Below are 120377 nucleotides of genomic sequence, written 5' to 3' on the forward strand. Positions count from 1 at the left end.
AGTCTAATTACATTCTATGATATTAACTTCTTCATGCATTTTGTTAATTGTTTTCTTGATGATTTTGAGCTTCTTTATTTTATTGTAATCATTCTTGATCTTTATCTTAATATTTAATTTCCGTATTTTCTTTAATAATCAGTTCAATTACAATTATACTTTTTCATGCCCAAGTAACCTATACAAATTGATCGGATTGGATAAGCGGGTAAACTAGCACTGGATACCAGGTACCTCGGGCCGTCACACCATTGATCACAATGTGTCTCCCTATGTGCAAATAGAATGGCTAATAAGCCATAAAAGCAATAAGGCATAAAGCCAAGTATAACATCATAATCGGTATAGTCATAGGCTATCATCACAGAATGGCAATGAAGCCATACATCATACGCAGTATTGCTATCAGAACCCTATTGGCATGCCAACATATCCAAACTAATCACATTAGGCCTACTAGGACATATTACAAAGTCATTTCTTGAATATTTATACTTTACATGTAGAGTTACTATTCATTTCATTAGTAAACTAAAATATTGACTTTTTCATAGATAATAGGTATATTGGTTCAAATATCATCAACATACCACATTTTGCATTCTAAAGTTGTTGGCATTGGTTGCCAATTTCATTTCAAAGCTTAGTGTTAGTTATTCACAATTTTCATATTTAAAGCCTCATATTTACTGTTCCATTAGTCATTTGTACAGTAGGAATTTGGCAAAATTGTCTTCATGAAAGTTGTTCCTTATTTTGTCTAGTTAAATTTCCTTTTTTGAATCACTCCATTTAGAGTTTTGTAGCTCAAGTTATGGCCTAAACACCATAACTGGCCGGATTGGACAGAATCTAAAATTCTGGGTAAAACTGGTTCTGCCAGATTTGGTAACCTAGGTTTGGTTGGCAATTTAACTAGGTTATGGTCAGAATTTAGATTTGTGTTCTTCATGAAAGTTGTAGGTCTATGTCTCAATTTTTTTTTTTTGGTAAAATTTTAGGTCAATTGGACCTTTCTACACTGAGTTATGACCAAATGAATAAACACTGTTCATTTAGTCATTTTTCCCAGGTAGAATGCAAGTCACTCGGATTAGGGCAATTTTTAGGTCAATTTAGTTTGATTTTCTAGGTATGGTTTCTTCACCAAAGTAGTGCCATTATGTGTCTAGTTTATTGTCCAATTGGCCTTACACCAATTGAACCTCTACAACTCCATTTATAACTGCCCAAACCTGCTGGACTCATGCTCAGTCCTGCCCAGTCGATAAGCGACTCACCCATACACAAATGCCAAGCCTCAACTCACTTCATTTCCTCATCATACACATTCAAATAGTCACTAATTGACCATTACAAGGTTAATGAACCATCACATGAGCAAACCCTAGAATTGTTCAAGTGTCCAATTTTTTTTTCATTTCACACATGCACAATTCTTGCATTTCATGTACTCAATTATGTTCAATCCCTCATCCACTACCAAAGGCTGCTCATAACCATTTTTCTAACAAGAAAAATCATCAAACCCTAGCTAACCCTAACTGTCAAAATTGTAGGGTGCACACACACACTTGTTTATTTTATTTTCTTACATTTCCTATACAATTCATGCACTTAGACATGAGTTAAAGCAAAAGGAACAAGGATTGGACACTAACCTCTCTTGCTCACTCTTCCAAGTCTCAAAAACTTCCTTCTTTCTTCTTCTTTTTGCTGGCTAGAGATTGTTTAAGATGCAAGATCACTTTTTTATGAAGCAAGATAGTAGTTTCAAGGTGAATTGGTGGGTGATTCAAGCTTACCTTAAGCTTTCATGGTGGTTGGGGTGGGAAATGGGTTTTCGGCTGGTTTGGTTAGGGAAGAAGAAACAGATTGCTTTTATTAATTTTTACCTCATTTTACCTCTTTTTAATTGATTTTTAATAGCTTATTCAAATGTGATTGGTGGGAGAGTGTTTAATGACATCATATGATGTCATAATTCCTAATTTCTTTCATTTTTCTTTCCTTTTCTTTTTTACTCATTTTCAATTCAATTTTTAGCAATATTTATTCATATTTTAGATCATAATAATTATTTATTTAACTGGACAAGTCAGTCAAAAATCACCTCTGAAGGCGAAATGACCAAAATGCCCTTTGTTTGGCTTAACAGACCAAAATTATTTGTACCGATTGAAAATTTTTTCTAAGCATTTTTTTGGCATTCTAATGCCATAGGAACCTCAATGACCCTTCTCTGGAGTCTCAAAAATTATTTTATGAATTTTCCCTCTGGTCTAGGGCTCCTAGTTGCGAGAATCGCAACTTCCCACTGGGTTACCCATCGCTAGGGCACCGGCTCATTTAATTTGGTTGTATTTTATTTCTAAATTTTTTTCTAAATTTTTCTTATTAATATTTGAGTTAATTATGGTTCCTCACTTTAATTTAAATATTTTTTCAAACGTTCTAGCTATTCGGACCGACACCGGTCATCGGAACAGTAGAATGTACGGAATGGTTACAGTAAGGGTGTTACAACTCTTTCCCTCTAATTTAAATTTCGTCATCGAAATTTACCTGACTTAAGTAATCATGGAGTTGCTACCTCTTTGTTTCTTCACTTCCTTGTATCGTCTCATCAGTGTCTGGGTTTGGCTCTTCCTGAGCTTCCATAGCATATATTTGTGGTGCCACCCTGACTTTGGGCCTTTCAACTGTCTCAGAAATAATGTTCTGTGAAATGTCAGTTGTTTCTGCTCTACCCGATCTTTTACCTCTTTGGATTGTAGGGGCAAGTCTATCAACTTGTACTGGAGCTATTGAACCACTCTTCTGAGGGCAATCTCTTATGAAATGATCCGTAGACCCACACTTGAAACACTCTCCAGTTAACAATCAACACTCCCCTCTGTGTCTCCTACCACAGTGCATACATTCAGGCACTGGGGCAAATCCCCTTGTTACAGTGCCTAGGGAGCTAACTATAGATATTCCAATCTGGCCTCTCTAGCCCTATGTCTGATCCTGTGAACCAAAACTCTTAAGCTTCTTACTATCAGTCAGTATACTTGACTATCCTGGTTTAAATTTCCTCTTACGCTGCCTATCTTTCCTATTCTGTTCACTTACTCTGACCCTTTCCACTTTCAGTGTAGCTTCAACTAATTTCGTGATGTTCGTAATCCCCAAGGCAGTGATCATTATTTTAATGTTGTCATTTAGCCCCTCTTCAAACCTTTTGCACCTCTCTGCTTCTGTGGGGACTATCTCTTTTTTGTAGCGGCTTAGTCTGACAAACTCCTTCTCATACTCCGCTACTGATAGCTGCCTTTGCCTCAGATTAGTAAACTCTCTTCTTCTATCTTCTAGTTATACACTTCCCACATACTTCTTCTTAAATTTAGCGAGGAAGAAATCCCAAGTTACCAGTCCTGGCCAGACTTCACTAAATACGGTGTCCTACCACTGATAGGCATCATCTTGAAGTAGGGACACAACACCCTCCAAGCTCTGCTTTGGGGTGCAATGCAGTTGCTTCAATACCCTTATGGTGCGATCTAGCCAATTCTCAGCCGCCACCGAGTCATCTTCTTTCTTACTAATGAAGTCCACAGCCTTTTTCTCAGTCTTTCTATATGTGATTTCTGCTGTGGAGGTGGTGGTGGTGGTGGTGGCATTACCCCAGCCATATGTCTGAAGAATTCAGCTATTTGCTGAAACATAGCTGGCGGAGGCTGTGCAGGCACTGTTGGTGCCAGTGGAGCAGGTTCTCCTTAGCCCCCTGTCTTAGCTGCAGGTGGAGCACGACTCTCCACTTCCTCATCTAGTGCTCTCTGTGACGTGGGGTCCATATCCTAATTAAAATAAGAAAGACAAACAGATCTGCATTAGTGTCACCTTGACTCTTACAAATGCAATGCATGGTATGGACTCTATCTAGACCCAGAAACGCCTAAACCGTGCTCTGATACCACTAAATGTGACACCCCTTACCCATCTATAGTGTAGCCGAGCAAGATATGCCACACAGTATGCCGGAGCACCATATCTTATTTCATTACAATTTACTCTTTCTTGATTTATTTATTTATTCATTTATTAGTCACTAAGTGAAATTTATGTCATTTAATTTATTTATTGAAATTATAAATTAATTTAAGGTTCCGAAAATTTTACAGAAAATTCGGTAGAGTGCCAGCTAAAAATGGAGAAAACAGTTCTTCGGAACCTGTGAAAAAAAAATACATCCAATACATTTTCAATCATTCCCAAACTCCATTTGTATCACATCAATTTACAATAATTTCTTAACAATTCCTCCATTTGTCATCCATTCATTTCACACCATCATCATGCTCAAATCATAAATAAATTCTCATATGTTATTTGTAAACACAAAGTTACAAATACTTACATTAATACAAAATTATATTACATAGGTTTCAAACATACATGACAAAATAAGAGTTTAATTACAAAACTTACAAAAATCACAAAATACAAAATGGGACCTAGTGTCCTACCAATGCACTGTAGCCTGTGAGGTGACACGGATACTATGTAGAACTGTGAACGGCCTTACCCAGTCTGTGGTCTACTAGGCTCTCTGTCCAAATTTTCAGTACCAACGCGTTGCAAAAGCGACACGCTAAGCATAAAGCTTAGTGGTGCCAATAATACAAGAAAATATAATATGCAAATAAAAATAATAATTTCCTGGTTATTATGTTCATAAAAAAAAAAGAATAATTACTAACTTATTGTTTAGTCGAAGTCTAATTACATTCTATGATATTAACTTCTTCATGCATTTTGTTAATTATTTTCTTGATGATTTTGAGCTTATTTATTTTATTGTAATCATTCTTGATCTTTATCTTAATATTTAATTTCCATATATTCTTTAATAATCAGTTCAATTACAATTATACTTTTCCATGCCCAAGTAACCTATACAAATTGACCGGATTGGATAAACGGGTAAACTAGCACTAGATACTAGGTATCTCGGGCCGTCACACCATCGGTCACAATGTGTCTCCCGGTGTGCAAACAGAATGGCTAATAAGCCATAAAAGCAATAAGGCATAAAGCCAAGTATAACATCATAATCGGTATAGCCAGAGGCTATCATCACAGAATGGCAATGAAGCCATACATCATACGCAGTACTGCTATCAGAACCCTATTGGCATGCCAACCTATCCAACCTAATCACATTAGGCCTACTAGGGCATATTACAAAGTCATTTCTCGAATATTTGTACTTTACATGTAGGGTTACTATTCATTTCATTAGTCAACTAAAATGTTGACTTTTTCATAGATAATAGGTATATTGGTTCAAATATCATCAACATACCACATTTTGCATTCTAAAGTTGTTGGCATTGATTGCCAATTTTATTTCAAAGCATAGTGTTAGTTATTTACAATTTTCAGATTTAAAACCTCATATTTACTGTTCCATTGGTTATTTGTACAGTAGGAATTTGGCAAAATTGTTTTCATGAAAGTTATTTCTTATTTTGTCTAGTTAAATTTCCTTTTTTGAATCACTCCATTTGGAGTTTTGTAGCTCAAGTTATGGCCTAATCACCATAACTGGCCGGATTGGACAGAATCTAAAATTTTGGGCAAAACCGGTTTTGCCAGATTTGGTAACCTAGGTTTGGTTGGCAATTTGACTAGATTATGGTCATAATTTGGATTTGTATTCTCATGAAAGTTGTAGATCTATGTCTCAGCTTTTTGCTGGTAAAATTTTAGGTCAATTGGACCTTTCTACACTGAGTTATGACCAAATGAATCAACACTGTTCATTTAGTCATTTTGCCCAGGCAGAATGCAAGTCACCCCGATTAGGGCAATTTTTAGGTCAACTTGGTTTGGTTTTCTGGGCAAGGTTTCTTCACCAAAGTAGTGCCATTATGTGTCTAGTTTCATGTTTAATTGGCCTTGCACCAATTAAACCTCTACAACTCCATTTATAACTGCCCAAACCTGCTGGACTCATGCTCAGTCTTGCAGGTCAGCCAAGGCAGCTCACCCATACACAAATGCCAAGCCTCAACTCACTTCATTTCCTCATCATATACATTCAAATGGTCACTAATTGACCATTACAAGGTTAATGAACCATCACATGAGCAAACCTTAGAATTGTTCAAGTGTCCAATTTTTTTTCATTTCACACATGCACAATTCTTGCATTTCATGTACTCAATTATGTTCAATCCCTCATCCACTACCAAAGGCTGCTCATAACCATTTTTCTAACAAGCAAAATCATCAAACCCTAGCTAACCCTAGCTTTTAAAATTGTAGGGTGCACACACACGCTTGTTTATTTTATTTTCTTACATTTCCTACACAATTCATGCACTTAGACATGAGTTAAAGCAAAAGGAACAAAGATTGGACACTAACCTCTCTTGCTCACTCTTCCAAGTCTCCAAAACTTCCTTCTTTCTTCTTCTTTTTGCTGGCTAGAGGTTGTTTAAGATGCAAGATCACTTTTTTGTGAAGCAAGGTAGTAGTTTCAAGGTGAATTGGTGGGTGATTTCAAGCTTACCTTAAGCTTTCATGGTAGTTGGGGTGGGAAATGGGTTTTCAGCTGGTTTGGTTAGGGAAGAAGAAACAGATTATTTTTGTTAATTTTTACCTCATTTTATCTCTTTTTAATTGATTTTTAATAGCTTGTTCAAATGTAATTTGTGGGAGAGTGTTTAATGACATCATATGATGTCATAATTCCTAATTTCTTTCATTTTTCTTTTCTTTTCTTTTCTACTCATTTCCAATTTAATTTTTGGTAATATTTATTCATATTTTAGATCATAATAATTATTTATTTAACTGGACAAGTCGGCCAAAAATCACCTCTAAAGGCAAAATGACCAAAATGCCCTCCGTTTGGCTTAACAGACTAAAATTGTCTGTACTAATTGAAAAAAAAAATTTAAGCATTTTCTTGGCATTATAATGCCATAAGAACCTCAATGAACCTTCTCTGGAGTCTCAAAATTTATTTTATGAATTTTTCCCTTGGTCTAGGGCTCCTAGTTGCGAGAACCGCTACTTTCCACTGGGTTACCCATCGCTAGGGCACCGACTTACTTAACTTTGTTGTACTTTATTTCTAAAATTTTTTCTAAATTTTTCTTATTAATATTTGAGTTAATTATGGTTCCTCACTTTAGTTTAAATATTTTTCTAAATATTCTAACTATCTGGACCGACACTAGTCACCAGAACAATAAAATGTACGGAATGGTTACAGTGAAAGTGTTACAATACCATTGTTTGATAAATAAGATTTAGGTCATACCTCTTAGTCTTGCTTTTTAGTTTTATTATTTTTTTGTAATTATTGTGCGTTATTACAAGATATTAGTTGTATCTACCATTTGTTATACTGTTGTCGTGCCTGACATATGATCTTAGAATTTACTATTTCTTTTTTACTCTTTATTTATCTTCCTTACTTATAATTATTTGTCTAATGCTCCTTATACTTAATTATATTCTAGAAGATAAGAGCACTCACAGATTCTTTCAGATCTACTTCTTACCAACAATCACTCCTCTAATCCATATACTTCTCAATATCTTATAATTACACCTATACCTATCTTATCCTATTCTGACCATTATTAGTGTTCTGCTACATATTATCATACTATTATTTATTTATTTATTTATTTATTTATTACTCTTTTTTTTCTACATAATTATTCTATCGATCACACTGAAAATATATGTCTAACTCCAATTTTTTACTCTAGGTCTCACCACTCTAAATTTTAATATCAAGCCTCTGTGACATTATCCCTCATCTTGCATATTTATATCCCTTATGTTGACTTTTATCCAACTTACTCCTACTGATCTTGCTTCTTTATCTGACAATACAATTCAAGTTACCACAGCACGTTCAACAGTCATTACCTACTTTAGTCGCACACCTCACCTAATTTCCATTATACTGTCAACAACCAAAAGGGTTCCTATGCCATTGCCCCATTATCCTACCTTGAGGGTAGAAAACAGAAAAAGTCTAATCCAGATCCTGTAACTCTAAGCTCTAGGCTCAAGCTCTTAACACAACATCAATTATGACCTGCTCTAAGTCCTGTACTTCTGGGTTCCATAACTTAACAATGTTCTTCCTAATGCCATCCTTTTCTACGCTCCCTATCCTTTTTTTTTTTTTATCTCGTTTACCCTTCCTAGAACCACATTCACCTCCTCAGTATTTTGGCTCTATTCTTCCTAATCTTATCCTAATATGCTTTTCCAGTTTATTCTTTAGCCAACTATTTTTATCTTACCCAAATCCTAATTTTCACTCTTCCATCCTTTAGCTCTATTTTCTTTTTGAACCTGATTGTTATATCATAAACTTATACCTCTCCACTATCCCTACCACGTCATCTATACCTCAATGTTACTCAGAATTGATACTCTAACTACCCTAACTACACTTCTACTGGCATTCAGGCTATCTCTCCTACTACATTTGAACTGCACTCCATCTATATACAGGCTATCTCTCCTACTGCATTTGAACTGCACTCCATCTATATATATATATATATATATATATATATATATATTCTATGATTTATCGATGCTAACTTTTGTCCTTTTTCTTTTACTTTATTTAGATTATACTTTAGTCTTAAGCATTAAGAAGCTAAGGATGAACTTAGGGAATAACAGTCATACTTCTCCTGCATGATCTTTATTCTTACCCTTTTGGACTACATACTACCCCCTACTACCTTAGGGAGGGGATCTATAGCAACTCTAATTTTTTCATATCCATTTAATTAGCTGAAACTTAAAATACTAGGTATCCAAACCTGTTATTCAATTTAAAGGCTTACATACATCTTGATCTTACATCTTATATTTCCTATATGGAACTTGTACCCTCTTCGGAACACCTGAGCTAACAACTCTCTATCTCACGCTACAATCCCATCTGGGACACTACTCCATAAGTCATCATTATTAGTAATAACCTTCGATCCCTTAAGAAAAGATAGGACTACACCCTAACTTACTGCAACAAAGGTACGACATTTACCACCTTGCCAAAACCATGTTAAATTAATGACTCTCTTATCATATCATAGCTCTGTAAATCATCAATTCATAGTTCTGACCTTCCCTAGGTAGTAGGGTTGTGCTTTACACCTTGCTGATACACACAAGATATACTATTCTCACTAAGCTCTAAGCAAAACGTCTGTCGTACTGCAAAAACCAACCAAAATTCTATACCGAAGACTAGATGGTCTCACTCTATAGATGTCACCTTTACTTTGCAACTAATCCACAACCTTTGGTCTGATGGCAACTCTTAATGTCACTCGAGCTCATGCTAGGGTAACCGAGTTACTGACTTTAGTTACCATCCAACTGTGACCTTTCAATATTCTTACTCTAGATCCCTAACCAGGAGTTCCCAACTCCTCTGTAGATATAGAACTCTGTTCTGGAATAATTGTACCAAAACAGAGGCCATCCGCAAACACCCTCATTATGGAATACCACGGGGATGCACGCAGCTCTACACAATAATCTCATGTCGGTACTGTAATCTGTAGCTTACAGAGCATATATCGAGAACATTGTATAGTTACTACGATATGTCCTGACAGACTAGGTCTCCTAATCTCTTATCTCTCTTGAATATACTATTATCACAAATTTACTCTGACTGGGTCATCCACTGACAACTGCCAGCAGTGGTATCCTCACCCTTATCTAGTGCAATTATACTATCAAAACTCACCTTTATGTACTCGTGCCTAGCACCAGATAGGCACAACACTTAGACCCATACTGATAGAAATATAGTGTTTCTTAGAGAACGTATTTCCATGGTGTTAGTAATATGCCCTAGAGCATATCATTTAGTATGTATCTTGTACATATTTTATTAATAAAAGGCATTTCCACTTTTCTATTTACAGAAGATATTTATGTTTAATAGAAAAGGTCCATTGAAATTTTGTTAGAAATTCTATTCTTAAGTTGTTAAGAATATGAGTGACAGTATTTCTAGCACAAAGTATCATAATTAGGTTCACAATCGAGGATACTTCATAATAAGGACATAACTTATCCATAAAGATTGTATTCATGTTTGTTCCCAAGTTATTTATATGAGATATAAATAAGATAGAATGGTGAGTCTCATGCCATATGACAAACATGATAGGCACTTATAAATGATAAGTAGGCCGAACTACTGACACTTATGATAAGTACATGGAGTTTACTCTTGTCAATGTTTTGTCATAAATCATATCAGTGCATATAATCTTTAGACTTGAGATAGCACAGTTATCTTGTATATAGGTAGTTTGAGTTTGATACTATTTTCATACTTGTACTGTGTATGGGTATATGGGCATATGTTGGCTCCTACTAGTTATATATGGAGGTAGGTGTTGATCAAGATGGAATATGTTCCTCTAAGTAAATGGAGATAAAATCATATGTTCATTTAATTGTTCTTAATGTTTCAAGTTCCTGGCCAGGACAGATAGATTTATTCAGAAAAGAGTTTTTGATGAGAAAAATCTTTTTAATCAAGAACTGGAATTAAAAGAGAACATAATATTCATAGCAAATGGAGTTTGACATAAACCATGACTCCAGCTTGAGTTGAGATTTTGTAACAGAGAGATTCTAGTGCATGGTAACATATGATTATAGGTTCATTTAAGGTAAACCTTATTACTAATTGGATGGCCATGGCATGCTATGCTAGGTGTTAACCATGGTCTATGAGGTGCATAAAATGATTTAGAGAAATCATTTATGGTAAGAAAGAGTTCTAATAATATTAAGAGTTGATATCATATCTCATTGCCAATTAATGATAAGCCTAGTAATTCACACACATACATAAGTTATCACCTAATTAAATATAATTTAATTAATTAATTAAAGAGTTTAATTGATTAATTAAATAGGTTTGGTTTGCAATTAGAATGCAAAGTCCCTAGCATGACTTGAAACCAAATCTAGGTTGTTGGATGTATAGTATAAGTTAAATTTATATTTAAAATGTTTAAATATAAATTTAATTAATGAGAAATTAATTAATAGAGATTAATTAATTAATTTATATTTGATATAAATTGATTAGAAGAAGAGAAATAATTATTTTGGGTTGATAACTCAAAATTAAGACACAATGGTATTTTGGTCATTTCACAGGGTGACATGTGGCACCATGAGATGGTGACACATGGCATTACACATAAGCTTGCCAAATGTTTTTTAATCGTGTAAGATGATTAAAATTAAGATTAAATATAGGTTTGACACTTGGCACAACGTGATTGGGTCAATTAAACCTAGAGCCAATCAGAAGGTGACATGTGGCAAGGGTTTTAAGTGGTGACCTAGTTATATAAGGGAAATGATGAAAAGAAAAATATCTAGCTGCTATTTGTTTCATTGTGGCCGCCCAAAAGCACCTCTCCCTTTCATCTTCTTCATCTCTCATTAATTCAAAGAGATGAACCAACAATCTCTTGAATTAAAAATACTAGAAATCGTTTCTAGTGTCCTGTTTACATCTTTAATCTCTTAAAAGGCAGAACTTGATTTTTTAAATAATAGAAAAAGCTTTAGAAGTTGTTCAAGGGCTGCCATAGGTGTTCTTGGTGTGGACAAGCTGGAGAGACAACATTCAGTGTCCTGAAGACGCATCTCAAAGGCACAAATATACTACAGTGCATCAAGAGATTAGTGTGTTTGTTCTTGATTTAATCTAGGGTTCTATAATTAATCTGATAAATTTTAAAATCTTAAATGGCAAATACAGATCCAAAAACATATTAAAAGAGTTATAATATGTTGTTTATCATTGAAATCAAATAGATAAAAATAAATCTTGCATGATGCATGTGACCCTAGCTGAAAATTTTTGAATTTAATGGTATAAACTTGTGTTTTTTACGTTTTCGTTCCTTCACATGGCAGACCTCAATATGTCTGTTCACTCTATTTCACACTTCTATGTACTTCACAAAACTGAAGTGCTAAATTGAAGCACTCTTATATTAACCGAGGAATAACGCATAATCTAGAAACGAAGAATTACATAAAAAAGACGAAATAGAATTCTATACTCCACATGTGACAACTCTAGGTGCACACTTTCCTATGAATCTAAAGCCTAAGCTCTGATACCACTTTTGTCACAACCCCACCTATGGGCCGGACCGGCACTAGGACCTGAGCCAGCCTAAAGCCCCCGAGGCCCGTAGTAAGCCTAACTATTCCTCAACCTAACTCTAAGGCCCATTTGGGCCCAATTTCAAGAATTCAACCAAACAGAATCCGACCAAATGAACCATTCAATGGGGAGTTTTTGACTCGACCGACCTGTAAACACAATATATAATAAATTGGGGAGCTCAGCTCACCCTCCACATAATCAAAATGTCATAACTCAAATAGGAGCTCAGCTCCCTCATCCAATCCCATAATGCATACAGTTAATAATTTTACAAGTCCAACATAACTTTTATAATACAGGCCCAAAATAAAAATAAGTGCTTCTAACACATACAAAGTCTAAAATTTAACTCAATTGTACAAAATACATTAAATACTATTAATGGACCTGCGAAGAAGAAGAGCAAGTTAGCCACAACAAATAATCCTATTGTAGCCTGGAAAAGTAGATGAACAGGAGTGAGTGTTCAACTTAGAGAGTAAAATACCAATTTTAATCATAATCTCTATAACTATTTAAAGCTAATGTACCCTGTGGAGTGAAATGCAACATCGTCATAATTTTTATATCATAACAGCAAAAAAGCAATTTGGAGCACTCACACACCCAACACTGTCAAGCAATACATATATGGGAGCTGATCCCCTATACAACCCTCTTAATCCAACCTCTGCCAGCGAGTGTCTCTCAAGCCGGACTTTCGCTTAATAAACCAAATGCGGGGTCCCAGTGAGTGTCTCTCAAGTCATGTCTACCCCGAAGGACCAGGTCCCAGCGAGTGTCTCTCAAGCTGTGTCTACCCGTCCTGTCCATATCCATTACCATACCACACGCACGCCACGCACACACACTGCTTCAAATTACCACAAACAACATCCATGGCACTTCAACAATTATAAATGCAATATAAAACATGCCTAGTGTTTAACTACATAGATACATATTTATAAGTGATGCATGGGCATGCTTGAACATATAATAATATCGAAATTACAATTAAAATTAATATTTTACTCACAAACTTGAACCGCATCACTGTGGCAGCTGGGCGGAGGAGGAAGGCTATCCCGGCTTACCTGACAATTTCATTGCAATTATTTAATATATTTGACTCAATACAAGTTTAGAAAATACCAAATACACCCTAAGTTGTGCTGAAAATCTGACAGAGTCTCTCCTATACCTATGACTTACTCAACCTGCAAAATGATTCAAATAACACTTCTAAACAACCCATATCTCATCATTATTATATGGCCCCTCCTGGGCCCTCCAAACCAAGCAATAATCACAAATCAGACAACTCAATTATAAGACTTCAAAATTAATATTTTTCAAAAACTATCCAAACTAACTTTAAAAATTCTATAAACCTGTCATGCGGTCATTAACAATATTATAAGGCTATTGCAATAGGAATCGTAATTTTCTTATCATCCACGAATATTTTATAAATTTTATTCTAATCCAGTACAAGACAAAAATTGAGTAATGTAGAGTTCGAGTTTACCTATATCAAATCTAACAACCAGAACGCGTCCAGAGCTCTGAAAATGGTGGGGTAGTCTATAATCTTAACCCGGTTCTGAAATTGTTCCAGCAGCTTATCTGCTCGGCCCGAAATTGCAGATACAGACGACTATCAAATTTCCACGAAATGAAAGTACATACACAGAGTCTACAATACCAGGATTAGAACATATATATATATATATAGTACATACACAGAGTCTACAATACCAGGATTAGAATATATATATATATATATATATATATATATATATATATATATATATATATATATATATATATATATATATATATATATTAACTCTTATATTTTAATAAAATTAATTATTTAATTTTATATTTTGAAAAATATATTATTTACTCTATATATTTTATTTTCATTAAATAATTTAGTTCTTTTTTCAAATTTTTCATCAATCAATACTAATCAAATTACTATTTAGTCTATTTATTTTAAAAAAATTAATTAATTAATTCTTGTATTTAAAAAAATAATAATTATTTAGTCTATTCATTTTAGTAAAATTAATTAGTTGGTCCTGTATTTTGAAAATATATTCTTAGATATAATGAAAATGTTGTTATATGGAGACTGAATCTGAAGTTATATTTTTTTTAATTTTTTTATTCAATTTTTTAGACATTATTTTTGTATTTTTTTTTATTAAAAATAAATTTTCTTGATTATTTACAAATCTAAGAAAACTGATGCTATTTTTATCAATAGAAAAAAACAGAAAAAGAATGAGGGGAGAAGGGTTGTGGTTGCAGAGTAATAGGATAAAAAAAAATAAAGGAGAGTAATAGGGAAATAATAAGAGAGATAAGATTGAGATAGTTTAGGTATAAATAGTTAACAAAATTAAATTTTAAAAATTAATTAATTTATTTTTTTTAAATATATTGATTAATTAATTAATTTTATTAAGATAAAGGGATTAAATAATAAATTGATTAGCATAAAAATTAAATAATTAAAAAAAAAGTAAAATATATAAATTAAATAATATATGTTTTAAATTATAGGACCAAGTGGCATGGGTCAGGTACTATTACACAAAACGACGCCGTCAGATACTAGTTGGATGAAACGAGATGTAGTTCCCATAGCATTAGCACGTGATTTGCCATTTCAGCAGGTAAACGACACATCGAACCATTGGAGGGCAACAAATCACTTAAATCACCTGCTTTTTTCACCATCTTATAAATCCTACGCCTGGCTTAACGACACGTGGCCAATATCTATTTGCTAGTTCGTTTTTATAAAAAAAAAAAAATGCAACGTTTTAGGCCGTCGTTTGAGTTAATTTAACCCAAAAAAAAATCATTCCATAACAATTCTACTTCGATGAGTGAGCAATGAAACAAATATCGAGTAATATGCAGAGCTCCCTCCCCTTCGATATTGCCCTTAAAATCGTTTCATCTCTTGAGGTTCAATGATTTCTCCTGCTTTTTGTGATGTTTTCTTTGTTTTTTTTTTCTTCTATTTTTAATGTTTCAATTTCTGTTTCTGAAGGTATTGGATGTGTGTGCATTGGGTAGTTGTTCTCGATTTTGGAGGGAGCTATGCGGGTTGGATTGCTTATGGGAGTCTCTTACCAGAGAAAGATGGCCTTTGGTTACTTTTCCCAACAATTCTTCTTCTTCTTCTTCGGATCCTATCATCATCAAGGTTCGTTCTTTTCGATCTTGGAATCAGTTTATTTCAGGTTTTTGTAGCGGTTTGTATTCTTGTTATGTGAAATTCAAACAAACCCACTTGTTAATTCTTCGTTGATGCCGTCCTATTGAATCTTTTCATGAATTTCTGAATAAACCCTCTTGATTACTGCTACTATCCGTTGATTGGATTTTTTCTTCTCATTTGGTAATTTAATTTGGTGATGTAGGGATGGAGGCAGATTTACATAAGGATGCATAGAGAGATGGCGGGTAACGCTACTGCTGTGGTTGAGTTTGTGGAGCATTGCTCTTCATCTAATAAGTCGCTCGCGTTTGGGGACTATTACAAAGCAGTTGAAGAATTGTGTTCGAAGCAGCTTGCATTTAGGGATGTCCAAATTTTTCTTTTCAAACCAAAGCTGAATGTGCTGCTTAACTTGATTGGTTTGCACTACTGCATTTTCTGCCTTCAAGTGCAGGTAAACTGCTCTTGCACTTTTTTTGTTTGTTTCACGGTGTTGATTACTTTTGTTTAGATGGATGAGGTTAGCATCTTTTAATTCTTTGATTGGCAATCCTTTTATCAGTGAACATTTCTTCAGGTCCTCATGCTATGAAATGTGACTAATACGCCATTTGTGTAAAACCCTTGATATTTTGTATGCCTTTATATCAACTTTGAGGAGAAATTGATATTGCTGTGAGTAGCCTAAGTTTCTGGATCTTTGAGTTTAAGGTAGTAAATATTTGCACTTCAGGCCTAGCTTGAACATGGGTTTGATCAATTTGATTCACCAGCTGGAGAAATCACTCAAGTACTTAATCCCAAGCTTCTTAACTAGTCCACCTTCAAGCAACAGCTAGCTCAGGTCTTCTAGGCTATTGTTTAAAATCAGCAAGTATTGTGCTGCTGTGTTAGAAATTTGGCCTAAGAAACTCAAAGAAGAATGACCTCCAATTGGAGCACTAATCAACGTCCACAGCAGAAACATGACTGCCTGATTTGCATATGGAGAAAATAGTGTGCATGCTCAATTGCTCATCTAGATATGTGGAACTCATGTGCATCAATCAAAAAAATGGTAGCCTCATGCTACATTATTTTTATAGCTTACCTTTAGATGCTCCAGAGCTTTTTCCAATTATGTGCTGTTCTTTTATATGCTCTCTTTGTGTGACATTTGGATGTAATAATGGGCAGGCTGGGCATGTCATGGATGCACTCCAAAGTTGCAAAATTTCAGAGCAACAAGTGTGTGTGAAATGGTGGAAACTTGGCAGATGGTTTTATGGCTTCCGCATGAGAGATGAATTTCATTCTCGTATAATATCCTTGGCAGATCTTCTAACAAACAAAGGGGAGGAGGTTTTGGGTGTCCTTTGCCGAGGTGCCATTCATGAGTTATTACGTATTGAGATCTGCATTTCAAATGTGGCATCTACTCCTTGGTCTTGGCAAAGCTCACAGCAACAAGAGTAGGATTGCTGCAATAATGGGCTTCTGTATATAATTGTTTATGCTCTCTTATGTTGCAACTTCCAATTGCCAAAGAAGAAGGTGCTTCTCCAAGGTGATTTATGTTGTTAATTCCACATCGTATCTCTGATCCTATAAAATCATGTAAAGAAATGGCTGCTGAATGCGGCTAAGATTATGGCATGTTCATAATGTTTGGGTCTGAATGCTTATTGATATTTATGTAAGTTGACATGTTTGTTTTCCTCTGGCTTGTCCTCTGTGGAAAATAGAGGAACTGAAGCTGAATCCTTGTGCAAATGTTGAAATCTTTCAAAAAATTTAATTCCATGGTTGATTTAGCTAGATGCCACCAACAGCATTGTTAGATGCATTGCAGGTTGCCTGTTCTTTGGGATAACGTGGTATAAACACCATTTTATTTATGGCAAAAAAACTGTAACTGATAATTCTTTCAGAAATTGAGTTTAAGCTCTCAGTCTCAGGTTCAGAAGGAAGGTGACGTTCCTTTAGAACAAGAACGGAGCTGGAAAGAAGCAATATGAACAAGAAAGAAGCAAAATGAACAAAACAAAACATGTATCATTAGTCATTTTTTCTCTCAAACAATAAATACATGAAACAAGATTATTGTTCAAACGAAGTGAAAATATCCAAAATTTTGTTGCCTTCTACTAGTTGGCCCCCAAAAGTGCAGGAAACAGAGCATGTAGTACTCTTGTATGGAGGATTCTTCAGCAACAACATACAGCATATGCAGATGATAACCACTATAAAAAAAAAAAAAAAAAAAAACCAGCAAGATCTATACATTTATCATCTGGCACCTCTGCTCTTAAGTTTTATTATTGATCTCTTTGTATCTGTAAGAAGAGAAGAAGGATTTCAAACTCCAAAGCCAAGTTGACTCCTGCAATTTATTTTGTTCGGGAGCTGTACTATTTAGAATCTCAAATTGCATTAACTTGGAATTTAGAATGCGTCACATTGCGCCTCATGAATAATAATGAGGATGATACAACCAAGAAGTTATCTTTCTTTTTCTTTTAAAGCCATGTAAATTCATCAAAGAACTCAGTTTTAAAAATTTCCAAACTAGGGGTCAACTTAATTGTGTACTTAACAACATGGGCTTATTTTAAATTGAAAATGCAAATTGCTTTGCCAGGAGACACTCTTTAATGTTATTTTTTTTTCTTTGTTAGTTAGTACCTAACGCATCAAGCATATGCCTCATTGTTTAGTCAAGAAATCCATGAATGTGAAATGGAGGATCTCTGGCTTTCACTGAACAATTTATAACTAAAGCCTGCAAGCTGAAACGAAGTTTCCCCAGAACAAAATCAGTATAAGAACCATGAATCATAGTACCATGTCTTTTATTAGAAAAGCAAGAAACAAGATAATTCCATTTCTGTGACTACTTTTCGCAAGAACAACTACACAACATTCTTCTTTCTCCTCAGAAAGAAGAGGGAAAAGTTGTGTTAAATGCAAGACATAATGAAAACAGAGGAAACAGAGAGAAAGCTTGTAGGGATAGTATCTAACAGCAGCGATACACAGCATAAGCCCTTGGCCGCCTTGTAGGGATGCAGACAGACATCAACAGGAAAGCTAATGCGATCAAAACTAGAATCACTTTAAGATCCAAACCTCCATCATCATCATCTGATTCTGAGATGTAAATCTTCCCCATATCAAACGCCTTCCCTTGCCTTGAGAGTTTTCTTGACTACTATGTCTATAGAAAAGAGAGGAGGGATGAGGCAATGCAATATAAGTTGGTAGGAAATGGTAAATGGTTGCCACGTGAAGTTGACTTGGATTTGTTTGGTTCAGAAATCTCATGGTAACTTGAGATTCGTGAACCAAAAATGGGTTAATTTTGATTTAAAAATAAATTAAAAAAATAATACATGCACCAGTTATGATCCAAATGAAAAAGATAAATTAATTATGACTCTGTCAATACTATAATCCTCTCATTAAAAGCAGAAAATAATAAAAAAAAATTGAATAAATTACAACTCTCTCATGTTAGAAAATGTAATCATTTTGGATGATTGAATCATTTTATTAATGAAATATAAGAAATATAATTGTTTCAAATTATGAATGAAGCGACTGGCTTGTGAGTTTTAATTATCTAACGGCACAAGTTGTAATTTACCCTAACATTTGAAACATTGAAATTTAGAGGGGACACAGATTAGGATCAATTGTGATTGTCCTAAACATCACATGTGCATGTTCCAGTTTACAAGTCCCATGATTACAGCTTGATTTCCTTCTATAATTTTTTATTGGGACTGTACACGGTTATTAGGATTTCAAATCAGACTGAATCTATAAAAATTATACTGAATTAATAAAAATCATATTAAATTGAAATTATTTTGATATGTTAGTTCAGTTTTGATTTTTCACTAAAAACTGAATTGGAATCATACTGAAACCAAACCAAGACCGTACTAAATCGTGAATCAATTTTATATATGTATTTTTTTTAGATATAATATATACCTTTTTTAGAATATATATATATATGAATTAAATATAATATAATATTATATTTTTAATAATTTTAATTATAAATATATTAAATTACCTTACAATTTTTAATTATAAATATATTATTATACCATATATATTAATTAATAATTATATTGATATCTTATAGTTAAATATTACATAATTAATAAATAATTAAAATATATATTATATGATATACTTATACTATTATATTATATAACATACTTAATCCTAAATTATACATTTACTTTATAGTTAATAATTATATATTTAGAAATAGTTAAAAAATATATTATATATTAATAATCCAATTCAAAACTTAAATGTTAATTCAAATATAATTTTTTTTAAGAAAATAATTATATAAAATTGTTTTAATCGTCGAGAATCGAATTAAATCGAAACTGAAGAATCAAGAACCGTACCTGTAACGACCCAGCCCAGCCCAGTCAGTATTGTCCGCTTTGGCCCGTGGGCACCAACTTCCGCTGGGGGCGTCCTCGCACCCACTCGTACTGGAGGGAGTCCGGCTCTGATACCAATTGTAACGACCCAGCCAGTCGGTGTGTCCGCTTTGGCGTGGGCCTCACGGATTGTCCCTTGGGAGGTTCGCTCCCAAAGCGCTGACCGGTTTAGTGACCCCACATATATGCCCAAGATTCCCATCTCCCATTTCCGATGTGGGACGGGCGGCACCTGCAGGCGTTACGTATCGCCGTCCCCACAGTCCGATACAACCCACCAACTTCGTGGGGCGTCCTCGCACCACTCGTCTGGAGGAGTCGGCTCGATACCAATTGTAACGACCAGCCCGGTCGGTATTGTCGCTTTGGCGTGGGCCTCACGGATTGTCCCTTGGGAGGTTTCGCTCCCAAAGCGCGTGACCGATTTAGTGACCCCACATATATGGCCAGATTCCCTTCTCCCATTTCCGATGTGGGACGGCGGCACTGCAGCGTTACGTATCGCCGTCCCCGATCGTTACAACCCACAATTGTAACGACCAGCCAGATCGGTATTGTCGCTTTGGCGTGGGCCTCACGGATTGTCCGCTTGGGAGCGAAACCTCCCAAGGGACAATCCGTGAGGCCCACGCCAAAGCGACAATACCGATGGCTGGTCACAATAGGTATCAGAGCCGGACTCCCTCGAGAACGTGAGGGTGCGAGGACGCCACGAAGTTGGTGGGTTATAACGATCAGGGGACGCGATATGTAACGCTGCAGTGCCGCCGTCCCACATCGGAAATGGGAGAAGGGAATCGGGCCATATATGTGGGGTCACCTAAATCGTCGCTTTGGGAGCGAAACCTCCCAAGGGACAATCCGTGAGGCCCACTGCCAAAGCGACTCACATCGATCCAGTAAACACTGAAACCGCACACCCCTAATTTTTATCCTCACTCGTAGGATGGTATAAAATTATTAGCCATTCGAAGCCATCCAGAAAAGATTAGTTAAATTTCTTTTCTCCTGTTCCTCATTTACTTAAATATCGGGACGCTATTAATATAGTTTCAGAAACACAAGCAGAAACCTTTTATTATCACAATGATTGGCGAGCGGCGCTTATGAACATGAATCTCTTATTAGAAGGTCCTGGGGTAATTCAATACTTGCGATAGAACCAACTTTCCTTGCCACCAATCAAATTTGAATCTGAGGATATGGGGAAGAGCAGAAGTCAATAACTGATGAGCAAAATCCAAGATTATGCGTCAAGCATATTCAAGATGAATAAATGTTCTTACAACTTGCAGTATTGCTAGAAAATACAAAAGCTCGCATTATACACCGATATGATATACATATACATAAATCTCATAAAATCGAATGCGAGTATAAATGGTTCTGACCATCTAAATGTGCTCGAAAGTGTGATATTTCATAGGCAACCTGCAAGAAGTACCTCAGGAAAGAGCTGAACAAATTTAAAAAGAGGTCAGTAGCTCATCTCTGAGCATTCTTTGAGCCAGTTGACTCTGTCCTTTCCTATCAATTATATTCCATCCAAGTGCAAAAGACAGATAGCAGTTAGTTAGATACACCAAGAAAATGAGCAAAGCTAGGGTATTTTGGCTCCCATCCTACTTCCTCTCGAGTTTTAGTGTTGTTTAGTTTCTTGCCTAAAGGATCACTTGTTCCTGCAATAACAAGATGAGCAATGTGTGAATTTCCATGGTTCAAATAACAAAAACAAAAAGAGAAGAACATAAATAAAGTTCCTTACTCAAATTAGAAGATAATGAGGCAGAAACGAAAGAGAAGTCAAACCTGTCAAACATCAGAAAGGAGCTTACCAGCAAAGCCTTCAAATTTTTTACTGAATTTCCCACTTTTAGCAACCAAATCCATCACTCCTTGCCTGCAGAGAAATTTAAAGAGGCAGGGCCAAGTTATTCTTCTGAACATCACTAGTTTATCTAATCAACTCCTTGAAAACATAAGAAGGTTATAATCAACAACGATGTACCTCGATAATGGATGATTGTCACAACCCAAGAAAATTCGGCCACGGAATTTCTTTTTCAAGATTGCAACAGAAAGGGAAGCTGCATCCTGTTAGAATAGCACCAGGTCCAAACCAGAAATTACTTTCACTAGTTTATGATTCTTTTTTTCAACATTTCACTAGTTTATGATACAGATACGACTAAAAATTGTAGCACAAAAAAACTCAAGGCTGCAGGGATAGAACTGAACTACCTTCAATAATGCTCAAATACCATCTACAGCATGGTAAGTAAACCAAAAATGAAACTTCTTGTTTAATAAAAAGTAGACAGAAAATAATTGGAAAATGGCAAATAAATAACTTGGCATGATAATGCGCATTGACCATAATTCAAGAAGCAGAAATTATAAATTCGAAAGAAGAAAGTATTGACCTCATAATGTATGAGATTGAGGATGTGATCTGCACGAAATTCAACAGTCCCCTTCTCCAACCAGTAAACATGTGCACCCCTATCTGCTTTGTAGGGCCCGTTAAGGTTAAATGAATAGAAAGCCAAAATTCGAGGCAAATGCCTAGAATTTCCCTTGGAAATGTGCATGGGATCCTCACAATTCAAGTCTAAGAAAGGATATGTAAAGTCCTGCCAATCTCAGGACAGAGCCATTTCTCTCCAACACTTCTTTTTCTGCCTTTAGAAGCACATCGGTCCTTGGGCTTCTCCCAATCGGTACAACTGGAGAGTCCTGCATAGAAGCATATTGAGAATTTATGACATATATGATATATATTACTTCATAAGTATAATCTCCGCTAATCTAGTTGGCATTATATATTCCCAAGACAAAAGGCCATATCTAAAAGTAGGCTAGGAAAGAATTCTTTTGAGCTCCAAAAGATAGAGAGAAGTGCGTTTTGAGTTCTGACTCATGTTAGACAAGTAGAGGCATCAGTATCACCTCATCACATTGTCCATTGTCATTGCAATCATATGGTGCAGAGCTTGATGTAAACAAGAAAGAACCTTCTCCATTCCAGCTCAAAGCAGCTTCCCTGGTGCAATCATGGTCCAAAAAACAACACCATAAGGCATGAGAGGAAAAATATCAAAATCAATCAAACGTTGCAATTTTTTCTCCCTCCCATATAGAGAAAACTCTTCAGCACCTTACCCATAACTACAGCAAAAAAGTGCAAGATCATATGGACATCTAAAGTCTTTATGAACTCAGATCCACTACACAAAGACATTTTCTACCATGGAAAATATATTTCTTATTACAACTGCATTAATTTTAGAAACAATGATTCTCAAGTTTATAACCTGACATCACCAGGATAGTCAGAGGTTTGGTAGGGAGGAGCGCAGAAAATGACGTAAGGGAACTGGTGAATTGGTTTAGTTTCCTTCAAAGATGGATTGATCCCTATTTTTATCAGATCATCATGGTGGTCTGTAGTCACTGTCTGCCCATAAACTTGACACCCCGGATGTTCCTGCCCAAGAATAGAAAGAAATAGATTCAAAACCAATACCACTAACCTCTCAACTCTTAAGCAAATTAACCCCAAAAGAATCACACAATTCCCATATAGGCCTGAACATGCAAAGCAAAGAATTAAAGAACCCAAAATTGATTGACCTTTCCGAATTTAAACTATAATAACCCAAAATCACTAACAGATCCAGAATTGAGGATGAGATATATGAAACGAACCAGAATTATATACAAAAAGTAAGCACCCATTAATGACCAAATGATTTCGATGACCAAACAGTACCTGGCGCCATTTCTCAGCAACTAAGCGACCAAGAACGCCTGGGCCAACAATAAGCAGATCATTCTCTCCCACAAGACCAGAAGATGCAGCCTCCAATTCTTCATTCGGCGCACCTTTAGGAACCAAATCAATCAACAAATTACATAGACAACCTCCCCCTCCAAAAAGAAAAAATATAAAGTACCTCAATTAATCAAGAACTGAACTACTTAGCACATATAAAATCATACCAATCACAGAGGAGGCAGAAACTCGAAATGGGTTGGCCATGGATGAAGATAATGTTGGTAATATTAGTCTGGTTTTGAGTCTTTTGGACGAGGAGAGCATTGGGGAAGAGCGATTTGAACAAGGGAGTGTGGAGTAATAGTCAACAATCACGAGGGGACGAGGTCCAACTCCGAGAGATGGGCAGGACCAAGAAACGGTTCCCATGTGTGGCATTAAAGAATTGGAACCGGTGACTATTGGGTTTTTGTTGAACCGGGTATTTTTCACTCTCTATTAGGTCCCTTTTGCTGGTCTTTGGTTGCAGATGATTTGTGGGGTTGGGCCGGTTGGCTTGGCTATGGAGATTTTCGACTCGCCAATCATTGAATTACAAATGGTGTTGTAGATGGGTTTTGGCTACTTGCTTGCGGGGAAAAAGATATGGACCGTTCACTTTGGAGGGAACTGCCGGGAATTGTCCGCTTACTGCAACGACGCCGTTTCTTGTGCCCATTGCAGGTATTTTATGCTCTGGGGAAGTATTATTGTTAATTTAACATAAAATTTTTTTGTTAAAATCCGATTCACTATGAATCTTTTATATATATATATATATTAAAAATTATTTTAACCATTAAAATAAATAGCTCAGTAAAATAACAAATTATAATTACTTATATATATATATATCCAATAAACTTAAAATATCAACACTCAATACTCAACTTTTTTTTCTCATTCATTTTCTATTATTATTCTTTACTTCTTCTCTTTTTTTTCTTTTTTTTTTTTCAATTTCATAATTAAATTTAATAATTTCATGTATAGAATTTTTATCAACCTTGATATTTAGTATAGATGAATGAAAATTTTGATAAAATTTTTATTAACTTGTGCTTTATTGTAGTAATTATATTCATATATAAACTATGAACTTATAAGTCATTATTGTATAGATTGCATGGTAAATTTAAAAAAAAAATAAGTTAATAAAATTAAAAAATTATCATTATGAGTAAAAATAATATTATCAATATGTATTTTATAAAAAAGATATTCTTAAAATTTAAAAGCTATTTTTCAACTCCAATTGAAAGCATTTGTTATTTTTTCAGATGAAAAAATAAAATTATAAGGCCTTCCCTTTTCTAATGTTAATTTTTAATCTTGTCATTATATGACACTTATATATTTAATAGATGAATCTCGTCGTATATTTTATATTTTTATTTGTGATAAACAAGTCTATGTAAGATAAAAAAAAATATATTTTAAATTATTATTATTTACAATTGAAGTCCTTAAATTAAATTTTAATAAATTTATTTTCCCTTTTAAGAATTTCTAAAATTGAATTTGAGATTTTTACGTGACGTACCAAATTATAATCAAATTTAAAGACCCATTATATATATTTGTATTTTTTTTTTTTTTTAGGAAATGTGGAATTAGAAATTAGGGATATCTCTTCGACTAATTTTGGATGGCCAGAGTTTGTTATGTTAATATGTTTAGAACTCATAATTAATTAAATAATAAAAATAATGAAGAAAAAGGTGGTGTGTAGTTAAACAAATTCTCACCAACTTTAACAACCTTGCTCTTAACCCATTGCATTTATTTTCCAAATTCTTCTCATGAAATGATAAAAACATCTTATTCTAGCTTACATTTTTTTTAATTATTATTCTAAATTGTTGTTGAAATTATTGATGATTTTTTTTTAAATATAATAATTAAATTTAATATATTTTAATTATAATATCTTTAAAATGAAATATTATTATTCAATCCTTATATTTTATTATAATTAAATTATTTAATTTCTTTATAAAATTTAATATTAATTGGTACCAGTCAAACTATTATTTAATATTTTTATTTTAGTGAAATTAATGAGTAGACATTTATATTTTGAAAAATTTTACTATTTACCATTTTGTCACTTTGTTTTAATAAAATTAATTAATTAATTTATATATTTTGAAAACACAATATTTACAAAAATATATTTATAAATGAAAATGAAATTCTATTGAATGAAAATTATATTTAAATTTACATTTTTTTAATTATTTAAATATTTTGGTTCACTATTTTTGTGTCTTTTCTATTAAAAAATAAATTTTATAAATTATCACATTAATTACTTCGATCTATAATGGAATCGATTAATATTTATTCACATACAGTTTATATAAATTTCTTTCAAAAATTGAAAAATAGAAAGAGAATGATCGTAATAATATCATTCAATGTTAGAGTTATAATTAATTCAATAAAATTTAACATCTAATAATCGAATGCAAAAACAAAAATTAGAAGATAAAAAATTTTAATATTAATAAAGGCAGGTTTCAATTAGATGCATGAAGGGAATTTTTTATTTTATTTTCCACATGTTACTTCAGGATTGGATAGCTCTCATCCAATAAGGAAAAAATAGCCGTTTCGTTAGAGTCCATCAGACCAACTGTCATCCATATAGTCCAACAGATAGCTGCCACGTCAAACGAAAGACAAGGGCCTTCAAACGTGGCAGTTTTCAATTGGCTCATTCATGCGAAAATAGAAGCATCCACATGGTATAGAGTTTCCGCTAATAATTCAACTAGGCTACTGTGAAATCTGTAAACCGTGGTGAGACCTCTGCTCTTCTCACCGAGAGAGTCAAAGAAAGACAAAGACCAGAGAGAGAGAGAGAGAGACCCACTAGAAAGTGGAAAACAGATCCACACTTTCTTTCTCTAAACATTCTTTTCTTTTACCTTTTCAAGCTTTTTTTTTTTTTTCGTTTCTTTTTTCTTTGGGTGAAAAATCTCACAAGAAGAAAAATGCACAAAAGATAGGGTCTGTGTTTTTTAGTTTCTTTTTTTTTTTTTTTTTTTTTTGCTTTTTAATTAAGATTTTTTTTTTTTTGAGTTTGTGTATAGTGATTTCTAGCTGATATTTCTTGACTGTGGGCAGCTCTAAATCATTACTTAGTTTTCCTTTTGTCTTCAAAAAGCTTTCTCTCTTCGATTAGCGTATGCACGTCCCTCCTTCGCTCTAATTACTCCATTTCTCCTTTTAGGGTTTTTCTTTATCTGAATAACGAGGAAAAAAAATGTGGGTTGGTGTGGGAATGTGATGAGGAATGAGAAATGGGGTGCGTCTTTGGGAGAGAGGTGACTCCGAGGAAGGCGGCGGCGGCGGCGGAGAGGGAAGGGAGAAGAGAGAGGCAGGAAGTTAGGGTAGTGCAGGAGGAAAGTAGTAGCCAGGTTAGAAATGGAGGAGAGAATCGGAAGGAGAAAAATGAGGTGGAGGTGGAAGAGGAGGAGGGGGAGGGGAGGGTGCGGCATAGGGGTGAGAGGAGGAGATCCTCTAGGCCAAATCCGAGGTTGAGTAATCCTCCCAAGCACGTGCAAGGTGAACAGGTGGCTGCCGGATGGCCCTCTTGGCTCTCTGCCGTCGCCGGTGAAGCTATCAATGGATGGACCCCACGACGTGCTGATACTTTTGAGAAGCTTGACAAGGTAAACAAAAAAGGAAAATTATGTTGTTTTTCAGTAAAGTATCAATGCTTTCAAGATTGTTGAGACTTGAGAGTATGTAGGGAAAGAAATAGAAAATGCATCTTTTGTGCTGTTTAGTTTCCATAATTAGAATGCATAACTAGTTTTGAAAGAATATTGAGCTTAGTTGAGTTCAGTCTTATGGGTGGGGAAGTGATCGAGGGAAAGCAGGGGATTAAATTGGGGCTTCTGTGTTCCTGGATTTAGATAACTCATCAATAATTAGAAAATCAATTTAGCTTTAACTTTTTTTTTTTTTTTTAATTTCATTTTCAAATATGAATGATGAGTTTGCTTTGCTTATCACCAGATTGGGCAGGGTACATATAGTAATGTGTACAAAGCTAAGGATAACATGACAGGGAAAATTGTTGCATTGAAGAAGGTTCGGTTTGACAATTTGGAACCCGAAAGTGTAAAATTTATGGCTAGGGAAATTTTGATTTTGCGTCGTTTGGATCATCCCAATGTTGTAAAATTGGAAGGTTTGGTGACCTCAAGGATGTCTTGTAGTTTGTACCTTGTTTTTGAATACATGGAGCATGATTTAGCTGGACTTGCAGCAAGCCCAAACATCAAGTTCACCGAGCCTCAGGTGGTAAAAATGCATCTTGTTAGTTTTTGTTGTTGAGTGGATATATATCCGCCTTATCTTATGTATAAGAACATGGCAGGTCAAATGTTATATGCATCAGTTGTTATCTGGTCTTGAACACTGTCACAACCTCCATGTGCTGCATCGTGATATTAAGGGATCAAATCTTCTTATTGGCAATGATGGAATCCTTAGAATTGCTGATTTTGGGTTGGCTTCTTTTTTTGATCCTAATCACAAGCAGCCCATGACTAGCAGGGTAGTTACCTTATGGTATCGACCCCCAGAGCTGCTCCTTGGGGCTACTGACTATGGTGTGGGTGTTGACCTCTGGAGTGCTGGTTGCATTCTTGCTGAGCTATTGGCCGGGAAGCCAATCATGCCTGGTCGCACTGAGGTAACTTCTAAATCTTTTATTTATTTTGGTTCATCTGCCATGGCATTTTTCCTCCGCTTAGAGTTGCCTTAGTTTGGTTGTTTTGGTCGCAAATTTTGGATTCTCTGTCACACATTTCCCATTGATCTAATATGTCCAACAGTCACTTGGAGACCCTGCCTTAATTGAGGAGAATAGTGCAGTTATAAAGATGTATCTGGTGCTATATTTTCAGTCACAACTCACAAATATTTCTCTAGAGGAACTATAGCTGAATTTACTTTAATTTAAATCAGTCTCCAGCAAAAATAGGAAATCCTATGTTTGTTGTGCTTTTCCTTAGGTCTATTGGTATTGGTCTTTCTCATACATGGCTAACTAGATAGTTTAAGAAAAAGCAATTGATTGTTGTGCATATGATAAAAGTTGTCTTTTGATGCAAACTCATTTCATTGCACAGGTGGAGCAATTGCACAAGATATTTAAACTATGTGGCTCTCCTTCTGAAGAGTATTGGAAAAAGTCAAAGTTGCCACATGCAACCATATTTAAGCCCCAGCAATCATACAAGAGATGTATAGCAGAGACTTTTAAAGACTTCCCACCATCGTCACTGCCCCTAATTGAGACCCTTCTTGCCATTGACCCAGCTGAACGTCAAACTGCTACTGCTGCATTGAAGAGTGAAGTGAGTTTTTCTTTCTTATGGTACATTATTTTCTGTTTCTTTTCCCGTCCTGTTGTTTATTAGTTGTCATCTGTTGTGATGGATACGGAGAGAAGGATGCTCATTGGTAAATGTGCATCTCTCGTGGACATTTACGGTAAGACATTTTTTTCGCCAATTTGCTACTTATAATAACTTATGCTGGGACATAATAAAAAACTCTAGAAAATAATCAAGGGCACTTTGATTTGTTCAGTTTTACACCTTGTTGGACTTTTATTGAACTTTCAATTGAATGACTCCTAGCTCAGCTATCCATCTTAATGCATGATTTGTGTGAGATTCACCATTCTTAAAGCCTCCTCACAAGCTCAACCTAAACTTGCTTTTTGAAAGCAATACTAGCGACTATAAATTCTATTATGTGATTTTAAGTTTTTAACACTAAAGACACAACCACTGCATACTGATCAAGATGCCATGAAGTGCTGAGACTATTTGAAAAAAATGTTTTACCAGATATTTTGTTGGAACATTATCTTTGGATGGTTGCTATAAATATCAGATGCTTACAGCAATAAAATCCTTCTTGTCTGCTATCATATGGAAATTGACATTGTACTCTTGTTTTTCAGTTCTTTTCCACCAAGCCTTATGCTTGTGAGCCTTCTAGTCTTCCAAAATATCCTCCAAGCAAGGAGATGGATGCTAAACTACGAGATGAAGAAGCTAGAAGGTGGGGTGGCTTAAATAACTTTATAAGCCTTTTTTGGTCAGCTAGACTGATGTTTTATTTTCACCGTATGCCTAGAGATTTATGACAAAGATCTTATCAAACTAAACAGAGTATAACACAAATTTCTGAAAAATGTTACGGCATTTTCTGTGCTTTGATGAGCTCAAAGTTGTTTAATGTTTGTCATTGATCGAGCATCTTTCCTATAATACTTAATTGATCCCTCAGCTCATTACTGTGGAATTCTTTTTGTTTTTATCTTGGCAAGAGCTTGCAAGAGGTTTCAAATTTATACTTAATTTATTCTCTCCATGACTCCCTCTCCCCCCTTCTTTCAATGTTCATTGCTTTTCCTCTGTCTTTGCGACTTTATATTTAAATGTAAGCGTTTATCACTGCAGATTGAGAGCAGCTGGAAGGTCTAATGCTGATGGTGTGAAGAAGTTGCGTCCACGTGATCGAACTGTAAAGGCATTTCCTGCTCCAGAAGCCAATGCCGAGCTTCAAGCCAATCTTGATGTAAGTTTGATAAGCTGCTTCATAAGTCTTTTGCATGCTTTTGTTGCTTTCACAGTCATGAAAAATTTGCTGTCTTCATTGGTTTTAAATGGACAAATTTGATTGCCTTCACCAAGTCCCAAGGAAAAAAAGAATTTGTCAAGAAATAATTTCCATTGGCTGGATTTATCTTATGTTGCTGGATTTGCATAGATATGTATTCATCCTCCTAAGAAGAGTTGCATGGAAATAGAATAACCATAATTGTCCGGATGTGTGACAATGTACACTTCTATCCAGTGAATGCTTCTATGTAAAATCTAACCACAAACAATAGCGTCATATGCATCCCCAACATATGGGCTAAGATCCTGTAGCCCATTTGTCACTTGAACTGGATTTTAATTGTAGTCAAGTGTGTATAGGTTAGCATCATATCATTTTACCACTTGGCATAGAGGCAGGTGAATCCATGATCCTCGAATGCACAATTTTTGTAGCTTGGGCTGGTGATGATAATTTTATCTACTGTAAATAATACTTTTTTTTTTCCCTTGAAACAGAGACGGCGTTTAATAACACATGCAAATGCTAAGAGCAAGAGTGAGAAATTTCCTCCACCTCACCAAGATGGAACACTTGGTTATCCTTTGGGCTCTTCACATCAGATTGATCCTGTTTTTGATCCCCCTGATGTCCCATTCAGTTCCACGAATTTCTCATATTCAAAAGCACCTATCCAGACATGGTCTGGCCCATTGGTGGACCCAGCTTCAGTTGGTGCTCCAAAGAGAAAGAAACAGAAAGATAAAATTTCTGCTCGGGTAAAAGAGAAGGAAGGCATGTAATATATTTTCAGCTTATTTGTGAGACTATTCATAAGGCTGCAAAGTTGCAAATCCAGCCTTTGATATCTGTTCCGGGAAAGCCAATTAAATTGCAAGGAGAGGTAAAATATCTTTAAATTCATTTTTCTTTTCCCTTGTTACATCATTTTGTACTGTGGGAAGTTGCTCCAGTATTGTATATGGTCTTCTGTTTTCTTTTGAAAAACTCTATTTAGAATAGTGGGAAAAAAATTAATAAATTTGTATTGGGAACTCAGATTTTTGTGTTTCTGGTATTTACTCTGATTTTGTTAGTTCTTTCCTATATAGTTTTCTAGTTTAGTTACTCTTTAAGGATTTTCCTCAAGAGTTGTATTTTCCAATGTGCCAAGTATTCAAGCTCCTTTTGGATATCAAATATCAAGTGCTGTTAACGTCATTGTAGAGTGAAAATGGTAATTATTAGCTGAACAAAATTACATGGACATCATAATTGAGCATAAACTTATGAGTTTCCAATGCTTTCAACTGTACAACATGCACCGCATGTCGTCTCCTTGCCGGTTAGTTGGATCAGTTCAACTTTTGCATAATTATGACCCAACATAACAGCTTATTCTGGTGCTTTTGACTGTAGTATAACAATGCCGCTCTCATTTGCATGTTATCTTAAAGATCTATTTACCCTATGGTATGATGGCGAAAGGCCATTTCAGAAAAGCCTTCTTTCTTTTCAGGCATAAAAGGATGATCAAGATTCGAGGACATTCTGAATATGAATCCAATTAATGTGTTACCGTTTTATATCAAAATATTTCTCTGAGATTCTTACTCGAAAGGAAAGATGAGTATTAAAAATTTATTGAGCAAGGTTGAACTATACTTTTTTTTCCTCGTTGCTGAGGAAATGGAATATGAAGCCATTATTTTATGGCAGCTACCATTTTAGCTCTAGCACATGCTCTGCAACGTGAGAAGATTAAATACCAAACCAGTACCAGTAGATACTTTCCTAAAGGCTTACTGCTTTTCACCTTCTAGTTTGAACAAAAAAATTTTCAAATATGTCAAGCTTACAATCTTTCATCAGAGTCCTCTTGCGTAATCAAACAAGCATCCAACGAGTGTATCTTTTTTCTTTTACTTTTGCCTTGTAAGAGGGTAGGTTGAAAAAAGAGTAGTAGGAGTGGGTGGGTTTGACTGGCAGGTTTGGCAGTTGCCACTTGAAAGAATTTGTTCACATATATTGTTAACTGTCAAACTTTTACTTTAGGAAGTTGTTGGCATATGTCCTTGAATATATGCTCCCTATAAATTTTCAAGTGACTTGAACCCCAATTCTCAGAACTCGGAACCATATAATCTATAGACTCCCTTGGCGTCGTCTCCTGCCAAAATCTGGAACTTGGGTTATTTTCAGTGGCACCACAGTGGTAGTGTAGACTGCTGAATGAGGCCACCTGGCCCTGGAGGACCCGGACCCGGACCGGGACCAGGACCTGGACCTGGCTGGGTTCCTCCAGGACCTGGTCTCCCTGGAGGTTTCTTCAATGGCTTGTTCAGTGCGGTATCATCTTGGTCGGTAACAATTCTATTATTCTATACAATGCTTAGCTTCATATTTACTTTCTTTATTTACATTTTAGACCTTGCGATCTTTTTATTGAACTCCAAATTCTAACAATTAGAATCTCCTTTTTTTTTGGGTGGAAAGCATATGAAAGTTGAGAGGGCAATTTATTATTATTATTATTTTTTTATTTAATGAAATTTTAATAAATCGAGTAATATGTCTCTTCTTTATAAAACTCTTATAATATTTGAAAAAAAAAATCTCATACTAAAAATGATAAATCTTAAAAATAAATAAATGATGGAGACTCAAATATGGAATTTTTGAAGTAAGCAATCAAAGTAACTCAAAATTATAAATAATCTTTGCCTTTGAGTGCAAATTTAGCATGCATTGATAATTCATAACAACTAGCTGTTACTGATATCATTTTGTCTGGCAGCTTCTACATCTTATGCTGTTGCTGGCTGTTTCAAGACTGCTTTGGTGCCCCACCAGCACCTCCAGCTCCAGGTCCGCCTCTGGCTCCGGCTCCACCTCCTCCTCCTGTGCCTCTTGGACCACCTCCACCTCCACCTGGACCTCCTGGACCCCCGGGTGGCCCACCTGGTCCTCCAGGACCACCTCCTCCATAATCCCATGGCTCGATCTAATATCTAACCACATAAGAGGAGTCTGAAATGATTGCTATCTTGGCTTAAAAGATTGTTACTAGTTATTGTTAAAGCCATTAGAAAAGCTTGTTTGATGTTTATGCAATAATATTACATTGTGGAACAACCAACCATATATAATTACAATCTACAAGGTGTTATTAAGAATAGTTAATCATTTGTTTTCACTAATCCAGACAAGTTCATCGCAAATACTTTTTCCTTTTTTCTTTTTTCTTTTTCATTTGGTTTCAATTAAAATTTAGACAACACAATCCTGAATACGTTATCAAGTGTTTTTTTGATTCTGGAGATTTCACAGCACAGCCAAATCGATTCTAGGCCTCACTGGGCTAAGTAGCCCAAGGCAGGAATTCAGGCCCAAAACTGCATGGAAGGTTGAATTCATTGTGTGAATATATATTAGTGTAATGAGATGGGCCCTAGACTTGCGTTGGTGATAAACAAATCACTTGCAATCATCATTTGTCCTGAGACAAATGATTCAATGCCAACCCGGATTTGAATTATTGGGTATGCCATTGAATGCTCTAGAACATGTATAGTCAACAATGATCAATTATTAATTTTTTCAATTGAATTAATTTATATATAAAAAAAAAAATCAATCATCAATTATTCAAAATAGTTCACCACCGTTAACTTACTGTAACGGCTGGACTAATCTTGTAATTTATTTTAATCATTGTTAGTTATTTTAATAATTATTTATTATTAATATAATCATTTGACATAAAATTATTAAATAAAAATAATTATTAAATATAAAAATAATAATAATAATTTTAAAATTATAATAATCTAGAAATATAAAAATTATTACAATTTTAATCCATTCAATATAATTTTTCAATTCAATTAAGGACTTTGGAGGACCCCTTAAAGACTAAATATGTTATCCAAATCTATCTTCTTTAGCAGTCTAATAAAAAATGTGCTTACGTGGCAGAGGTGAAACTCACTTTTATTGATCATCCTATGTGAAGATATGACATAAAATAGTGAATAAAGTATAGAATGACACTTCATAAAGGAGTTATGTTTTATAAAAAAAATTATATTTTAATATATGAAAATAATTGAATTTTATACTAATACATATGTGTATAATTTTCAATGACTTGTTTATTTTATCTAGAATTATATGAAATCATTGCATTATTATTATATTATTATATATATAATTTATCCAGTTGCCAATAGAGTTGGGCATAATGTGCAGACCTCATCCTAGAATTTCACTTGCTTTAATCACTAGGATACTCATCTTATTTGAGTTTATCTAAACGTCGGACCATCACATTATTCAACAAGCAAATTATTCTTAAGGTGAAAAATACCAAATTGAATTAGGCTACATTAAATTATTATTGAATCCAATTTTTTTTATTATTTTTTTAATATTTAATATCATTTAATCAATTACTAAAATGTATTTTTTATATATGTATATATAAATTTTAATATAAATATTATAATGTATTTGATATAAACTCGACATTTTATATCAATAAACTTATTAATTTTTATCACAACTCAATTTTCACAGGCTGAATCGGTATTAGAACTTGGATTAGCATAAGGTTTCCGAAACCCGTATTAAACCTAACTAATCTCTAACCCATCCATGAAGTCCATATTTTGAGCCCAATTTTAAGAATTCAATCGGATAGAGTCCGGCCATAACATGAACCATCCAACGGAGAATTCTTAACTCATCCGACCTGTAATCTCAAAATAAAATCATTTAAGGAGCTCAACTCACCCTTACAATTATCCACAAATCAATATAAAATCAAATAGAAGTCAAACTCCCTCGTCCAACAGGTCATTCATTCACACATTCACACATACATAGATTAATAAGTTTACAACTCTAAAATAATTAATCTTACAATTCCAAGCTAAATAAAATGGTTTTACATATGCGGAGATATAGAATTTAAATTTAACAATACAAAATATGGAAATAGAAATTTATGGACCAGTGAGGAAAGAAGCATGTTAAACACAAAGATAAGCTCTCCTGTAACCTGGAAAAATTGGTGAACATGAGTGAGCATTCGACTCATACAATAAGATATTGATTTTACTAATAATTTCCATAACTATTTATGTCTAGTGCATCATAAGAGTGAAATACATCATCTTAATATATTTCAAACAAATCAAGTCATAATAACATCAAATGTAATCTAGAGCACTCACACACCTGTGTGCCACATCCATACTCATACATATATATATATGAGAGCTGATCCTTTATACAGCTCTCTTAGTTTTAACCTCTACCAATGAGATCAACTCAAAATCAAACTTTCTCTTAATATCCAAATGCGAAGGCCAGCGAGATTAACTCAAAGTCATGCCCACCTCGACTTATCCATAATAAGGATCAGGTCCCAATGAGTAAAGCTCCAGCTGCGTCTACCCGTCCTACCCATATCTATATACACAACACACACACATCTCCAAATCGCTATAAGACAACAATCACAGCAATATCATCAAGAATAAATATAATATAAAGTGTGCTTAATATTTACTACATACATATATGTATAAGTGATGCATGAACATATTTTGAATATAATAATATTGAAATTATAAATAAAATTAATATATACTTATAAATTAACCGAAACTCACTACGGTGACTAGGCGAAGAAGAAAGGCTGACCCGGCTTACTTAAATATTATATCAAAAATTTTATTAATATTTACTTAAAATAAAATTTTAAAAAATCAAGGGATAATCCTAAGTTTTGCGAAAAATATTTTATATGAAATATCATAATAATAAGAGATAAATAAATATACAAATAAATGCGTAAATACAGTCTTCACTGCATGAAATAATTGATTTATGATATAATTTATCAGTGAGGAGGAAGGAAGATGATGATGGATCACATTCACATGATGCGAAATATTCTTATCCACAAAACTGAGCACAATGGACCAAAATCTGGCCTGGACTTGACTCAGCATGAATCCTCATCAACCATTCCGTACGCTCCACGTTTTACCTGTTTCTATGGTCGTTGGCATCACTTTCCACGTCAAAACCGTTTGGCCACGTTTTCCCTTATCCACAAATACATCAACTGTCAAATACTATACCCCTCCATATTCTACCATAAAATAATTAAAAAATTTTTAAAATTAATTAACACTCCTCTAAAATAATTGATTCCATAAATTTAAATTTAAAATTCTTTTTAAAAGTAATTATATTATTTTTATATTAGAAATTGTATTAAAAATAATGATGAAAATTAATTATATTAATACAATAAAAAATAAATATATTTATGAACTCTACAGAATTACAAAAATAGATAATACGAGATATGAAATAGGGTTAAAAAGAACTGATTTAATTAGAAATTTCATAGAAAAGAGATGAGCACCAAGGAAATAATTGCTAGTGGGAAATACAAGCGTTTCATTTTCTCATCCATTTATGCCCAATCAAAATCAAATATTTTCACTATTCCCTTTAATATCATGTTTTAGTCGAATCAACATCATACTATGTTACTCCTTTTGCTCAATTTTTATTTATTGTTTAATTTTTTTGATTAAATTTTATTTTATCTCATTTAGAGCGTATCTAATTTAATTTATAAAAATTAAATTAAAAGATATTTAAAATTTTAAATAATTACGTATTTATTTAAAATACATATAAGTAACTAATAAATAGTTAATTATTTGATAAAAAAATAACATATATATATATATTTTATTAAAATAATTAAAAAATATTAAATTAAATTTATAATTAAATTTTAAAAATTAAATAAAAATAATATAATAAAATATTTTATTAAATTAACTCGTAAGTAAAGACCTTTAATTTATTTTTTTAAGTTAAAATATTACTATAAATAAATAGATTAATTTATTTTTAAAATTTATAAGTTGATTCGATCAAGTTAAGATAAAAATCTTCTTAATTAAGATAGAGAAAGAGGATAATATAAATTTTAGAAAATTATAGAAATAATTATTTTATATAAAAATAATAAAAGTTAAATTTAAAAAAATTAATACTTATTAATTTTTTCAAAAATTGATTCATAATTATAAATAAAATAACTTTTAAAAAATATAGATAAAAGTGTACTAGGGATTTTTTTTATGATTTAAACTAAATAGAATTTCCATTATTTTTATTTAAATTGAGTTTTATTTTTATTTTATAATTAAATTTAAAAATTGAAGTTAACTGATGAAGAAATATTTGTTGTTAAATTTTTATTCACGATCCAAATTGAGATTTATTATGATGGATGAAAATTTAATATATTTTATAATAAAAAATAAGGTTGAGCAAAATTTAATTTAAATCAAAAAATTTTTGAATAAACTTAATTAGTAATTTCAATTTATTTTTTTAATCATTTCAGTTTAATTTTAAAAAATTTGATTTATCCTTTTGGTTTGATTTTCTAAAAATTGGTGGAATCAAATGAAATAATTTATTTTTAATTAATTAATTTTAAATCTAAAATTAAAAATAAAAAAATTAAATTTAAAATTAAAATGAATCACAAAAAAATTCTTAAAGCAAAGTTCAAATCGAGAAAGTAAATTGAATCAATTTATTTTAATTTAATTTACTATAAATTTTAATTTTTTTAATTTTTCCGTTGATATGGAAAAAGAAATCATCCAAACAAGGTGTTCAATTGCGGTAGAAAGCACACAGAAATAAATAGAGGCTGAAAATCGGCAGTCCATAAAGGAGACACGTGGCTGACACTATATGCGTCAGCTGTTGTTCTTCACCACCGGCCTCTGATCAGTGGCCCCAGAAAAAAGCGCGTCTTTAAAACCACACACCGTTTACGGAACCTTCAACTTCAATTCCCAAACACTAAATTTTTCGATTTTCGCGGCTACCAAACACATTCTATTTTCTCGCTACCAAATCGATTTTCCGCTTATTCAAAACTAAATTTTCTCTCTGGATTTTATTTGGAATTTTGGTGCTTTCTTTTCCCGATTTGAGGTCCATCCACCTGCCAGATCTTAGATTGTCGATAATATTTAGATTTTTCGTTTTTTGATATGGAGGTGTCGGTGATCGGAAGCTCTCAGGCCGCTATTTGCAAAAGCGAATTAGTGAATAAAGAGTTGAGGTTCTGTTTTCCTCGAAGAAACTCTACTAATGTGTCTTTCTTTGATTCAAGAACGAGGTGGAGAAGAAACTCTGGCCTTCACTTTACCTTAAATGCGATCCAAACAGAACCCGTCCTCTCCGATGATCTCTCGACTCGGGGTTGTGCTTCCAGGTCCAAATCGGTATGGTTTCTATCTTTCTTTTCCTTCTTTTTGTTGCGATATTTTTTTCCCCATAGTTTTCTGTTAGTGTTTGCATATTTGCATTTTGTTTCGTTTCAAGGTTAGATCTTGAAGTTATTCCTAAACTCTGGTTTAATTTTATTTAACTTGTTGCTTTATTTTTGTCAAGTAAAATTTTTCTGCTTGAAAAAGGGAAAAGGAAATCAATTTTCCGGGAAATTATTTGGTGAAAGCAAACAAGAATCGATTTTTGTGTTATAATGTTCGTTTTTTAGCAGTTTTCCCGAATTTAAATTAAAAAAAAAATTCTAGACATTCTAATTCAGCTACCGCTTGTATACTTGTCATATTTTATGTATTAGGGGAAAAAAATTGGGGGTAATTAGTGTAATCGTCTTTTGCAGCTCGATGATGTAAGATTATATGTTGGACTGCCCTTGGATGCAGTTTCTGACTGCAATTCGATCAACCATGCTAGAGCAATCTCTGTAGGACTTAAAGCTTTGAAATTATTAGGAGTTGAAGGTGTGGAGATGGCTGTGTGGTGGGGAATAGCTGAGAAGGAAGCAATGGGCAAATACGAGTGGGAAGGCTACCTTAATCTTGCAAAGATGGTTCAGAGTGCTGGTCTCAAACTTCATGTGTCTTTCTGCTTCCACGCTAATGAACAACCTAAAATCCCACTCCCTGAGTGGGTATCCCGTATTGGTGAATCAGAACCTGGTATTTTCTTTGCCGATAGATCAGGGCATCATTTAAGAGAGTGCTTGTCATTGGCTGTTGATGATCTTCCTGTCCTTAATGGTAAGACAGCAGTCCAAGTTTACCAGGAATTTTGCAAGAGCTTCAAGTCTTCATTCTCGCATTTAATGGGTTCCACAATCACTGTAAGTTTTGATTCATTAACTCTATAATTAAGGAGTAAATAGATTACAATTTGGTGTATTGTCATTATAAGTGGCTCATCACTTGCTGCTTTTGCAGGGCATCACGATGGGACTTGGTCCAAATGGAGAACTACGATATCCTTCTTATCGTGGGGTGGTTAAAAGTGGCAAAATCCATGGAGTTGGGGAGTTCCAATGTTATGACAAAAATATGCTTAACCTTCTAAAGCAACATGCTGAGGCAATGGGAAATCCTTTATGGGGACTTGGTGGTCCCCATGATGCCCCCAGTTATAACCAGTTGCCAAACTTTAACAGCTTCTTCAAGGATCATGGAGGATCATGGGAGTCTCCTTATGGCTACTTCTTCCTTTCCTGGTATTCAAGTCAGCTTTTGTCTCATGGAAATCGCCTCCTTTCCCTTGCCTCCACTGAGTTTGGTGACACTACCGTGACAATTTATGGCAAAGTCCCACTCATGCACCATTGGTACAAAACCCGCACTCACCCGTCTGAGCTGACGGCTGGGTTTTATAACACAGAAAACAGAGATGGCTACGGGGCGGTTGCTGAGATGTTTGCAAGGAATTCATGTAAAATGATTTTACCTGGAATGGACCTGTCAGATAAGCATCAGCCTCAGGGGTCACTGTCAAGCCCAGAGCTGTTACTTGCACAAATTAGAACAGCTTGCAGAAAGTATGGGGTTGACGTTTCTGGGCAGAACTCATTGGTCTCTAAATCTCCCCATCATTTTGAGCAGATGAAGAAAAATGTGTCGGGTGAAAATGTGGTAGACTTGTTCACTTATCAGAGAATGGGAGCTGAATTTTTCTCACCTGAGCATTTTCCTGCTTTCACCGAGTTTGTTAGAAGCTTTAATCAACCAGAAAAGCATGCAGATGATCTTCCTGAGGAAGAGGAAGAAGTTGCGGAATCTCTACAGACAAGTACAGAATCAAGCATTCAAATGCAAGCATCTTAGTATGAAGTAGGCATGTATATGTATGTGTGAAATATTATTTGTACTTCCCATTGTATTAGGCCAAGCATACAAGAGAGTGGTAGTTGTAAATTAAGAGATTATTTGCCTATGACACTATCATTTGCCGACTGAAACTTGCCCCTTTCTATCGTGCTCATGGCTTAGATTAAATTAAGCTTCCTTGTTTTGGTGAAAGCCCGACTGTGGGACTTGTTGGACGTGTTTTAAAGGACTCGACCTTTTTCAACATTTCCTTGATTTGCACAAACCAGATCACTATCTAACCCAGAGCACATGAAGCACAAAATACAAAAGTTAGCATATTTTGCTGTCTCAATGTTTTGCAATCGTAGCTGGTGCATAAAGCCCCCCAAGGGAATTGGAGAGGCTGTTATTGGACGTATCTTAATCTTTTTCCTGCTAATATCAGCCTTTACTTTATTGGCTAGTATATATATATATATATATATATATATATATATATATATATATATATATATATATCAGATACACATCCCAACTTCTCATAAAATTATTGTTGCAGCTACATGAACCTCTTAATATTCTAGACTTCATTTAATACAATTGAATCTTATTGAAATTCGAACAGTTTCAAGACTCCAACATCACTAAACTAAAGCTCATTATTGATGTTCCTTTTTACCTTATCAAATGTAATTTTGATGTGGTTGCGCATCTTTCCAGTTGCGGAGAGTTTGAAAACTCTAGTAATGTCTACCATTTCTAGTTAAAGAGTTAAAGGAAGCACTACAAAATGCAGATACTTAAACAATATTATTATATACATAGAAAAATGTACAGGAAACTATGAATGACAGTTCCATTGCTCTAAGCAATTCAACTGATTGATTTCATAACCCAAGCAATCAAAAGCTACAGTCTCTTTCCATTTAATTTGCAAAGTTATGCCCCATATGCAATCTGTACCCACAGAACAAGCTGCAGTCTTTCTATTGTCATCGCAACCGGGACCTTGAACCTTGAAACTTTGCACCTGGACCAAATGAAGATAGGGTCAGCTATGCTCGTTGAGATAACTTTTCACATGCATGATGATGAAACTTCTTCGCCTGCTAATGACCAGAAATTAGCCACTGAATATGATTAACTTTTCTATTCATAAAGTGATGCCCATCTTTTATCATTAACTTGTTCAGTGTTAGACAACTCCAATAGAGAATTACTATTCACCTAGGTATGCTCATCTATTTTAAAGTTCGATGCAACAGCAGGATTTATGGTGGTCTTAGAATTGGGCCAGTATATATATGATTAAAATGTTATCCATTTAATGATTCCATCAAGCCTGTCAAAGGTAACGTCGCCAATCAAGACTTGACAATTGGCTAAATGAAATAAAAGGGAATCCATTGTTGTATTTATACTTTGTTGTATATGCATATGCGCATCAAAACTAAATCAGCATAGCCATGGTCTGGTTTGGGTCCAGAACACGCCCAGTCAAACCCGGGATAGGAATTAGGGTATCCGCCAAATTCAAATTCAAGGTACCCGAACCGTTTAATTACTACTACCCAAAACCAATTAGAATTCACCACTTCCTATCCATATCCATTCCAAACCCAATTACTACTACCCAAACCTATTTAGTTTTGTATATATTTAATTAATACATATATATATATATTAACAATTTATGTTTTAAAATTTAATAATCCTATAAAAAAATTTAAATTCTATCTTTAAAATATAATATTTCAAATTTATAAATAAAATTATAAAAATTATTTTTTTATTCAATTAATAATTTTGATAAATGAGTTCGAATAACAAGTATTCTGATTCAATATATAAAATCTGAACTTATCACATACTAATTATCAAACTAGAACCCATTCCAAACCAAATAATACACAACTTGAACTAGTCCGATTAAAGTCAAATCGGGTCAAGTATCCAATTCTTTGCTATCCCTAGTTGAAATCAGAGGTCTAGTTCAAACCAGCCTTTTTACAAAAAAAAAGAAAAGAAATCAACTGTTGGAATGACTCAACCTGGATCAATTAGGAACCAGAACCAAAACCAAAACCGACCCTCTATAGTCTAGCCTCCCCTCCACGGACCAAAACTGCCAGTTCGGACCCAGATTCACCCATGTCCCTATTTAATTCTAGGAGCTTTAGATGCACAATAAGAGACTCCATACCTGTTTGATCATATGCCATTATTCACAAGCAATCTTGGTGTCAAAGCTGCTGACGCAAATTGCAAATGCTTGGAATGCAGAGATTGGGTATCGGTAATCCATAGTAAACAAATCCTTTCCCACTTTCCCAAACTGGAGGATGATCTTCTGATGTTCTGGACCAGCAGGTCCATTTTCTGGGGAAGCAACCAGCTGAAAGTTTTTAACCGAAGCAATCGTTACTCGACCATGGAAGTTCAAACACCAACAGTGAAGCTGCTCATGCCACCTTGGAGCCTTGTTTTTCAGTACTAGTGCTCCATCTTTCTGACTGGGCAAAGGTCCTGAAAGAAAATTCTCTGTACGATTTGATTTTGAACGTAATAATGGAGGTGATGGAAATAAATCTACATTGTGATGAGAAAACTCTGTCTGTGTGGGGGCTACTCCACCAGGTTCAATAGAAGTGGAAGGGATAGCATCCATAATGCACTGCATTCTCCTTGGACCCCTGTTTTTTATATAACATGAATTCCATAACTAATTAGCTAGCCTCTAGAAAAGCATGCTTAGGAATTTGGTTTGTGCTACTGCAAGCAGAAAATCCCAGTTTACAAATTTACTAGTGGAGTAACACTGAATAGAGGAAGACAGAAATCATTCTATTTCGTATCAAAGAAAAATTTATAAGTGCATATACTAAGATCTTACCGGGAACCCAACACATTCAGTTCATATGAGATGTGAGCTACAGGATAGTTGCCAGCAGGAACCCTAGGTGAAACTTGTTTCAAATTTACTAGCTTAGTGGAGCGACTTTTCATCATCTTGGCCCCAGTATGAGGTGGCTGTCCATCAAAGACTGTGAACTTGGTTCCCAAAAAATTTGATCTTGCCGAAAATAAGACAAAGATGTTAAAAATTTTAGCAAATAAGAGAACAAAAACAAAAGGCCTATTCTGTGTGGAATGCGTATGATACCTTAGCTTCCCAACATAACTACTACTTCCCTTCGACACATTGTCAGCATCTAGAGAGATGATATAATCAGTGAAGGTAGGGCGTCTACACTTGCGTGCAGCAAGAAGGAACTTTCCATCCTCGGCTAGTGCTGCATTAGGGAAAAACAAAAGCAAATTGTCCATTCTCTACAGATCAGAAAGGGACCAGGAATAAGACAGCCAATCCCTCATAAGATCTAGAGATTAATCACATTGACTACTTAGACAACCTATCCAAATAAAAAAAAAAAAGCTGGTGCATTGGCAAATGTTTTAATTAATTGTGATTTGTCGTATGAGCATTCTCAGAAGAAATGACCAATAAGAACCAAATTCTTACCATTAGTTAAACTGAGGTAAAGATAATATGTCTGAGTGGACCGGCACCGCTTTATAAAGCACTGGAGGAGAAAATCCCTTGGACCAGGCTGAAAACAATGGCCAAAAATGAGACAATGCATGACAGGAAGATTCCAAAGGAAGAACAAGTTGATAATGAAATCTAAATTCAAAAAAGAAGCCATCGTAATAGTTCTCATATTGCAATCCACAACCTCTTTTGAGGAACTGGGGTTCATCAGCATTCAGGGAACAAAATATTACTAATGTTTGTTATAATAAGGTAAATTAGAAACCATATGAGAAGAGATCCATAGCAGTGTTGCCAAAGTCGCAGCTAATAATTGCAGTGGACCTGCACTACTGAAGCAAAAGTGGTCCCTTAAGGGCATGCACCACTTAATTATGGAAGTTTTCCAGCAATTTTCAGTGTAAACATCAGGAACAATTGAGAATCTTTTCATGCCTGGAAAAAGATGGTCTGGTCGCACCTCCAAGCTCTTGCAATTGGTATTTAGATGAAATTGTTGAAAATTCCAGCCAGAAATATCTTGAAGAATCAAGCTTTCATAAACACCACAACAAGGCTTAAGACAGATAGATATCATTTCCCACACAGCTTTTCCAATATACAGATATCAGAGATGAACAGCAAGTCAATGCTGATCCATAAAACTTTGATACCACAAACTGAAAAAACATGCAAAAAAAAAAAAAAAAAAAAAACATTTCTCGAACAAACCACAAGTGACTAATTGAATCACCAAGCAAAATACTTGGAGTTTACAGAAATCAGGATTACCCAAAAGAGAAATCACAATCCCTTCACAATTATCCCTTGTAAGCATGTTTCCACTGGATTACAACCATAGCTACACTGAAAAAAATTCTTCGAACAGCTTTTACGAATCTCAAACACAAAATTTACATTCAACCTCCCCTCCCCTCCCCTCCCAGAAAAAGAAAAAAAAAGTCGAATCACGAAAAGAACAATTGCACAACATCGACAGGAAACAGTTGAACTGAGTTTATATGCCGATAATTTGAACTAAACCCATAATCTCGCTGCTAAAAACAAATAAAAAAGAAAAAACCAACTTTTCTCAGGTTAAATTACCTCCATTAATAATAAAAAAAGGCCCAATTTTATAAATTACAAGAAGACGAACATATGGTAACTGGGGTACCTGCTTGACAGAGATGGGGAAAGTAAGCCTGCCGGAAAGTTCAGGGACTTTAACTAAATCTTTAGTGATGTGTCTCCAGGTCCTGCAAACACCAGCACAAGCCACCACGCTTTTTCTGGGTGGCCAGCTGCTTTCTGATGCTTCTATTCTCAATAGGACCTCTCTTAAGAGCTCCTGTGGCATGTTAGCCCAGCAAGACGTATCCCCTCCATGCCACTCCTCCACCTCCAGGGCCGGCAACGACCCGTCCTGCACCACCCGGTGGGACCTCGACCTGATTGTCATGCACCTAATTGTAGACATTAGTTTTTTCCTTGTTAATCCCAAAAGAAAAATCAATCCAGAAACTGTAACATAATCTTAGCTACTACAAGAACATGGAAATCCCAATGTTTTTTTAAGGACGGATTCTTGGGATTGGTGAGATAAAAAGAAAGTTCTTATTTTTTTTCTTTCTTATTTAAAATGCAGAGAAAGCGAAAGAGAGTCGAGAGAAAGTGGTCCGTGGTAGGAGGCTGAATCATGTGCTATCTTATCTCCTAATTATTAATTTTTTTCCTCTTAATTTCCATTTTTTTTATCCTTCTTCTAAATTTTTAGTAAGATTAGATATCTTTACTTATCGATTAGATCAACAATTTAAAAGTTTTATTTATTTAAAAAAAATTTATAAAAAAATTTATAATAAATTAATAATATATATTTATATTAATAAATATTTTTATATTTTAATAAAATTATTAAAATTTTAAAAATAATTTTTTCTTTTAAAAATAAGAATAAAAACTCTTTTTTTTTAAACACTTCAAATGTTAAAAAAATATAAAATATTTCCGTGAAAAAATCAAACTTTATTCCCAACGTATATAAAAAATTTAAATTTAATCAATAATTTTTTATTCAAATTATATAAAAAAATCATATTCTCTCTATAAAGCCACGGGAGGATATTTTGTTGCAGGTTAACTTTGCCTTTTACCTCGCAGTTGTTTATCAATATTGTGTAATTTTAATTACTCCTAGAATTTCCGCATGTGTTAGCAGTAATTATTTGAAATTGGTCTGTAATATTATATTCATGTTGGACCTGTAAACTTAATATTTTAAGTCTGTTTGATGGATTGGATGAGGGAGCTGAGCTCCCATTTATTATTATGTTGATGAGTATGTGGAGGGTGAGCTGAGCTCCCCAATGGATTGTTTATTGTGTTTACAGGTCGGGTGAGTCGAAAACTCCCCGTTGGAAAGTCCATTTTATGGCCGGACTCTGTCCGTTTGTTTTCTTGATATTGGGCCCAAATGGGCCTTAGAGTTGGGTTAATGAATAGTTAAGGCTTACTACGGGCCTCGGGGGCTTTAGGCTGGCCCAGGTCCTAGTGCCGGTCCGGCCCATAGGTTGGGTCGTGACAAAATATTATGCTTAATCACTTGGTTTTGAAATGCTGACCACTAATGATTCTATTAGAAATCAATTGCTTTAAGCAAATACTATTAATAAATAGTAATCAAGATTAGTGAAATGTAATTGAAAAGGACAATTTTAATATAAGCTTAATTTAAAAAAAATGAATTTAATAATTTTTAAATTAAAATTTATACTCAATAAATTAATATATGTATATTTAATATAAATAATAAATATATAAATATTTAATTTAATAATTATTATATTAATTTTTATTTGAAATTTAACTTATAACCATCAATTTAAAGAAATATATTAATATAAAAAAAGAAAATAATGGAGAAGAAAAGCCCCACATGAAATAATGAAATTACTTTTTACTCTTTTACCTAATATAATAAATTAACAACAGGAGAAAAATATTATTTACTCTATGATCATATCATAGTAAAATTAATAATTTAATCTTTATATTTTAAAAAATACATTAATTCATTTTTAAATTTTAATTTTATTGTACATTTTTTATTTCTTTATCTATTTTTCTCATAAATATTTTTATTCCTAAAATTTTACTATCATAAATATTTTTTGTCATTAAATTTTTGCCAGTACTCGTATTAATAATTTTATCTTTTATAGAATATTTTTTAATCTATCAATTATTGGTTAAATTAATAAAAATAGATAGAATGATTAAATAGTATGACCGACTAAATTATATATTTATAAAAATATAAAAATGAAATTATTAATTTTAACATAATTAGACGCTAAATAGTAATTTAGCAATAATGATAATTATCTAAAAAAGTGGTACCACTATTACACGTGGGATATATCTATGAGTCAGTGGGCGGACGCTACAACCAAAGTGCTGGGTCTCTGCTGCTTCTTTAAAAAATTATTATCATTTCAAACAAAGCTCACTTTGGATGTTTAATTATTATATATATATATATATTAAAAAAAAAAAAAGAATTGTTAGGTAACCAATTATCCCCATTGCATGCAATTGCATTGCAATACATAAATAGGAAAAAAAATGCAAAAAAGGGAAAATAAAAGCTTGAAAAGAAAAATGAAAAGAAGAAAATAAAGAGGTAAAAAAATAAAGTTAAAGAAGAAAACATGAAAAAGAAAAACAATGGAGGAATTAGCATAAGCATTTAGTATTAAACATTCTTGGTCTTGTCCTGTGAACCAAACTCCATCATTATCAACCACACCAGGATGATTGATTCAGGACTATTTTGCCTCTTCTATTCATTTTCCTTAAAAAACAAAAATTAATAATAATAAATGACATTTTTTTATTGCTATAAATAATTCCACTTGGTAAATTATTATGATTCATTCTTAAAAAAAAAAAAAAAAACTATGTTTTCTTTCCTTTATTCTGTGTTTCTATATATTTTTTCCTTATAAATGATAAAAAGACTTCTATTAATTTTCATTTTTAAAACAAATTAAAGAAGCTGCCTTGTAAGATCCCTTATGAATCACATGAATAATATGGAAAAGAATCAAGCAGCCAAAAGCCACCTCTTACAGAAACAGATGTGGAATCATGAATGGTCCAACTCAAATTCAATAGCGAATTAAAATCAATTAAATTGATTAAAATAAATCTTAAACTATATCCAAATTAATTAATTCAATTTAATTTAATTCTAAATTAAAATTATTAAAAAAAATTTTTAAAAACTGAAAGGTAATTTCCTTTGCAGCCGCCAGCCGCCTGCAGGTGAGCTTCGCCGGCCGGTTATTGTCAGTTTAAAAAAAATTGTAACTTCTCTTTCCAAGAGAATGTTAAAAAGTTTCAAATCCTTTGTTTTTTCGCATTTCATAATCAATGTTTTCAAACTGCCATATTAATAGGTGAATTACAAAATAAAATTAGTTTAATTGATGAAAGGAATTTTATTTTTTTATTATTTGAAATTCAATTTAATTTTAATATACATAAACTGACCTACAAATACCATTAATAATAAATTTTTTATATATAATAATTAAAAAAAAATCTGACTAGATATATTATTTATTAGTTTGATTTAACTTGTTCCAATAATGGAGCTGATCTAATTTTCAAAAACACTTATATGCAAAAATAAATAAATAAATAAATAAAATGCTCTTAAGAATTATTTAATTATTTTATAATTCTTACAAAATTATTTTTTAATATATATATATATATATATATATATATATTACAGCTCTAACGGAAATATGAAATAAAACTTAGCAAGACATTTCATGAAACATAAAAGTAACCCATGAAAGAAAGCCACATAATGATCACAATTTGCAGATTTTTTTTTTAAATGGTGAACCAAAAACCTATCTGCAATTATGCAAGTTTTAAAGAAAAACAAAACCAAATCCTAGCACAAACAGAAGAGGCTGTCCAAATCTGTAGCTATATGAAGGTGAAAGGATAGGCTGGCAGCAACTTATGGGGTCATGTTCACTAAGAGCTCAAAGCTTGATTACTCTTTTGAATTGGAGGAACTAGTCCCCACCCTCACCAAACTTCATTACCACGACTAAAACGACCTTTTTTTTCTTTCATGTGAACTTGCTCATTTTCATAGTCTCATTTATTGACCACAACTAACTTCTTCGCCATGGTCTTGAAAATCGGTTGAAGGTTATGCTCATATATGAGATCTCATAAAACAACAAAAGATTCAAACACATTTGAATAGAATAATTATATGAATACTGCAGCATTCTCGAGGCACTACAACGATGGCTCTATTAAGTAATATTTTCTCTTTATTTCTACAAGCATATAAACAGAGTCAGAAGTCGAGCATGATACAGATTAAAGAAGGTTAGAATAAACAATTATGGTAATTTGCTTTTTCAGCTCCAAAAATAGATCCTAACCTCGTGTATTGTACTAAATACACCATTAGTTAACCAAAACTCCCACCACGAAGACTCCTATAAAACGGGAACACTTCCATTTGCTTGCTGCATGGTCCTGGTCCCCAGTGATTGTCCTACAAAAACCAAAGACATCACCTTGTAGGTGACTTAATTTCCATTCTCATATGACTTGCATCAACAACTAAAAGGAAAAAAAGAAAACAAAAAATGGGTCATATATCATAAACATGGTTAGGCAAGCTCTGTGTGTGTGTGTGTCTATATATATATATATATATATATATATATATATATATATATATATATATATATATATATTAAGTGACCGAGAAAAGGGCATATTTTTCAGTTCTTTTCAGTTCAGGTATCAAAAACTGGTATCCACAACGAAGGCTTAAAGCTATACTGCAGTACACATTTAGGAGTGCAGCATACAGTCTAATAGTTGTTAAGCTCAATTCCAATCAGCAGTTCTAACCAAGTTGCTCATAGTTTACCATTTTAAGCGATTAATTTATGCTTAGTTAGCAGCTGATTCAAAAATAAATAACTTAAATTCCACAACAATATGAAAAGTTAGTAGACTACCTGAGTTGCCTGCAAAAGAATAAGGCTCTGAAAGATACTTGCTTCTGAGCAATCCAACAGAAGCAGTCTGAGGCCTTAAAATGTTATCAACAGGAAGCGGATTTGAGAAGCTAATGGCTGGTATGCATCCTCCTGATTTATCCAAGCACAGTTCTGAGCTTTGTGCAAGAATTTGATCAGGTTTACATGCAGAAGGTTCTCTCTGTTATGCAAGGGATAATAAGTAAGGCTCTCTTTGTTTTACAAGGAATAATGATCAAGTAGTTCCTCATTAAATTATGCGCACAAACAGCCCTGAAAACCATGTAGTTTAAACCACCGTTGTCAGAACAGAACCAGACCAGCCAGTTGAACCGATTTACCCAGTAACCGGTTCGGTTCAAGCTCATGCCCTCTAATTGTGAAAAGCGGAATTGAACAGCATGAACCGGCCAGATAGTTGTGTGAACCGGCCGGGTAAACTGGTTCTGGTTGGGTTTAAATGGCTCGATTTGCTAGATTAAAAAAAAAATGTACAATGTCTCATCCAGGACCCGAACATAAGGCCTTAGACCAAAATGTTAAGCTATGTTTACCAATTGGTCTACTCAGCACCTCGTGCATTTTCCTTTGAATAAATTTATATGTATATCACCTGTAGAATATTATTATATAAATTAAAATTATATTAAAAATGAAATAATTAAAAAATATTTTCATATAATAATTATAAAAAATAAAATTTATTTATTTTATCAAATTTTGAATAAATAGTTAATTATATCAACATTTTATTTTATTAATATATTAACTTAAATTATTAAATTTTATTATAAACTATTATTATTTAACTCTAAAATTTAATTAAAATTTTAAATTATTTTTAAAAATTACATTTTAAAATATAATTAATTATATTTTAGTATTTATTTATAAAATATATTGAATTAATTATTGTAATAATGCATTATTATTGTTTTTAAGAGATTATTAATTATATAATAAATAATTAATATTTATTTAATGGTATATTGGTTAAACCCCGGTTCGATCCCAGTTGAACTTTAAACCCTTAACTTTCTACCTTCACCGGTTCAATAACTAAGCCGATTTTCAAAACCTTGGTTTAAACATATACAACAAAAAACATTGATTTGTTTATAACTAGATGAAGCCCTACAAAGCCATGCTACCACAAAAAAATTCAAAATAACATTAAGTTGTAGAGATTTAAAAAAACTCAAGGGACCTGGACTTCCAAAAAGAAAGTAAACATTCTTAGTTCATTTGATATGATTTGCACTATAATTTGCTCTTCAATACAGTTATTGATATAAACTATTAAAAAGACCATAAATGGATTATGCATGGTGGCAAGTGAAGCTCTAAATAGTATCTCTTATTTCCATCATACTATATAGATAAGACACATAATGATTGTCATTAAAAAAGCATGGAAACAACAAAAGTCAGAATTAATAGGCACAAACCTTCTTGTTGAGAAAGTTATCAACTTGCTCATGTGAACAGTCCTTATGGGATGAAGCCTGTAATTGCATTATGTTTTCATTTGATACTTCTGGACTCACAACATTACTGTTTATCACCTTAGCTGATGCTGCATGGTACATATGAGCAACTGCTGACCGAAGGCGAGTGTTCCTCTGAGAGTAATATATTTTTGTAGCAAGGGGAATTGGAACATCTGGTTTAATTGCTTTAATTGTTATTGAATATGAAGAAAGAAGGAAACATTTTAAAGTCAAGGATCAGAAAAAGATTTAAGATGATGTCACATAAATGTTATAGAGAACAACTGAAAGCAAAAGAAGAACACCTTTTGTCAGCAGGAACTTTTGATTAGCTTGCCCAGGGAACTTAGAGACAACACCACAATCATTTGGCATGTCACTACCCAAAGTTGACTGTATTTGAAAATCCCTGACTGAATAAATGCAAGGAAGACATGTCATCATGAGTGTCATATGTCATGTGCTCATGTTCAGCAGCACCAACTAAAGAAACAATAGTAACTAAATTCGAACTATAAGTGCAATGCTCAAGCAGTTCTATGAAGTTGTGATGTATGTGTGTGTGTGTGTGTGTGTATATATATATATATATATATATATATATATATATATATATAATGCTTTGGGAAATAAGATGAATTTGGGTAAATTTAATAGCAATATATCAGGCCTTACAGGCAAAACTATCTTGAGCACTCGTGATTTTTGTTAGGCCAGAAGCTGCTTCTGGATCATTTGATAACAATAGATGCTGACTTGATACACTACAAGAACAAAAAGGAATATGTACCAAGTTAAATAGAGGATGACTCGATTATGGTTAAATGAATTTAGCAAAACCTAGTGATTTTTCAGGGAGGATTCTTGGTTGTATAAATCCAAAAACTACAACAACCCAACCAATATATAGCAGCAAATATTCCGCACTCATTGCAACAGGTGGGCATGTTGAGGGATACAGCAGTGTAATGAAGCAACTCATAAGGCTAAATGCCTTATCATTTATCCGCACAATAAAGACTGGTAATAAGATAAGCACTAAAAAATCATTCCCCTGTTAAATGCCACAAATACAGTTATTGACATGTTCTTGGAGACGTAACCTTAAAAAAATAATTGCTTAAGCATGCTAGTACAACAATTAAATGAATATGCATAAATGAAAAATTAAGAAAAAAAGAAAATAGGAGTTATGAAAAGAATGAGGATATCAATGCAGAACAAATATATGATACCTGAAAACGAGGATTAACATAATTTAAAGCAGTCACATTGCAATAAGAACAAAGAAAGCATACAGTTTAGAGCGTTTTGTTGGAGGTGGCATTACACAGGCTGAGTAGCCTGTATGTTCAGGACTTTCTCCTTTACCATCCACCGTAAATGCCATATCTACACATGCGGGATTTCCTAATTGACACAAGGAAAGCAAAAAATAAAGCTAAATTCAAAGTTTTTTTTTCTTTTGCAAAAATAAACCTATGTACTGTAGAAGTTACAAGCTTACAATATACTACCAAGTTGTCACCAACAAAAAGCATGCATTAAAAGCAGATGCAACTCAATTTAATTGACCATCACCACTATCCCTAACATATGGGATTTGCTACACAGCATTCACAAATTTATGTCAATAAAAAAAAGCACTTTCCATCATTTCATAGCAAGTGCAATCTCAATTGCTGGCCATAGAGAAGTATCCATCACTAACAGCCTACTCTCCTATACAAAAAAGTTCCAACCAAACCTTTGCATCACGTGGGAAAAAGACAGATGACCATATTATTTTTCTGTTACAAAAGACACCACTGAAAAATTGTTCGTAATGATACAGAATTACACATAGAAAGAACAAAACATTATTTTATCTTCTGACACTTGCCCAAAGAAGAAAACACACATGATTGGAAACTGCATCCATTGTCTTTAGAATAAAGTTAATTTTCCCCTGGAAATTCATCACTGTACAGTAGATGCAAATGATCACTGAAAAGCAAATGGCAATTACGTCCCGATATAACCATCCAACACCAAGACAAGCATGGGTTGAACTAAAAATTTTTTGTTTGATGAAAGGATTGCAATCCAAATTTCGAAAAATTGAGTAATTAAATAAGTAGGAATGATCACTAAGACAAGGCAGGCAGAAGAACAGAGATATTGTGCGTAAAACACGGAATGTTTTTGAAGTGGATTAACAGGTGTAGTTCCAGTAAGTGTGAACTGTGAACTCAAAGATCAGGATTAATATCAGTAAGGGCACTTGCCTCAGTATCAAGGCAGAACAGAGGATCTCAAAATATTAAGTATGACTTAAGACTCAAAACACTGACAAGTAAATGCCTCAAACCTAGGGGAAGTGACATCATCATTATGTCAACCAAGGGAGTATAGCATAGTCAAATGAAATCTTTCCAATTAACTAAGGAGTCAATATAACAGAAGAAAAATAAATAGAAAATCAAATTACTCACTGACCATTGATACAGAATAGGCCAGAATCCAGAGAAAGCAAATTAAGAGTGAAAGGAACCTACTCTTTGTATCCATGGAGAAGGAAGATGACCTTCCAGGTTGCCCATCCAACTGAGATTCCAAGGCAGCTGTATAAGTTAAATCTATAGATACAGACCTTTCTTGCTCTGCAACTGGTGTAGCTTGGTCTAATACATGTTAAGAACTAAAATAAAATATCATTGCGATCAAAAAAGACTAGCCTGTATAAAAACCAAAAAACAAAATATGTTTAAAATGATATACAAAACACAAAACATCAAAATATGATTCTATCATCCTGAAACAAAGACAAAAACTAGTTTTTTGTTCAAAATAATATGAACAAAAAACAGGAATTTAAACCAGCATTTGAAAAAAGAAAAAGAGAAAAAAGGATACTAAGATAAGCAGTTAATAACTTTTTTCTCTCTTTCCTTGGAGGTTTCCTGTGCCCTACACTACCATCAAGCTCCAATGCACTGTCTTCTGCAGAATTTAAGGACCTACAAAGTTCTGAAAAAATAACGAGGAAAAGGAAAAAGAAAAAAAAACTCAGAGCAGTAATAGAACCACTGAATTTGAAGAGCTAGTAAAACTAGGCAAGCGATCCACATATAGGCCAGTATGCAAATTTGATCAACCCAAAAAAACATATATGCTTGCCTACAAGGGTTCAACAGTTCAACAACCATTTTCAACACCCATTGCCATAACATCAAGACGAGTTCGAAAGAAAAGGGAAAGGGGGTGGAAGAGGAAAAAAAAAAAAAAAAAGAAAACCTCAAAACCTGCATGAGCTGCATACTGACTGGTCTTCACTGGTTTCTTGCAAGCATTACAACAAACCTTCACAATGATATTACACAATCAGAAAAATTATTCAAAGTTGAAATTTGTGAATGTAGATGCAAAAGACAATCATCCATACCATAACCAAATGAATACCGAGATGTTATCATTAGCATAAAGAAGTTTGTAGCATTGCTGAAACTTACCAAATCCAAAGGATCAGTCATAGGTTTCAAACCAAAAACATGCATATCTGCAGAAGGAAAAATCATCAAGCAGTTAAAGAACTTAACATAACAGAAAAACTTAAAAATGAAGAAAAAAAAAAGCAACAAAATTAACACTTAGAATTGCAGTTTCTGTATACTCTTTGAAACCACAAAATTAGAACATGATAGTGCTCCCATGTCCTTGAATTGCGTTCCTGTTTGAGCAAGGCCTTGTCAGCTGACTCTTACCTATTCTTGGAACCTATGTCTCCCAAGTAATGAAGAGCATTCATTTCCCTAGTCCCACACCACACTCTTAAAAAAGGCCCCATCCATTATGATTAAAAATTCCCTGCATAAAATTTAATGCTAAGAATATTACCTTCTTCATCAAGCAAATTTGCTTCATCTGCCTCGTGTAATTCTCTATAAATGCATTGAGTAGCCAATTTCTGTTGGGCGAGTTCCTCTGCCAAATTGCAGGACTAATATGAATACAAAATTGAAACAACCAATGAAAAAATACTCAACATATAAAGTTTAATTGAATCATTTTTTTAAGACTTTAATTTTAAAGGCAACAATTATTAGTTAAATCCTCGATATAAAATTATCTTGCAAGTCTTGAATACAAGTCTCATTTTACCTCCTAAGGTTTGTGATAAATTTCCTGCAGCCAGAAGCCTAGCCAGGACTGCCATTCTCCCACTTCCTATCGAACATACCATTGATACTAACAACTACTTGGGTACCTGTACACTGCAATTACTTACATATATCACCTACCACAATCAAAATATCTAAGCAACAAGATACTGAGCCATTTCCATTTCCACCTGCATTGATACAGAACAACTCAAATTCGATCCTACTAGCACAGCTACCAACTAAAAATATAATAAGACTAGTCAGAGGGGAAAAAATGATTTTAGATGGATTAAATGCAGGAAATTATTAAAAATAAACATTTGGAGTGGTAAAGTCAGGAACATTTCACAACTACTACATGAGTTGCAGTGCCACGCAATTCAAATCCATCTCTAATATACACCAACAACCCCACCCCCCACCACCACACCCGCCCCCGCGCCCCTCCCACCCTCTCCCCTCTCCTCACACCACCCCACACCCATGGCGGGGCGCTCCACCACCAAAAAATAAAAAATCATACACCTACAGAAAGAACCCAGCCCTAAGTTCGCATTCAAAGAGATTATTTAATAAAGTCCGTAAGGTAGTTAATCAATCACTTCAAACCATCAAATCAGTACGAAATGAATCTAAAAAGGAAAAGGAAAAGGAAGTTCACCTCAAATTTACACAAAACAAGTACATATCCCAAAATTAACCCATAAAAAATCCTTCAAATCAACGACAAATCGCCGAATTAAAATCCACATAAAAAAACTGTCGATCTCAGTGCAATGCGCGTATAAAGAAGAAGCCGAGGAGAGAAGCAGATAGCGTAGCATTGGAAGAAGCAGAAACCCTAGATGTAGAGGAAGGTTGGAAGAGAATTTACAATTGCCAAACACACAGTATTTGCCTATATGGGGCTTCTGGTTTCTTGCTTCTTTCCCTTCTTCTTCTTCTTCTCCTCTCCTCGAGCAGAGGGAGAGAAGAAGAGGTGGCAGATTGACGAAAGCTAAAAATGGTAAACTGTTTTAGCTGGGTTGGGTTTAGGCTTGCGAAACCGATTCTATTGTCTTTATGTGATCCGTAGCGCACCATATCTCAAACTTCTAATCCTTTTGAGCAGAGAACCAATCGAGTAAGGGGTAGCCCGGCTTAAAGAACTGGGCTGGGCTAACTCAAGTGGGTTGGGCCGCTCACCCGCTAGCACTCGAATGCTTACTTATGAATGGCAAGCGCCGCCGGCTGCAGCGGGGGCCGGCCTGGAGAAAAATGTTTTCCATTTTAAATATTTTATTATTTTATAAATTATTAAAATTATTTATCGTTTTTAATTTTTTCCCCCCTTTTTCACGTCCCATGAGATAATAATAAGTAAGGTTAGACAAAAGCATATCAAATTAATAATTTGGATTAAAATTAATTAAAATGAGTCCATTAAATTATAGAACATTGAATTAATAAATAATAGTTTATTTAATGACGAAATAATAAAATATAAACAAAATCAATAAAAAAATAATTATGAAAGGAATCATTACATAGTATTTGAGTTTAACATAACAAAACTTTTCAAAAATTACAATCCCATCCAATTTTATTGTATTGACAAAAATATTATTTATTATATAATCTTATCCAATATTTATGAATAGACAAATGATTGGGATGACTTTAGGGGTCAACATTATCCGATTTAAAATCAATTTAATAAAAATTTAATTATTTTTAATTTATTTAGTGTGTTTATAAATAAATAAATAAATATTTAAATACAATTAAAGAATTAAATTGAAATAATAAAAATATTTTAATTTTTAATTTTTTTAATAAAAAATTAAGAAATTATGACTTGAACTTAATTTTATTAGATCAGTTATATATATTTAACTGTTGAATTAAATCAAATTAAAAAAATTTTAATTTAATTTAATTGAATTATTTATTTTACTTAATCGATTCAATTTGATTCAACTACTTAATTTTATTTTCCCTCTTAAAAAATTTAATTTATTTAATTTTATCAAATTTTAAATCAAATAGATTCACACTAAATGAGTTGTGATTTTTAGTAAATACATTCTCCTAATTTATATATATAGAGAGCAAAACTAGAGGGAATAAATATAATGTTACCATCTTCTCTCTAGGAGACCTAGTAGCCTCCACCTAGCCCTAGGCTATTATGGCACGAACCCACAAATGGTAAGTACTAGGATATTGGCCTTCTTTAATCAAAAGGATCCAACCACAAACAAAATTTATCTTTTGGACCCCTCCTTTGTGTTTCATAATTACACAACCAAACGTGAAATCTTCATTACCAAACGACATAATCAAAGGGATCAAAACGACGTAGTGGACATTATCATGTGACCAGAATCCACGCGAGAATGAACTTAGTAAACTATATGTTAGTGGTATTACTATTTCCAAGGTTGATATAGGTTTATTCTAATCAGGAAAAGATATCAAATGGGAAGGACCATACGATAAGGTAGTGGAGCAACAGACGTGTCGGGGAGAACAATGAGTAGAATTTTTATATAAATTTGATAAGATAAATTTAAGTAATATATAATTAAATTTATGATAAATTTAAATTGAAAGAGTAATGTTGATATTGAGTTTAAGTCAAATTTAAATTTTACATGTTAGATATTATTATTTAAATTTATTTATATAAATATTTAATTAAATATAAAATATATATTTTAATAACAATAATTATAAATTTTATATTTTTATTTTAAATAAAATGGAATTTAAATATTTATGAAATTATTAAATTTTAAAATATAGATTATTAGTATTTTTTTTTTGTATATGAATAATTAAAATATACAAAATTAAACAACTTAAAAGTAATTTTTTGATAATAATAATTGTATTTGAAATGATTTAAGTAGTTGAGAATAAATTTTAATCAAATTTATGATAAATTTTGATTTTGAGAATATTAATTAAGTTCGAATATGATTATTTTTTTACATACCTTACCCATTAACATCCATAATTTGTGACATTGGAAACTTGATCATATGATTATGAGAAAAATTTTAATAATTGTCCCTAAATTACAGGAATTATAATAAAATTATTTTTAAACTTAAAAAATATAATATAAAAATTTTTAAACTTTAAAATTTTGAATAATAATTTTTTTTTAACTCTTAATAATCACTTTATACAATTTAAAATGGTTATAATATAGATAATTTTATTTAATCTAAATTATTTTATATTAGTATGTTACTTAAAAATTAATTATTAAAAATTAAAAAAAATTAACAATATAAAATGAAAAAATTTAAAAAATTTTATACCACAATTTTAGATTGAGGAATATTTTTATTACAATGAATTTAAGAACTACTCTTAAATTTATCTTATAATTATGATCCCTCCGCGGAAGAACAGAATTTGATGGGGTTGTTGGGATTACGGTAGGCAAAGCAATCATCGCATTGTGGCCCTAATATGCGGCAGGAGTGCTCGTGGTGAGTTTATACTGGAAAAAGGTACCGGCATCCGTACAGGCTTATTTGTTGTTGTTAAAGATCTCTCTGGGAGACCCATGGGTGTGGGAAACCATTTCACTGCTGCTGCTGCTGCTTTTGTTCTGATGTTGGGTCTTAAGTGGATTCGTGGCCTCTGGCTTTTACTCTTTTAAATAGCTTAAATTTTTTGATTTATTTGGTTTAAATTATAGTTTTATGATTTCAAAAATGATTTTAATGTTATTAAAAATAATTATAATTTTAAATTAATTATATGAATTTTTTAATTAAATACTTTTTTAATAATAATAATAATTATTGATAAGTTGAGAATAAAAAAGTATTCATAAAATTATAAATCCTATATCTTAATTTTCTACTAATATCTCATTAAAAAGACAAATTAAAAATAACTTCAAAAATTAAATAGAAAAGTATGATCCATTGTGTATTAAGATTTTGAGGAGGACAAAATCATTCCCACTGGAACTTTCCTTAATCTCACTTTTCCCAGTCCCATTTTGCCTCTAATTAATGTCTTTCAAAAGACAGCTCATCTGGAATCTTACGCTACATCCAATCCTATAGTAACCAACATTAATCCTAACCGTTAACTTACTCCTATATTCTCCATCAACGTGCTTCGCGTTGTAAAAATTTGAAAATTTGACTCGGGTTTCCGTTTTAAAGCAGTATATATATTAGCTTTCTTTCGCGGTCCCTGACCTTCATGTCTTAGTTCCTTCAGCTTCTCACTTGTTCTTTCTCTATATTCGCTGAAATCAGAGAATTCTACGAAGCTGTTCTTCTTTGGCTCTTTATTGAAACTTTTTGATCAGTTCGAGTTCGAAAAGCATCGAAGTTGCGGCTTTGTTTGGTTTGAATTTTGCATTCTTAGCTTTTTGAATTTGAAAGTAGCCAGACTGCTCGAGCTTCGTGGTGAGTGAGTGAGTGAGTAAACGAGTATCTGACTCAGCGTTTGTGCGTTAGAGTATTTTGGTTTATTGTGGTTTTTGGTAACCTCTGTTTGGACGGCGAGAAAAGAGTGGAGGAAATTTTAATGAAAGACATGAAAGTATTAAAATTCATATGGATCGACTCAAATCAGGTTGCTTTTTTCATACTTGCGGGGGCTTTGTGTCAGCTTAAAGATTCAAGTTAAAGGATTTGAAGGAAAGTTGAAAGCTTAAAAATCGAACCTTTCGGTTTACATTATATCAGTTTCAGGACTTTCTTCTCATCATAGGGAATTGTTTCAAGTTTCAAGTACAATGGCGCTTCCCGTAGACTCTGTTTTGTCGAAATCGGAGGCAATAATAGGATCCCATCACTCATCAGTGGAATCGATAAACCTTTTCGTGGCACTTCTCTGCGCCTGTATTATAATTGGCCATCTAGTAGAGAAGAGTCGGTGGATGAACGAGTCCATTACAGCCCTCGCTATTGTCAGTATTATCTTCCCTTGCTCATTCTTGTGTTATGTTTATGGTTTTGATGGTTTTTGGATGTATAAAAAGGCACAATTTGTAATAGGTTTATGGCGAATTAATGCAGGGTCTATGCACTGGGGTTGTTATTTTGCTTACAACTGGAGGAAAGAGCTCACGTCTTTTCGTGTTTAGTGAAGATTTATTCTTTATTTATCTTCTTCCACCTATTATTTTTAATGCCGGGTAAGTTGGGTACTTCTGATTTTCCCCTCTTTTTTGAGACTGAGTTTGTTCATTCAGTGGTTTTAGGTGTTTATTTATTTGGCAATGCTATCTTGTGCTTACTACTGATGTAACAATATGACTATAGCTTCTCCACCTTACGCCGAAGCCCTAGAGCTTATAGCAGTCTTACAAGAGAAGTATTCCTAGTTTGCTATATTATCCACTAACACAGATGTATTTGTTCTTTTGATTTTCTGTGCTATTAAACAAATGTGTCTTAGGATAACTCAATTTTCATGACAATTGTTGTTGCTTCCTCATTATTAATTTTGGTTCTTCCTCCACCAGGTTCCAAGTGAAGAAGAAGCAATTTTTCCGCAACTTCATGACTATCGTTCTTTTTGGTGCAGTTGGTACCCTGATATCCACTGGTGTCATATCAATAGGTACAGTAAAACTGCTGAATGTAGATTAGACAATTTCCCAGGTGTAATTTGCATATGTGCTGTTGTTGATGATTGGTTGAGTTTTGTCCTGTATTCTAGTTTTATACCCAGAAGAGTATATATAAAACACTCAAACGTCTAATGGGTTTATGCTTCTTCCATATTTCTGTTGCATGCTTTGCCACGTTTATAGGGGAGAAAAATTAAATAGATACTGAAAACTAATGCAGGACTTAATACAAAAAAATATGAACTTCAATAGGGGCAAACTGATTAATACTGTCTTGTGAATTCTGAGAACTGGCCTTAGTTATGCTATGATCATGAATAACTCTTTTGGTTTTTTACTTAGGTGCTATGCACTTCTTCAAGAAAATGAACATCGGTTCCCTTGATATAGGAGACTATCTTGGTATGGTCAATTTCATTTATTATTATTATTTCCCCTAGTTTTTCCCCAATTTATGTTTGCTTATCTGTTATCTCCTTTCGTGGCAGCTATTGGAGTAATATTCTCTGCCACAGATTCTGTTTGTACCTTACAGGTATAGATGGCCTAGTGAAGCTAAAGTCTGGTTAAAGCTTATCGGGAACAAAAAAAGAGACCGATTAATTAATTTAATTTGTGTTGCTGCAGGTGCTTGATCAGGATGAAACACCTTCGCTATACAGTCTGGTTTTTGGAGAGGGTGTGGTAAATGATGCCACATCGGTGGTGCTTTTCAATGCAATCCAGAGCTTTGATCTCTCCCATATAAATTCAAGTGTTGCTATGCAATTTTTTGGGAACTTTCTATATCTGTTTATCTCAAGCACCATTTTGGGTGTTTTAGTAAGACTCTCTCTCTCTCTCTCTCTCATACTCTGTGTTTTGCATGCGCTTCCTTGTCATGCACTTTTATGAATATGTATATATTTTTGATCTCCCAGGCTGGACTACTCAGTGCATATATTATTAAGAAGCTTTACTTTGGCAGGTTTGTAATCATTGTCCTACTCGTTTATCTTTCCATGTCAAAGGAGTTTCTGCACTTTTATGTGTCTTTTTTCTATAAATACATTTGATATTTACTTGCTGTTAGTATCTTCTAATCTCAGTCACCTCAAATTGCTTTTTGTTTACTTAATCTGATGGTAGTTCAGATGAAAATAAATAATGTCCCACTTACATTAAAGGGATTTTGGTGCACTGACTAGGTCGTATTCTCATATTTTCTGTTTTTGTGCAAAATTCAGGCACTCTACTGACCGGGAGGTTGCTCTAATGATTCTCATGGCTTACCTTTCATATATACTGGCTGATGTAAGTTTCTAACAAACAGTAAAGTGAGGCACCTCACCTGGGACCCTTGTTTCCTTCTACTGGTAGATTCAAATCTGAGGGATAAAAGGCATTCTAACCTTGTTGAAAATTTGGTTTTTGTTGCAGCTATTTGATTTAAGTGCCATTCTCACTGTATTCTTTTGTGGGATTGTTATGTCTCACTATACAAGGCATAATGTGACTGAAAGCTCAAGAGTGACAACTAAGTATGTATAGCTATGTACATTGGCTTAAATGTTATTGTGGAAGAGTCAATTACAATATGCCCTTCTGTTTTCTCTAGAGATGCCAGCCTAGTTGTTGCATTACTGATATTTGGCTTCTTATCAACCATTTCAGGCATGCTTTTGCCACGTTGTCATTTGTTGCTGAGATCTTCATTTTCCTTTATGTTGGAATGGATGCCTTGGACATTGAGAAATGGAAGTTTGTAAGCCATAGGTAAGGCTAATGCATGGAAGTGAGATTGGGAAAATAAATTCCAAGATTGCATAATGCAAGTCAAATGCAATTAAGTGTACCTTTTTCTGACTGTGGGGTTAAATTTGTTTTTCTTCTCAGCCCTGGAACATCAGTTGGTGTGAGTGCAGTTCTTTTGGGATTGGTTCTGGTTGGGAGAGCAGCCTTTGTTTTCCCCTTGTTCTTTCTATCCAACTTGATCAAGAAGTCTTCCCATAAGAAAATTAACATAAAGCAACAGGTACTGCTTTTTAGCTACGCAAATTTCTAGAATTTAATGTTCGTGAATCACCTAATGTACTAAATGTCTTTGCGGAATTTCCATCGGCAGGTAACAATTTGGTGGGCGGGTCTTATGCGTGGTGCTGTTTCGATGGCTCTTGCTTATGATCAGGTAGAGAAGATTGAACATGCATAAGTTTTGTTACAGGCATATCAAAAAATTTTCCTTTTTACCTATGAGCCTGTGATAGCTCCCTTTGTTCCACCTCAAGCAGCAGCAGTCCTGCTATATACACTAACAAAATCCAAACCTTGGTGGGATGGCTAACTGGCTACAATTTTTCCAAGTTGTCCTAGGGGAATTTGAATTGGTTTACGTTCTCTTCATGTAGTATGTTCATGTTCACTGAATGCTCTATTTGTTTTCATTCATGCAGTTTACTAATTCAGGCTATACACAATTGCGTGGGAGTGCAATAATGATCACCAGTACCATCACAGTTGTCCTTTTCAGCACAGTGGTAAGGCACCTACTTATCTGTCCAGATGCTCAGGGTTTTAAATGACAGAATTAGACTGAATCCATCTGAAATGAACTGAATCAGCCAACGATTCTGTGAATTTTATTAAACTTCTAGCAGAGTTTTAAACAAAGGAATCGCAAACGGCATTGGAATCAGAAACAACTAACGAAATTGACTGAATCAGTCTGAAAAGGCTGATATTTAAAACCATGATACTATTAGGACAGGCAACCTGCTAGACCAAACTCTGCTCATGCCATGAAAAGCAAAAGGCACTGTTAGCTAATTGTTGGATCTGTGCAGGTGTTCGGGTTGATAACAAAACCACTAGTGAGGATCTTGCTTCCATCTCCAAAACACACTTCCAGCATGTTGTCTTCCGAACCTTCTAGTCCTAAATCCTTAATTGTGCCACTTCTCAATGAGCAAGATTTAGAGGATGACAAAGGCAGCTACAATGTTGTCCACCCAACCAGTTTAAGGATGCTCTTGTGCACCCCTTCTCGCACTGTCCACCATTATTGGCGACAATTCGATGATGCCTTCATGCGGCCTGTTTTTGGCGGCCGGGGTTTTGTACCTTTTATACCTGGCTCCCCAGCTGAGGAAAGTCTTCTCTAATCGGTGCAGTGAGGACTGGAAAAATTTCCAGTGACTGTATGACTACTAATTTACATGGGTCGATCGTGAAATCGGCTTTCATTCAGTGTGAAGAGATTTCAGAGTGAGGTCGTGACGCCATTTTTATAGTCAACACTGGCAGCTTTTAGCTTGCTTCAATTTTGGTGATTTTTTTTCTTGTTCATAGGGTTTGTCCAATGATGTTGTGTTCCAGATACTGGATTTTGTAAAATGCCCCCTTATTATTTGTTCACATTTTGTTTGACGCCATGAATGAGCATGATCATCATCGTTCACTTTATTGGGAGACGAAATTTTATATCTGCTGTACATAAATCAGGTGTATTGAATAATCACTCAATATTTATTTAATTTATAATTAATTTAAAATTTGAACGTATAATTAAAAAAATACATTTAAATAAATTTAAATGATTATAAGTTTTATATTTAAATAATTATAATTATAAAAATTAAATGCTTTATAAAGTATATAATTATTTAAATATAATTTTGGACTGCAAAATTATTTTATTAATAGAATGAAAGTTGAGAAATTAAATTATTTAAAATTGGATAAATTTAAATGATATAAAATAATTTATTAATGTAATTAAACTTGAGATATTCAATTATTTATCATTAAAAAAAAATAAAAGATCCACTTATTGTATTTTACATGGGAACTAATTTGTAATTTTGAATTGTATGATAACCCCGAAACCAAACACTGGAAAACCAAAACGGAGAAACAAACAGACGGAATTTCGATAGAAACGAAGACACCAAATCTCAACAAACAAGCAACGATAGAAAATGGAAATGCGACTATAAAACAACGAGAACTTGGTAGGAGTCCCTAATAAGACACTTGAGCGCTTGCCCATTAAAGCACTCGCTCTTCTCGTGCTCATTCTCTCTCTCTCTCTCTCTCTCTCTCTCTCTCTTTGTGTGTGCGTGTTCTTTCTTCTTGGCGAACCACAAGCCATGGCCTCTATTGCAGGAGCTTCAATCTCCATAACCTCTTTCTCAAGCTCTCTTAAGCTTACCACCCAGGTAATTTTCAATCTTGATCTACTTTCCTTCTTTTTTTTTTTTTTTTTTTTTTTCGGGTGGGGGGTTATTGATTTCTCTTTTTATTCTTGAATATTGGTGCTGTTGCTGCTTGTTTATTCTTGTTCTCTTGTTGTCTTGATTGAAAAGTCCGGACTTTTTCGTGTGATCTAGATCTTTAACTTGTAAAGATTCTTTCTTTATTGTTATTTTGAGAAGGAGGGGGGTTGAGGAGTTGTTTTTAGATTTAATACCCAATTCATGTAGATTCAAAGTTGAGATTGTGTTGCAGTAGAATTTCAAGAGTATTATTGAAATATTCTATGAGGCTTTGGCTATGTGAGCTAATAAAAACATTTCCAATTATTTTACCAGTGAAATGCGAACTTTAGCTAGCAAAAGCTAATGTGGCTATGGGTTTGATGTTAGATTATGAATTTCTTTTTCATATATAAATGCTAACTTTGACTTGTTCGATATATCACATTTATATGTACTATTAGTTAGAGATATAAAACCATTCTCGTGGTTCTCACCTATAAGCTTGAGCTTTTAAGTTGAGTATTTTTGACATCTTGTCAAGGTGTGGCCGCTCTCATTTATTAATTAAACATTTTAGAGCAAGGTAAAGCAGGTCTTCGCTTGTTTAGGCTTCAAGTCTGGTGAGCATTCACATACATGAGTGTGTCAGAGATATAAAATTGTCCTCACCTACAAGTTTAAATTTTTAAGTTGAGTGTTTTCTTGAAACTATTATCAAAAATAGGTTGTTCTTCGTGATGTACTTATCTTTAACTGTATTATAATATCTGGATTTATATGGTTTTTCTGTTTTAACATTTGGACAGACATCAAGCATTGGTATCTCTAGTCTGAGATCAGTTTCACTTCCCATTAGCGGGAGAAGCTTCCCCTCTCTTAGATTGAGAAAGGGTGCATCTCGTTTCCGTGTTTCCTGTGCGGTGTGTATTTCTAGCCTTTATATAGACTACAGAGATATTTCAATATTGGTCTTTATCCTTGAATCTGTATAAGCATGGCCTTTATCGTTGATTCTGCATTAGCAGTCATACCCATGTTCCTCTGCATTCTATTTGAATTGTTAATGTTATTTGTCAAATAAACTTTGGCTCATCTGAACTTAATGAGGTCATATCATATGATTTTTTTGGTTATAGTATTTTTTAAACCTGTAATTTTAACATAGGAAGATGTTAAATGTGACCTCACATTGCCCAATGATCTGGGTTTTTAAGCCATCTGTGTCTATATCATCATTTGGCATGTAAACATTAGTGATCATTTCTTTGACAATAATTTACTTATATCTTTCTTTGTAATTCAAAGGATGGTTATATTTGATTTCTTGATTGTTCAATTATTAAGCTTTACCAATTTCATCACCTGTCGGTAGAATAGTTACACTTAAAATGTAGTTTGAAATTGGAAGATAACTTGTATATGCATATGGCATCCACCACACATGCAACTTGCTTTGTTTAAATGAAAAGACAGCAAGCAATTATGAGGGTGATTTTTTCAAGCAGGCCAAACCAGAGACATTGGACAAAGTGTGTGAAATTGTGAGGAACCAGTTGGCACTAGCACCTGACGCTGTTGTCAATGGAGAGTCAAAGTTTGTTGCACTAGGAGCTGATTCTCTCGACACGGTACTTCAATGTCTACCTCCTCTGCCCTTATATTTTAAACTTATCTCTTCGCACAACAGTATGCTAGTAATATTGTATCATTGTTTATCTTATATGATCAACATCCATTCAGCAGCATGTTTTGTTTTCTTTTCAGTATCTATATTTTCCCCTTCTGGTTAGCGGTTATATTGAATATCCATGAAACAAAGAACAACCCCATTTACTTTGATACTGGAATTATGAGACTCTGTCGTGAAAAGACGCTGAGGCTTATGTCAAATGATATTTAAGAAAAAAGTTTCCAGGATATACATGTGTAGTTATTCTGTATGTTTTCTCATTTCAACTTCTGTTATTCTATCCCTCTCCTTCGTGTGGAAAAACGGATTTATTCCAAGAAATTAGAGCTGACAGGTGGTAGTCGACATTCCAGAATTTTGACCAAAATACAAGATTGTTTAGCTACCACAGCAAATACATGTGAGCTCAAATTAACAAAAATTTGTAGAAATCTATCATTAATTCTCTTAACTGAAAATTCCCTGACATGTGAAGAGAAAGTAGGTCTCCCTTAATTACTTCCAGCTGTGAAGTTTAAATAGAGTTCTTCATCAGGGAACAATTCTCAGTTGTTTAGATTGTAATCAATGTTATTCTCTTCAACTAACAACTTCTTTTATTCTCATCATCTTACATTATCTTCTTTTATTCAGGTTGAGATTGTAATGGGACTTGAGGAGGAATTTGGAATCAGTGTGGAAGAAGAAACAGCCCAGAGTATTGTCAGTGTTCAAGATGCGGCAGATCTGATTGAGAAGCTTCTTGAGAAAAAATAGAATTGCTTAAAATGGCATGAAAGACTTAAAGACATGCTGCTCAAGAGAATCAAATGATATGAAGTTTAGTTCTTTATATATCTTAATGTTGTGTTTTTTTTGGCATGCTGCTCAAGAGAATCAAATATAAAATAACTCACCGAGGGTTTTGTTCAATTTCGTTTTATTCTATCTGCTGCTTAGGGAGAACAGGTATGTCAGGCCTCAGTGTTATATTAGTTATCAGTTTCAATATATCATCAGTGTGTGATTTTACAAAAGTATCACCTTCTTTACTTTCTCTCTTTTTTAGTGGAACATTACAATGCTAAAACAGCATGATTCTGAAGGACACTGCTCAGTTTCTTTGTGTGCAAGGTGGGACATTGTGATTCTGATTGTGTAATTTGAATGATACAACTATTCACTGTAGAAAAGTTGCTTTAAAATAATGAGAAATTAACAATTCACAGATTAAAAATGAGGGGACTAAATAGTATATATTTGAAAATAAATAGGTTAAATAGTTAATTTTATTAAAATGTAAGAATTAAATAGTAATTTTTCAAAATAATAAACAATTGATGGCTGGCTTCTGCAGCATGTGGTAGAAATGAAGCTAACCAACTTCACCAGAAATTCAAGAAAAGATTAATTAATTCTCTTGACAGAACATTTCACATTGTAATAAAACATTGCGAGTGTATGTCCAACTCAAGATTTGGCACAGAGAAGAGAAAACATAAACACAGCTGAGATTTAAACGAGTGTTTATTATCAGTTCAATCACTGTCTTCCGTTAAGAAAGAATAAAGTAGAACCTCTACCCCATGATTGCAGGAAGATGGATAATGTTCACTGTTAAAGGTATCTTACTCTTTGCAATTGAACAAACAGGTAAATAATTACTTGTCCAGAAATTCCAGTATGTGGCTACGCATTCGTGGCCTCGATTTGTCGTGTATTAATTGTTGTGTATTCATCGTCCAAGAGTAGGAGATGAGCTTGAATCAAATCGATTCTGGGCGGTTTTAATTGATTGTGGTTCAAGACTATTGGTTGTTGAGCAATTCGATCTGATTTAGTCCGCGTAGTGTCTTCCTACGTCTAAAACGTCATTTTAAAAATAATTCGATTCAAACCTAAACTGGATTGCCGATTTAGGCTAAGAGTTGACAGGAGGAGAAACTGAAATTGGCTCCCCTGTGTCAGATTTTAGGACCAATTTTGGGTTTGATTTGGGCCAATCTCAATTTGATTTAAGGGCTGCTAGACTTGAGCAAATTGCACAAGAAATCTGCTGGATATAGTGACAATTTTTTTTATAATATTTTTATATGCTTCATTCATTTTTATATTATTTTGTTATTTTAGTGGGTAAAATTTGATTTTTATTCATTTATTTTCTGTGATTAAATTTTTAATAAATTAGTTATTTTTCTATTTGTTGTAATCATTATGATATTGTTCATCATAATGACTCACTATATTAATCATTTTCATTTTTAAAATAGTAAATTACTTTTAAAATTTTGAACATGTTTCTTTGATTGGTCATGAATATATCTTTCGATTATATTGTTGACCCAGTTAGACTTGGGATTCCTCAAGAGAAATGATGATAGTGGAAAGTTGACAAAGCAGATTTACCTTGATAGCACTATTATATTAAGCATGATTAGTTAACATGTGACAGACTTGTCAACAAAATTGTCACCTAATACATGGGCTTTGGCTGTGGGTCACATGCTTTTGTGATAGAAATGGTTTGTTCTGATATTTGATGTGAATCAAAACCATGTGCTCACTCACTCATCACCTGCAACTCACAGCAGGTATGCAATGAGCAGCAACCATGGCAGGCAAGAACCACTATGTTCTGCAGAATAGCACTCAGGTTAAGAGGTTGTAGCTTCCTCAAATACCCAGAATACAGAATAGGACAATCATGTTTATTACCACAATACACCTTTCAACTCATCGGTAGACAAACAAATACTAGGTACATTATATTGTATACTATAATTAATGGAAAATTAACATGGAAATAGAGAAATTCTCTAACATAGTACAGCCACTGGATGTTTTAGGAAGCAAATAACTCACATTTTTAAAAGCTGAAATGACCAAAATAGTATACACCCTACAGCAGCAGCTAAGTTCACTAAGGTTTCAGGTGCTGCAGAGGAGGCTGGAAATGACACTAGTGGTGAAAATGCAGAATCAGGGCCTGGTGCAGTCAACTCATCTGGATTAGGTGGGCTTTGGGTGGAGGGAATGGTAGGCAAAGATGATACGGTTGGAGAAGGTAACACACCACCAGGAGAAGGCAGAAGAGGAGCAATATCTGGTGACAACTCCTGGAAAGGAGACAGAGGTGGAGAGTTTTGTAGGGATGCTGGAGAAGTTGGGATAGTTGAATCTTGTGAATTGAGCGGAGTAGATGAAGAAAGAAATGGGAAGATGATTAAAGATAAAATGAATGATAAGAGAAACCAAAAGGAGGCCATTCTAATGATGAAGGAAATCAATGCCATACTTAATGGAGAGAGTAAAATATAGTAGTGAGAGAGTGTAATGAAAGTTTTTATTTGAAGAAATTGTGGGGGCTGTGGACAGTGTAGGAGCTTTGGTGCAAGTTATGATGAATTATTTTTAAAGGTATGACTAGGGCCTTTGGGTGGGGCCCTGAACCATATGGGATGTGATGACTGGGTGGTGATGAGAAAATGCAGGTTGGCATGTTTGGGTAAGAGACAAAGATTGGTTGAATTTTGTTGCCATATACTTGTTTGGAGTTTGGTTAATGATTCCTTCTGTCCCTTGATTTTGGCTTGGGTTTCCCTAATTTCAGCATAATCATGGATTTATAGCTTAATCTAATTTGATTACTTAATCCTTGGTAGAGAATAATAAAATTTTTTAAAGTAAAATTTTTTATAATTTTCAAATATTTATAAATTTTTAGCGATTAAGAAGAAATGAAAATTTTTTTAAAGTATTTAAAAGTTGCAAAGAGAAAACTTTTTTAATCTATTAATTTAATAGGTTGAAAAATAAAAATTTTTTAAAGTTTTTAAAAATCTCTAAAAATCATATTTTAATAAACCTTTTATCACCCCAAACAAAAATTAAGGTTTTTAAACATCTTTACCTTAAAAAAACTCCTCCCCATGCAAAGGGTAAATGTCCAAGCAGGATGAGCAAATGCATTTCTACTTTGTAATCTCTTGTCAAAAATACCAAGGACTGATATCTTTTTCTTCCTTTTTTTTTTAACAAGTGATTTAACATGTCAAATTTTATGCATTGTATTAAGTATTTTCTTTTTAATGTATTAATAATTTCAAATTAATGTATTAAATTATTTATTATTATTAAATTAAGTAAATTATATTTATTTATTGTAAAAGTAAAAACAAATTAAAAGTATATAATAGATAAAAGTGAACTTAACAAATGTAATAAGATAAAATAAAAGATCCACGTAGCATTTTTTCCAAAGGCTGTAGAAAAAGCCTTTTCTCGAGGCTGGATCGCTTCAGTCGCTGACCTAAAAGGAAATGCACACACATTTTCGAAACCGTTGTCCCTACTTCACGTCCACACCAAACGTAACATAGAGCGATAGAAAGAGGAGCACGATGTCTGCCATTACAAACATGCGAATGGCTCTGTTGCCGGTAAAGTGCAAGAATAGCTTGCTTTTCAGTGGTGGTGGTAGAAGGAAGCTCTGTTAAAACTTAAAAGCTTTCACTTTTAACCTTTTGCTCAGGAAGGCTCTGTAAGAGAGGGGTGTGTGTGCGCGTGACCACTAGCTCACACTCAACCAAATTAATTTGTAGAATTTTGTTCAAGAATTCAGGGCTTCTCCACACTCAAATTTATGCTGAAGAGAAGCTGGTAAGACATGCATCAACTCTGATCTAATCACTTTCGAGTTTCAAGCAAATTCTGAAGGGAAAAAAAATCATTTAATTGAGTTCTTACGATGATACAAAACATGCAAAGATTATACAAAAAGAAGACTACAAGAGGACCATATTACTATATTATGAATAAAAAATTGAATTCATCTTGATACATGGGGCATTGAAACCTTACCCAGATTTCAGGAACTGTCTTTCAGTTCAGCCCTTTCTTAAGCTAATTTCCATAATATCTGCAAGCATAAAAGCAACTATTAAATCTCAGAAATTGTAGATTTTATGAAACAAAATCGGAGTGTTTACAAACCAACCAACGTCTAGGGCGTCAAATGCAACGAGGCAGCCGGTGCAACTCTGAGGCGGCATCCAAAGCAGCATTGGCTAAATCAGTTGTGCTTGAATTTTTCAGCTCCATAACAATGGCTTCAACCCTTGACACCTCAGGTTTTGATATTGATAATATCATTGCATGTGACAAATACTGCCTACAAGAATAAGCAAGAGCGTGCAGCATCCGCCGCAAAAGCAAGTGAGGCAAACCCTGGCGCCAAGATTCAAGGATTGCACTAACCTTTGGCAGGTTAGTTAGAAATCCAGTTGTAGCTTCTCTTGGAGCTGCCTTGAGCAACAATACCACGCATTCAGAAGCTATACCTGCGATATTTGCTTCAGAGGACCCACTCAAGTCGAGCAAGACACCTAAATTGCCACCAAATTCCATTATATCTCTTATACATTGCTGCTGATCAATCAGACTACTTGCCTCAGAAGAAACATCATTTAGGAGTGCTGGTTCTTGTCCGTAGGCTAATCCTCTTTTTCTACCCACTGAGCACAGAAGGAAAGCCCTACACAAGCCAAGAGTTGGCTCAAGAAAATCTTCCATATCTTTTGCATACACAAACTCCAAAAGGTTTCCAACCTTCCTAACTACTTTCAACTGAGAAAGCAACTTGGAATCCATTTCAGGAGCAGATGCCAAAGCAAGACATAGCTTAACATTGTTCACATTTGCACTTGACAAATCACCAAGTAAAAATTCAAAGCACTGTGAGACTGTCTTCAGATGCAAAATGTCTGAGATTTTTATGTAATCAAACTCGATAAGCATCACAAGAAGCTTCTGTGCATACATGGGGATGGGATCTTCATCTACAATAAATGTCGGGTAGAGAGGTAGGAAATGGATATTGGATATTGCCTTCAAAGCCTGGGATCTTTGCACATCATCAAAAGGTTCATTTAAGAAGATGACCATGACATCAAATAGGATTTTCAGGCATAAAAATCTGGCATCCCCATCCTTATTTCCCTTGTACAGAATTGCTAGGCTGGGGAGAATTTCACCAATAAAGATATCGGGGCTTTCAAGAATTAGAGAAGATTCCTCTGCAACGGACTCCAGAACTCGAAGAAGAGTTATCTGGAAGTCATCTCTTCCCTAAAGGATGAAAAAGAAAATGTTGATCAGTATATAAACCCATTTGTCCTCCTTCCTAGAAAGAAATGTACCATCTAGACAACTAAAACATGGTGGTTTTCTGCAAGGAATAAAAGGATGATTGCGACACTGTCAATCTCCAAAAGAATTAACAAGCTTACTGCATGTGAACACATGCACAGTTAGTACTTATTTAGCAGTAACTTTTACATAGACCTTATAACTTGCTTAGGCATTTTACCAGTCAAATAAACAGCTTTTTTTTACTACCAAATATGGATATTTTCCTATTTAGATAAGGTTGCCCTAGATAAATATAGACAGTATTGGCAACATGTAAATCACTAAATGTTTTAGTTGTAACTAAATTCTAAAAAATATTTATACACAATATGTGCCATGTGTTTGCACCTGAATAGACCTTACTAATCATTCTAAACCCTAATTTTACTTGGTCAAAATGGATACACGCATCATAAGCTTGTTTTCAATCAAATGTTGGGAAATCCAGCCAAGAACCTAAATTTACCCGTCATTTAATATTAAAGTACCACTCGATATAACTAAGCAATAAACTATGAAGGCAAATATTGGAGATGAGTTAAATTTTAACATCACATAAGTTATTCACATGCAGCTACTCACCTGGAATGGTGTTTCCAGAACCTTGACCAAATTTGCCAATTGCTGCAGTACTTGATGATTCACCACCTTATGCTTAAAAGATGAGCTCCCAAGTAGATGAAGAACAACAGGAAATGAATGAATATTGGTCTTTGGAGTGACACGACTGCTAATGGCAGATATCTGCCCATGGCGCCTTGCTCCCATCATATGCTGAATATCTGCAGTTATAACATCCAGTAAGCTTGGGACAGAAGATACCAAAATGCGCACAAATGCATCTAAACATTGCTGCAAATAGTTGTCCTTCTCTTTGGTCAGCCTGTCCACTGCAGAAAGTAATCTTGGGTTGCAGAAAAAGTGCGGTAGCCATCTCCTACCATTCTTGCAAAGAAGAGCCATGAAAAGAAGTGTCTTTCCCCTCAAAATTTCGCTACCTTGCTCAGTAAGAGATAAAAGACTTGGAACCAGATATTTATCCTCTGCCAAGGGTAAAAGGTGTCGCCCAATATTTGTGAACAAATGGCTTCCAAGCATGGCCATATTTAAGAGGTTCAAACATATTTGCTGTTCACGTGGACTGCCCTTAACAAGGGCAGATGCTGTGTCTTTGAAAGAAAGTTTTTCAATAACTGACTGGATGGTAGGAGGATTGAACCGAGCCAAACGAACCAAACATGATCCTGCAGTAAGCCTCATGCTCTCCTGTTTCCCTGTTGCTCTATATATATAACACAGGTTACTGATCACATCTGAGCTGGTGAAGCGAGCTGCCCAATGTCCTCCTTGACTGCAAATGTTTTCAATTGTCCTCAATGCATAAAGTTGAGTTACATCATCTTCTCCTTTTCGTAGGACAGACGACACCAATGAAATCAATGAGTTTGGAACCTGTGTCCAGTAAAAAGATATTATATGATAATATATGAAGATGAACACAAGTCAAAGAAGAGCATGAAAGAATGCTTAAAGGAATTAATGCTGTCCTACAAGCAACCATTCACCTCAAAGCATCACTTTTGAAATTCAGTTGATGGCAGCAAATAAAGAAAAAAGCTTCACTAAACAGAATCAATCATCATATAGGAAAAAAAAAAGCTTCACTTAACAAATAAATTGTAGAAAGTTGGAATTTGTTAAAAAGATGAATCAATCATCATATATTCTAGCACATAAACAAGACAATTATTGATGTCAAGTTAGAAAACCAACCTGCCAACCAAATGAGCAACGACTATCCTTTGATGGAGATTCAGGTGGATTGTTATCTCTACTCTGCTCATTCTGGGTGGATATATAAAACAGCAATTCACCTAAAGCAGCCATGGAGAATCTCCTCACTTTTTCTTGCTTGTCCCTGAGGCCATTAGTTAGTGACCCTAAAATTCCAGAATTAGCCAAATCATCTTCAATAAAAGTAGAATGACGAATCAACATGCCAATTAGTGAAGCAAGTTGAACACGCAAAGCTGCAGCCTTGGACAGTCGGAGCATTTTGACAACCATGAGCATTATTGGCCCATTTGTTAGGATATTGGCTGCATCAGCATTATTGCTCAACATCTCAAGGTATCTAATCAGATTATGTTTCTCCCCAATGCTAGTGTTCCCATTAAAAATGGATATCATTCTATTATTAAGTGCATCCAGCTGCTCCTTAGACATCTTCACAAAATCAGATAGTTGGGGTGCTTCAAATGGAAGAGAAGGAATTAGCTCTGACTCTTTATCAGCTTTTCTGCTGGGCATCACAGGTCTGACTGAAAGATCAGATGGATGCCAAAGGACCTCCGAAAGGTTATTGCAAGATTTTGAAGAATCAAACTCAGTGGCTCCAAAACCTTCTTTGGTTCTTTGAGTTTTGACCTGAGGACTGGCAGTGAGTGGGGTAGTAGCCATGTCAACATATTCTGAAGATGATTCCTGATCATTTGTTCTCGATTCATCTGAGGCAGGCATGTTAGCCATAGGTGAGGTCTCCAATTGATGTATGTTATTGTCCACCTCTTCAGGTATACTGCTAGTGTTGTCAGATCCATCAGGTTCATCATGTGTATCATCTTCTGCATTCTCATTAAAATCAAGTTCCATGTCAGTATTCTCAATTTTAACCTCAGCATCTTTTTCAGAGCTATTAGGCATGGGTCTTCTGTAGTTTTCCTTTTCATTCTCCCTCTGCAAGTTTGATTTTGCTATTCTTGACAGCCTTAAGAGATTAACACCCCTACTAGCACTAGAAGGAACTCTCTGCTTCTCCTCAACCACTCTGCCAAATGTCTTTGTTTGAATTTTTCTACCACTCAGCACACCCATTACTGGGGTCTCCTGACCTCTTGAACCTAATATTGAATTCTCATCAGGTTTTGCTGTCCCTTTTGCATCCTTTTCACGATGTTTAGGAGGGGTTTTGTTTTGTAAAGATCTGTCTCCATTATGTTCTGAGAGGCATGGCTTAGCATGAAGTTCCATCATATTATCAAAAGCAGGCTGAGGAGGTAAGGGTACTACAGCAAATTTAGTTCTCCAGAAAGCATGTTCACAAATCTCAGTCCACTGTATTCTTTCAGCTGGATCTTTTACCAGGAGAGAATTGATTAGGTTGGCAAAAGGACGGCTTGGATTGCCAGGAAGGGGAGGAGTTGGATCTGAGATGATAGATTTCACTAGTTGAGTGAACTCTTTACCCACAAAGGGAGGCCTTCCTGCATAGCATTCATACAGTACACAACCTAGGGCCCAGAAATCAGATGCATAGGAATGGATGCCTCCATCCTCAAATAGTTCAGGAGCCATATAACAGGGTGTTCCACGTTTTGCTTGGGGTAACTAAAGAAGTATATAATAGCAAGTTACTGTAGTAAACAATTACAATCATAAAATAACATGATAAACAAACTTCATGTGCACGGTATGTGAAATACTGCAACAGTTATAACAACGTACCATGGAAGAAGGAGTTTTAGATATTTCACTCAATTTTCTTGCCAATCCAAAATCACATAGCTGCAGTGCATAAACATACATGAAAACTGGTTTGTAAACGTAGCTAAAACATTACAATAACTAAACTATGCATGCCAAAAAAAAAAGCTTAAGTACCTTCGTACGACCATTCTCATCTAAGAGAATGTTTGATGGCTTTAGATCACAGTAAATGATTCCCTTTGAGTGTAGAAACCTAAAAATAGTGACCTTGTCAGTCAGAAGAAAAACTGAAAAACATAAGACTAGCAACATCTAGGAGAAAATGAAATAGATGAATAAAACCCATTCAGTCTTTCTTACTGCAAAGCTCTAACCAAATCACGGGCAAGATCGTGAATCGAATCTTCGGGTAGCTGACCATCCTGCAATTTAACCATAAATTATCATTGTGCAATCATAAACATTCATCAGATATGTGTGGCAGTGACACCATTGCTCAATTTCTGTACGTCTAAATCTGGAGCAGATCTTAAGATGGATTGACAACGATGTTGCGATCCATTCACATATACATCACATTTTAAGATTTCCAAAAGTTGTTGTACTGGACAACACATCTGTGTTGGATGCACTGATGCAGTGGCTTGTGGCAATGACCACTTTCTGAATTATACATCTAAAAGAGTTACCAATGAAATTAACCATGACATGTTCCATAACATTGAACTTTATATATATATATATATATATATATATATATATATATATATATATATAAGAATGATATAATTTTATCAAATAAATGCAAGGTTTCCACAAATATTAATTGATAGATACCTGTCGTAATAAGGTCATCAAATCTCCACCAACACAATATTCCAAAACTAACCACAAGTGAGCAGAAGTTTCGTACCTAGTACACACACCATGGATGTAAGTAAACCAAGAAAGCAGACCAGAAGAATAAGGTCTTCAACTATAGTTTTAAGAATAAACTTGTGAACAAAAAATAAGCAGATAAGTAACCCATACCAGGAGTAAAATTTTAAAATATTTGGATGATCTAAGGAATGAAGAATCCTAACCTGCAATTCATTACAATAAAAGTGCATCAGCAGATAAAATAAGGATAACTATTGTCCAGTTAAAGCATGCTTCCTAAGAGAAGAGGACGCATGCATTTGGTTCATTGCTCAATTTTCCAAACAATTTATGAAAGAGTAAAAAAAAAAAAAAAAAAAAAAAGGGGAACATTCTTCTTTATACTACCCAAGCTAAAACTCATTATCCTATAACTTTTCAGGATCATATCAGAGAATGATTCTGAAAAAATGGGTAACGGCAAACTCATTCATACCACAACTTTTGTCCTAAAGGTATGTACTCATTAGCATGACTAACTCTTTCCTGTTTAGGCCCCTGAAATATGAATATATTCCTATTCCAAATATCTATCTCTTCGTAAGATGTTGATCACTAATCAGAAGGGAATGATACCCAACAAAGCAGTAAGCAGTTTAGAGCTCAAAATGATGCTTAACTTTCAAAAAGGGGAGGGGGCAATGCACTGAATACTCGCAGCAACTTGAAATGTAGACTTAATCCGCTAATTAAAACGGTAAATCATCAAATTTCACCATTAGAAAAGAAATCACAGAGTGTAACAGGAATCAAATCACCAAACAGACAATAGATCTCCACAGCCTTACTTCTTGTAGAACCTTGCTCTTCTGTGACTTATCAACACTCTTAATAGCGAAATACTCAATAGTTTTCTTCTTTCTCCCTTTATAAACAGCCTGTGCACAAATTCCGCAGCATAATATAAACAATTAAATCAGTGACTACTGTTGGGGCTCTGATATATTTGAAAATTTGAGCAAGCTTCGGTGTAATAATTACCGAGTATTTGCCACGGCCAATGGCTTCATAGATGTGGAAATGGTTCATGGTGGCGGAGTTGGCTCGCTATGGTCTAGATTTGGATAAATGTAGAAGATCAGGCTGCGATTTGAGAGGTCACCGGCCAAGAGAATCAGGAACCGGGGAGAGATAATGTGGTCTTAGTTTGGATTTGATTACAGTGAGAAAGAGAAAGTTTGATTGAGGAGACGGAGAGAGATGATGGGCGGGAATACGAGTTTAATTGAAAATCAGATCTGAAATTAAGGGAAACATGTCGGGCTTAAGGTTATCCTTGTATCCAAACAATTCTGACAAGGACAAACCAATTTTTAAAATTGGTGCTATAAAATTTCAGTGCGCTCTGTTAAAAATTAAAATCACTAAATTGGGTAATAATATAAAATTGAATCGAAAGTAACTTAGTATAGAATTAATTTAATTTAATTTTAAAATTCATTTTAAAGGATACGAGTTATTAAATTCAATTTTTAGTAAATTCAAAATTTTTCTAAATTTTTAATAAATTTCAATCTCAAAATTTAATGAAAATTTAATTAAATTTTACTGAAAGTTGTTTAGACTAGATTTCCCATGGACGTTACTGAAAGTTGAAATTTTCATGACATTTGACCTATGGTGGCAGTGAGCCAGAGACTCGTGTATTTGAATCAGTTGACAAACAGAGGCAGGAAGAAGAGATGGTAAGGATAAATATGCATACATTTGTGACTTGAATACTTTTCTGTAGGATCTGCTTGCTAAAGTTTCTAGTTCTGTAGGTGATATGGAGGAGTTCGCTATTGGGACAGGGGTTTGATGGTACTGAGCCTGTACCTCCCCTAACTTCTCGCCTTGTAACAGATGATGACTTGAAAGCATTCTATGAAGTGATGAATTTATATGAAGTACCAAAGGCTGGGGTAGTATCTAATTCCAATGTTGGGTTGAAGCCGAAGGGCCGGAATCTTTGGGGCATTGATACTCTGCAGTATGGAAGGGGAAAACGAGCAAGAGAGGTAGGTAATTGTAACACCCCAAAAATTTTAAATTTATGAGCATTTTTGGTATTTTAATTTTATTTAAATTTTAAAAATTTTTTTGAGATTTTTCGGATTTTAAAAATCGGGTTCGATTTTCCAAAAAATATAAACTTTGATGATTTTTAAAAATTAATTTAAAGACCACGTGGCAAAACTAAAAATATATTTGGAGTCTACATATTTTTCTGAGTTTTATGAAATTTTTTCGGAATTTTTGGACCTCGTTTTCTGTCCTGAGGCAGAGTAAAAATTCAAAATTTTGTATTTCGAATCGAACCGGCCGAATCGAACCGAACCGGATCGGACCGGTCGAATCGGACCGGTCTTCTTCTCTTTTTCTCCTCCCTCCCGCGCGCGATGGCCCTCTCCCTTTTCTCTCTCGTTTCTCTCTCCTCCCCACCCCCAGCCGCCGGCCAGCCACCAGCCCAATGAGGCCGTGCGCGCCACTCGGCCAGTACGCCTAACGGCAGAAAAACGCGCGTAACGCCCCTGCGCGTCGCGCGCTTCTTCCGACCAATCCGGCCGATCCGGCCACCGATTGGATCGGGTCTTGTGTCGAAAATCATCTACTCGGCGAGAGCTTTCCATATACACCAAGAACGCCGAAATCCATTAAGCGGTTTGTCCGATTTTTGCTCGGAAAGATTTTAGCCCATTTCGACTTTTGGGCTAGATTTCTCGAAAATTGTGAATCCCACGAGAAACCGAGGCTACCAGCACACTCCACTCGTCGAGAGCTTCGCGGCGACATAAATTTCGAATTTTTCCGACACCGTTTTTTTCGGTGAGTCCCACGAAACTTCGCAGTGTTTTTCCGAGCATTTAATGAACTTAGAAAATTCTGAAAAATTTATGTACTAACCCCCGTGTTATGGGCTTCGTGTAGGTATCCTCAATTCGCGGAAATTCGACAGTTGATCGGGTCTGTGAATTTTCGGCCAAACAGACCCGTTACCGGAAAAGTCTCCGAATTGGACCGAGGTTTTGGCTACCCCCCCATTGTCAGACGTCCCGAGTGCGTCCCCGAAGTCGGAATCGGCAAAGGTAAACCCGAACCTTATTTTTTCGTAATTTTCTAGTGCTTAAATAGGATTAAAAATCCATAAAATATTCGTGGTAGCTTAGAAAATTACGATTCTTTTTGCAATAGCTTAGTAATATTGCTAAGGACCGCGGGGCAAAGTTTTATAATTTTTAGAGCTTGTTTGGGCAGTTTTTGCAAAAATGATCAATAATAAGTACTAAATTGAAATTTTGCGTATTGTGATGGGTGATTGATTTGATGGGCCCAGGAGGGGCTGTGTGACATGATTGAACTGTTGATATATGGATTGTAAATATAGAAGTGCGTTTTGAGCCATTTTGCAGGTTGGGTAGGTCCTAGGTATAGGGGAGACTCTGCCGGATTTTCGGCACGACTTAGGACGTATTGGTCTTTTTCTTCGTTTGTATTGAGTCAGATTGTATTAAATAATTGTAATATAATTGTCAGGTGAGCCGGGACAGCCTTCTTCCTCCGCTCAGCCGCCTCAGTGACCATCGTCAAGTCTATGAGTAAAATATTAATTTTAATTGTAATTTCGATATTATTATATGTTTAGCATGCCCATGCATCACTTATATACATATATTTATGTAGTTAAACTCTAGGCACGATTTATGATGCATTGATAAATGTTTAAGTGCCATGATGTTGTTGTGGTAATTTGGAGCAGTGTGCGTGCGTTGGCGTGCGTGTGATGTGGTGTGGACTATGGATAGGACGGGTAGTCACGGCTTGAGTTCTTCGCTGGGAAGCCGATCCTTCGAGGGGTAGTCACGGCTTGAGTTCTTCGCTGGGACCATCGATTTGGTTTATTAAGCGAAAGTCCGGCTTGAGTTCTTCGCTGGCACCAGGTTGGATTTAAGAGAGCTGTATAGGGGATCAGCTCCCATATGTTATGATTGATGCTACGGGGTGCGTGAGTGCTCCAAATTATCTTTTTGATGTTATGATGTGAAAATGATGTGGATGTTGCATTTCACTCTACAGGGTGCATTAGTTTTAGATAGTTATAGAGATTATGGTTAAAATTGATATTTTACTCTCTGAGTCGAACGCTCACTCCTGTTCAAAAATTTTTACAGGCCACAGGAGGATATTTTGTTCTGGGTTAACCTGCTTTTCTACTTCGCAGGTTGTTTATTAATATTTGTGTAATTTTAATTACTCCTAGAATTTCCGCATGTGTTAGCAGTAATTATTTGAATTTGGTCTATAATATTATTATCATGTTGGACCTGTAAACTTAATATTTTAAGTCTGTTTTGATGGATTGGATGAGGGAGCTGAGCTCCCATTTATTATTATGTTGATGAGTAAGTGGAGGGTGAGCTGAGCTCCCCAATGGATTGTTTATCGTGTTTACAGGTCGGGTGAGTCGAAAACTCCCCGTTGGAAAGTCCATTTTATGGCCGGACTCTGTCCGTTTGTTTTCTTGAAATTTGGGCCCAATGGGCCTTAGAGTTGGGTTAATGAATAGTTAAGGCTTACTACGGGCCTCGGGGGCTTTAGGCTGGCCCAGGTCCTAGTGCCGGTCCGGCCCATAGGTTGGGTCGTGACAGTAATCATATTCGATTCTGATGGACAGTGCACGTGTTTTATGCAGTGTGGTTTATCCCCAGTGATTTCTTCTAATTTTGATTTTTATTTTTTTTTTTTATATATTTAAGGTGTGCTCCTATAAAGATCAGTGGATCGAAGAGGAATTTGAAAAGATGTGTCAGGTTGACTCTCCTGAATCCCCTAAAGTAAAGGAATAAATAATAGAAATGAATGTGCCAAGGGATGCTAGTGTGGCTTCGGTAGCTATTCGTAACACAGAAGCTCAGGCCCCCCTCCCACCACTCCCTCCACCACAATCTGTGGACCCTCCACTGCTGCAACAAATCAAAGAGGTAACTCCACCATCAAAGTGAGGATGTGGAAGGCCAAGAAGAACAACTTCAGATAAATCTCCAACTGCTGTGGCACTTCCAGCACCTTCTGGAAATGGAAAAGTGGATGTGGCTTTGCAGAAAAGAATTGAGCCTATCCCATCAAAATCCTTTTCTCCTGATTCTTCAATTGGTTCTTCTAAGTTAGGGGGTCCTAGTGGAGTGACAACTCAGTCTAGTATAGGGATTACTTCTACTCCTCAACCCACAACCCCTTCAGTTTCTATTACACCCAACTCACAATCTATTACCTTGTCATTCTCCCACTTGGCTCACAATGTATACCTGCTGCAGTCGTTGCACCTGGCTCGCAATGTATTCTTGCTGCTGTTGTCACACCTGTCTTGAAATCTATTCCTGCTGCTGTTGTCTCTCCTGGCTTGCAATCTATTCCTGCTTCTGTTGTTACACCTGGATCACAATCTATTCCTTCTGGCCCTTCTGCGTCTATCCAATCAAGAGGACGAGGTCGGAAGGTTCAAAGTGGAGTACAGGCACCATGACGCAGGGGTAAGAAACAGGAGTCAATACTGTCTGCTCCTGGGAATTTAGCTGTTACTGATCCGAGTACAAATGAGCAATCACATAATAGATCTTTTAATCCATTGGTTATGCCACTAGTGGAACCGTTCCTAGTGTTCCTGTTGGTCATTGTCATAGTAATTTACCTGGCTCTGTTGCTGTAGAAGTTATTAGTGGACCCCACTCATCAGTCTGTACCAGGGATTGCTTCTGATTCTAAGTCAACTCCTCCTGTCTCTTCTATCACTTCTGCTGCCGAATGCCTCCCTCCTGGCCCTTCGGCTTCTGTGCAAATAAAAGGGCAAAGCCGGAAGACACAAACTGAAGCAGGAACACCACGGCGTAGAGGTAGGAAACAAGCTCCAGTATCACTGTTGTTCCAAATGCTCTGGTCAGTCAGGTTTCTTTATCTGATATAGTTTCACAGAATAAATCTGAGGACTCAGTATGTAAAGCCATTGTCCTGACAAGTAACCAAAAGAGTAATGATTGTGAACCAAGAGATGTTAGCCAGGATCAAGCATCCAGAATAGCTGGTCAGGATCAAAAATTTACTGCGCATTTGGATGATGTAACCCAAAACGGCAACCAGTCTGCTTGTCAACATCAAATGATGGTATTGCCAGATCAATTTGTAAGTTATTTGCATAGGCAAATACCATTGGAAATCATGCACTTCTACTATCAATGGCTAATATGTTGCTTACTGATATTAAAAGGAAAAACTTTGGCAGGCACATTTCCTGGACAAATTCTGAGTACTGATATGCGTGATGTGGCTACTGTGACAGAGGAGTTACCAGCTGAAAATAGCTCCGCAAAAGCTAATTTTGATGAACAAGGTAATGATGGTGGCGTTGCCCAAAATGTACCTGTATTAAGTAAAACCTTTATAGAGGTGGTTCAAAGCTTTAGAGGACAAAATATCCCTGGTTGTTGGCCTTCCAACCGAGTCATCACCACGTTTTGTTTCTGTAGATGCTGATGGCAAATCAATTCATCAGGTTGCTGTGAAGATTGCTTCCAATTCTGAGCCGACTGCATCTTATCCTTCCATCTCCCCAGCCTTCGAATCTATCCCTCCTGAATCATTGCAAGTTAAAAGGCAAGGTCGAAAGGCTCCAAATAGGGCTGAAGCACCTAGGCGTAGGGGAAAGAAGCAGGGTCCAGTTTCACCTTCTGTTGACACTTTGGTTGGTCAGGACCTGAAAGCAAATCCATAATCACAGAATAAATCCAGGGATAGATCAGGGAGTAATGTGATTTCCTTGAAGAGCAAACAAGAGAGTGATATTGAGGAACCTGCAAATGTCAGTCAGGTATTTCAGTTTGTTTACCTGTATATGTTCAAGTTATCATATTTCTATCAGGCCTAATGACATGAAACCAAAACTTGTAATGCTTGTGTCAATTGTAGCCAGAACTTTCAATTATATCCTCTGCTTAAAATTTGTTTTTTTTTTAAATAGATTAATACACAAAAGCATATGCCTAAAGGCCAAGAGTCATGAATCCATTATTTCATCAAATATCTTTTCATGAACCAATTAATTTTGCACTTTTCACTATTATCATCTTTTATTTTTTCCACCAATATTCTTATTTAATAATGTTCTGAACCAAGTATGCTACTATTTTTTATATTATTATCTTCATTATCTTCATCGAGGTTCTTATTAATAGTGTTATGAACCCAGAAGGGCCACTCTTTTTATTATTGTGTTCAAAATATTGGAAAAAATAATATTTTGTATGTCATTATGTTTGAAGTATCAAAAGATTTACAATTTTTCAATATTGATACTGAATTGGTCTCAATTAGAGCTTAATGGCAAAAGGGACTATATAGCCAACTCCAACTAGTTTGGGATAAGGCTTTGTTGTTGTTGCTGTATGTCATTATGTTTGAATAAACAAAAATTGACATTGTTGTTTTAAATTTTAGGTAAATAATTAATGTTAAATTCAAACAAATAGCTTTAGATTATTGTTTGGATAAAGGATGGATATGCTTGACTTGAAGACTATATTTGAAGATATAGCTGATATAATTGTAAGTACTGTTTGAAACTGGCTAAAACATTAACGTTTTGGGTTTTTTTTTCCATTTTGCCTTTAAATTTTCTTATTTAATTATTTGACTAACATTGATATTCTAAACCTTTTAGGAGGCACATTTGTCCCGTGATTTAGTTGGCCAAGATTCAAAAAGAAAAGAGACTAGTGGAATTCCTGCTCTTGGTAGAATTCAGACTGCTGCTATTACTGTATTGCTCGTGTGATGAAGGAGATTTTCTGTAACACCCCCGTTGCATAGCCTGGTAGATTTCACTATTCCGGTGACCGGTGTCGGTCCGGACAATTATTGGGATTAGAGCCACACCTAAGACAACTTGAGAACCCATAAACACAAATAATTAGTAATGTTTAATTAGTTAACTATAAATAAGAAAAACAGAACATAAGAGGTTAAACGAGCCGAGAGTCACAACGATGAGTGACCTCCTCGGGAACTACTGCGAAGTCATTTTAAACTCAAATTTCGAACCGTAAAAAGTGACGCTGCGGTCCTTAGGACCCTTATGAACACAGTGGAAAAGAGAAAATCACGAAAAAGAACTGTTAAGCCAGTCAAATAATTAGGTCAGGGAGCCGGAAGAACTATTGGATTATTTACAAACCGGGATGAACCGGCGAGGGGCAATTTGGTCAATTGACCCCGAGAGCTGACTCCTGACCTAACTGTCAAATAAAATCGGAGAAAAGAAAATTTCGGAATCGGGAATTAAATTAAAGAACTAATAGATAAATGAAAAAAAAAAGAAAAGAAAAAGCTAATTACATTACTTTATGACATCAAAATGATGTCACAATTGATTTTTAATTTTCCTACCATAATTGACCAAGTCAATTAAGTGAAAATACATATGAAACTAATAAATTAAAAGAAAAAAAAAGTCATTTTGGCCTTCTTCCCTTCCATTGCCGTCTCCCTCTCTACCAAGTTCTCTCTCTCAAATTTTCCTCCATGAAAGCTTATTTTTAAGCTTTCTAAACACTAATTCCACCATAAATCCTTTAATTTTCTTGAAGAAAAATTATAAGCAAGTCTTGAAAGGAAGATTAGAAGGAGAAGAATTGAGAGAAAGTGAAAGATTTGAAGATTGAAAATTCAAAGAAAGGTTAGTAAGCTAAACTTGAAATTCTAGTTGAATTAATTGTGTTTATAGTTCAATTAACTTAGAATTATGCTTAAAATGAAAATAAATTAATTGTTGGAGGATTAAAGCAAAACTCATCTAGCTAGGGTTTTGATGTGTGTGCATGAATTTGATGGACTTTAAGGTGTATATGAGCTTGATAGAGTTAAAGAAGCATGTATATAGGCATTGAAATTGTTAATGGTAACAAAGTAGTGAGATTAGGGATTTGGACTTAGAGTTTTGAGGCAAAATTTAGAGAAATGCATAAATGGCATGTTGGACCTATTTTGAAGTGAAATAATGGTCAATTATGACCAAATAAGTTGTGTGGGAATGGTAGAAAATTAAGCCAAATTCGTAGGTCAATGGTCATGCTACTGGCAGCATGACCAAACCTACTTTGAAGGACCAAAACTCAAATTTTACAAGCCTAATGGATATGCCACCAATTGGAGATGAAAATAGACATAAAAGAGCACAATTTTCATTAAGGAACCATGGCCAAAAACTGACCAAAACTTGGTGAAACAATTGACCAAAGTGAATTGATAGCAGGCTGCCCCTGCACCAAACTGACCAAATGAACAGTAACTCGAGCTAGGTAGATCAAATTGATCTGAAATTTTAACCGTAATTAGATAAGATATAGATCTAAAACTTTCATGAAGGACACCAATCCAAATTATGTCATTAACATAATCAAATCATTGAGCAAAGTGAAATTTACTGTACTGAGATTTCCAGAATTTCCATTTGAGCAGCAATGTTTGGATGGCTATAACTCCCTCTAGAAAACTCGGATTTAGGCGATTCTTGAACCGATGGAAACCTAAGACATAGTAGAACATTTCATATGAAGAAAGTTAGACCAAATTATGAACTTAACTTAATCAAATTACTGACCAAAATTGGACCAAAATCGCGTAACCCAAAAATGCAAGATGAATAAAGGCACGTGAACAGTAAACTTATTTTGGCCATAACTTGAGCTACAAAACTCCGATTAAGGTGATCCAAAAATGAGAATACACTTAAGACAATAAGGAACATTTTCTATGAAGGAAGTTTCGTCAAATTCCAACAGTAGACTGACCAATGAAACAGTGCAACTTCGGAGAACCAAAACCGAAAATTGGCAATTTTGCCAAAATGACCTAAGCTTTAAACAAATGACCAAAACCAACAAGTTTGGTGACCAAAATGTGGTATGTGGGTGAAGTTGGAGTTCCCATACCTATTAAGCCTTAGAAAGTCAATAATTTGACTTGAATAGTGCAGTGAATAGTAACCCGAAACACAAAAATTTCGAGAACGTCGAATTTAACACGTTAGAGCTAGGTAAATGTGAAGTTAAGTTTATTTTGGATTTATTTTAAGTTTTAGTACTGAAACATTGGAAAATTTCATGTTTCAGTGGAAAAAAATACCGGGACAGAACCCGAGGAGTCGAGTCAAGGCCAATAGGCGACTCGTTTGAGGTTTGTGCACAACATATACTTTTATAATCATCTTTTGCATAATGTTTTGAATAATGTGAAATATTGGATTATAGCATTTTTATGATGTTTGATTTAAATTGTGAAAGTTATTGTGTATATTTGAAATGACAATGTTTAGCAAATTATTAAGATAAGTTTTGAAACCACAGTGTCATGACCATATATTTGAACACCTCACTAGCACGACTAGTGGGGGTAATTAGTTTCGAATTTTGATTCCTTCTCTGGAGAAGTGTTGAGGTGTGCCAGTAGAAGAGGATGTGAATGGATATCCATATATTTGAGCTAGCTAGCCTGTGCTATGATTTCTCTTTAGCCTCTGGCTATTGAGATTCATGTGATTTCTCTTTAGCCTCTGGCTATTGAGATTCTATTTGTTTCGAATGGCGTGATCTAACTGTGGGTTTTATGAAATGTGTTTTGATACTTTGAAATGAATTTGGTTTACATGTAAAATGTTACAATGCATTATTGTATTTAATTTTCATGTTTAGCCAAATTTTTGAATGAATGTGCTTTAAGTTTTGCATAAAGATTATTTTAGTATATTGTGCACCACTGAGTCCTAGTACTCGTGATAGCTTTATTCTTTGCCGCAGATCTGAGACTAGAGGAGCAGCAGATGAGTCTTGAGAATTGAGGATCGTTCTGCTTTGAAGTCTTCGGGTATAATTTATACCCTAACTGTAAATACTTCTTTTGATGTATATATTGCACATAAATGTATGGACATGTAAAAATGGGTCTTGAGCAGCTTGTACACAAATTTGTATGAAGTTTGTAATAAAGTTTAGTTTGTGTTTCTTTTGATATAAATTTGTAAGGTTGTGTATAAATTTTTTTGTTTTTAATGAAATATGTATGATATTGATTGACAGTATTTTGAGAACTATTGAACTTGTGAATTTTGAGAAATTGATTGAGTTTGATTGTGAAACCGAAGTAGTGGTTGAGAAAAACTTTTAGAAGTGCTTTTTACAGGTATTTGAAAAATGGTTTTCTCAAAATACAGAGGAAACTCTGTCAAAATTTCTATAGAATTTGCGGAAAACTAAAATGGACCAAAAATATTAACTAGTTTTAATTTTAACTAAATGTTTTAAATGCCTATTAGAAAATGCTCACCACTTATCAAAAATAAGAAAATTGTTTTAAGATCCCTTGTAGGGTACTTAATGAGTTATCGGTAGGTGAAGTTCGGTAGTTCATTAGGTATTCTACGGGATCATGTTATGCCTTACAGAGGGGTAAGGTGTGACATGTTTTAGTGGTATCAGAGCAAATTTTCGAAGTATGTTTTAACATATAAATTTGTGTCTTTCTTGTTAAGTACAACTGCTCAATGTCCATAATTGTTACATACAGTGCATTACATCATGAATATGAACTAACGGAGGGAAATCTCAATGTGTTACTTGTTCAGGAGATACCCTAACTTCAGACTGAAATGGAAGAAGGGGATCGCTCGATCAGCGATTTGTTGAAGCTGAGGCACAAGGAGAAGCCCGACTTTACCGAATGTCGATGGGTCGTGACACCAGCCCCACAAATGCCGCAGTTTCCTGCACAATTCGCACAGCAGATGGCTGCGATGTTTCAGCAAATGGCTGGGGGTATGCCTGCTCAAGCTCCACCCCAACCACCTGTGACACAACCACTGCCTCCAGCCAGACAGTATGATAAATTATTGAAGGATGGGGCTGCAGAATTTAAAGTACTGATGGACCCTTTAGAGGCGAGCAATGGCTTGAAAGAATGGGCCAGTGTTTAAGAAATTGCACTGCCCAGATGAGTTGAAGTTCGAATATTCTGTGTCGCTACTGCAAGGGGATGCATATGATTGGTGGAAGACCATCCCCCACAGCTTGGCAGAACCACCAGTGCTAACCTGGGATGACTTTATCAGAGAGTTCAGACAGAAATACATCCCAAACGCATATGTTGATCAGAAATTGCAAGAATTTTTGAGTTTGAAACAAGGAAATCGATCAGTGGCAGAGTATGAGAGGGAGTTCTCCCACCTGAGTCACTATGTGGAGAGTCTCCTTACTACCAGTAAAGCAAGATGCAAGAGATTTGAGACGGGTTTGAAGCCCAGCATAAGGATGCAAGTTGTGGGATTTTCACACAGCAACTTCTCATAACTTATGTCTCAAGCACTTGAACTGGAGAGAGTTGAAGCAGAAGCAAACCCAGTGAAGGAAAAAGTCGAGAAATTAGAAAAAGACAAGGGGGAAAAATCAGTTGAGCGAGTTACGGTGCTACCTCTGGAAAGAAAAAGAAGTTTAGTGGACCCAGCAGGGGTCGAGGTGGAAGGTTTGGTAGAGGTAGATTTTACAGTGAGACCCTAGTGCAGTCGTGATCAGCGAGGGTTCACATTACGCCCGCCTGTGAGACTTGTGGCAAGATTCATGGGGGGGGAATGCTATTGGGCCACTGGAGCCTGTTTTAACTGTGGAGGCAAGGGCCATATAGCTAAAGACTGTACTAGTGCTCCGAGATATAGCCCAGCTCCTACTACTGCCGAGGGATCTATTCAGAGTCCTGCTCCCAGAAGTTCACAGTCATTTGGCAGAGGAAGAGGTAGAGGTAGAGGCACTACTTGAGCGATCGGGGCATAGTTGGTCAATCGACAAGGAAGTGCTTCAACAGAATCTACGCAATGAAACAATGAGAAGAAGTGAGACTTCGATGTGGTAGTGGTACATTCTCTATCTCTTGTCAAGATGTATTTGTATTCTTTGATCCGGTTCAACCCATTCATATGTTAGTGCTAGCATAGTCGGTTCACTTCTTTGTTCCATGTGTGCAAATGGGTTTTGAAGTGCTAGTAACTAGTCCTTTAGGACAAGAGGTCCGTCAACAGAATTTATAGAGACTGTCCTTTGGTGATCCAAGGACATGTTTTCTGTCGACTTGATTGAAATGCCCTTCAGAGAGTATGATATCATCTTGGGCATGGATTGGTTAGCTGGCATCACGCCATGATTGGTATGGCGAAGACGATCACTTTTGGTCTCCCTTTATACGGTGATGTGGTAATACACGGAGAGGCATTTATCGCCATCAAACATCATTTAATTGCACTAGCCGGAAGGATGATCGAGAAAGGGTGTGAAGCATACTTGGCACATGTGATAGACACCCGGTGGGGAGTCGGCACTAAGGGACATCCCTACTGTATGTGACTTGTCGGATGTGTTTCCTGATGAATTTCCAGGATTACCTCCAGAAAGAGAGGTGTAGTTTGAGATTGATGTTATGCCGGGTGTGGACCCAATCTCCATAACGCCATATCGAATGGCACTGCGAGATTGAAAGAGTTGAAAGTGCAGTTGCAAGAATTGCTTGACAAGTGCTTTATCCGCCCTAGTGTGTCACCTTGGGGAGCGCCAGTGTTGTTCGTAAAGAAGAAGGATCGCACTCTCCGGTTATGCATTGATTAAAGCGATTGAATAAGGTGGCGATAAAGAATAGATATCCATTGCCCCACATTGATGACTTGTTTGATCGGTTGAAGTGCGGTATGTTCTCCAAAATTGACACGAGATCGAGTTATTATCGGTGAAAGTACAAGAACAAAGTATTCCTAAAGCGCCTTGAGAACCCGCTATGGCCATTATGAATTCCTAGTCATGCCATTCGGGTTAACTAATGCTTCGGCTGCTTTTATGGATCTGATGAACACTATTTTCAGACCATATCTCGACCAGTTTGTTGTGGTATTCATAGATGATATATTGGTCTATTCGAGGAATGTAGAAGAGCATGATAGACATATGCGGATTATCTGCAGATTTTGAGGAGAAAGCGACTATATGCAAAATTGTCGAAGTGTGAATTTTGGTTGAAGGAAATATCTTTCTTAGGTCATGTAGTATCAGAAGAGGGTATCAAGGTAGATCCAAGTAAGATTGAAGTTGTCCTTAATTGGAGGCCACCCAGAAATGTCACAGAAATTCGTAGTTTTCTGGGTTTAGCTGGATACTACCGTCGATTTGTGAAAGGGTTATCCATGTTGGAATCTCCATTGACCAAGCTTAGAAAAGATGTGAAATTTCGGTGGGCGGACAAATGCCAGCCAAAGTTTTGATGAGTTGAAAAGATGTTTGTGAGGCTCAGTCGACTTTACCTACTCCGGGTAAAGAGTATACAATTTATAGCGATGCTTCTCACAATGGGTTAGGTTGTGTGTTGATGCAAGATCGAAATGTCATTGCCTATGCATCACGCCAGCTAAAACCGCATGAGAGGAATTATCTGACACATGATTTGGAGCTTGCAGCCATTGTGTTTGCTCTTAAGATCTGGAGACATTATTTGTATGGGGAGAAGTGCTACATCTACACAGATCATAAGAGTTTGAAGTATTTGGGCACCCAAAAAGAGCTGAATTTGAGACAGAGGAGATGGTTAGAGTTGATAAAATACTATGGTATCGATTGACTATCGGCCGAGAAAGCTAATGTTGTGGTGCGCCTTAAGTCGCAAGACTATGGCAAGTTCTGAGTTACTCCTTTGTCTTTGGTACATGAGTTGAGATCATTACATGCCAGTTTAGAGATTAATGATGAGGGGCAGACAGCAGTTGCATGGCATGTACAGCCAGTGTTGATTGATCAGATAAGAATGGCTGCTCAGAATGATCAGAAGTATCAGAAGTTGATGGAAGAAGTCCGACAGGGTAAGAAACCAGAATTCTCAATCAGAGATGATGGTCTATTGCTACACCAGGGCAGAATATGTGTTCCTAATGATGTTGATTTGAGGTAGATTATTTTGAAGGAAGCACATGAGTCTCTTTTTGCCATGCACCCTGGTGGCACAAAAATATATAGAGGGCTAAAGGAGCATTACTGGTGGATGGGTATGAAAAGAGATGTGGCAGAGTTTGTATCCAAATGCCTAACTTGTCAGCAAGTAAAGGCAGAGCATCAAGTACCCGCTGAATTGTTACATCCACTACCAGTACCATAATGGAAATGGGAAAGAATAACGATGGATTTTGTAATGGGACTTCCGAGGACACAGAAGAGTCATGATGCAGTTTGGGTCATTGTTGACAGACTAACTAAGTCTGCTCATTTTCTGCCAGTTCGGATGGACTACAGTTTAGAAAGATTGGCCAAGTTATACATTGATGAGATTGTGAGACTACATGGAGTGCCAGTATCTATCATATCAGACAGAGATCCTAGGTTCACTTCTAGATTCTGGGGTAGTCTTCAGAGAGCCCTAGGAACTAGATTGAACTTCAGTACTGCATTCCACCCACAGACAGATGGCCAGTCTGAGAGAGTAATTCAGATATTGGAGGACATGCTACGGGCTTGTGTGATTGAGTTTGAGGGTAGTTGGGATACACACTTGCCTTTGATTGAGTTTGCTTATAACAACAGCTACCAATCAAGCATTGGGATGCCTCCATATGAAGCTTTGTATGGCAGAAAATGTAGAACCCCGTTGTGTTGGGATGACGTGGGTGAAAGAAAGATGATTGGACCCGAAATTGTTCAGCAGACTGAGGAGAAGATCAGGGTGATCAGAGGTCGACTTAAGACTGCATCAGACCGTCAGAAGTCCTACATTGATCTGAAGAGAAGAGATATTCAGTATGCAGTGGGTGACAAAGTTTTCCTCAAAGTTTCTCCTTGGAAGAGGATTATGAGATTCGGCAGGAAGGGGAAACTAAGTCCTCGTTTTATCGGGCCATATGAGGTTCTAGAAAGAGTGGGTCCTTTGGCATATCGGTTGGCACTGCCTCCAGAGTTGGAAAAGATACATAATGTCTTCCATGTATCGATGTTGAGGAGGTATCGATCAGACCCATCTCATGTACTATCAGTAGAAGAAATTGAAGTGAATCCAGACCTCACATATGAAGAAGAGCCCATACAAATTCTGGCTTATGAGGTGAAGCAGCTACGAAACAAGCAGATACCATTGGTAAAAGTGTTGTGGAACCATCATTCGGGCCAAGAAGCTACTTGGGAACGAGAGGAGGACATGAGGAGACAACACCCACAGCTGTTCAGAGATTGATACCAGGTAAAAATTTCGAGACGAAATTTATTTAAGGGGGGGAGAATTGTAACACCCCGTTGCATAGCCTAGTATATTTCATTTATTCGGTTGACCGGTGTCGGTCCGGATAATTATTGGGATTAGAGCCACACCTAAGACAACTTGAGAACCCATAAACACAAATAATTAGTAATATTTAATTAGTGAACTATAAATAAGAAAAACAGAACATAAGAGGTTAAACGAGCCGAGAGTCACAACGATGAGTGACCTCCTCGGGAACGACTGCGAAGTCATTTTAAACTCAAATTTCGAACCGTAAAAAGTGACGCTGCGGTCCTTAGGACCCTTATGAACACAGTGGAAAAGAGAAAATCACGAAAAGAATCATTAAGCCGGTCAAATAATTAGGTCGAGAGCCGGAAGAAATATTGGATTATTTGCAAACCGGGATGAACCGGCGAGGGGCAATTTGGTCAATTGACCCCGAGAGCTGACTCCTGACCTAACTGTCAAATAAAATCGGAGAAAAGAAAATTTCGGAATCGGGAATTAAATTAAAGAACTAATAGATAAATGAAAAAAAAAAAAAGAAAAAGCTAATTACATTACTTTATGACATCAAAATGATGTCACAATTGATTTTTAATTTTCCTACCATAATTGACCAAGTCAATTAAGTGAAAATACATATGAAACTAATAAATTAAAAGAAAAAAAAAAGTCATTTTGGCCTTCTTCCCTTCCGTTGCCGTCTCCCTCTCTACCAAGTTCTCTCTCTCAAATTTTCCTCCATGAAAGCTTATTTTTAAGCTTTCTAAACACTAATTCCACCATAAATCCTTTAATTTTCTTGAAGAAAAATTATAAGCAAGTCTTGAAAGGAAGATTAGAAGGAGAAGAATTGAGAGAAAGTGAAAGATTTGAAGATTGAAAATTCAAAGAAAGGTTAGTAAGCTAAACTTGAAATTCTAGTTGAATTAATTGTGTTTATAGTTCAATTAACTTAGAATTATGCTTAAAATGAAAATAAATTAATTGTTGGAGGATTAAAGCAAAACTCATCTAGCTAGGGTTTTGATGTGTGTGCATGAATTTGATGGACTTTAAGGTGTATATGAGCTTGATAGAGTTAAAGAAGCATGTATATAGGCATTGAAATTGTTAATGGTAACAAAGTAGTGAGATTAGGGTTTTGGACTTAGGGTTTTGAGGCAAAATTTAGAGAAATGCATAAATGGCATGTTGGACCTATTTTGAAGTGAAATAATGGTCAATTATGACCAAATAAGTTGTGTGGGAATGGTAGAAAATTAAGCCAAATTCGTAGGTCAATGGTCATCTGCTTTGTGACATGACCAAACCTACTGAAGGACCAAAACTCAAATTTTACAAGCCTAATGGATATGCCACCAATTGGAGATGAAAATAGACATAAAAGAGCACAATTTTCATTGAGGAACCATGGCCAAAAACTGACCAAAACTTGGTGAAACAATTGACCAAAGTGAATTGATAGCAGGCTGCCCCTCAAATCGACCAAATGAACAGTAACTGTTCATTTGGTCATAACTCGAGCTAGGTAGATCAAATTGATCTGAAATTTTAACCGTAATTAGATAAGATATAGATCTAAAACTTTCATGAGGGACACCAATCCAAATTATGTCATTAACCTAATCAAATCATTGAGCAAAGTGAAATTTACTGTACTGAGATTTCCAGAATTTCTATTTGAGCAGCAATGTTTGGATGGCTATAACTCCCTCTAGAAAACTCAGATTTAGGCGATTCTTGAACCGATGGAAACCTAAGACATAGTAGAACATTTCATATGAAGAAAGTTAGACCAAATTATGAATTTAACGTAATCAAATTACTGACCAAAGTTGGTCCAAAATCTGCCAGAACCCAAAAATGCAGTATGAATAGTGCACGTGAACAGTAAACTTATTTTGGCCATAACTTGAGCTACAAAACTCCGATTGAGGTGATCCAAAAATGAGAATACACTTAAGACAATAAGGAACATTTTCTATGAAGGAAGTTTCATCAAATTCCAACAGTAGACCGACCAATGAAACAGTGCAACTTCGGAGAACCAAAATCGAAAATTGGCAATTTTGCCAAAATGACCTAAGCTTTAAACAAATGACCAAAACCAACAAGTTTGGTGACCAAAATGTGGTATGTGGGTGAAGTTGGAGTTCCCATACCTATTAAGCCTTAGAAAGTCAATAATTTGACTTGAATAGTGCAGTGAATAGTAACCCGAAACACAAAAATTTCGAGAACGTCGAATTTAACACGTTAGAGCTAGGTAAATGTGAAGTTAAGTTTATTTTGGATTTATTTTAAGTTTTAGTACTGAAACATTGGAAAATTTCGTGTTTCAGTGGAAAAAAATACCAGGACAGAACCCGAGGAGTCGAGTCAAGGCCAACAGGCGACTCGTTTGAGGTTTGTGCACAACATATACTTTTATAATCATCTCTTGCATAATGTTTTGAATAATGTGAAATATTGGATTATAGCATTTTTATGATGTTTGATTTAAATTGTGAAAGTTATTGTGTATATTTGAAATGACAATGTTTAGCAAATTGTTAAGATAAGTTTTGAAACCACAGTGTCATGACCATATATTTGAACACCTCACTAGCACGACTAGTGGGGGTAATTAGATTCGAATTTTGATTCCTTCTCTGGAGAAGTGTTGAGGTGTGCCAGTAGAAGAGGATGTGAATGGATATCCATATATTTGAGCTAGCTAGCCTGTGATATGATTTCTCTTTAGCCTCTGGCTATTGAGATTCATGTGATTTCTCTTTAGCCTCTGGCTATTGAGATTCTATTTGTTTCGAATGGCGTGATCTAACTGTGGGTTTTATGAAATGTGTTTTGATACTTTGAAATGAATTTGGTTTACATGTAAAATCTTACAATGCATTATTGTATTTAATTTTCATGTTTAGCCAAATTTTTGAATGAATGTGCTTTAAGTTTTGCATAAAGATTATTTTAGTATATTGTGCACCACTGAGTCCTAGTACTCAGCGATAGCTTTTATTGCTGTCGCAGATACAGAGACTAGAGGAGCAACAGACTGAGTTGCTGAGAATTGAGGATCGTTCTGCTTTGAAGTCTTCGGGTATAATTTATACCCTAACTGTAAATACTTCTTTTGATGTATATATTGCACATAAATGTATGGACATGTAAAAATGGGTCTTGAGCAGCTTGTACACAAATTTGTATGAAGTTTGTAATAAAGTTTAGTTTGTGTTTCTTTTGATATAAATTTGTAAGGTTGTGTATAAATTTTTTTGTTTTTAATGAAATATGTATGATATTGATTGACAGTATTTTGAGAACTATTGAACTTGTGAATTTTGAGAAATTGATTGAGTTTGATTGTGAAACCGAAGTAGTGGTTGAGAAAAACTTTTAGAAGTGCTTTTTACAGGTATTTGAAGAACGGTTTTCTCAAAATACAGAGGAAACTCTGTCAAAATTTCTATAGAATTTGCGGAAAACTAAAATGAACCAAAAATATTAACTAGTTTTAATTTTAACTAAATGTTTTAAATGCCTATTAGAAAATGCTCACCACTTATCAAAAATAAGAAAATTGTTTTAAAATCCCTTGTAGGGTACTTAATGAGTTATCGGTAGGTGAAGTTCGGTAGTTCATTAGGTATTCTACGGGATCATGTTATGCCTTACAGAGAGGTAAGGTGTGACATTTTCTCTGAGACTTGCTCGTGAAAAAGGAAAATTGGTGAGTATTCTAGGAATGAATGGAGAACTTGACCAATTGTACCTGTAGTAAATAAGACTCATGAGGAGGTTCCAAAAAGCCAAAGCTCAGAAGAAAAGTTAGCTTCAACTGTGCCAACTTTGGATACAGAAACTACTGCTTTAGGGATATCTGTTGACAGTTCTAGACAGTCTGACTCTGGGGTTGGTGTCATGATGGAAGAGGACCACGCATCTGCTTTGGGTAAGCGTCCTATTCCCAAACATGATGGTTCTGCTGGAAATGTAGCAGATTCAAGATAGGCTTCTTATAAAAACTCAAATGCAGGGGTCAATATGGAGGTCAGTTGTACAGTTCCAGTTAGTGTGGGCGTGAAGGAGATTGTTCCTTGTAGACCTGCTCCTGGACTCCTAGGTCCTAGTCCAGGGTCCTCTAAGAATGAGATTGATTCAAAACTAGCATCTCAAGGCCCAGAAGAGCCTTTTAGGTGACACCGGGTGAGTTGGCCCCATCTTCAAGAGAGTTACCAACATCTTCCCTCCTTGATGTTATCAGCCTTGAGCATCCCAAGGTTTCTGAGATAGCTGCTAATGCTGGTGATTTTCCCAGAGTTACTCTACCTACTACAATGGAGCCTTGTGATAATAATTCAATGAAGAAAATGGAGCTTTCAGCAAAAGCATCACCTACACCTGTAATTGGAGTGGAAAACCCTATAATTTCTGCAAATCCTGATGGTGTAAGTTGTCATTCTGGTGTCAGCACACAAATGCCTGCCAGTCCTGGCCCAGATTTTGTTGCCAGAAGCATTCTTGTGCTGGCTAAGACTGCGTCTGGAAACATTATAGAATCCTCTTTGCAAGATTCACTAGATGCCAGAGGCATTCCTGTTCTGGCCAAGACTGCATCTGGAAACATTATAGAGCCATCTTCAGAAGATACTGGAAGCATTTCAACAAATTGCATATAGTGGTGTTGATCGTCCTACGGAGTCTGCATCAATTTCTGCAAGTTTCTACCTTTCAAACAATGTGAAATTGCCTGACACGACTCTAAATGATTCTAAAGATGAAATAGAGCCTTCTTCTAAAGAATCTCCAGAACTTTGTGCTCTTGACATTAGAAGCATCAAAAGCTTCACAACTTTCAGAATACCTAATGCTTTGGCTGATCATCCTCCAGTGCCTAGGTCTATCTCTGGAAGTCAAGAAAATTTGAGTGATTTTGATTTGGTTGAAGGTTTTACTAGCAGGTCTGACAGACATCCTACAAAAGATAAAGCTGCAGCTTTCACAAGTGAAACTGTTGTTGAATGTCCAGAAGCTTCTGTAAAGGCTAACAATCTTGGAGCTGATCTCCCACATTGTGATGTAACTTCTAGTTGTAATAATGATACATTGTGCTAGACTTCTTCTGACCATGATAAATTAGAAGATCTATCCCGCCAAATTGAAGATAAAAGGGATAATATGTCAGAACCTTTACAGTCAGTCACTTCTGAATGTAATTACGTTGAGGTTATTCCAAAAGATCATGGTGGGATGCAACAGCTGCTGGCTATTAAGAGTAGTGGGGTTTGGAATATGGAAGTTGACCCCTTTGACGTGCAAGAGCTGCCTCCAAAAAATTTTATTGCTACATCTTACAATATACAGGACATTCTTGAAGACACTAGTGGAATGCAACTGTCTCTTGGAAGCATCGAGGGTGGTCACGTTGAGGTTTGCAATGTGGAAGAACAGATATCTTTGCCAGAATTTACCATTTCTGAATCTTTAAATATAGGGAAAGATGATTATGGAGCTGAGGTACAGCCAGAGGTTGGTAGTAGTAAGGGTGAATATGTTGCTGGTTGCGGTGCTGGAGCAAACTTGTCTGAAGCACTCACATCAATGCCAAATGATATTGTTGAGAAATCTACTGATATTGAGGACACTCATCGAATGGAGGCTTGGCAGTTTGGTGGGGGTGTATTGCGAAATATTTCGAAAAATAGTCGTCCGTCTTCCTTGGCAGTAGAGGAAGAAAAAGTTGATGCGTGTGAGAAAGGTCTAGCTGGCAACTCCCTAGCACAAAGGGAACCACAAGGATCTGAAGCATAAATGGGTAGTCAGGCGGATGTCTATCAAGTTGGTGGGATTTTGCCAGAAATTCATCAGAAAAAATGGTTTTGTCTTCATTTCCATTGATAATTGGATTTCTGAGCAGCATTTATCTGTCAGCTCAATAACACCAAAAGAATCAAGGGCTTTCAATATTCATCAAATGGAAGTATCCAGTGATATTGTTCAGCCATTGATTACAGCAGCTAACATGGTTTTACCTTCAATGTCCTTGGCTAGAGAAGAGAAAAAGATGAAGAGCACTTCTGAGATGGGTATACTAGAGGAATCAAAAGGATCTGAAGCTGAAAATTGTTATCATATGGGTATATCTGAGGTCGGTTCATGTGTGCTTGAATGTACATTTGAAAATATGCCATCATCATCTTTGGCAACTGAGGAAGACAAGGCTGTTGACTTACCTGCATTGCAGCTTAGTAGTACCAGCAGAATCAAAACGGCCTAAAAGTGATAAGAACAATGAAATGGATGTTTCTCAGGTTGGTGAAGTTGTGCCTGAAATTGTATCAGCAAATATGGTTTCGTCTTTGTCTTCCCATGTGCTGGAGGATGACAAAATTGAAGGCTTGTCTGAGATGAACAAAAGTAGCAATTCAGCAGCAACATAACCAAAAGGATTTGATACTGACAAAAGCAATGCCTTGGAGGATGACTGTGACACCCTTTACCCGTCTACAGTGTAGCCGAGCAAGTTATGCCACTCAGTGTACCGGAGCACCAATTTATGTTTCTATTATAATTTGTCCTTTTATAATTCATTTATTTTCAATTTTGATAAATATGAATTTATCCGCAAATTTTATAAAAAATTCGACAGAGTATCGGTTGTAAATTGGAAAAACAGTTCTTCTGAACCTGTTTAAAAACACTTCTAAAATAATTTCCAAATCCAAACTCCATTATACACATTTAAGTCAATCTCAAAGTCTCAACATTTCATTTTTCAACATACATAATGCAGAAAACCTCAATAATATGAAATTTCATATATTTACATTAATACATAATTACAGGAATTTATAGTTACAATCCAAACTAATACAAAATGCTAAAATACAAAAGGGCCCCCTATAGTCCTAATGTCCTACCATATGCAGTGCAGATGTGAGGTGACTCCGGACCCCGGATGCAGCTCTGAAGACTCACCCCGTCTGATGTCTACTGGGCTCCCCAGCTAGGTCTCCAGTATCTGCGCGTGGCAAAAGCGACGCGCTAAGCAATTCTGCTTAGTGGTGATAATATAAAATAAAATAAAATAAAATAAAATAATTATGCAGAATGTATGATTTCATTTTTGGGTAGACTTGATTTCTAGTATTATTTGCTGTATTATTCACTTAAAATTTAGTAAGGTTTATTATTATTGCCCGAGTAACCCATACTAGTTGACTGGACTGGATAAACGGGTAAACTGGCACTGGGTACTAAGTACCTCGGACCATCACACCATCGGTCACATTGTGTCTCTCGGTGTGCAACAGAACAGCTAATAAGTTATAACAATTATCAGGGTTAAAACCCAAGTATATCAACTCAAACAACATAGTCAAAGGCTATTATTTCACAGAATGGCATGGGAAAGCCATGAAACACAGAATGGAATGAAGCCATATGCAGTACTGCTAACAGAATCCTATTGGCATGCCAAGCTATCCAAACCAAATCTTGTTAGGTATACTAGGGTATTTTACACTTTTGAGTTTTATAATTTTTGAATTTCAAGTTTTGGTGTTAGTATTCACTTCATTAGTCAATCAAAATGTTGGCTTTTGCATAGACAATAGGTACATTGGTTTTAATACTCCCAACATACCACATTTTGGATTTAAAATTTATTGGTATTGGTTGCCAATACCATTTATAAGCTTAATGTTAATTAAGCAGAATTTTTAGTTTTCATGCTTCATTTTTACTGTTCCATTTGTTATTTTTGCAGTGGGAATTTGGCAAAATGATCAACATGAAAGTTTTTCCTTATTTTTTCTAGTTGAATTTCCTTTTTTGAATCACTCCATTTGGAGTTTTTTAGCTCAAGTTATGGTCCAAAAACCACAACTGGTTGGATTGAAATTTTTCTGAACTGACTATATCTACAGTGCAGTAAACAGTGACTACAACTCACTTGTTGGATAGGTTATGGTCATAATGTGGGTTAGGTTTCTTCATGAAAGTTGTTGGTCTATATCTCAGATTATTTTTGGTAAAATTTCAAGTCAATTGGACCTTTCTACATTGAGTTATGGCTAAATGAACAATCACTATTCATTTGGTCATTCTGCAGAAATAGACTGCAGGTGACCCGGATTAAGGCAAGCTTTTGGTCCACTTGGTTTGGTTTTATGGGCATAGTTTCTTTACCAAAGTTGTGCCATTATGTGTCTAGTTTCATGTCAAATTGGCCTTGCACTAATTGAACCTCTACAATTCAAGTTATGGCTGCCCAAACCTACTGGACTCATGTCCAATTCTGCAGGTCACCATGGGCAGCCACACCAACTGTAATTCCCACTAATCAAATCACTTCATTTCTTGTTTACCCATAACCAAATGGTCACTAATTGACTATTAAAACTCACTTTCATCATCACATGATCAAAGTCTCCATTTTATACCCAAACCCTAACCCTAATATCTCAAATCATGCATTTAACTTGCATTTCATCAATCCACTTAGTGTGTACATATTGTGGTCTGCCATGATGGTCTTTTGACTTTATTAAACTCAATACAATCAAACCCTAACCATGGCTGCCAAAAAATATGGGATAGCATACAAGTGGTTTTTAACAAATTTCCTTTGAAATTTACACTCATTCAAGTCCTCAAACATGTATTCAAAGTAAAATTTAGGTTAGGTCACTAACCTCAAAGGAGTGAGATTTTCCCACTTGCTAAAGCTCTTGTTTTCCTCTTCTTTTTGCTCCCAAAAGAATCACCAAGGTGTAAGAGCAAGTTTTTGTGTTGACAATTAGGGTTTTTGGTGGAAGAAAGCTAGGGAAAATCAAGCTTGAAAAAGCTTGTTCATGGAGGGTTATGGGAGCATGGGTGACGGCATGAAGGAAAGAGAAAGAAGTGGTTCTGATTTTTTTTTTTGTTTTCCAGCCCATTTGGCCTCTTTTATATATGGTTATGCCATGTGTCAAGATTGGGTTGGTTGGGTGAGTTTTAATGACATCATGATGATGTCATAAATTCATTTTTTTTTTTCATTTTCTCTCCATTTCTTATCTATTTAATTGCAATTAAATTTTTTGATAATATTTATTTATATTTTATGTTATATAAATTATTTATCTAACTGGACAAGTTGGCCCAAAAATCATCTTTGAAGACGAAATGACCAAAATGCCCTCCATTTGGCTTAACGGGCTAAAATTGTCTGTACCGATTAAAAAATTTTTCTAAGTATTTTCTTGGCATTATAATGCCATAAGAACCTCAATGACCCTTCTCTGGAGTCCCAAAAATTATTTTATAATTTTTCCTAAATTTTTTTTGTTATTAATATTTGAGTTAATTTTTGATTCCTCACTTTAGTTTAAATATTTTTCCAAACGTTCTAGCTGTCCGGACCGACACTGGTCACCGGAACAATAGACTGTACGGATTAGCTAAAATGAGAATGTTACAACTCTTCCCCTCTAATAAAAATTTCTTCCTCAAAATTTACTTGATGCAAACAGTTGAGGGAACTGTTGCCTCATTATCTCTTCACTTTCCCAAGTTTCCTCTCCAGTGTTGTGATGCCTCCAAAGAACTTTCACCAGTGGAATTTGTTTATTTCTCAGTTCCTTCACTTCTCGAGCTAGGATTTGTATAGGTTCTTCTGTGTATGTCAAGTCCAGTTGGATTTCAATTTCTTCCATGGAAATGACATGTGAAGGGTCTAAGCGATATCTTCTCAGCATGGAAACATGGAATACATTATGAATTTTATCCAGTTCTAGTGGTAAAGCTAGCCGATAGGCCACTGGTCCCATACGTTCAATGACTTCATATGGGCCAAAGAACCTAGGGCTTAACTTACCCTTCCTTCCAAACCTCAGTACTTTCTTCCACGGTGAGACTTTGAGAAACACTTTATCGCCAATTGCATACTCTATCTCTTTTCTCTTCAAGTCGGCATATGATTTTTGTCTATCTGAGGCAACCTTCAGGTTAGCTTTGATTATCTTCACTTTCTCCTCAGTCTGTTTCGCTGGGTCTAGTCCTACCAGCTTATCTTCGCCCAATTCAGTCCAACACACTGGGGTTCTACATTTCCTCCCATACAGTACTTCATACGGAGCCATTTAAATGCTAGCTTGGTAGCTATTGTTGTATGCAAATTCTGCCAGTGGGAGGTGTCTATCCCAGCTCTCCTCAAACTTAATGACACAACTCCTTAGCATATCCTCCAGGATTTATCACATAATTCACATTGTTACTATCATTTCAATTTATTAATTGCAAAAAATTCAATTAGTTCTTGGGTTTACCTAGATTACTTGTTCTGACTGTCTATCCGTCTGGGGATGAAAAGCCGTGCTAAAACGAAGTTGTGTGCCCAAGGCTTATTGCAACTTTTTCCAGAATCTCGATGTAAATCTTGAGTCTCGGTCAGATATGATGGAAAGTGGGATTCCATGCAGTCTAACTATCTCACTGATATACAATTCTGCTAGCTTCTCTAATGAGTAGTCAGTCCTAACTGGCAGAAAATGTGCTGTCTTTGTCAATCTATCCACTATCACTCACACTGCATCATGCTTCCTTTGGGTGAGAGGTAGACCACTAACAAAATCCATAGTGACCCGATCCCATTTCCATTCAGGTATGTTTATAGGCTGTAGCAATCCTGATGGAACCTGATGTTCTGCTTTAACTTGCTGACATGTCAAACACTTAGTCACATAGTCAGCTATATCCCTCTTCATACCAGGCCACCAATAATGAAGCTTCAAATCATTATATATTTTTGTGCTTCTCAGGTGCATAGCATAAACACTAGTGTGTGCTTCCTTCAGAATACTAGTCTTCAGTTCCTCATTATCTGGTACACACACTCTTCCTCTGTAGTACAGACACCTATTTGCTTTCACCTCATATTCAGTTTCCTTCCCCTCAGGAATTTTACCCTCAATGGCCATTAGTTTTTCATTTGCCCTCTGCCCATCTTGTATCTGCTGTAGCAGGGTTGACCTCACTTGTAACTCAGCCAAAATAACTCCATCTTGAGCTAAGGACAGACAGGCATTTAGTAATCTTAAAGCTGTGATGGACTTTATGCTCAAGGCATCAGCAACTATATTTGCCTTCCCAGGATGATAATCTATCACACAATCATAGTCCTTTAGGAACTCAATCCATCACCTCTGTCTAAGATTGAGCTCCTTCTGGGTTGGTAAATATTTTAAACTCTTGTGGTCTGTATAGATGTAGCATTTTTCACCGTATAAATAATGCCTCCATATCTTCAGTGCGAAGATAATTGCTGCTAACTCCAGGTCATGAGTAGGATAGTTCTGTTCATGTGGCCTTAACTTCCTGAAAGCATAGGCGACCACTTTCCCCTCTTGCATCAATACATACCCTAGCCCATTATGTGAGGCATCACTGTAGAACACGAAGTCTTTTTCCGACACTAGTTGTGTTAACACTGGTGCTTCTGTCAACATAGCCTTCAGCCTTTCAAAAATGGCTTGGCACTTATCGTTCAAACCAAATTTCATATTCTTGTGCAACAACTTGGTCATTGGAGCAGCTATAAGAGAGAACCCCTTCACAAATCTTCTGTAATACCCAGCTAACCCCAAGAAACTTCTGACCTCAGTTGTATTTCTGGGAGGCTTCCATTCTATCACTGCTTCTATCTTTTTGGGATCTACCCTAATCCCCTCAGCTGATACTATGTGTCCAAGGAAAGAGATCTCACTCATCCAGAAGTCACACTTGGACAACTTAGCATACAGCTTCTTTTCTTGTAGGGTTTACAAAACAATCCTCAAATGTTCATCATATTCTTCCCTGATCTTGGAATACACCAGAATATCATCAATAAAGACCACTACAAACCGATCTAAGTATGGATGGAAGATACGGTTTATAAGGTCCATAAATGCTGCTGGTGCATTTGTTAACCTAAATGGCATCACTAAAAATTCATAGTGCCCATACCGAGTTCTGAATACAGTTTTTGACACATCTGCATCCTTTACCCTTAACTGATGATACCCTGATCTGAGATCAATTTTTGAAAATACACCGGCTCCTTTCAACTGATCAAACAGATCGTCGATTTTGGGCAATGGATATTTGTTCTTCACAGTTACTTTGTTTAACTACCGGTAATCAATACACAATCTCAAGGTTATATCCTTTTTCTTCACAAATAGCATCAGAGCTCCTCACGGTGACACACTGGGGCGTATGAACCCCTTATCAAGCAACTCTTGCAACTGAGTTTTCAACTCCCTCAATTCAGTGGGTGCCATCCTATAAGGAGCAATAGAAATAGGTGTTGTACCCTGCATTACCTCAATAGCAAACTCGACTTCCCTTTCTGGTGGTAAACCAGGCAACTCTTCAGAAAACACATCTGGAAAATCTTTCACTGAGGGTATATCACACAGGTTCGACTTAGCCTGCCTAGTATCAACTACATGTGCTAGGTAAGCTTCACAGCCTTTTCTCATCAATCTTCTTGCAACTGTGGCTGAGATAACATTGGACAGGAAATCTGTCCTTTCACCCACAACAGTGATCTCATTACCCTCAGAAGTTTTCAGAGAAATCCTCTTCAATTTGCAATCAACTATTGCCTGATGAGGTGACAACCAGTCCATTCCAAAAATCACGTCAAACTCGTGGAAGGGTAACTCAATTAGGTCTGCCGAGAATTCATACCCCTGAATCCTCAATGGGCAACCTTTGTACACCTTATTCACTACCACACTGTGGCCCAGTGGATTTGTGACCAGAATATCTTGATCAATCTACTCTATTGGAACTCCCCTCTCTATGGGTAGTTTGATGCAAATGTAAGAATGAGTAGATCCTGGATCCACCAATGCATGTACAGAAGTGTTGTAGAGGGAAAATGTACCCCTGATGACATTCGAGACATTTTGCTCCTCCTGAGCTCTGATGGTATAGGCCCTGTCTGGTATTTTAGTGTCTGGGCTCTCAGCTAACTCGGATGCAGGCCTCAGTGATAGACCAGCTGCCTTAGGTTTACCAGGCTTCCTACCCCTTTGTGGTGCAGGAGCAGGTCTATCAGTTTGTGTTGGAGCAACTGTAGTAGTCCTCTTTGGACAATCCTTAATCTGATGTTCTGTTGATCCACACCGTAAGCATGCACTGGTCACTCGCCAACATTCCCCCTTATGCCACTTCTGACAGTACTGACAAGCAGAAGATGCAGGGGCTGGTCTCCTAAACACCGTCCCTAGAGAGCTGCCCATTGATGGTGTGGACTGGCCTCTCCTAGGTGTGAACTGTGGTATGGGCCCTTGAGACTGGCTCTGACCCTGTGGTGGTCCTGAACTCTGAGCAGGAGGACCCTTACTCTTCTTGCTAGGAGCAGAAAATGTACTGGACTGACTTGGACCCCTCTTCTGCTGTCTTTCCCTTCTATTTTGTTCATTAATTCTGACACTTTCCACTTTTGATGCTGCATCTACCAGTTTAGAAAAATCCGTGATCTCCAGTGCTGTGATCATGAATTTGATGTTGTCATTGAGCCCTTCTTGAAACCGTATGCACCTCTCTGCCTCTGTAGGGACTATCTCCCTCCCATATCTGCTCAATCTGATAAATTCACGCTCATACTCAGTCACTGACAACTGTCTCTTTCTCAGACTGATAAATTCCCTTCTTCGCTCTTCTAAATACACTTTGCTAATATATTTCTTCCTGAACTCTGTGAGGAAGAATTCCCAGGTGATCCGTTCAGCTTGCACCTCACTAGTTACTGTGTCCCACCACTGATATGCATCATCCTGAAGTAGGGACACAGCACCCACCAGGTTCTGCTCGGGGGTGCAATTTAGCTGTTTCAGCACTCTGATGGTTCTATCCAACCTGTTTTCTGTGGCCATGGGATCATCCTCCCTCTTCCCAAAGAAGTCCACAGTCCCATGCTTTCGCAGTTTCTCCAAATGAGATTTCTGTGGTATTGGTGGAGGTTGTGGCTGTGGTTATGATGGTGGAATTGCCCCCATCATTTGCCAGTAGAATTCGGTCATTTGCTAGAATAGAGCAAACTGAGGTTGGGCATGTGCCTCAGCTGCTGGTGGAGCAGATTCTCCCCTGCCCCCAAACTCAGTCCTTGGTGGAGCATGACTCTTCACCTCTTCATCAACTGCTCTTTGCGAAGCAGGATCCATATTCTATTCAAAATAAGAAAATAAACAGATCTGCATCAGTGTCACCTCAACACTTACAAATGCAATGCAATGGTATGTACTCTATCTAGGCCCAGAAACGCCTAAACCGATGCTCTGATACCACTAAATATGACACCCCTTACCCGTCTACAGTGTAGCTGAGCAAGTTATGCCACTCAGTGTGTCGGAGCACCAATTTATGTTTCTATTACAATTTCTCCTTTTATAATTCATTTATTTTCAATTTTGATAAATCTGAATTTATCCGCAAATTTTATAGAAAATCCGGCAGAGTGCCGACTGTAAATTGAAAAAATAGTTCTTCTGAACTTGTTTAAAAACACTTCTAAAATAATTTCCAAATCCAAACTCCATTATACACATTCAAGTCAATCTCAAAGTCTCAACATTTCATTTTTCAACATTCATAATGCAGAAAACCTCAATAATATGAAATTTCATATATTTACATTAATACATAATTACAGGAGTTTATAGTTACAATCCAAACTAATACAAAATGCTAAAACACAAAAGGGCCACCTATAGTCCTAATGTCCTACCATATGCAGTGCAGATGTGAGGTGACTCCGAACCCCGGATGCAGCTCTGAAGACTCACCCTGTCTGATGTCTGCTGGGCTCCCCGGCTAGGTCTCCAGTACTTGCGCGTGGCAAAAGCGACGCGCTAAGCAATTCTGCTTAGTGGTGACAATATAAAATAAAATAAAATAGAATAAAATAATTATGCAGAATGTATGATTTCATTTTTGGATAGACTTGATTTCTGGTATTATTTGCTGTATTATTCATTTAAAATTTGGTAAGGTTTATTATTATTGCCCGAGTAGCCCATACTAGTTGACTGGACTGGATAAATGGGTAAACTGGCACTGGGTACTAAGTACCTCGGACCATCACACCATCGGTCACATTGTGTCTCCCGGTGTGCAACAGAACAGCTAATAAGCTGTAACAATTATTAGGGTTAAAACCCAAGTATATCAACTCAAATAACATAGCTAAAGGCTATTATTTTACAGAATGGCATGGAAAAGCCATGAAACACAGAATGGCACGAAGCCATATGTAGTACTGCTAACAGGACCCTATTGGCATGCCAAGCTATCCAAACCAAATCTTGTTAGGTATACTAGGACATTTTACACTTTTGAGTTTTATAATTTTTGAATTTCAAGTTTTGGTGTTAGTATTCACTTCATTAGTCAATAAAAATATTGACTTTTGCATAGACAATAGGTACATTGGTTTTAATACTCCCACCATACCACATTTTGCATTTAAAATTTGTTGGTATTAGTTGCCAATACCATTTATAAGCTTAATGTTAATTAAGCAGAATTTTAGGTTTTCATGCTTCATTTTTACTGTTCTATTTGTCATTTTTGTAGTGGGAATTTGGAAAAATGATCAACATAAAAGTTGTTCCTTATTTTGTCTAGTTGAATTTCCTTTTTTGAATCACTCCATTTGGAGTTTTGTAGCTCAAGTTATGGTCCAAAAACCACAACTAGCCGGATTGAAATTTTTTTGAACTGACCATATCTACAGTGCAATGAACAGTGACTGCAACTCACTTGTTGGATAGGTTCTGGTCATAATTTGGGTTAGGTTTCTTCATGAAAGTTGTTGGGTTATATCTCATCTTGTTGCTGGTAAAATTTTAGGTCAATTGGACCTTTCTACATTGAGTTATGGCCAAATGAACAATCACTGTTTATTTGGTCATTCTGCAGAAATAGACTGCAGGTCACTAGGATTAAGGCAAGCTTTTGGTCCACTTGGTTTGGTTTTATAGGATGGTTTCTTTACCAAAATTGTGCCATTATGTGTCTAGTTTCATGTCTAATTGGCCTTGCATCAATTGAACCTCTACAATTCAAGTTATGACTGCCCAAACCTGCTGGACTCATTTTTAATTCTGTAGGTCACCATGGGTAGCCACACTAACTGCAATTTCCACTAATCAAACCACCTCATTTCTTATTTACCCATAACCAAATGGTCACTAATTGACCATTAAAACTCACTTTCATCATTACATGATCAAAGTCTCCATTTTATACCCAAACCCAAACCCTAACATCTCAAATCATGCATTTAACTTGCATTTCATCAATCCACTTAGTGTGTACATATTGTGGTTTGCCATGATGGTCTTTTAACTTCATTAAGCTCAATACAATCAAACCCTAACCATGACTGTCGAAAAATATGGGATAGCATACAAGTGGTTTTTAACAAATTTCCTTTGAAATTTACACTCATTCAAGTCCTCAAACATGTATTCAAAGTAAAAATTTATGTTAGGTCACTAACCTCAAAGGAGTGAGATTTTCCCACTTGCTAAAACTTTTATTTTCCTCTTCTTTTTGCTCCCAAAAAAATCACCAAGGTGTAAGAGCAAGTTTTTGTGTTGACAATTAGGGTTTTTGGTAGAAGAAAGCTAGGGAAAATCAAGCTTGAAAAAGCTTGTTCATGGAGGGTTATGGGAGCATGGGTGACGGCATGAAGGAAAGAGAAAGAAGTGGTTCTGATTTTTTTTTTGTTTTTCAGCCCATTTGGTCTCTTTTATATATGGTTATGCCATGTGTCAAGATTGGGTTGGTTGGGTGAATTTTAATGACATCATGATGATGTCATAAATCCATTTTTTTTCATTTTCTCTCAATTTCTTGTCTATTTAATTGCAATTAAATTTTTTGACAATATTTATTCATATTTTATGTTATATAAATTATTTATTTAACTGGACAAGTTGGCCCAAAAATCATCTCTGAAGACGAAATGACTAAAATGCCCTCTGTTTAGCTTAACGGTCCAAAATTGTCTGTATCGATTGAAAAATTTTTCTAAGTATTTCCTTAGCATTTTAATGCCATAAGAACTTCAATGACCCTTCTCTGGAGTTCCAAAAATTATTTTATAATTTTTTTTAAATTTTTTTCTTATTAATATTTGAGTTAATTTTTGGTTCCTCACTTTATTTTAAATATTTTTAGTTTATTTTAAATATTTTTAGTTCCTCACTTTAGTTTAAATATACTGTACGGATTAATTAAAATAAGGATGTTACAATGACAAAAGTGAAGGCTTATCTGGGATGAACAAAAATGGCAGCTCCGTGGCAGAGGAACCAAAAGTATCTGTAACTGAGAAAAGCAATGCCCTGGAGGATGGCAAAAGTAATGGCTTACCTGAGATGAACAAAAATGGCTGCTCAGCAGCGGAGAAACACAAAGGATCTGAAACAGCGAAAACCGTTGAAATGGTTGCGTCTCAGGTTATTGGTATTGTGTCCAAAACTACATTGGATGGTGATGGTGTGCCGACGTCTTCTTCAGTAATGGAGGATGAAAAGATGGAGGGTGCTTCTGAGAAGAGCCCTCATGGCATATTGGCAGCAGTGGATGAATCAAGAAGTTCTAAAATTGAAAACAGTCATCCAATGGCTGAATCTGAGGTTGATGGGATAGGGCCTGAAGCTTCTCTGGTTGGGATAGAGCCTGAAGATTCTTAGGTTGGTAGTTTTGTGCCTGATGATAAATCCGGAAATGTCATCATACCTACATCATCTATCCCAGTGATGCATGAAGTGAATATTGAGGATTCTCCGTGTAAGATTCCAGAGGGATCAGAAATGTCTGAAGTTGCAATAGATGGTCGAATTCAGCATGGTGGGATGGTTGTGGAAAATGTGTCTGAAAAATCAGAACTGCCTTCATCTTCTCTGATGACAGGGGGATAGAGTAAATGTCTCATCTGAGATGGTGCAGTTGACAGCTTAATAGCATCCATGGATTCAAAAGGATCTGAAGTTGAAGTGGGTGATGAAGTATCTCATTCTGAGGCTGGTGGGATTGTACCAGAGAAAGTATCTGCGGATACAGGCTTTCCTTCATCTTCATTAGTGATACAGGATGAAACGACTGAGGACCCACCTGGAAAAGATACAGTTAGCACCTCAGTAGCTGGGGAGAAATCACAATAATTTCTAGCTGAGTAAGTTATGAATCAAGAAATTTGTTGTACAGCTGTATGGTAATTTCCTAATATCTATAAGCTGACTGTGAAGGAGCCTGAACTGACACATTTAGTTATCATGTGTTGCACTGCACGATATAACTAATGTAATTGCATCTATTGTAGAGTTACTGTATTCAGTTATCTAAATTTCTCCTGGAATTTTGGCTTGGTCTCGTATTACACTTTTTGCTGTGCTTGCAGTCATTATAAAGTATCAATTTTTAGTGCAGGACATAATTCCCAAGGTATTGAATTAATCTGGATTGACCTTTCATTTTAGATGTGTATTTATATGAATTTAATCCACAAAATGTTGTTATTTCCCATCCTTTGGAGGACTTAAAGAACCTGCACAGAATATTTCTCATATGGTAAAGACGTTTGGGCAGTGAATGATGGTGCAACCTGGCATATTTTATACTGTTTGAACAAATAATGGGAGCTGCTATCTGTTGATTGAGTTGTGTTTTTAGCCATTGTGTTGCATTAAATCATGATCTTCATCTTCTGCCGAAAGTTGTCTTCAGTCATCTTTAATTTCCTTATAATTTCATCAAACTTTGTGGTTCCATGCTACTGTTTAAAATGTGTATTTTCTTACGCGGTTCAACCAATACTTCCTTTTCCCTTTCTACCTTTTCTTTTCTTTCCTTTTATTTTTAAAAATACACTGTTATAATTGAATGCTATGTACACCACTGTGGTTTTCATGTTCATGCTGCTACTTTGGTGTCCATTTTATACTCCCATGATTTATGTGTTTTCTGATTACAGTAACTATAGTCAACGTATTTTGTTTCTGCATTGAGACTCAGAAATCAAAATCAGAAATCTCTTGAGATGATTCTAAACTCTTCGGTTCAAAGTTATTATTATTATTTGTTTGAAAATGGCAAAAGTATTTGCTAGTGAGCTCCTCAAAATTATGGTTTCTGATTAACTCCTCAAAAATGACCTTAGTTCCGGTAATATTGACACCTAATTTGACATAAGAATTCGCATCAATCTTGCTGAAATATATGATATGATGGTTTCCACTGCTATTTCTCACCATTGATCTTGGTATCTCAATAATGACGTATACACACTGTATTATGCAGTTCTTTTGACTATAACTCTTTCTACAAATTTGATTAACAGTGTAGTGTAACGCACAGTGTAGCAATTTCTCCCATTATCTCGAAAGACCAGATTGCTGTAATAGATAAAGATAATTCTAATCCCGTTTTCATCTCCGACCCTACTCTTGAATTCAGTGTTCTAAAATTCAGGGCTCAGAGATGACAGTATTTAAATATTATTATGACACAATAGAGGGATAGAATGGTAATTCAGTCTATATGAAATGGTTTAAACGGATGCGTCTCTTGACGGCGGTACTACCAAAGGACACAACTAACCCGTTCCGTTCTCCTTCTTTGCAACGGTACTGAACTAACTGATAAACCAAAGCAAACACCTCTTGTCTTCTTCTTCTTCTTCTTCTTCTTCTTAGACTCTGCATCTCAACAGCAAAAATGGACTCCGGCGGCACCGTCTTGCTAAGTAACTTCCATTCCTGCTCTTTCCTCTTCTCCTCTTCATCTTTTCCCTGTGAATAAAAGGAGAAGAGAAGAAGCATTTCGCTTTCTTTCCAAGCTTAATGCATTCAAATTTGCCTTTTTTCTTATTTCTTGCACAGTTGGCTTCACCTTCTGCTGAAGTGGCGGAAATGAGCTGTGGAGGAAGAGGACGTGAAAGGAAGAATCCGACTCTAATTTGTGCTCCAATCATGGCCGAATCCGTCGACGAGATGGTGATTCTTTTGGGTAAAGCTAAAGCTTGTGGAGCTGATCTTGTGGAAATTCGATTAGATAATTTGAAAAGTTTCAATCCTCGCCAACATCTTAAAGCGCTTATAACACGCTCTCCTTTGCCTACTGTTTTCACTTACAGGTTTCCCAAAACTCCAATTTTCCTGCTTGATTTCCATTTTCGTAGTATGAACGCTATAAACCGCCTATGATTTGCCCTATCTGATTTTAAATGTGTTGCTTCTAGGCCAAAATGGGAGGGTGGTCAGTATGAAGTTGACGAAAACCAGAGATTGGATGCACTTAGATTGGCCATGCAATTGGGAGCTGATTACATTGATGTTGAGCTTCAGTTTCTCTTTCAAATGTTAAAACTAATTCTTCTTGGTCTCTTATCCCACATTAGTCTCTTATCCAACATCTTCTGCTTATGAATCTTGGAACATTTTCATAACATCTTAGGCCTTTTAATCTCAACATTTCGAGGTTGAGCTTGAGTTTCTAAATAATCTACTAGAAATTATTTTGGAGGTTGGGTTTGAGTTTCTAATATCCTATTAGAGCTACTTTTCAGTTTTATGGAGGTGGACTGTTACAATAAAATTTTCTTACCTTGGTAGCCTTGCAGGCCTTTTATAGGATGTCAATTGTTCTCAATATATGAGCATTCGATTCAAACGGATCAAATCAAATCAAATTAAATTAAATTATTAAAATTAAATTATTATATTTTAAAATTAAATCAAATTAAAATAAATAAAAAATTAAATTAAATCAAATTGTTTTATTTCAGTTCAAATCAATCAGTTTTTTTTTTTTAATTTGAACTTAATTTTCAAGTTATTTAGTTTGATTTTAATCTTAATTTGAACCTAACAATTATTAATTAATGAAATTAAGTAATTTATATATATATATATATAATTATATATAATTTATAAATTTTTCATAAAAATAAATTAATTTAAAAATAAAAATTTTAGTTCGATTCAAATGAAATTTTTTTCTCTAAAATCGAATTGAATTGAAATAATCAAAATTTTTAAAATATAAAATTGAACCAAATCAAATTATATCAAACCGAATTACTAAATTAAAATGATTTGATTCAATTTCTCAAATTAAACTAAATAGTACTCACTTCTATCTCAAACCTTCTTTATGTAATAATATATTTTTTTTTATTAAAAATCATTTATTTTTATTTATTTATTTAAATATTATAATTTTAATAAAAAAAATTTATTAAAATTAGTTTAAAACTTATATTTTTAACTTATATATTTTATGTTATATAAATTTATAGTATATAATAACAAATAAAAAAAAAAAAGAAAAGTCCTGCGGAAAAGCCGTCCCTCCCTACTGTCCGCTGGGAAGTTTTCGCCCCAATCCTGAACAGTTGTGGGGCGGAGACGGGGGAGCGTTCTCTGCCCCTGACGCAACCCATTGCCATTCCTAGTCTTCCTAGCCTTCTAACCTTTAATAGTATATTGTTTTCCCTCTGGATGTAGAAGCGACGATTTGAAAATTCAATGTTCTTTTTTTTGGTTGTTATGTATTTTTTGTGTGAAGTTGCTCGTGAGTTCAATGACTTCCTCCATGGAAACAAAGCTGCAAAGTGCAAAGTCATTGTTTCTTCTCACAACTATCACAACACTCCGTCTGTTGAGGAGCTTGGCAACCTTGTGGCCAAAATTCAGGCGGCTGGAGCTGACATAGAGAAGATTGCAAAAGCTGCCTTGGATATCACCGATGTTTCACGCATTTTCCATATAACTGTCCACTCACAAGTAAGCAACGTATGTAATAATATGATGTTTTGCTGAATTTGAGTGAAGTTTAAATTTCTCCCTGTCATGAATTGGAAGAATAACTTTTTTTTTTACTCTTTAATTCTTTGTGGCTAATGCCTTGTAACATCAGGGATAGGACCAAGGACAAATGGATAACATACGAGCAACATTTGTAGGAGAAAATATTTATAGTAGGCATCTTGGATAAACCTTAGGTAACAAGGAATTGCAAAAATGAAACAAAGTTGCTGCGGATTTGCTTTCATTTTGGTTATGAAAGCTAATATAATCCTGGTTAATTAATTTGACTAATCAATAATGTGTTTTGGCGTTTGACAATGAAGCATTTTCACAGGCTTGTTTAAGGTTTTGATTAAAGTTTGTTTCAAGTCCCAAATTTTATTTCTTGTGTTCTTTTTCTTTTTATCACAATTCCTGGAGCAAAGAACTCATAATTTAAATATGGAACCATTTGGAAATACTTAGAAATGAAGCAGAAACTTATCGTGTTATATTATCTTTACCCATTCAAGGGACCTAACAAAATAGGATATTGTATTTGTTAAATAGCGTTAGAAGTTTGACAATGTTGTTTTCTAATATATTTTCCTCTTCTTTGAGGTTTCTTATTATTATGTGGTGTGGTGCTCTAGAATTTTATCATTTTTTATTTTTTTCTGAGCCTAATGAATAATGATTTGTTTTGGAGACATTAACTACAATTTTCAGGTTCCGATAATTGGAATTGTTATGGGTGAGAAGGGATTGATTTCACGGATACTTTGTGAAAAATTTGGTGGTTATCTCACTTTTGGCACCCTTGAGTCAGGAATAGTTTCAGCTCCTGGTCAACCAACAATCAAGGATCTGCTGGATCTATACAATTTCAGGCAAATTGGACCCGATATAAAAGTACACGGCATTATCGGGAAGCCTATTGGCCATAGCAAATCACCTTTTCTATGTAATGAAGCATTCAAATCAATTGGCTTCAATGGGGTGTTTGTGCATTTGTTAGTGGATGACATTGCCAAATTTTTCCAGACTTTCTCATCCACAGATTTTGCAGGATTTAGGTTCTGTTTCTATGACCATTGCTATTTGTTAGAAAAATATAATGTTTCTTAAAATTATTGTATCTTTCTCTAGTTTTGTCAGTAAACATTTTCTAGCTTTACACTTCTTCTGTTGGTAAGATCTTTGTCTGAGGTCAATCACTAAGAAGGTAACGAAGCATCCTATTTGTGTTGTTAATTGGTGGTGTAGTGGATTCTTATATATTCTGTAATTAATTTCACATGTTATATATTTCTGCAATATAAACTTTCTCGGTATTATATGCCTTGTAAGCATGTAAATCTTACCCTTTTTTTAAAAAAATTTTCTAAACTCAGTTGTACAATTCCTCACAAAGAGGCTGCCGTGAAGTGCCGTGATGAAGTCGATCCAGTTGCAAAAGTAGTACTCTTCTCTGTTAGAATAGTTGATAAAAAGCTTATATTTTTGGAGGTGCTTAATATTTTCTTTCGTGACATGGATACCTGATATATTCTTGATCAATTCTCACAGTCAATAGGAGCTGTTAATTGCATTATAAGGAGACAAAGTGATGGGAAGTTACTTGGTTACAATACAGACTATGTTGGTGCTATTTCTGCTATTGAGGAGGGACTGCGAGGTTCTATCATGTTGAACAAGCTAATTATGCATTTAACTTGAATGCTTACCTTCAAAATGTTTTTGGCCCATCTCTCTCTCTCTCTTGCAGTTTCACAAAATATTAGCAGTGTGGCTGGTTCACCTTTAGCTGGTAAGCTGTTTGTGGTCATTGGTGCTGGTGGTGCAGGCAAGGCACTTGCTTATGGTGCAAAAGAGAAGGGAGCAAGGGTTTTGATTGCCAATCGCACTTTTGGTGAGTTTCTGCATGAAGTCACCTTTTATATTTCTATTTATTCGAAATGTTCTACCAGCTCATATTTTTCTTAATGTAGTTTTTTTTTTGGGTGCTATAATGCAGTTACATCTTTTCTTTAAAAAAAAAAAAAGTGAAATGTGTAGTGTATTTGCGGTAAACCTTTCATCTAGGCTCATCAATGTTCTCTAAAGTGATAGAAATAACTTTCTTAAGGATGTCTGAAACAATGTCATAGAGGAACTGCAACTGCTAACTGTATATATCTTGACAAGTACAAATATTCTTCAGCTGAATTCAATGGTAGATTGTGCACTTATAAAAAGTTGAACATTAAATTGTTTATACTGGTTTATTATTACCTTTTACTTTTCCTTCTGCTTCAAAAAATATTTATCAAGATAGCCTCTGTTTTTCCCCTAGTTAATAATGACAGAGATTTCACTTGATGATGACGTGCTTAATTTATTTTATCCATGTGACTTCAAGATCAAGCAAAAGAACTTGCGGAGACAGTTGGAGGAGATGCTATCTCTCGCTGATTTGGATACATTTCATCCAGAGAATGGCATGATTCTTGCGAACACAACATCTATCGGAATGCAACCAAAAATTGATGAGACACCCATTTCTAAGGTTCCTCCCTATCATTTTGTTATCACTGTAAAATGATACATCAGTGCTTAATTGGAGGGAAAATCTGTTATGGCTGGCATAATCTCTGGGTTTATTATATTTTCACTTCAAGTGCCCTATTGTTCATGGCATGACATAGTGCAAGTAAAATTTGTGACCAACCTTGTATATTCATGCTTGCTTTAGTTTGATTTCTGCAGAACTGGAAACATTTTGTGCTTGGCATTTGTTCTCCTGTTTTTTATATCTGAGAAGTCTTATGAAAACTTCTTTTGTGACTTACTCTTGGAAGTAAATATACCAAGCTTTCATAATAAGTTGTAGGCACATTCATAGGTAACATAACGTTTTTAAGTGATTCGTATTTTTGCAGCCTGCTTTGAGACATTATTCACTGGTCTTCGATGCTGTTTAGACCCCTAAAATTACCAGGCTCTTAAGAGAAGCAAAAGAATCTGGAGCCATAACAATTTCAGGGTTGGAGATGTTTATTGGTTATGGATAGTATGAGAAGTTCACTGGATTACCTGGTAAGATTAATAATTAATAATTATGACTCCTAAAAAGTTGGCATACTCTCTTAGCATCATCAATAATTTATAAATCCATTTTGATTTATTTATCTTCTGTGTCATTTTCTCCATGCAGCACCCAAGGAACTCTTTAGGAAAATTATGTCAAAGTACTAATGGGGTTTCTTGGCAAATCTTATGCTTCAAGCTGGTTATCTCCTCCATGGTTCAATGAAAACTACATCTCTTCTTCATCTTTTGAGAATTTTGCAAAGGGAGAAAAGGAGATGTTATTGCACTTGATTTTTATCATCCTATTATGCAACTCATAACTCCGCCTAAGTAGTTTACGCTTAGCCGGTCCCGAGCCCAGATAAAGGAGGAGGGTTGCAGTAGGTGACAACAAGCATAAAAATTTTATCACATCTTATGATATGGATTCAAATGATATAAATGTTGGGGGCGTCCTCTACTTACGATGCGCTACATCGGAGCTCAGGTGTAGTGAGAAATATGCAAGGGTGTAGGGCGTTCACTAAAAGCGACGCTCCATGTCGGGGCCCAGGTGTGGTGTTAAATGAGCAAGGGTTCTCACATCATAGGCGGGTGTGAGTAAAGAAGTTAGTCCATAGGATGGATAGTAGAACAGATAGTAGAATAGAACACCAGATAGGCATAGAGAACAATAGAAGATATCATAGAAGGAGATCAATTAGGAAGGAACATGATAGGAGGAGAATCAGGGTTAGTACTTAAAATATTGGATCACTTACAGTAAAATTAATAGAGCTTGCGGATACCTTAGAAAGGAAAAGGGTGAATATTGTTTGCATTCAGGAGACTAAATGGGTAGAAGAGAAAAGTAAGGAAGTGGGTAATTCATGGTACAAACTATGGTTTACCGGAAAGGAGAGAAATAAGAACGGTGTGGGCATAATCATAGACAGGACGTTGAAAGATGCTGTAATAGCTGTGGAAAGAGTAGGAGATAGAATTATACTAGTAAAGCTAGTACTAGAAGGAGAAACAATAAATGTATTTAGTGCTTATGCGCCACAAATAGGACTAGATAGTGGAGTAAACAAAGGTTTTGGAAAGATATTGATGATCTAATGAAAAGCATACCGAATAAAGAGAATGTTTTCATCGGTGGAGATTTGAATAGACATGTAGGAAGTGATAGGCAAGGCTATGAGAATGTTCATGGAGGTTTTGGATTTGGCAACCGAAATGAGGAGAGAAAAAACA

The 120377-nt window shown here is 35.3% G+C and overlaps 12 protein-coding genes and 1 long non-coding RNA gene across 28 annotated transcripts; 8 read left to right on the plus strand and 5 right to left on the minus strand.

The window, feature by feature from the left end:
* Positions 1 to 15070: 15070 nt before the first annotated feature.
* Positions 15071 to 17178, plus strand: LOC110631957 (uncharacterized). Of its 2 annotated transcripts, none has more exons than XM_021780009.2 (4): positions 15071 to 15226; positions 15312 to 15467; positions 15685 to 15936; positions 16659 to 17178. In XM_021780009.2, exons 1-4 carry the CDS (start codon positions 15152 to 15154, stop codon positions 16935 to 16937), a joined length of 762 nt encoding a protein of 253 aa, XP_021635701.2. In that variant the 5' UTR covers positions 15071 to 15151; the 3' UTR covers positions 16938 to 17178. The 2 variants fall into 2 exon arrangements, with proteins under 2 accessions (XP_021635701.2, XP_021635702.2); XM_021780010.2 differs by lacking the exon at positions 16659 to 17178 and adding an exon at positions 16216 to 16637.
* A 3982-nt stretch (positions 17179 to 21160) lies between these two features.
* LOC110631917 (uncharacterized) lies at positions 21161 to 24193 on the minus strand. The gene is made up of 9 exons (XM_058145004.1): positions 23936 to 24193; positions 23706 to 23818; positions 23248 to 23420; positions 22883 to 22976; positions 22558 to 22669; positions 22357 to 22445; positions 21942 to 22027; positions 21769 to 21833; positions 21161 to 21612 (listed from the first exon to the last, which is right to left on the minus strand). The coding sequence occupies exons 1-9, from the start codon at positions 24147 to 24149 to the stop codon at positions 21503 to 21505; spliced, it is 1056 nt and encodes a 351-aa protein (XP_058000987.1). The 5' UTR covers positions 24150 to 24193; the 3' UTR covers positions 21161 to 21502.
* Positions 24194 to 26555: 2362 nt separating this feature from the next.
* Positions 26556 to 33586, plus strand: LOC110631916 (probable serine/threonine-protein kinase At1g54610). 2 transcript variants are annotated; one of them, XR_009148104.1, is made up of 9 exons: positions 26556 to 27430; positions 27780 to 28064; positions 28144 to 28461; positions 28901 to 29128; positions 29743 to 29843; positions 30245 to 30362; positions 30905 to 31290; positions 31906 to 32746; positions 33184 to 33586. XR_009148104.1 is itself a non-coding variant. In XM_058145003.1 (7 exons), exons 1-7 carry the CDS (start codon positions 27059 to 27061, stop codon positions 31187 to 31189), a joined length of 1707 nt encoding a protein of 568 aa, XP_058000986.1. In that variant the 5' UTR covers positions 26556 to 27058; the 3' UTR covers positions 31190 to 31445. The 2 variants fall into 2 exon arrangements, 1 of the variants encoding a protein (XP_058000986.1); XM_058145003.1 differs by lacking the exons at positions 31906 to 32746; positions 33184 to 33586 and having other exon boundaries at positions 30905 to 31445.
* Positions 33587 to 38219: 4633 nt separating this feature from the next.
* Positions 38220 to 40849, plus strand: LOC110631932 (inactive beta-amylase 9). Its single transcript, XM_021779963.2, has 3 exons — positions 38220 to 38728; positions 39133 to 39615; positions 39713 to 40849. Exons 1-3 carry the CDS (start codon positions 38495 to 38497, stop codon positions 40598 to 40600), a joined length of 1605 nt encoding a protein of 534 aa, XP_021635655.2. The 5' UTR covers positions 38220 to 38494; the 3' UTR covers positions 40601 to 40849.
* Positions 40850 to 41382: 533 nt separating this feature from the next.
* On the minus strand, positions 41383 to 45825 carry LOC110631933 (tubby-like F-box protein 3). 5 transcript variants are annotated; one of them, XM_021779966.2, is made up of 7 exons: positions 45295 to 45822; positions 44109 to 44196; positions 43749 to 43878; positions 43479 to 43658; positions 43220 to 43278; positions 42789 to 43111; positions 41383 to 41615 (listed from the first exon to the last, which is right to left on the minus strand). In XM_021779966.2, the coding sequence occupies exons 1-6, from the start codon at positions 45595 to 45597 to the stop codon at positions 42807 to 42809; spliced, it is 1065 nt and encodes a 354-aa protein (XP_021635658.1). In that variant the 5' UTR covers positions 45598 to 45822; the 3' UTR covers positions 41383 to 41615; positions 42789 to 42806. The 5 variants fall into 5 exon arrangements, with proteins under 5 accessions (XP_021635658.1, XP_021635657.1, XP_058000988.1 ...); XM_021779965.2 differs by having other exon boundaries at positions 42789 to 43278; positions 45295 to 45818; XM_058145005.1 differs by having other exon boundaries at positions 42789 to 43278; positions 43479 to 43878; positions 45295 to 45824.
* Positions 45826 to 49461: 3636 nt separating this feature from the next.
* LOC110631937 (uncharacterized) lies at positions 49462 to 56910 on the minus strand. Of its 8 annotated transcripts, none has more exons than XM_058145007.1 (13): positions 56503 to 56908; positions 55840 to 55952; positions 55576 to 55662; positions 55191 to 55237; positions 54984 to 55041; positions 54595 to 54708; positions 54237 to 54362; positions 52998 to 53109; positions 52375 to 52463; positions 52005 to 52112; positions 51658 to 51872; positions 50189 to 50390; positions 49462 to 49713 (listed from the first exon to the last, which is right to left on the minus strand). In XM_058145007.1, exons 2-13 carry the CDS (start codon positions 55919 to 55921, stop codon positions 49655 to 49657), a joined length of 1299 nt encoding a protein of 432 aa, XP_058000990.1. In that variant the 5' UTR covers positions 55922 to 55952; positions 56503 to 56908; the 3' UTR covers positions 49462 to 49654. The 8 variants fall into 8 exon arrangements, with proteins under 8 accessions (XP_058000990.1, XP_021635666.2, XP_058000991.1 ...); XM_021779974.2 differs by having other exon boundaries at positions 51658 to 51884; positions 56503 to 56906; XM_058145008.1 differs by having other exon boundaries at positions 51658 to 51884; positions 55576 to 55678; positions 56503 to 56906.
* Positions 56911 to 60134: 3224 nt separating this feature from the next.
* LOC110631943 (sodium/hydrogen exchanger 1-like) lies at positions 60135 to 64850 on the plus strand. The gene is made up of 14 exons (XM_058145009.1): positions 60135 to 60771; positions 60860 to 60999; positions 61330 to 61427; positions 61780 to 61839; positions 61926 to 61972; positions 62065 to 62259; positions 62358 to 62404; positions 62664 to 62730; positions 62857 to 62957; positions 63091 to 63192; positions 63313 to 63451; positions 63542 to 63604; positions 63870 to 63953; positions 64260 to 64850. Exons 1-14 carry the CDS (start codon positions 60598 to 60600, stop codon positions 64575 to 64577), a joined length of 1635 nt encoding a protein of 544 aa, XP_058000992.1. The 5' UTR covers positions 60135 to 60597; the 3' UTR covers positions 64578 to 64850.
* A 533-nt stretch (positions 64851 to 65383) lies between these two features.
* Positions 65384 to 68378, plus strand: LOC110631950 (acyl carrier protein 1, chloroplastic). The gene is made up of 4 exons (XM_058145010.1): positions 65384 to 65633; positions 66479 to 66592; positions 67178 to 67300; positions 67996 to 68378. The coding sequence occupies exons 1-4, from the start codon at positions 65565 to 65567 to the stop codon at positions 68116 to 68118; spliced, it is 429 nt and encodes a 142-aa protein (XP_058000993.1). The 5' UTR covers positions 65384 to 65564; the 3' UTR covers positions 68119 to 68378.
* Positions 68379 to 69742: 1364 nt separating this feature from the next.
* On the minus strand, positions 69743 to 70716 carry LOC131179511 (classical arabinogalactan protein 25-like). Its single transcript, XM_058146388.1, has one exon. The coding sequence runs from the start codon at positions 70632 to 70634 to the stop codon at positions 70200 to 70202; it is 435 nt and encodes a 144-aa protein (XP_058002371.1). The 5' UTR covers positions 70635 to 70716; the 3' UTR covers positions 69743 to 70199.
* Positions 70717 to 71479: 763 nt separating this feature from the next.
* LOC110631953 (serine/threonine-protein kinase RUNKEL) lies at positions 71480 to 79190 on the minus strand. Of its 3 annotated transcripts, XM_058145011.1 has the most exons (13): positions 78919 to 78969; positions 78726 to 78815; positions 78514 to 78622; positions 78049 to 78101; positions 77854 to 77929; positions 77377 to 77438; positions 77191 to 77269; positions 77035 to 77094; positions 75304 to 76917; positions 74113 to 74982; positions 72338 to 73467; positions 72202 to 72259; positions 71480 to 72051 (listed from the first exon to the last, which is right to left on the minus strand). In XM_058145011.1, the coding sequence occupies exons 5-11, from the start codon at positions 77869 to 77871 to the stop codon at positions 72352 to 72354; spliced, it is 3819 nt and encodes a 1272-aa protein (XP_058000994.1). In that variant the 5' UTR covers positions 77872 to 77929; positions 78049 to 78101; positions 78514 to 78622; positions 78726 to 78815; positions 78919 to 78969; the 3' UTR covers positions 71480 to 72051; positions 72202 to 72259; positions 72338 to 72351. The 3 variants fall into 3 exon arrangements, with proteins under 3 accessions (XP_058000994.1, XP_021635696.2, XP_021635698.2); XM_021780004.2 differs by lacking the exon at positions 78514 to 78622 and having other exon boundaries at positions 78919 to 79190; XM_021780006.2 differs by lacking the exon at positions 78514 to 78622 and having other exon boundaries at positions 72334 to 73467; positions 78919 to 79190.
* Positions 79191 to 82768: 3578 nt separating this feature from the next.
* LOC131179121 (uncharacterized) lies at positions 82769 to 85763 on the plus strand. Its single transcript, XR_009148106.1, has 3 exons — positions 82769 to 84093; positions 84194 to 84778; positions 85628 to 85763. It is a non-coding gene; the product is annotated as an uncharacterized LOC131179121 (long non-coding RNA).
* Positions 85764 to 97935: 12172 nt separating this feature from the next.
* LOC131179120 (uncharacterized) lies at positions 97936 to 100070 on the plus strand. The gene is made up of 2 exons (XM_058145012.1): positions 97936 to 98188; positions 98273 to 100070. Exon 2 carries the CDS (start codon positions 99415 to 99417, stop codon positions 100045 to 100047), a length of 633 nt encoding a protein of 210 aa, XP_058000995.1. The 5' UTR covers positions 97936 to 98188; positions 98273 to 99414; the 3' UTR covers positions 100048 to 100070.
* Positions 100071 to 114122: 14052 nt separating this feature from the next.
* LOC110631945 (bifunctional 3-dehydroquinate dehydratase/shikimate dehydrogenase, chloroplastic) lies at positions 114123 to 119306 on the plus strand. Its single transcript, XM_058144807.1, is given in 11 exon segments — positions 114123 to 114415; positions 114521 to 114624; positions 115846 to 116066; positions 116799 to 117145; positions 117464 to 117527; positions 117639 to 117747; positions 117838 to 117981; positions 118471 to 118510; positions 118512 to 118617; positions 118991 to 119147; positions 119266 to 119306. Coding segments are annotated over 11 exon segments (1626 nt in total).
* Positions 119307 to 120377: the final 1071 nt, after the last annotated feature.

This window comes from Hevea brasiliensis, chromosome 4 (assembly GCF_030052815.1).
Source record: "Hevea brasiliensis isolate MT/VB/25A 57/8 chromosome 4, ASM3005281v1, whole genome shotgun sequence".
In the NCBI taxonomy this organism is placed as follows: Eukaryota; Viridiplantae; Streptophyta; class Magnoliopsida; order Malpighiales; family Euphorbiaceae; genus Hevea; species Hevea brasiliensis.

Bases quoted from the DNA above. Each gene is read 5' to 3' on its own strand.
- LOC110631957 (XM_021780009.2), top strand. From the start codon at position 15,152: ATGAAACAAATATCGAGTAATATGCAGAGCTCCCTCCCCTTCGATATT. The intron at 15,468-15,684 runs GTTCGTTCTTTT...TTGGTGATGTAG, and splicing joins CGGATCCTATCATCATCAAG to GGATGGAGGCAGATTTACAT. The intron at 15,937-16,658 runs GTAAACTGCTCT...AATAATGGGCAG, and splicing joins TTTTCTGCCTTCAAGTGCAG to GCTGGGCATGTCATGGATGC.
- LOC131179511 (XM_058146388.1), bottom strand. From the start codon at position 70,634: ATGGCATTGATTTCCTTCATCATTAGAATGGCCTCCTTTTGGTTTCTC.
- LOC110631933 (XM_058145005.1), bottom strand. From the start codon at position 45,597: ATGTCTACAATTAGGTGCATGACAATCAGGTCGAGGTCCCACCGGGTG. The intron at 43,879-44,108 runs GTAAGAATTTGG...TCCCTAATGCAG, and splicing joins TTACCTCAGTTTAACTAATG to CACTAGCCGAGGATGGAAAG. The intron at 43,279-43,478 runs GTAAGATCTTAG...TATAAAAAACAG, and splicing joins CTGAATGTGTTGGGTTCCCG to GGGTCCAAGGAGAATGCAGT.
- LOC110631950 (XM_058145010.1), top strand. From the start codon at position 65,565: ATGGCCTCTATTGCAGGAGCTTCAATCTCCATAACCTCTTTCTCAAGC. The intron at 66,593-67,177 runs GTGTGTATTTCT...TTTTTCAAGCAG, and splicing joins GTTTCCGTGTTTCCTGTGCG to GCCAAACCAGAGACATTGGA. The intron at 67,301-67,995 runs GTACTTCAATGT...TCTTTTATTCAG, and splicing joins GAGCTGATTCTCTCGACACG to GTTGAGATTGTAATGGGACT.
- LOC110631932 (XM_021779963.2), top strand. From the start codon at position 38,495: ATGGAGGTGTCGGTGATCGGAAGCTCTCAGGCCGCTATTTGCAAAAGC. The intron at 38,729-39,132 runs GTATGGTTTCTA...CGTCTTTTGCAG, and splicing joins GTGCTTCCAGGTCCAAATCG to CTCGATGATGTAAGATTATA. The intron at 39,616-39,712 runs GTAAGTTTTGAT...CTGCTTTTGCAG, and splicing joins TAATGGGTTCCACAATCACT to GGCATCACGATGGGACTTGG.
- LOC110631917 (XM_058145004.1), bottom strand. From the start codon at position 24,149: ATGCCACACATGGGAACCGTTTCTTGGTCCTGCCCATCTCTCGGAGTT. The intron at 23,819-23,935 runs GTATGATTTTAT...TGGTTCCTAAAG, and splicing joins TTCTGCCTCCTCTGTGATTG to GTGCGCCGAATGAAGAATTG. The intron at 22,446-22,557 runs TATCCTTTCTTA...ACGGGCCCTACA, and splicing joins GAGATTGGCAGGACTTTACA to AAGCAGATAGGGGTGCACAT.
- LOC110631953 (XM_021780004.2), bottom strand. From the start codon at position 78,966: ATGAACCATTTCCACATCTATGAAGCCATTGGCCGTGGCAAATACTCG. The intron at 77,930-78,048 runs GTATGGGTTACT...TGTGTGTACTAG, and splicing joins ATTTTAAAATTTTACTCCTG to GTACGAAACTTCTGCTCACT. The intron at 73,468-74,112 runs GTGAGTAGCTGC...TTCATCCTTTAG, and splicing joins TTCTGGAAACACCATTCCAG to GGAAGAGATGACTTCCAGAT.
- LOC110631943 (XM_058145009.1), top strand. From the start codon at position 60,598: ATGGCGCTTCCCGTAGACTCTGTTTTGTCGAAATCGGAGGCAATAATA. The intron at 61,428-61,779 runs GTACAGTAAAAC...TTTTTTACTTAG, and splicing joins CACTGGTGTCATATCAATAG to GTGCTATGCACTTCTTCAAG. The intron at 62,405-62,663 runs GTTTGTAATCAT...TGCAAAATTCAG, and splicing joins AAGAAGCTTTACTTTGGCAG to GCACTCTACTGACCGGGAGG.
- LOC110631937 (XM_021779974.2), bottom strand. From the start codon at position 55,921: ATGGTATGTTCGATAGGAAGTGGGAGAATGGCAGTCCTGGCTAGGCTT. The intron at 55,238-55,575 runs GTAATATTCTTA...TTCCTTCTGCAG, and splicing joins AAATTTGCTTGATGAAGAAG to ATATGCATGTTTTTGGTTTG. The intron at 49,714-50,188 runs GTAGTCTACTAA...TGGTTTTTGTAG, and splicing joins TTCTTTTGCAGGCAACTCAG to GACAATCACTGGGGACCAGG.
- LOC110631916 (XM_058145003.1), top strand. From the start codon at position 27,059: ATGGGGTGCGTCTTTGGGAGAGAGGTGACTCCGAGGAAGGCGGCGGCG. The intron at 28,462-28,900 runs GTAACTTCTAAA...TTCATTGCACAG, and splicing joins TCATGCCTGGTCGCACTGAG to GTGGAGCAATTGCACAAGAT. The intron at 29,129-29,742 runs GTGAGTTTTTCT...CTTGTTTTTCAG, and splicing joins CTGCTGCATTGAAGAGTGAA to TTCTTTTCCACCAAGCCTTA.
- LOC131179120 (XM_058145012.1), top strand. From the start codon at position 99,415: ATGTCAGAACCTTTACAGTCAGTCACTTCTGAATGTAATTACGTTGAG.